The sequence below is a fragment of the Callospermophilus lateralis genome, chromosome 16 (genome assembly GCF_048772815.1).
Source record: "Callospermophilus lateralis isolate mCalLat2 chromosome 16, mCalLat2.hap1, whole genome shotgun sequence".
Taxonomy (NCBI): domain Eukaryota; kingdom Metazoa; phylum Chordata; class Mammalia; order Rodentia; family Sciuridae; genus Callospermophilus; species Callospermophilus lateralis.
The window spans coordinates 10,462,354-10,606,532 of NC_135320.1; the positions used below are offsets into that span (position 1 = coordinate 10,462,354).

The following is a 144,179-nucleotide window of genomic DNA, read 5'->3' on the forward strand; positions in this document are numbered from 1 at the left end:
CCCCACCCCTGCTATTTAAGGGCCTCCTCTCCAATCCCCAGTCACCAGTAATGATGTGTACAGGGAATGACAACTTAATATTGGAATAAAAATCCGAAAGTAATTGGACACGGGTGTGTGTGTGTGTGTGTGTATGTGTGTATGTGTGTGTGTATATATATACACACACACACATATATACATATATTGCTCAGAACACTTTTGGCTAAATCACAACATGGTTCTTCTCAATTACATGGGTAATAGAACAATCTGTTGTTTTTAAGCCTGAATTAAAACCATACTGTGTTTTGAGTCTTAGCACCTCCAGACTCATCCCTATTAGCTCTTAAGGGGAAGGGTGGTGGTAAGGAGCATGAAGGAGATGACAGGAGAACATGCTCTAGAACTTAAACCATGAGGAAGGCGTTCTCACGCGGGGTGGGCAGTGGAGGTAACTGGGTTTCTGAGAAGGGAACCTAACTGGAAGGACAAGGTTGCCATTTTACTTTTAACACAGAACCTGGCACGTGGCTGGTGCTTTCTATGAACTGAGCCTCGGGTGCCCAAAAAACGTGCCCATAGACTGTATGGGAAGAAGTTTGAGACCCTTTTCCTGAACCCCGGGGACCAATGGTCTATAACCCAAGACAGGACTTCGACACTGGAAGAGTAAACGTTAACCTCAGCCATGAGCATCCGTCAATCTCAGGACCCCCAGATTCCAAAACCTTCGTCACCTGCCTCGCACCCACTCGCCCCAATGCCGGTCAACCCCACCGGAAGGCGGGGGCAAACTCCGGGTTCCGGAGAAGCTCTCGGTCCAGCGCGGTTGACAACCGTCCGGCTCCCGCCCCCAGACGGCGGCGGCAGGACGCTCCGGAGCGCGGGCCGGCTGGCGGCAGAGCCCGCAGCGGCGCGAGGCCGGAGCGCCGGCCCGGCGAGGCCGGGGAGGGGCGGCGGCGGCGCCGGGGCCGGGAGCGTGCGCGCGCACCTCACACTCCGCCGCCCGGGGACGCCCACTCGCCAGTCGGGGCCGGCAGGCCGGTCCGCGCCCCGTCGCCCGCTCCCCAGCCCGGCTGCTCTACGGCGTGCACCCAACGGGTGTCGGCCCCGCGGCGGTTCAGCTCTCTCTGGGCCTACGGAGACAGGGGACGAGGCCCGGGCTGCAGCCCCGCCCGCGTGGGAGCGCCGCCTCTCCCGCCGCCGCCAGAGCGAGCGGCTGCGAGCTACCGGAGGCAGCGCGGAGGAGGGCCCCGCGGCGGCCGGGCAGGAAGGAGCCGGAGCCGGAGCCGACCCTCTGCCCGCTGAGGCGCGGTAGCTCCCGCGCGCCCGCGGCCGCCCGCCTCCCCAGGGCGGAGCGAGGAATGATCAGGCGCCCGCCCCGGGCTCTCGGACTGAGGGCCGGGGCCCGGCTTCCTCCCACGCCGCGGAGGCGCCGGGGTCCGGTCGCTGCGACCGGGCACGGCAGGGTCGGCGGCGGCCTCGCTCGGGGAGTAGGCGCTCCTGTCGACTGAACCTGCCGCGGTGAGGAGGAGGAGGAGGAGGAGGAGTCGGGTGGGGGCGGCCGCCGCGCCTCCCCTCCCCCGCACACGCCGGGGCAGCTCAGTGGCCGCCGGAGGAGGAAGTTCCGCTCCGACAGACCGTGCAGCTGCGGCTCCCGGGGCTCAGGTATTGGAGGCGCGATTGCCCTTCGGACCGACCGTCGAGGGTGCAGCGTCGGAGCTGCGCCCGGCGCCCGGAGCCTGCGGGGCGGCGTGGCTAGGCGCGGGCGACCGCCTGCTCCAGCCTGCTGGCTTCACCCGCCGCCGCTGCCTCAGCTTTCCCGCGAGGTGAGATCTTCCTCCCTTTTGGGAGACTTCCGAGGAGACCTGCATTTTCGCCCCCGCCACCGCGGGGGGAGAAGGTTAAGAGCCCTTAGTTGAACCTTTTGGAGTAGTTCTACATTTTTCATACCATTCTTCTATAACTAAGTTATTTGGGGATTTTTGCTATTTTCAACTTTTGTATTCTTGTAGATTGTTTCTTTCATTTTGCTTTTTGTGACTTTGAGAAAAGTCTAATGTGATCTATGAAATGTTACTGAAAAATTAGCAAAGTAGTTTTCCTTGACGATCTTATTTCCCATTTTATTTATATAAACTATGATGAATATTTGTAAAATATATATTATTTAGGACTAGCATCCAAGCTCTTTGTCACAGCCATGCATTAACATTATTTATTATTAACAGTAAGCTGTCATAAACTAAGCGGTTTCCTTTATATTGTGTGATCTAAAAGTTTAAATAAATATGGGCAATTTTCAGTTTAAAACATCACATAGTAGTTGAAATTAAAAATTTGAATGAAATATATTTGCATTTTTTCAGGTTTAAAAAGTTTGCTTAAATTGTGTAAGTAAAAAAAATTGTATAAGTAAGAATTCTTTAATTTATATAGCCCATGCATACATGTATATATATTCTTGCTATCTAAAATTCCTAGGTTCCTAAATTTGGAGATTGGATGTAGAGTTCTGATGGCAAAGGGTGGTTTGTGACCCAAATTCTGATTTTTGGAGAGTAAGAATTCAGATAGCAAATGATGCATGTGAAAATTTATTGGAATCTTTTTGGTTCCTGAATTTTGGAAAGTGAGAATTTGAATAGAGTTCAGTTAGTGAAGGATCTCTGTATTGGCTTATATATATATATATATTTTCCCTGTGGTTATATAATTTTATTTTTTTATTTTCTTAGTGTGTTTTTTTGATGCTTACTCTCATCTGGAAATGTAGCCCATAGTGATAAAAATTCTGTGAGAAGGAAATGAATTTTAAATTAAGTTTAAATGTGGAAACATAAAACATCAAATTAATAATGTAAATATTAACTTAATTAAAATATTTCAGAAAGATGACATCCCCACAGAATTGGTTGGTACTGGGATCATCCATATTTTGGGTGTGGATAAAAAGCTTAATTTAGAAGGCATAAATTGACAATTTATCTTAATTTTGTGTGTATGCGGAAGTGTTTGGGGAGAGGCATGAGGAACCTTACTTTAATAAGCATGGTCCTTATTCCTTATTAACAGTACTTAGGAGATACTTCTTGGACTGGTGTTTCTTTACTAATGGATCATTTAGTATAGTAGCTTGATGTTTACTCTCTGGAACACTTGGGTTCATACTATAGTTTGCAACTGATTAGATGTGGGATCTTTTTAAACTCTATGCCTAAGTTGTTTCGTCTGTATGACAGTAGCATCTATTTTGTAGGTTGTCATATTGAATCAAATAATACATGCAAAGCACTCAACACAGTTCCTAGCATTTATTTAATTAACCATACATTTTTAGCTATTATCAGTAATCATAATTATAGTTGAATATTTTAATTTGGACTCTGCTTTAAATATTGTATATGTTCCTGAAAAGTTGGGTGTCATTTGGTTTATATCTTAAAAGTACACTAGAATCTTATTGTCTAAAGGAACATTTTATAACCATACCACTGTTTGCAGCAAATGTATATTGCATGTGAGCTGCCAGGCCCTATTTATATGGAGCTTCCTTATCATGGGCATTAAATAAATAATGTTGGTTTCGAAGCATAATGAGTGCAGTGAAGTTGTGATCACAGCACATAATGGAGTTAGAGTTACTTAAAATATGGAGTGGGAGTACAGGGCAGTGACAATTAGGGAGGCTTCATTGGAAAGCAAGGGCTCAGAAACTTTGAGTAGGAAATCACTAAATGAAGTATAAAGAGGGGAGGAAGAAGGGGAGAAGTGGCCAAAGAGGTGACACTTGTGAGACCCCTAAGGTAAAACAGCTTAAGGTCATTGAGGATCTGCTCAGTGTTAAAGTATGGTTGATGTAGAGAGGGACTGTGTGGGGCCAAGTGAGGAGACTAGATGAGAGGTGTGATTTGGCTTGTGTGCATGTTTTTTGGGCCTCTTGAACATTACAGAACTTTGAAGTAGTTGCCAGCATTCTCAGATCAGGAGATTTCACATGAAATTCTGGGTTTCTGATTTCTTTTAAAAGATTAAATAGAGGACCCGGTAGCACCCAAGTTTGCATATTCTGATGGTAACTCAGCTCATATCTGGCAGCAACTGCTCCCTCTAGAGGGGCACGTGCTCTTCATTTTATGCCACTCAATTAAGGTGTCAAATAAGTAAATGAAACGAATCAATATTTAACCTGGTTGTTTTTGAGTTTGTAATCCCTAGGCAGTAACCTGGAAGATTTTCTATTTAGTATTTTGGTCTTTATCACAAGTGTATTAATGGGAAGATATTGATGCAAGGGTATGACATGCTCATTTTATATTTTTTTAAAAAGTAAACAATCTCTTTTGTTCAAGAGGGCAACCAGTTAGGAGGGGTTAGGTCACAGACGATATTGACTTAAACTACAGTGGTGATGTGGGGAGGTGAGAAATTAGTGAAGAAAAGAAATTAATTTAAGAGATGTTAAATTGTTCGGTTTTGTAGAAAAGTCGTGGTTGGTTGGAATATGGGGACTGAGGTAGGAGGAGGAGGTAGTCCAGGTTAACTTAGAGGTTTCTGGGTTGTATGGCCATGGGCTATATTTATTTATATTACTTATATTTTATATATCTATGTCATATTTGTACTATATTTAGCTCCTGAATTTATTCAATTGATAGTATATTTTTATGAAGAAACAAGTATGTTTCCTTCTGTTAAGTAGTACACAAATAACCCAGAGTTTTCAAACTGTATTTTATATATTATGTATAATAAATATTACCACCTTGAAGGTGGTAATGACATGTAATTTGGGTTGATTATGGTCATTTGTAGCATTTGTGACTTAAAGTACCTCATATGGGAATTGGTTATAATATACATCAGTATTGCAATATCATCATAATTTGTGTATGTAAAAGATATAATTATAATTTTCATTTTTGAAAGTGGAATTTGTTTATATAATGGCTTTATATAATAAACTCTGTGTATGTGCATGTGTGTGTATGTGTGTGTTTCAAAAAAACTTATTTGAACATCCAGTAAGTTTCCTCTTCTAGTCAGAATTTTGTTAGTCTAAATTGAATATTTGAGGTTCAGGAATATGATTACCTCTGATAGTTTCCTCCAAGGGAAGAACACATAGGCTTTGGTGTAAGGAGGACCTAAAGTTGCGTCTTGGTTCTACTAATTAGCTAAGTGACTTTGTTCTAGACATAATTGTTTTAAACTGGGGCTGGCCAATGCAGTAGCTTTTAGTCACCTAAGACTTCTGCATTTTTAAAGTGGCTGGTACAGATTGCAATGAATTTTAGTGAGTTTTTTAAGTTCTTTATACCATGATTTGGAGTTTTGTCTCTTATTACAAGAGTACAGATTTTGTGGCTCCGGAGACTGAGGCAGGAGGAATGCATAAGCAAGTTGCTAAGCATTTCTGTGATATCCTGTCTCTAATTAAACACACAAAATAGGGCTGGGGATATAGCTCAGTGGTTCAATCCCTGAGTTCAATCCCTGGTACCAAAAAAGGAAAAAAAAAAAAAGTACAGATTTTTAAATCTGACTGTTGCAATTTTAATTTTCATGCCATCTTTCCTTATCTCATTTCTCTTCTGTGCCTTTTTCCCCCCTCTATCCTGTTCTCAACTTAAGACTTTCTGCTCCTTGGTTTCATTCTCTAATAAGTCTTTTGGATATTATATTTCCCTTGTAATTTATTGCCCCCACTTGGCTCATGAGTATTTTCCTATTTCCCTTTACTTAGATTTGAATTATTTACGATTTGTTTATACTTGACATTTGTCAACAACAGAGTGGTGTAGATGCCTTTGCTGTATTATTTATTGATTTTTAAATATAGTATTGAGTGAATACCTTTCTAGCTTTGTAGTTGGAGAAAAGTTGATCTTTCAGCTCTCAGTCTGTTTGCCTCTGTTCTGTTGATGATAGGTAGCATTTTTTAGTAGTCTCAACTTTTTTGGTACTAGAGTAGGTTTTATGTAATTTCCAAAGTCAGAGTAGAATTCGCAGGATAGATGGTCACTAAGATTTTTTTTTTACGTCTTGTCCTTCTGTTTGCAGGATAGACAGTCACTAAGATTCTTTTTGTCGACAAGACAAAAAAAAAAAATAGATTGTGGTGGTTCTTCCTTTTGTCCTCCCACAAGAACATAGTTAGGTTTGGAATGGACTAAGTGGAAAAGAAAGTTCAACAGTGCTCTGACTGCATAGAGGTCTCTTTTCCATCTTCTCATTGGGACAGACCAGTGACTGAGATAGGGAACAACTAGAATAGAACTGGGATAGCTTGCTTTCTTTTCTCTTTTTTTTTAGTGCTGAACCAAGGACCTCACACATGCTAAGCAAGCACTCTGCCACTGTATATCCCCAGTCCATAGTCAGGTATTTTTTGTTCTATGAAGATAAAGTAAGGCTTGGTTTCTTGGTTTTTGTAAAAGTTATGGGTTAGTGGAGAGTTCTTCCAGATTTTGATGTAAAAATTCATAATGGCGGGCTGGGGATGTGGCTCAAGCTGTAGCGCGCTTGCCTGGCATGCGTTTGGTCCGGGTTCGATCCTCAGCACCACATACAAAGATGTTGTGTCCGCCGAAAACTAAAAAATAAATATTAAAATTCTCTCTCTCTCTCTTTCTAAAAAAAAAAAAATTCATTATGGCTATTGTTTTGATAGTTTTTAGGTTGTTTTTTTTTTTTTAAAAAAAACATTATTTCTGTGCCTTTTGCGAGTATTATGATAATCTGGAGGAAGCTGTATTTGAGAACTACTCATTAGATGACATTTCGCATACTCTATATTTAAAGTCAAATTTTGATCCAAAACAAAATAACTATGACTTTGCTATTTTATTTGTTCAGCAGTTTTTTAATAAAATGCCAAATTTATTAGTATGTATTTCATTCTTCTCTTTAGGAATAGACTATTAGTGTGGCATGGTTAAAATGCAAAATGCTAGGGTCTAAGTTGTGATTTTCATGTTGGTTATAGCGAATATTGGATATTCTAGGAGTTAACAATATAAAATGCCCATAATAGGTGAACAGTATTTATTGAATGTTGTTAAATAATTCAAGGAAATAAAATTTGTTCAAATAGTTTGTTTACTCTAAAAGCTATAATAGCCTCTATATAATTTCCATTGGATTTCTTAAGAAGAGTTGTAGAGTTAGAAATATTTACTTTCTCTTATTTACTAATATTTACTTGACTTTCTTATTAAAGTATTAATAGTCCAAAATATTAACATTGATTTGTATCGATTATATAACTTCTATAGCATAGTTTAAGATTTTATTTTTAATCATCACTTTTTTATTGTAAATCTGTACTTTAATATTGTAAATCTGTACTGAAATATTTTAGTTATTTTGTTTAATGTCGTTTCCTAATAGTATATTTTGACCTTCAGCACTCTTGTTAATATAATTTTAGTTATTAATAGCTGAAATAGCCCAAATTCACATATAGATGAATTACTTTAGCTTGCCTGCCATTCTGTAGTCTTTTTTTTAATTAAATGTTTCTTATGTATCATCCGTGATTACACATGTAAAGCATTTTATAGTCATTTGCTTACTTATCTGTCTCCCTTAATAGGACATGAATTCTTTGAGAACAAATGACTATATTTATTTATCTTTGTTTTTCTAATGCTTGAAGTACATTTGATCCTTAATAAAAGTATATTTCTACTGAATAAATATTGTCTGTGGTAAGATGACAGATTCCCTGAGTATAAAAGAATTGCAAGAAAGCATTGAGAGAGAAAATGCAAAAGTAGGAAGAATGATGCCTGAAATTGATAATGCAGTCTTTAATAAAGGCCCTTTATACAAAAGAATAACAGATTAGAAATAATTAATTTTGGGCCTATCCATAACAAATTTATTTTCTGTAAATGTATCTGAAACATTCTGCATGACCCTACAGTGAATTTCTGCCACTTCAAGAAAAAAGGAAAACAATAGAGAATATGTGATGAGTTTTTCCATATATTTAATCCTCTTTAAACTTCATATGAGATCTATAAATTAGGTATCATTGATTTCATTTTTATAGGTATGAATGCTGTAAAATTTTTATAGGTATGAAAAGCTGGAGTTGTTCACATTGAAGTTAAGTGTCTACTAGGAATCAGTAGTATATGATAAGCATTAATTGATTTTTTAATGGGAAAACGTTATGTTCACTGTTGTTTTGAACATTATAAAAATATTTAACTTATAGTTTGGACTGAATTTACATATTTTTTGGCTAGGAAAATCATTTTGCTACTTTAGTTTTCCCTAACTCTGCAAATTCTGTCAGAAAAGTTATTTTTGCCTGCCATTGAATTTTTTCCCATTTTTTTTGATTGGTGCATTATAGTTGTAAATAATGGTGATTATTTGAATTTTTGCTGGAAATTTTTTCCTATTGGAACATGGTTGAAATGAAACCTGAACTGGAGATTCATTATTCAGACTGGGTTTTAGGATTTATCATTCTTTATGATAAATCATCTTGAAAGGTTATGTTTTCCATTGATCTGTCTTGGAATGTAATATGGTCCAGAGGGACGGCATCATTATATATTTAAAAGAACATTGGGTTCAGTGTTAAAGAGTTAGGTAGGGGCTCTAGTTTCAGCCTGGTCCTTTGTTGTTGAAGTGTATTTAGATAAGCTGTTAAATTTTCCTATACCTTAATATCCTTATTTATGAAATGAGGGAATTGATTAAGTCTTTTCTTTCAGTTCATGCATATGAAACAAATAATTTTATGAAATAGGGAACTGATGAGTGTGTGGTAATTTAGTTCAACATCACAAATACTATGAAGATAGAATGTAGTCTACTAAATAGGAATTAATGTCATTTGGTATAAAAATTGTTTCAAAATCATTTTAGAATTACTAAAATTTATATGTTATCTGATTATTTACATAATGAAATTGTACAGATTTAAAAAGTGGAAATGAATGAAATGACTGTTTATATATTCTTATTTCTCATTAGTTTAAAAGTATAATTTATTAAGCATTTTGTTTGCAAGCCTGAAAGTAAAGGGTGTTTTTACAAAAGTGTTTCTAGATATTATTTTGAGCTCTGGTTAGCAAGCATACTTTTTCATTTGTTACCTAAGATGTTAGGATAGATTCTGTGGAAAATGGGGTCTTTGAGTAATTGAGGCCTCAGGCCCTGTGGAGACTCATACTACTCCTGAGGCACAATTTTCTTTGATTTAAGACTTTAATTTTCTAACTTTAATATTGAGAGATACCATTGAAAGTGTTCTTTTCGATTCTTCATATTTTAACAAGAACTTTTGGGATAAGTTATATAAATATGGCATTAATAAACATTTACCTTTTCATGACCTTGATTTTTTTCTTCTCCAGTTAAATAGGCGAAGAAGGTGAACATTGAGTAGTTGTCTTCTCTTGGGAACTCTTATAAATATAAATTAATAGAATTTTCATGAAGAGCAGTGTAGTTATATCAACTAATTTAAAGTGCACATTTAAAAAAATTATTATTATTTTTTTTTGTGGATAGACATAATACCTTTATTTATTTATGTGGTGCTGAAGATCGAACCTAATGCTCCATGCATGTGAGGCAAATGCTCTACTACTGAGACACAACCCCAGCCCCTAAAGTGCATATTCTTTAGATTTAATAATTCTTCCAGGAACTTATCCTTGGGAAAGTACATCAGGGCACAAAGAAATGTTCCGAAATATCCCTTGAAGCTGTAACATGACATGTTGTAAATGATCCAAATGTCTGTCAACAGAAGATTAAATAAATGTTCCTGATATGTCAGAGATTTTTTGCTTTGCCGGTTTTATAGTTTTATAATAGTGTATTTTGATATATCATAGGTTAAGTCCTCTGTCATTTTTTAATAAAAGTTGTAAGCATCTATAAAACAACAACAGATAATTAGTGAAGGTTGATGCACTATTTAGCTTTGTTATATACAAACATTTCCTTATGTTAGCTGAAGATTAACCTTCTTGCTTTTTCAAAGTAAATCTTTATCCTCATTAGGACAGTCATTCTTAGTACATGTTCTTAAACATAATAAATTATCCTACAGGGTTTTTTTTTCCAGCGGCATCTTTGCTGCTTGTGTATGTTAATGTTAGTTTATATTCATTTAGGTTGTTCCATTATATGAGTGAACTTCAAAATATTTGTATGTTCTACTAATGATGGATCATTTCAGGTTTATTTCTTTGCTTTTTCTTTCTCCCTGCAAAATCATTTCTTTACATGTATTCTTAGGCACATGTGTTTTCTGCAAGTTGCAAATGTAGAATTCATTACTGGATTATAGGTTATGTTCAGCATTGACTCTAAATTTTGTTACTAATAAACGGTGACACTTCAGAGCTATCATTTTCACTTCTACCCATATCTCACAAACCATAGTATTACTAGATTTTAAAACTCTTTGCCAATTTTAGTTTGCATTTCCCTAGTTATTAATGAGGTGAAAATTTCTTTTAATATACTTACTGGTTGTTTGGGTTTTTTAATCTCTTAGTTGCTTTTTTACTTTTTTTTTTTTTTTTTTTTTTTTGCTAATTTTTCTCTTGGGTTGTTTTGCTTTTTCCTTATTCATTTGTAGAAATTGCTTCGACATTCTGGGTAAATTCTCCTTGCTATAGGTATTTTATTTTTATATTTTATGTCTTTAGTTTTACGAAAGTTTTAAATTTTAATATAATTGCAACTGTCATTATTTTCTTTTATGGTCTTACTATTTTTTTTTTAAGGTAGGGAAAATGTTCCAGGAATTATAGTCTCCCATGTTTTCAGTGCTAGTAGTTTAAAATTTTTTTTTTTTTAATATTTAGGGATTTAATCTATTTGGTATTGATTTTTGTTTATGGTGAATTAGGGACTGAATTTATATTTTTCCACATGGGCATCCATTTGTCTCTGTGTTACTTAACGAAGAGTCTTTCCTTTTCCATGAATTTGTTTTGTTGTTTCTACTATATAATATTTTTCATATATTTCTATGTTTTCTAATCTCTTGGTTCTTTCATACATTTCCTTTCGAACAACATGTTATGTTTTGATAAGGATAGCTTTAGATAAGTTCATATTAGATAAACTGCATTCTTCTGTCTTATTCTTCAAAGTTGTTTTTGACCTTCTTAATTCTTAAGCTCTTTCATAGTATTTTATTTTTATCAGTTAAATCCCCCCCAATCCCTTTTTACCCCCCACCCGCCAAACAGGGATTGAACCCAGGGTTTTTAACCAGTGAACCACATCCCTAATACCCCACCCCTCTTTTTTTAATAGCAGAAATGCTCTCATCCTGCCAGTATTTAAATTTTTTTTTAAGTTATTGATGGACCTTTTTTATTTATTTATATGTGGTGCTGCAAATTGAACCCAGTGCCTCATGTGTGCCAGGCAAGCACTCCACCACTGAGCCACAATCCGAGCCCATTTGAGACAGGGTTATGTTAAGGTGCTTAGGACCTTGCTAAGTTGCTAAGGCTGGCTTTGAACTTGCCATCCTACTGCCTCAGCCTCACAAGCTGCTGGGATTATAGGTATGTGCCACTGTGTCCAGCTATCAGGTAAAATTTCCTTAATTTAAAATAACCATTTTAAAGTGACTATTTTAGTATATTCACAGTATTGTGCAACTATCGAAACAATTTCATCACCTCAAAAGGAAACATCATTTCCATTGATCAATACTCCCCACTCTTTCTCCTCACTACCCCTGCCCTCTTCAGTCCTGGCAACCACTGGTTTAATTTTTGTTTGTATGGATTTTTGTGGTCTGTGTATTGCATGTAAATGGAATCATGTGATGTAAGACCCTTTGTGTCTGAATTTTTTCAGTTAGTATGTTTTTGAGGTTCATATACGTTGTTCCATCTCTTATTTCTTCATTCCTTTTTATGGCAAAATAATATTTCACTTTGTATATATATATATACAGTTTGTTGGTGCAGTCATCTGCTGATGGGCATTTGGGTTGTTATCACCTTTTTGACAATGGTAAGTAGTGTTGTGAACATGTTCACAAATGGATTTAAATACTTATTTTCAGTTTTCTTGGGTGTTTCCCTAGGAGTGGAATTGCTGGATCATATGGTAATTCTTGTTTAACTTTTTGAGAAACTGCCAAACTGTTTTCCACAGCAGATGAACTATTTTTCATTTCTACCAGCAATGTACAAAGATTCTAATTTCCTTTTTTTATACCCTCTTTGATACTTGTTATTACCCAGTTTTAAAAATGTTCATTATATCCGTTCCAGGGTTATAAAATGGTATCTCATTGTGGTTCTAACTTGCAGATCCCTAATGACTAATGAGGTGATACATTTTTTCCCCCCATGTATTTGCTTGCCATTGTATATCTTTTTTTGGAGAAATGTCCATTCAAGTTCTTTGTCCATTTTTTGAATTGGGTGGTTTTTCTTTTCCTTATTGAGTTGTAAGAGTTCTTTATGTCTTTGGGACTATAGATCCTTATTAGATATGTGATTTGCAAGTATTTCTTCCCTTTCTGCTGTCTTTTTACTTCTTGGGGGGGGGCGGGGGGAGATCACCAGGGATTGAACCCAGGGTCGCTTAACCACCTAGCCACATCCATTTTGTATTTTTTATTTTGAGACAAGGTCTCACTTAGTTGCTTAAGGGACTTATTAAGTTGCTGAAGCTGGCCTCAAACTTGCAATCCTCCTACTTCAGTCTCCTGAGCTTCTGGGATGACAGTCCCCATTTTGCAAAAAGAATGGAATCAAAGGACATAATGTTACGTGTAATAAGCCAGGTGAAGTAAAATAAACATTACATATTTTCTCTCTTGTGGAAATTACAAGGAAAGAAAAACAAAAACAAAACCAAAATGACTTGGAAGTAGAAGTGGGACTTTTAGGGAAGGAAAAATAGATTGGGGAGAGGAGGACAAGAGGGTTGTAAGGAGGGTAGGTATGATCAAAGCTCTGAGAATGTCACAGTGAAAAACATTAATTTGTACAATTAAAACTCATTAATTAAGAATAATAAAAGAATGCAAGATAATTTTGATGACCATTTTAGAAACTGGTTTCCCCATTGAATGGATTTGCATGCAACCTTGTTGAAAATCAGTTGGCTATATAGAAGTAGATTTTATTTCTGGACTCTGTTCTGTTCCATTTCTGTTCCATGTCTGTTCTTATACACAATAGCTTTCATTATTGTAACTTTGTAGTAAGTTTTGAAATTGGTAAGTATGGATATTCTAGCTTTGTTACTCTTTCAGTATTGTTTTGGTTATTTGGGACTGCTGGCAGTCCCTTATGAATTTGAAGGTAGACTTTGAAGTTCTGCAAAGATAGCTGTTGGAATTTTGATAAGGAATTACTCTGAATTTGTGGATTGCTTTGGGTACTATTATCATCTTGACAATATGACCAGAAGAGGTCTTTCTATTATTTAGGCCTTCTTTAGTTTCTTTCAGCAGTGATTGTAGTTTTCAGTCTCAAATGTTTCATTACCCCTTTTATTAAATTTATTCCTAGATGTGCTACTCTTTTTGCATACTATTGTAAATGTGACTTTTTCTCCCGACATTTTTTAATTGGTCAATTGTAGTTGTACATAATGATGGGATTTGTTGTTACATATTCATACCTGCACATAGAGTAACAGTAGCATTTGTCCAGTATCACTCCTCAGTACTTCCTCCCTCCCTCACTCCCTCCCCAACTCCTTGCCCTTGGTCTCTTTCCTCTGCTGATTTCCCTTTGATTTTCATGAGATCCCTAACCCTCTTGCCCCCACCCCCACCACCCCATTCCTTTTCTTTTTCCTCTCCAGCTTCCACATATGAGATAAAGCATGTGATCCTTGACCTTCTTAGTTTGGCTTATTTTACTTAACATAATGGTCTCTAGTCTTGTCTGTTTTCCTGCAAATGACAATTTCATTTCTCTTTATGGCTGGATAAAATTCCATTGTGTATATATATACCACATTTTCTTTATCCATTCTTTTGTTGATGGACACCTAGGCTGGTTCCATAGTTCGGCGCAACTTTGCTCAATTCATTTATTAGCTCTAATAGTTATTTTGTAGATTCTTTGGGATTTTCTATATAACCTGTGAATAGTTTTAGTTCTTCCTTTCCAATTTAGAGGCCTTTTTTTCTTGACTGATTACTCTGGTTGGAACCTCTGGTATTAAATAGCATTGGTAAAAGTGAATATCTGTCTTATTCTTCATCTTAGGAAGAGAATTTGTCGTCAGTCTTTCATTGTTAGGGATAATATTAGCTTCTTTGTGGTGAAGAAGTTTCTTTTTATTTCTGGTTTGTTGAGTATATTTATTATGAAAGGATATAGGATTTTGTCAGATGTTTTTAAAAAATTTATTTGTTTACTTATTTGTGTCAATTCAGATGCTGCTGTGTTTTATTCCCTTCATTGTATTAATGTGTTGCATTACATTTGTTGATTTTCTTATATTGAGCCATTCCTGGATTTCTGGAATAAAGTCCACTTGCTCATGGTGTATAATCCTTTGAATATGCTGTTGGAATCAGTTGCTGGTATTTTAATGAGGATTTTTGCACTTGTAAGAGATTTGTCTTTAGTTTTCCTTTTCTTGGAATGCATTTGGGTGGCTTTGGTGTCAGGATAATAATGGCTCCATAGAATGAATTAGGAAGTGTTCCCTTCTCTTTTATTTTATTTATTTATTTATTTATTTTTTAAAGAGAGAGTGGGAGAGAGAGAGAGAGTGGGGGAGGGAGAAAGAGAGAGAGAATTTTTTTTAATATTTATTTTTTAGTTATCGGTGGACACAACATCTTTATTTATATGTGGTGCTGAGGATCGAACCCGGGCCGCACGCATGCCAGGCGAGCGCGCTACCACTTGAGCCACATCCTCAGCCCTCTCTTTTATTTTAATGACAAGTTTAAGACTGATTGGTGTTAATTCTTTAAATGTTTGGTGGACTTCACTTGTGAAGCCTTCTGGTTCAGGGTTTTGCAGAATTTTATTTATGACTTGCAGTCTCCTCAGGTAGATGAACAGGAGGGCTTCTTCCCAGAAGTGACCAAGACAGACTTTTTTAGCCTGTGCTGGAGCACATACCAGTTTTTAACTTAGGTGTATAAATAGAAGAGAACAGTAGACTATGTAGCTGAGTGCCTTGCTAAATTCCAGATCTCTTCCCAGATGCTTGGAAGTGCCTTCTTTTTGAGTATGTAATAGTAAATAGTAATTATGGGCTGGTTGACTACCTTCCTACATGTCACCTTGTTATCTGTGCCATATTCAGAATAACTTGGGGTTTTAAGCATATAGGTGGGATTCTTCTCAGTTTTTTAGTGGTATTGGTAGGTCAGCATTTTCCATTTTATTTTAATTGTATTGCCTTAGCAAGCTGGTGGGGCGGGGAGTCAAAAGCCTGGTTTTATTCCTAGAATATTTTCCATTCACAGTATAAGAATTACAGAAAGGAATCTTTTTGATACGGATAGTAGAAATCAACTATAACACATGCAAAAAATTTATTGGAAGGATATTGGGTGGCTTTCATAGTTGAATTTAAAGTCTGGAGAACTAGGTTTAGAAAATAGTTATTAAGTAAAGCCAGACTTCATTAAACGAAGCCAGACAGAACCACACTGAAGGTTAAGGAATAATTAGGTTCCATTGTCATTGTTGCTAATCACCAAGCACTGGTTATAGCATTGCTACCTCATGACACTGGATACCTCTATTTCCAGAGTGGTTTCTTAAAAAGTTTTATTAATATTGGAAAACCTAGAGAATTCTGGATAGTGATAACATGAATGGGATTCTTAAGATATGAACATAAACTCATCAAGGTAGAAGTAAAGGAGATTCCAGGGTTTAATGTGCATAGTCTGGAAGGTATGAAAATACAGAATCTGTTTAGAGGGTGGTCAGAGTTGCATGGGGTATTTTTAAAGGCAACAGGGCTGGTAAGGGAGGCTGGGTCTTTAGTTTAAATAGGGATTGCTTAAGAAGAGAAGATAATTTGTTTTCTTATTTTAATAGGTGAAAGGTACACAGCTATGATAGAGTAGAAAAACATTACAGAACCAGTGTTACTGATCCTAATACATTTCTATCCTAAAGAAGTAGAAAGGAGACCTGATACTGATCTATTTGAGTTGCTAGATGCTTTTAAAGATGAAGAAGAATGTGCTTCTGTCCCAGAGTATAATTCCCCCAAAGTGCAAGATAGTCATTCTTTAGAAGTTAAGGTATTTGACATTTAGTTCTATATAGGAGGTATTGTTTACATTTTACAGCCCAGCAGACTGAGGTATAGAATTTAACTTGTTCCAGATCATGTAAATTTCAAGTTTCTCTGACCCTACAGATCATGAAGCAGAATTTACTGATGTTTATCAGTTAATCTGTAGATTATAGCCTAAGTAAATAAAAGATTATCACTAGACTTTTGAAATGTCATCCTTACTCTCAGGGAATCTTAAAACTGGATCCCAGATTGGAGCCATTCTTTTTCACCGCAACTTTTTTTTTTGATTGTCAACGGACATTTATTTATTTATTTATATGTGATGCTGAGAATCGAACCCAGTGCCTCACACATGCTAGGCAAGTGCTCTACCACTGAGCCACAGTCCTAGCCCAACACTGTAACTTGATTTTTTTTTTTTTTTGAGTTCACTATACAAGACAGTTTCCTTTGTGAATCGCACACAGTATTATATTGTATAGATATTTAGTTGTTTCAGCACCATTTGTGAAAATGAAGACTTTACTTTTTCTGTTGAATTTTCTTTGCACCTTTGTTTAAAACTAAATGACCATATATGCATGAATCTGTTTTTGTACTTAATTGTGCATTTTTATGCTACTACTGCATTGTCTTTTTAACTGTAACTTTATACTAAGTCTTGAAATCAGGTAGCTTAAGCTTCCAGTTTCTTTTCTCTTTTTAAAGTTGGCTATTCTTGGTTGCATTTCTATATAAATTTAAAATCATCTTTCTAATTTTTCTGAAAAATCCTGCTGATTCTTTTGTTTGGATTGCATCAAATCTGTAGATTAATTTTGGGAGAATTTTTATCCTAACAGTATTGAGTCTTCAGTTTACAAACATGCTATAACTTTTTACTTATTTGGATTTTCTGTAATTTCTTTTCAGCTGTGTTTCATAGTTTTCAACATATAGGTGTTAACACATCTTTCTTAAACTTTTTAAAGCAATTCACATTTTTTAATGCTATTTTAAGTGATATTTTTAAAATTTTGCTTTTTTTTTTCCTTTGCTGGTAAATAGAAATACATCTGATTTGTTAATATTGACTGTTGTTCAATGATCTATCTTACAAAACTAACTTCAAAACTAACTTACTGTATTTTATGGCTTTGTTTTAAAATTTTTTTTTGTAGATTCCACAGAATTTTTACATAATCATCTTTCCTATCAACGAATACAGCTTTATTCTTTCCTTTGTAATCTACATGCTTTTATTTTATTTTTTTGTGCTCTATTACACTTTCCATAGAGTGTCTGATGTGTTATTGAGTTGATGTGGTGAGAGTGGGTATCTTTCCCTTGGTCTTGATTCTAGCAAGAATTTGTTCTGTTTTGCATCAGTAACTTTGATGTCAGCCATAGATTTTATACAGATGCTTATATCAGTTCACTGGTATTCTTAGTTTGATGAGGGTTTTTTTTTTTTTTTTTAAGTCGGGTGAATATTTAATTTTTGTCAAGTGTGTTTTCTGCCTCAGTTAGGGTGATGATATTATCATTTTTCTAAGTCTGCTACATTGTTTGATATTTGACTATTAAACACCATTTGGGTCATTGTTTATTATATAATTCCACTAGTGGATTTCTCTGTTCATGAGGGATATTAATTAGTTTCTAATTTTATTTACTTATTTTTACTCTGATTCTGTATCAAGGTAAAGTGGTCTCATAAAATGAGTTGGGAAGTTTTCTGAAAGAGTTTCTATGTAACTGCTATTAATTTTGACCAAAATCCTTGGTATAATTCACCAGTGAAATAATATGAACTACAAGTGGATTTTTTTTTTTTGTGTGTGTGTGTGTATATGAGAAAAGGTTTTATACATTGTTTTTTAAAATGGATTGTAGGCTGTTGACTATTGAGGTAACCTATTTCTTGAGTTTATTTGAATAGGATTTTTTTAAACAAGGGATATAAATTGATGAATTTTGGTATAAAGTTGATATACTTTCTTTCACTTTAATATTTGTCAGATTATAGATATGTCATTTCTCTCATTCCTAATATTGATAATTTGTGATAATTTCAATGCCATTCACTCAAGAATAGGAAAAAAAAAGTAGAAGGAAAATATGTAAGAATATAAAGGACTTTAACATTATCAACCAGCTTGACCTAATGGATGTTTATGAAGCACTCTACCCAAAAGCAAAATTCATGTTCACGTTCAAATGAAGATGTATGTACATAGACCATTTTGTGGGCCATAAAACAAGTGAAGGACTCAAACAATATGAAGTATGTTCTTCGTTACAATGGAATTAAAATAAAGATCAATGAGATGAAGATACTGAATAATCTCCAGATATCTGGAAATTTAAAACACTTAAAATCATAATTTGACCCAATAATCATGGGTGAAAGAAGAAATCAAAAGTATAATCAAATGAGTGGTCATTCTTCCAATATATCAATAGCCACGGAATTGTATGCTTTAAATCAGTAAATAGTATGTGTTGTATAAAATGGTCATCTTTACTCCTACTCTTATGAACTATTGCCTCATATTAATATAGCTGCTCCCACATTCATAATGAAACATCTTTCTGGAGGTATACCTTATACAACATAAAATTCACCCTTGTTAAGTATATAGTTAGGTGAGAGCTTCATCTGTCTTCCATAGGCTGATGATTTCCAAATCCTCGTTGTCAGCCTTGTACATCTGAACCTGTGTGCATTGTAGACTTTTTAACTTAGCATGTTTCAAGTCATAGTAGTTTGTCTCTCTTTGTCCAAATAACATTTTTCTTCTTTATTCTCAATCTAGTTAATGGTACCCCTTTTTTCTAGTCAGTACAGTGAAAAACCTACTATTTTAACTTCTTTTCCCTTTCGTATTTACTAACTTGCCTTAAACTGGTTCTGCCTTTCTGAGGTCTCTGATATTCAGTCCTCCTTCTTCATATCTATTTTAGATACAAATTATTAGGTGATTGTCTTTTTAGTTTTTATTTTTTGGAACCCAGGGGCAATTAAACACCCAGCTCTTTTTTATATTTTAATTTGAAACATGGTCTCACTCATTTGCTTAGGGACTTTCTTAAATTGCTGAGGCTGGTTTTGAACCAACAATCCTCCTGCCTCAGCTTCCCGAACCACTGGGATTACAGGCATGTGCTTGTGCCTGGTGACTATTTTCATTTTTTGCCTGCATGCCTGCTTCTAGTCTTGTATCATCTCCCTTCTCTCCTCCACTCCCAAGTCAATTTTGAGGAGGTCCTCTTTTCAAAATTTAAGTACAATTATGACACTTTCAAGTTGAAGTCCTTCAGTGACTTGCTTTTGTCCTTAGAATGCACTGTAAGCTCTCTTCATAATTGAGCTTTTGCTTTCTCTGGTTTCCTTGTTAAGCTTAGTATATCCTACTTTACTGTACCCTCTTCCACCCTACATACTATACTTTAGTGGTTGTATTAAATTAATTTGCTATCTGGTATGTTATATAACTTCTTCATTGCCTTTGTACAATCTGCTTTCTATCCCTAGAATGTCCTAATTTTTGTGATCTGCCTGGCAAACTCCTGTTCTCCCCTTTCTGTTTGAAGATCATGTATTCTTTTCTGCCATTTCCCTCTGTAAATGTGCTTTCCAGTCATACTGGTATGCTTAGAAAATGGCTATTCTTTTTCCATGTATATTTTACCTTTCCTATGATAGTTACTGTTGTGATTCACACATTTTGTGCCTATTTTATTTATGAGAACCCTTTGAGCAAATAAGGTGTCATGTTTTCCTGTGTATTTCCTGCACCAATTTCAGGGCCCCTCATGTTTGGAATATGATGGTTGATCATTATTGAGTTAAGCTAAAATTAATTTAATAACTTATCACCATTGATTTAAACTGAAATTACTATTAACTCAAATCCTATTAAAGTTCCAGTTAGAATAATCTATAGTTGTTCTCTATGTAAATGAAATCTTTGAGTAGCCAAACAAATGGTCAGCCAAACTTTAGAGACAGTGAGTTGCTGTTGATGTCCAGGGGCTGCATTATTAAAATGGAAGCATTTTGGTGTTATATGGGAATCATGTGATCAAAGCAGTTGGATTTAGTGTTGAAAGTTGAGGTTCAGTGGACTTCTCAGTGTTTGACATTGAGTATTTTTTAGACTTTTTTATGTGGCTGACCAATTACCTCTATTGAGAAATAGTTGTTCTTTTCTATTAAGCTATCTTAAGAATAGTAGGATTTATTCTTATGAAATGGGGAGCCCAAATGTGATACAGTTTGTGCTGTTCATTCTTACCTATAATCAGTACACTGGAAAACACACGATTTGGCTTAAAATGATAACATTCTGAAAGTTCTTTGTTGTTTATATAACTGTATTATTCTGAGCAGATAGAGTACATTCAGTTGCTGCTAAGAATCATATTAGGCAGAATTTGTGAACAGCTCCATTATAATAGTTGACATCTTGGTTACCTCCAAGTTTAAGGAGTTATTTCATGACCTTGAAGGTCATGATTAGCATTTCTTTTTGGAAAGGCTTAAATTCCTTCAGACACTTAGCCACTAAGCTCTATAGAATGCTTCTGTTTTAGTGTTTTCTGTACTAGTTGCTGACTGACCTGTAGACATTCCTTAAAACCATTTTTGGCCTATGTTGTATATAGGTAGCTGTTTACATAACTGCTTCTACTGTTTTTATTGTGCTTTCCTGGATTCTCTGAAATTTCTCTTGAATATTATGAAAATATAGGATATTTGAGAAGGTTGTTTAATATCTAGCATTATTTAAAAATTTATGGTATTAGCTGTCATTTATCTTTTAAAAGATCATATTACATTATTGATTCTTTTTGTTAGCACATAAGGGTAAGGGTAAATTATTCATGAGTTTGGGGGGGGAGTAATAAGAAAAAATTTAGTACAGTCTATAATGGTTGAGAATAGTTATCTTAAGTCCATATGGGCTCACATATTTCTTAAAACTTTAGTCAAAAGAATAAGGCCTGGAACTCTTAGCAAGAGGCAATGAATGTGTAATGGTGTTGGTATTGCCATAAAAGAAAGTAAGTATCAGTGGAAGTTTGAAGACTTGGAATCTAGAAAGATGGGATCCAGTAGGTAGGAAGAGAAGAAATTACATTACTGAGTATCTGCTGTCTGCTAGGTAGTTTTGTTCCCTGACTTCTTGCACTCTTATTTATAACGATTCGTTGACTATTTTGGGTTTTCTCTGTAGAAGTGATATTGCTTGTGACAGAGGATATATTTTTTTAAACTTTCTTTTCCTTATATTTACATTTTTTGTTTAGTTTTATTGACTAGGACTTATACTACAACCAAATAGAAGCTGTGATGATGAGCATTCTTATTTGTTTCCCTCATTTGGGAGGGAATTGCTTCTGTAGTTTCATTATTAAAAATTATACTTGCTGTCATTTTGAGAAGACATCTTTTATATAGTTAAAAATCTCTTTTTCTTCTTTGCTGTTAGGTTTTGGTATCAGAAATGGTGTTTTTTTTTTTCTTTTTCTTTTTTCTTTTTGGCTTGTTTGTTTTTGTTTTTGGTGGTACTAGGAATTGAACTCAAGGCCATTCACATGCTAGACAAAGTACCCTACCATTGATCTACCTCTCCATTAGTCCTGGGTGTTGAATTTTACCACTGTCTTTGTCAGTTTCTATTTTTCTTATTTTACCTATTAGTAGATAAGTTATATTGATAGTATGAAGCATACTGAGAGAAATCCAGTTAGTTTTGATGAATTGTCTTTTTTCTGATTCCTAATATTGCTGATTTGCTTTGCTACAATACTGATTTTTAATTTTGATATTGTGTTCATGAACAAGCTTAGCCTGTGATTTCCCTTTACCATATGAGTTATTCAATCCTGTTTGGAGATGTTGAATTGGAGGTATCTGGCAAATATTCAATGGTGATAACCTACGTAGTGTTAGTCATTTGGATCTGGAGTACTTAGTTACCTGATGAAGGCTGAACATATGTGTTTTGATATAATTAAGAAAGTACAGTTGGTTGATGTTAATAGGAGGAGTATGTTGGGGAAGAACAGAAGTGGCCCAGAGAATGGAATACAGTTTTGGTGTTAATAGAAGATGGTAAAGTCAGGTGGTAAGCTTATTGGAAAGGCATGTTTGAGGAAAAGAGAATTTTGAAGAAAGGATAAGCTTAGCTATCAATTTTTCACTTTGGTGTATGGAAGCATTATGTAAGGTCTAGGAAATAGAAACAAGTGTAGTACTCTTTAAAAAGGTATAGTGGTGAGAGGAAGGAAGAGGAAAACAGTGAAGGTAGAGTTAGAGGCAGTTAGGAGGGAGGTTTTTATTTATCTACTATTTTTTAATTGTTCTAATTACTTATACATATGGCAGCAGATGAATTTTGATTCATTGTACACAAATAAAGCACAACTTTTCATTTCTCTGATTGTACACAATGTAGAGTCACACCATTTCTGCAATCATACATGTACCTAGGGTAATGATGTCCATCTTATTACACCATCTTTCCTACTCCCATATCTACTTATTTTAAAAGAATGAGTGAGACTTCATGTTTCTAGGTGAAGGTTAAAAGTTCTAATTGAAAGTGACTACAAAAGGAAATAGTTTTGCCAAATAAGATCTCAGTGTAATTTTGTGTATCCCTGTGTAATTTAGCATCATTTTTGTTCTTCAGAGTGCCTCCACACATGGTTTATTTAAATATTCTAATTGGACAAGGAAATATAGTGGTAGTTCATCCCTGTCAAGTCAACACTCAAAATACTAACTAAAAAGAGCTTCAGGAAAGTAGACCATCTAGGATGGATAATGTCTCAGTTAAGATTAGGTAGGTTACTTATCGATTACAAAAATCACAAAGTAACAGTGGCTTAACCAAGATAGAGGTTAATTTCTGATCAGACACAAAAATTTTGTAGGACAGTATCAATAAGAGAGGCTAATAGTTTTTATTTAGTAGGAACATTTACCTTACAAAACAATTGAGGGCTCTAAGGCTAAGGAAGAAGTAGTATCTATTGGGAGACAGTTATTAATATCTGTGCAATCAGTAAGAGACAATCTCTTACATAAAATTCCTCTCATATAAAAAGCAGCATTTGTATGGTGTTTAAGAAGTCAAAATGCATTTGTTTATATCCAGGCTTTCTACTTTCTAGCTCTGTGACCCTGAACAAGTCACTTAATTTTTCTCTTTGTGCCTTGTTATTTTCACAATAAGAAAAAGAAAGGTTTTTAATAGAGGGTTAAATTAGTACAAGTACTGGTAAGAGTATTAAATAAGGAAATCTAAGTAATTGACTAAATCAGTTGCCTGGTATATGTAAGCCATAATTATTAGTTTTCTTGGTGTTTGCCTTTGCATAGTGTGTTTTCCCATCATCAGTGTGTGACAGTGTGCGTGGAATATTGCCAATCTTGATAAACTCACCTAATCCTCAGGGTCCAGAATTTTTACCGGGGCTTCATTCTGTAGACAATATTGTTTTCTTGTCTAAATTGTTGAACTCAGTCTCTGGATGAACTATGTGACCCAGAGCCTTCGCCCAAAGTTACATTGTTGGTGTTTCTGTCAGAGCTGTCTTCTATCCTAAGACTGTCAGGTGAGGCCAATCCCACTGTGGATAGACAGAGATACTTTATCACATTTGGCAGATTACTTCCCAGAAACCAAAGAAAATAGCCAGACTTTAATTTGGGGAAGGACAGATTCTTTACTACACAGGCAGATAAAAGCACTGATGAAAAAGAAAATAAGAGATGTTTACAGATAAATCTGTTGAAGTTTGTTATTGTTTGGATATAAGGTGTCCCCCCAAAGCTCCTATTGATACAGGAATATACAGAGATGAAATGATTAGACTATGAGAGCTATGACCTAATCATTCGATCCTAGTTTGAATGGACTGACTGGGTGGTAACTGTAGATAGGTGGGGCACAGCTGGAGGAAGTGGGTTACTGGGGAATGCCCTGGAAGGCATGTTCTTCTCTGTGGCCACTTATACCTCCCCTCCACCCCCATGTCTTGACCTCACTATGAGCTGAGTAGCTTTCCTTTGATGGGCCCTACCCCATGACATGCTGCCTCACCTTGGGCCCAGAGCAATGGAGTTGGCCATTGTGGACTGAGAGCTTTGAAATTGTGAGCCCCAAATGAATTTTCCCCCCTCACAGTTGTTCTTGTCAGGTATTTTGGTCATAGTGATGCAAAAGCTGATTAAAACAAAGTTGTCAAAGTTAAAAATCTGGAAAAGAAAGATAATCTAAGTGAAATAAAGGTTCAAAAGAAATGACCCACCAGGAATGGTGGCAAAAGCCTGTAATCCTGGCTACTCAGTTGGCCCAGGCAGGAGGAGCTCAAGTTTGAGTCTTACTTGAAAAACAGTAAGATCTTGTCTCAAAATTCAAAAAAAGGAAAAAAAGAACCGGTACCTCTGGGTTTCATTCCTAGTACCATCAAGAAGAAGAAGAGAAAAGGGGTGACCCAATTGATGATCTAGAAATTGGCTGTTGAAATGAAATTTGAGGAGCCAGTTGAATGAAGATCAGAATGAAAATAAATTTTTGCAGTATATAATAATACTAATTACAATGTACTATTTATTAAAAAAAACAGAAGGAGTTTGAATGTTCTCATCATAAAGAAATAATTAGTATTTGAGGAGATAGGTTTACTCTGATCTAATTAGTGCACAATGTATACACATGTAGAAACAATGAAACATCACATGGTTTCTAATAAATGGGTATAACTTTAATATATTAGCTAGAAATTTTTTAGTGCCACTAAGTGGTTATTTAGAAAAATACTGTTAAGGAAGAAAGGAAATAAAGTGCTTTCTTTCCTATGACAGTTGGAAGGTTTGCTGTCATCCCTTATATTTTGGAGGAGAAGTTAGAAGGAGGTTTGAAATAATTAATGACTTAATGTGTGTATAGAATATTACCATTTACTGAGTTCATTTAATTACCTTGGATCTCCTAGGTCAGTGGATCCAATGTAAGTGAAAGTAATTAATAAAAAGCACTATTTAAAAGTGATATAGTCACGGTAGTATCATCTGTTTTCTTGTCTCTATTGATGAAGGTCCTGATCTTGAAGGTTTTTTTTTTTTAGTGGTTATGCCAGGTTGCAGAGTGAGTTGGTAGGGCTGGAGCTAAAATGTTTGTCTCCTGACTTTGGGTTAAGTAAAATCCCCCAAGGCCCTTTAATTACAAAATGATTCCTTTTGGAATACAGTTCTCAGGAGTTCTAATTAAATTCCTGAAATTCTGCATTTCCTCTTAAGTACTAGGTGATTGGTCTTTGAACTCTAGTTGATGTTGGTTTTTCTGAAATGGTGCGTATGCTTACTAAACTCTTAAATAAGTAGTGCTTTTTGAGGGACAAGTGCAAATGCATTTATAGATGGTTTAGATTTTCAACAGGTCTTTGAATAAAACTCTTCACAATATTTCAGTAGTACAAGTTCTGATGGAAAAGTTAAACTGTCAGTTCAATAAAGTGAGATAATATGACTGGAGTTTTTTTCTAGAACATTAAAATTTAATTTTTTTATTTCTATAAAAGTTATATAATTTTTAACACATGTTGCTATTAAGTGTACTTCTTGTGGAGGAACAATTGATTCTAGCATTAACATTTAGTTAATAAAAATAATAAATAGGAACCTATCACATGGCAGTGTTATTAACACCTAAATGTTACCATATTATCATGTCATGAATTTTAATATGTATTTGAAGGTGCATTTGGATTGCTCACCCTGAAGTCAGATTTTCTATGTATAGCTCTTGATCATTTATAGCCTTATGGTGGTCCATAAATGTTTATCTCATAATCACTTTAGATGAGGGTCTTGAAATCTGTGTTTATTTGTATTTAATATTTTTGAGTGCCTATTATATTCCAGGTATTGGACTAGAGATTGAGGGATACATAAGTAGAGGGCACATTATATAGGATTTTTTAATAGGCCAGAATATAATTCCTAAGGATAAGGGATGCCAGGAGGTAGTGTTTTATGTGAGAGAATGATATAATCAGTATAATTTCAGAAAGTTCATTAGTTCTGTCATGTAGATTGGCAGAAAAGTGAGTGTTGGGTACTGGAATCAACTATTCCACTTTGGATTATGAATTGGAGACCTCAGGTAAGGTAGTTAGATAGACTGTTTTGGAGCCTGGGTTAAAAGTCAGATTTGCATATTACCTTTGAGTTCTTACTAACATGTGTACCTTAAAATATGTGTAACTATAACCACAACTTCTGAAATAGTAATTTTTTCTATATTTTTGAAGCTGTTAGTCTGTGAAAGAAGACTATGGTTCAGGAGTCAGTCCCTGTTCTTGTATGATGTGGTTCAGGCCTTGAAGGAGGACTTTTTCAGAAAGTCCTGCTCAGCTCATGCTCTGGGGGGAGGTCATGTGAGCCATATGGTGAGGGCAGAGCCTCTGGAGGTCATAGAGAAGCAGCTGAACCAGAGTAGACTCTAGGATGTAAGGCTCTCTGGGAGTTTGAACTTGGTTAGCTTGTTTCCAGGGACTCCTGTGTTGACCAGTTTTTAAATGACCCAGAAACAAAAGAAAGAGCCCTGAACAGATAACCTATTCTTACCTCTACTTCTTCAGAGAACCAGGGCTCATGGCTCAGTAGGGTTTGAGAGCTCAATAAGGTTTACCAGCCTTTGAGTTTGGGTATCATATGATGAGCTCAGGAGTTATAATCTATCTTTAAAGGTGGCCTTAGAAATTAAAGATGCAATGGGAATGAGTGTTATTCTTGACACAGTGATGTCTGTGCATGTATTTTAAAACATGAAACCCTATCAAATCAGAAACACTTCTGATCCCAAGAATTTAGGATAAGGAACACTCATACAGATCCATAGGTTTTAAATGGACATATTAAATTGGAATCTGTATTTTCAATGGCAACCAAGGAGGGTTTTAAGTGGTCGTGTCCACATCAGTTGAGCCATCGCACTATGAAATCTTAGTTCCAAAATTTAAAAGTTTTAGAAGCATATGCTGTACTTACAACAAATGAAATTTATTTTTTTCCCTTTGTTTTTTCCCCTTTGTCCTTGTGTTTATATTTTTGTTCCATCTCTGACACTTAATTCTGTTTTACTTTCTCTCCTCCCTTAATTTTTTCACTGCTTTCTGCTTTTTTCATGTACCCATAAGTTACTAACTGCCATTTTCTCTATTCTGACTTAACCTTGAACTTGGAACTTTGTTTCTAGGTTTCCTCTTTCCCTACTATGTAAAGTCCTTACTCTTCAGCAAAGTTCATTTTCTTACTCATATCAAGTTATATTTATCCTATTCTTTTAGGCAAATCTGAGTCTTTCTCACTGTTCATTCTTGTCTTTCAATGTCAGAATTAGAAAACAGTGATCAGTTTGATGAGGAACTTTTTTCTTGTTTAAAGATTGATTTTCTTAAGAATGCTCACTCTTACCAGTCTTCTTGTTGTTGTTTTTCTTTCCTCCTAGGGAAGAAGAAGAACGTTTGAGAAATAAAATTCAAGCAGACCATGAGAAGGCCCTGGAAGAAGCAAAAGAAAAATTAAGGAAGTCAAAAGAGGAAATACGTGCAGAAATTCAGACAGAGAAAAACAAGGTAGCTCAAGAAATCAAGACAAAAGAGAAAAAGCCTCTGCCACCAGTCCCTATTCCAAACCTTGTAGGAATCAGTGGTGGAGAACCAGAAGATAGTGACATAAGAAAGAAAAGGGAAAAAATTAAAGAGGTAATAAGCTGAGGTTTGTGACATGGACTGGTTATGGACATGTGTTTACCGGGCTGGTTATAGAAGTGTGTGGATATAAATATATATATTTATACCATCTGTGTTGCCATATTTTGATATTTTTTGTTCTTGGGTCATAGTTGTATTTCAGTTTCTAGGTCGGCAGTAAAGACTAGAGCTCTGTCTCTTTCTTAGTGTTGATTGTAATAAAATTATGTACAGTCACAAATTTGATACAAGGTTGTTGTTTTCTTTCTTTTTTTTTTTTTTTTTTATTACCAGGGATTGAACTTAGGGGTACCACTGAGCCACATCCCCAGTCCTGGTTTGTATTTTATTTAGATCCAGGGTCTCATTGAATTGCTTAGCTAGTGTCTTGGTGTTGCTGAGGCTGGCTTTGAACTCCTGCTCCTTCTGCCTCCACCTCCCGAACTGCGGGGATTATAGGCATGTGCCTCTGTGCCTGACACAAGGTTGTTTTGATGGTTTTAGCATTCTCATTGTGTTCAGATATCTTATGAAATTTAGCATTTTATAAATAATATAGAATAGAATCCATTTATAATTTTTCTACAGCATAATCAATTTTAAGTCTTTAGTTAATAAGAATCTTTGCTTGTGCAAATCTTTTCATAAATAAGTAAGCATAATAACTATTTTTAAGGAGTTATTATGGTACCTCTAAACTATACAACACATTAAGAACATATTTCTTCCAAAGAGTCTCTATGAATTGAAGAATGGGGAAAGATTTACCTAAAAATTTTTTATATTTATTTAGTCTAGGACTTACTTACAGATAAAAGAGAGTAACTGAGGGAGGATCAGTATATTTGAGATGAACTTTGTTGGTTAGAACTTATGATAATTTTGCATGGAGTTTGCACTTGTACAGCCTCTGAAGGAAAAGATTTTGTCAGAATATGATAGTATGGACAATATTTCAGAAAGCTTATTTATCTTAAAATAAGGCATTTAATTTAAATGGCCAAATATCTATTTGCATATATTCTAGTAATGGATATAAAAGGTTTATTAGATATTTTAAAGTTGGACTTATAAATTATTATAAAACCTGGAGCTTGATGGAGTGAAAATAGAACTGTACTCTAATTTTTACCTCATCTTTAGAGGTTTTGTTTTATATACAGAGACTGCTTAAGATACTTTCTTTGACAGTGTTGGAAGAACAGTGATAGATTTTTTTTAGATGCCACTACAATTTTTTGAAATAACTTTTCATATATATAATAATTTCAGATAAATAACCATGTGTGTTCAGGGGACCCCCAAGGTGACCCTGAGGCTCAGTGAATTGCTAGAAATACAAATAGAATTCATTTTACAGAATATTAACTGATTTTAGTTTGCTGAACTTGTAGCCTGTTAACTTTGCTAAGATCATTTACTGATTCTAGTGGCTCTTTTGTACATTGCTTAGGATTTTCCTTCTACATAGACATGTCCTATAGGAATAGAAGTACGTTCCCTTTTTCCTTATTTCTCTTTCTTGTCTTTATTGCACTGGCAAGGCCTTCCAGTACATTGTTTGAAAGAAATGCTGAGAAAGAACAAACTTGATTTGTTCTTGACTACAGGTTTAATCATTTAGTGTTTTATTATTACATATGGTGTGTTAGCAGTAGGTTTTTTTGAAGATGCTTTTGTTAGGTTGAAGATGTTTCCTTGTAGTTACAGCTTACTAAATTTCTGTTGTGAATGAGTGTTGAATTTTGTCAAATAGTCTGTATTTTTGTCTATACAGAAATGATCACAATTCCCCCACCCTCTATTTTGTTAATATGGTGAATTATATTAACTATTTTTTTTTAGTTCAATTAGTCTTCTAGTCTTGGGTTAAACTCTTCTTGCTCACGGTATGGTATTTTCCTTATCTATTGCTAATTTTTTAAAAGAATTTTTTTTCTGTGTTTGTGAAATATATTGCCCCGGAGTATATTTCTTATAAAGTCTTTGTCTATTTTAGATGTATGATCATGCTGCCTGCATTAAACAAATTGGAAAATGTTTTAATGAATAGTATGCTATTAAATGAATAGATTTTTGATACACCATAGCTAGTATTATATAATTCTGCTGATATATAATTAAATACTTTGTTACCGAACTTCTTGGGTTGTAAGAAACTCAGTTCAAACTAACTCATATAAAAATGTTTATTAGCCTAATGAATTTAAACTATGGATTTAGAATTGACTCAATTTAAGTATGTAGATATAATTGTTAGTAGTATGCATTTATCTCTATTTCCTTTTGCTATCTAGTTTTTCCATGTTAGGAGAGCTAGTCATTTTCAGCTCCAGGATTCTATATTATATAGACCTTGTGATCACAAAATGAAAGTCTCCCTGTTTCCCAGTGTCTATAATAGTATGTTTAAAAAGGATATGATTGTCCCTACTTAAGTCACATGAACCCAGTCACTCTGTCTAGGGATTGGCAAACTATAATATGTGTGCAAATTCTAAAAAACTGCCTGTTTTTGTTTTTTAAACAAACTGTGTCGTTTTGGTTATATATTATCTAGTACTGCTTTTGTGCTACCTCAGCAGAGTAAAGTTTTTTGACTTCTGATTGAAGGGTAAGAAATTTTCTCGCCATGCTGAATTAATTAGAGATAGAAGCAAAGCCCTGTGATTGACACCTCTGATACAGTCACAATGAGGGCAGGGTAGCTGTTTCAAAAGGATTGGCAGTTCTTAAAAGTAAAGAATGCCAAACACCTTGCTCCTCAAGAAAAATTGTTGATTACACATAATTTTTTTCTGTTACATAGATTAACATAGTTATGTATAGATTGAGATTAACATAGTTATGAGTTTTTTCACACTGATACAAGTGTTAATTGAATCATATGCTTATGTAGGGAGACCTAGAAGAATGTATAAGAATATGGTAATAGAACCCTGAATTACATGAAATATAAAAATAATGGTCTGCGAATATTTTAATTTGATGAATTATAATTTTTTCTTCTCAGATGATGAAACATGCCTGGGATAATTATAGGACATATGGATGGGGTCATAACGAACTCAGACCTATTGCAAGGAAAGGACATTCCACTAACATATTTGGTAAATTTACTTTTCTCTAATTACTGTTTCCATTCTCTGTTTCCATATTTTAAAACAAGATTAATTTTTTAAAAGTACTTTGTAAAATCTGAGTGTTTCTGTGGAACTGTAAACGTATATTTTTTTGCAAACATGTCAAGATTTAGTTCTAGTTACTTTGGAATGCTTAGTATTCCAAATACTATTTGTAGTTTTTCTTCTTCAACACAATACCATTTGTGTATGTAGAGGAAGAGGGAAGAGATAGGAAATTCCGTTAGTACTATATACATTGAAAAAAATAAAAGCAATACACCCAAAGTGGTTTGGTTGGTAAATTGAGTTATGTTGTAAATTCATAATTCTTAAGGAAAAATTAACAGTTTGTGTGTTAATGGAGGTTTGAGGAAGAGTTATATTAATCTTGAGTTTTGTTTTTCCTACCTCTTTTTAGCTCAGTTCACTTGTTGACCTTTTCTGTTTGTTGGTTATCCAATTTGACTGAACAGGTTTTATTAAACTCAAGTTTAAGTCTTGAGAATTGTTGATCTACTCCTTCTTGCCTTTACTCCTTATCCCCATTTTAAATGCTCTTTGATGTGATGGATTTTTTTTTTAAACAATGATAGGTGAAGGCAAGAAAATTTTAATGGGGATTAGAAGGTACTATACTTATAAGAAGGTACTATACTTCTATACTAGTCACATGCAATGAAGTTTCTTTATTAATCAAAGTTTATCTTCACAATAATTCCAATGACAGTATTTTTCCTTGTGACACTATGAAAACATTTTTCTTTTTTTTATTCCTGAGATTTTTATTTTTATTTGTTCTTTGGTTATATGTGATACTAGAGTATATTTTGAAGTATTTATACAAACATGGACTACTTCTTATTCTAATTAGAATCCCAGTCTTGTGATTGCACATGATGTGGAGATTCACTGTAGTGTAGTTATATATATACATAGGAAAGTTAAGTCAGCTTTATTCCACTGTCTTTTCTATTCCTGTTCCCCCTCCTTCCCTTCATTCTGCTTTATCTAATATACTGAATTTCTGTTCTTCCCCTCTCCCCCTTGTTGTTTGTTAACATCTACATATCAGAGAGAACATTTGACCTTGGGATTTGGGGATTGGCTTATTTCGCTTAGCATAATAGTCTCCAGATCCATCCATTTTCTGTTAAATGTTATAAAGTTTTTTTTTTCTTATGGAAACATTTTTTTCTAATGCTGTAATTTGCCTCATAATGTGTGTGTGTGTGTGTGTGTGTGTGTGTGTGTGAGTGAGTGTGAGAGAGAGAGAGAGAGAATTACTGGGGATTGAACTCAGGAGAATTCAACCCCTGAGCTACATCCCAAATCCTTTTTTGTTTTTGTTTTTGAAACAAAGAACTTTGGTCTTGCTAAGTTGCTTAAGTCAGGGTTCAAACTTGGGATTCCCCAGCCTCAGTCTCACAGTAACTGAGATTATAGTTGTGCATCATTGTCATTGCTCGTCATCATGTAACTTGTTTTCTGTCAAAAATAAAATGTCTTAAAAATTAATTTTCCCTGGCTTTGAGAGATGATGTGGCAGAAGAGGAAAAAAAATCTCCTTTATGCAGATAATCAGTAACTACCAAGAATCTGATACTATATTTAATTTGGTAGCTGTCATTTAATGAAATAAAGTATATTTCCTTTGCAGAGGTTACGCGTTTAGAAGTTCCCATTGATTTGTAGATATCAGAAAACGAGACATTAATGTAAAAAAATACATTATACTTACTGGTTAATTAAATTAAATTCTTCCCTCAAGTATCCCTTTATAATAAGCTCAGTGGTTAGTTGAGCCTTTTTAAAGGATTGGAGTTTAAACATGAATTGAAAATAAGAAGTAAATGTTGATTTTCTACTTTTTTCAAACTATAGTTCTTAGTACATCTGTTGTATTTTCATGTATCTAATAGGTACTGGTTCTGATATTTTAAAGAAAGAGAAATATTAATTTTATCTCATGGAAAACATATATTGTGTGAAGAAAATTTACAGTGAAATGGTGGAAAAAGCAAAACCACAGTCTGCAGAATTTTCAGTAGTCAAAATTAGGTGTTTTGTCTTTCTAAAACTTTTTTAGTGCTTAATTTTTTTCCAGCCAAATAAGCTAAATGGGAACAGATCCTTGATTATGATTAGTCTTTTGTATGTAGTTGGTTTATTAAAGGATACGTTTTTAAAGTTTAAAACTTTGTTTCCTACTTTGTTCCTTCTTCTGCTTATCTCATATTCTCAGTGTTTGAGAATTTTTGTACATCTGTTTTTTTACCCTCCCCCCTTTTAATAAAAAGCCTTAAGGGAAGTGTAGAACTTCTCTGTGCCTCATTTGACATACCCAATTCAGTGTACCTGTATTGAACCAGAATCTTAAAAGTTAGCAGAAACTTGTAAAAGTCCATGTTCTATAACATAGGAACATATAAGTGGATATGGAAATTTTATTTTAGGCTACAGGGGAAAAATTGATCAAAAACAGGTTCTTTTTCCTAGCTTTGATTATTAAACAATTCTTTCATATTAGTAACTGAAATTAGTGTTCCTCTGACTTCTGTGTAATTCATCCTTGGCATCAAAAGATTCTTTATGTGGAGATAAGTGAAAATGCATATCAAAATGACTTAAATTAAAAAGCAAATGCAATCAATTCAATGAAGTCCTGAAACAGACTTGATTCCAACTAAACTTTTTTTCTTTAACTCTTTCTTTTATTTATCTCTTTGTGTTCATATCTTCACCTGGCTTATTAGCAGGATGCTTGCAGCATTTGAAATTTCATGTCTTCATAGTGCTCCATCTGTGGAAAAGAGAACACTGTAGAGAAGAAATAGTTTGGTTTTTTAGATGTTTCAGTGAAAGATTCATTGTTTCATGCTTTTTTTTAAATTGGGTCTTGTGCCCATGGTTGAACCATGTACTATACCTAAAAGGTAAAATATGTTCATTTGGTTTTGCCCAAATAGGACCTGCCCTTGAGGCACATGATTGAGGAGAGTTAGTACTGATACTAATTATTAAACCAGTGATAAGTAGAATGAATTCTTAGTTTTGTTAGGGAAGGGTCTTTTTTGCATTTAAAAAAGGAATTTTGAATTGGAAAAGAGTATTCTTTGACTTTGTAATGCTTTTTGAAAGGTACTTTTTATTTTTCATGTGCATTTATATAGATATTTAATTAAATTATTTTCATTATTTCTAACTTAACTAGGGTTTGATTTGCTAATATAGTGATGATTTTGGCTTTCTTGTTTTAGAGGGATATTGGTTTGTATTTTTCTTGAAGTATCTTTGTCTTGCTTTGGTATCAGGTTAATACTGGTCTTATAAAAGAACCAGTATGAAACTGTGAAGCACTTATAGTAATCAAAATAGTTTTTAAAAAAAGAAGAGCAGAGCTGAAGAATTTATATCACTTGATTTTAAGATTGGCTATAGAATTCTCATAATGAGGACAGTAGGATTTTAGTCTAATGTGAACAAAGAGATCAGTGAAACTGATCAACATACATTGTTAAGTGATTTTTAACAAAAATGATAATTCAGTGGGCAAAAGGATAGTCTTTCCCACAAACGGTGCTGGATCAACTTGAGGTGTACTTGGAAAAGTAATGAAATTTGACTCTTTCTTCAACATTGTAGAAAACATATGAGATTCTCATTTGTGACCTTTAAGTAAGTAACTTTTTTTTTCTTTTTAGAATATAGAAAATATTAACTATAAAATTGGAGAGGTATTGGGAACTGAATTAGAACAAATTATATTCCATGTTTTTATAGTTATGTCAAAATGAATCCTATTGTTATGTATACTTAAAAGAACAAGTAAAAACATAAAATTCATACCACAAAATAATATCTCCACTTATCCATTAAAATGTCTGAAATTTGAAAGACCCAAATATTGACAAGGATGGTGGAACAACTGGAACTGTCATATTGCTGCTGGGGGTATAAAATTGTGCACTCTGGAAAGCAGTTTGTTAGTTTCTTATAAAGTTAGACTTACCATATTGCCCAACAATTTGACTCCTCACTGTTTTCATCATACAATGAAATCAGATAGTTACTTTATTTTCTTTTTTAAAAAAATTTTAATCTTATCCTGTAAACATTTTATGAAAATAAAATATACAGACCAAAAGCACAGAAACCACAAATGTGTACAAGCTAATTTAACAAGCAGGAAGAGTCAGCAATTTACACTGTTATAGAAATAGATCACTATCAGTATCTAAAAGCCTACATCCCAGTCACCATTTCCTAAAAAATGATTATGATTATTCTGACATCTCATTCCATGTATTTTGCCACTTAGTGACATTTCCTTAATAGAATCATGTTGTGCCAATATTGATCTGCACTTTAATTATTCTGCTGAAAAATTGTATTTTTGAAATTTATCTATTTTTATGAGTAGTAACTTTTTTCATTATATTTGCATTTCAAAACATTAGCTGTTATTAGTAATGCTGCTATGAATATACTTGTACATGTTTTTTTTCCATTTTTATTATTGTTCAAAACATTACATAGCTCTTGACATATCATATTTCATACATTTGATTCAAGTGGGTTATGAACTCCCATTTTTACCCCGTATACAGATTGCAGAATCACATCGGTTACACATCCACGTTTTTACATACTGCCATACTAGTGTCTGTTGTGTTCTGTTGCCTTTCCTATCCTCTACTATCCCCCCTCTCCTCCCCTCCCCTCCCATCTTCTCTCTCTACCCCATCTACTGTACTGTACTTCATTTCTCTCCCTTGTTTTTTTTTTTTCCCTTTCCCCTCACTTCCTCTTATATGTAATTTTGTATAACAATGAGGGTCTCCTTCCATTTCCATGTAATTTCCCTTCTCTCTCCCTTTCCCTCCCACCTCTCATCCCTGTTTTAATGTTTATCTTCTTCTCATGCTCTTCCTCCCTGCTCTGTTCTTAGTTGCTCTCCTTATATCAAAGAAGACATTTGGCATTTGTTTTTTAGGGATTGGCTAGCTTCACTTAGCATAATCTGCTCTAATTATTTTCCTTAGTAAGTTATGTTTTTTCATTAATTTGTATTCAAAATTTATACATTAGATTTTAAGTCCTTTTTTCCCTATGTTTAATAAAGGTTTATGCAGAATAAGAGGTAGTCAGCCTTAAAATTAAAGTAGAAATTTATTCTATGAAACTTCTAGAATGTGGTACTTTTTAGTGGTTAGCTCTTTGAAAACTTTTCATTTTCTTCTGCTTTTTCTGTTAAGAATTTCTGTTTTTTTTCCTTTGATAAGTCAAAATAATGCAATATTTTCATAGAAACATCCCAATTCCATTTGTTTATTTTCCAAATTTGTTAAAACATGAATAAAATGAGCTTCTTATAATTATCTTTATTTTTTTCTGTATTTATTTGTTGTTGCATTTTTACTCCTTTTGTTTTGTATTTTGTTACTTGCTTTTGAAAAATTAGGTTAGAGGTAGATTTACCATGTGATTCTTTTCAAGGAACCAAATCTTTTGAATATATTATTCTGATAGTTTTCTTCATTCTAATTCATTAATTTCTGCCTTTAGCTTTTTCTAATTCTGCTTTGTTTCTTGGATTTATTGTTCTTTCTTACTTGCATGTTAAGTTCAAACATTTTCATTTGTTCCTTTATTTTTTTATTTTTTTTAAAACAAATGACAAAGACCCAGCTTACTAGCTTTTAAAAACTAAGCTAACATTACATAGTTAAACAATTGTCAAAACTTATACTAAGTTGCCAGCATTCATGTACAACGAGAAAGCCTTCTTAAATTTTTATTCAACTAGAAATGCATTACCATTAATATATTAATATCTTTAATTATAAACTACTGGAAAAAAATCCAGTATACAATCTTGTCCTAGCAGTACTCAAAAGTCAAGACTCACCTTGGATTACATTTATTAAAAAAGAAAAGTGCATATAGATACTGTAACAGTTTTAAAGACACACACACAAAATGGTCCTATCGTGTGGTCCCAACAATAAACTCAAAAAAGTCTGTGACAAATATGGGCTCAGATGAGGTGTGTATAAATAGATTAGATTAGATACAATTATACTGAAAGTTGAGTTTGCTTGAAATCTTTAAAAAAACAGTTCCTGTTAATGTTAAAATGGTGCATGTGTAGTTCAACATTTGTGTTAAATGTGGGCATTGAATTACTTATTATCCAAGTGTAGCACTATTTTTTTTACCGTTTATTGTTAAGGACTGTAACTGACAGTCTTCTTCAGTCTTCTACTCTTTATTGACCATTCTCAACATTTTGTAGTAATTTTTTATGCCATTCACTATTTTAATAGAAGTTGATATAGATTTGAAGTTGCCCATCCCACTACTGCCAAATAATGTTGCAAAGAATGAAGGGGTTGCCCGCTGAACTAGTGACCCAGATGAAGTCAATCGTGTATCAAATGAAGAAAATAATCCAGCTCTGAATAATAGAAATCCACTGAAAGCAAAGAAAAATGAGCATGCATCTCAGTTTCTGCTTCCTTGGGGACCCCCACTTTGGTTCCCAAAGAAGACTTTAAATCTGTGTTCAAAGAAGTTGAACAAAAATGAGTTTATTACACCAAAAAATTCTCTGAGGACATCATCCGGATTGTGGAATGTGAAACCAAACTAAAACAAAGTATCAAAATGACTTACACCTCCTCCTCCACCATTTAATCCTTCTTAGCTACACTTGTCATAGCTGTCATCTTGAACAACACTTGCCTTTTTAAATTAATTCTCCTTTTTATTTTCTTCTTTTTCCTATCTCAGTTAAGTAGATAGGTATCTTATATTCTGACCAGACAAAAATTAAGGAGAATTACACTTTCAGTTTTCCCTTATTTTCCTATTAGTTATCAATGTGCCATCTTTAGTAAAATATTGTAAACTATATTATCTATTCTAAGGGAATGGTGAACAGTCTTGGGTATTCTGTTTTGGTCCTTATAGTCTTTAATTTACTTTTAATATATACATGTAAAATAAAATAGACCTAATATGAAGGGGATCTTTTAATGAATTATTTCCCCTGCCCCAATATAGGAAGTTCACAGATGGGAGCTACTATAGTAGATGCTTTGGATACCCTTTATATCATGGGACTTCATGATGAATTTCTAGATGGACAAAGATGGATTGAAGACAACCTTGATTTCAGTGTGGTGAGTATACCGTTGATAATTAATCTCCTAGGTTGACTAGGAAAAGGCATATTTTTCTTTGCTGTAGAACATAGCAGAATATTTGTATTTTTCCAAAATTCATATATTGAAACATAATCATTAATGATGAGTCCTTGGGAGGTGATTGAGACATCAGGATAAAGCCCTCCTGAATGAAATTAGTGCCCTTATAAAATAAGCCCCTGGAGAGCTGCCTTACCCCTTCTACTTTGTGAGGACACAGTTAGAAGGTACTATCTATGAATCAGAAAGTGGGCACTCACCAGACACTGAATCTCTGACATCTATATCTTGGACTTCCAGAACTGTGAATTTCTGTTGTTTATTAGCTACTCAGTTTATAGTGTTTTGTTATAGTGGTGCCAGTGGTCTGTGAGGCTAAGCATGATAGTAGCAGTTTAAAGAAATGTTAATACTAAGTCCTCTTTCTTCTTTGGGGATCATCAGCTGTTACTTATTTTTTGCATAAAATACACACCTTTTGGCAGCATCTTTTTTTTTTTTTTTTTTACTTTTCTTGCCCTTATCATTTGAGGTATTGTGTAAGTGTGTTAGATCAATAATTGGAGTGGGGAAAACAATGAAATAGATACATCAGGATTTAAAAAGTGCTTTGTAAATAATAAGTGGGTTTTGGGTTTCTTTTTTCTTTAGAAAATATTTAATGATTTGGTACAACTCTAAGTTGTTATAATCAGGCTTACATGTATCCTTCCAATACTTTGCCTAGCACAATTAATTTTAGCTATGTGGCTCAGGAATTTTATTTATTCTTTTTAAACTTATGATAAAATAGTTATCTTATTGTAATATTATGAGGATTATTTGACATAATCTGATACATTTTGGATGCTTAGTGAAAAATCATTATTTTCATAAGACCAGTACCTAAAAGGCATGTGGGCTGTTTTGTCATATTCGCTGTTATATTCCATGATATTGCCATGTGTTTGCTGTGTTCCTTTTGACTCTAGTGTCCTTCACTTCTTCTCTTATGTTTTTTTCTGTGACACTCATTAATAGTTAAACTGTGATTTAAATCAGTATTTATTTCTTTTCTAATGATTTTCCTTGTGCTAACCAGAAAAAACCGTTTATCTTCTATTATGTTATTCTAACATTAAAAATGCTGGATCTATTTATTGACATATCTTAATTAGAATAATTTTATTATCTATTAGGTTTAGGTTTGGCTATGGGTGGCAGAAAAAGCTAAAATAAAATAACCAAAACAAGATTTTATTTCTATTTCATGCAAGTCAGATACTGAGATGAAAAGTCCAGGGCTGCTTCGGATAGCTCCTTGGATCATCAAGATCTTAGGATCCTTTGTCTCAATTGCTCTATTAACTTCAGTATATATATAGCTTTGACCTCATTGGTATGAGATGGCTCCATAAGACCCAGGATCTTATCTACCTTCCAGATGACATAAAGGAAGAAAAGAGAGGATAGATATGTAACTAATCTTTCAGAACACTTCTTGGGAGTTGGTTACTCTATTTTTGTGTCCATGCTATTGGGTAGATTTTACTCATATGGTTCCATCTAACTACACAAAAGTTGAGAAATGTCGTGCTTTTTTTCCCCCTTTGTAGCTAGGCAGATTGTTTTTGTATATCTAGTATATAAAATTCCTACTATAAGGCCGTAAGGATATATAGGAGATACGTGTGTGTATACATGCATATATGTGTGTGTGAGTGTGTGTTTATTTTGTTTTGTTTTGTACCAGAGATTGAACCCAGTGCCATCAACCACTAATCTATATCCCCAGTCCTATTTTGTATTTTGTTTAGAGACAGTGTATCAGTGAGTTGCTTAGCGCCTTGCTGTTGCGGAGGCTGGCTTTGAACTCACGATCCTTCTAGAGCTGCTGGGATTATAGGTGTGTGCCACCATGCCTGGCCAGCATATATTTTTTATTCCAAACCTTTTAAAGTTTTGCTTTTGTGTTTTATCTTTAATCCATATGGATTAAAATAGGCAAATAGGCAGCTATCAAGTGATATTAGCACCATTCATTTATACATAAATAACACCCTACTATTTATGTATGCCATTATTAGTCATATGTTGGTCATATTAATTTGTTCTTTTCCATTGTCTGTTTTACTTATCCCTTCTTCAATACTAAACTATCATAATATTTTTATAAGAAGGTTAATATCTGTATCTGAATCATAATATCTAATCTTGGTCCGTGAGGAAATTATTTTAGTTCTCATTTTTTTCTTTTTAACGTCTCTTGAAATTTTGATGAGGATTTCATTTAATTTATAGTTTAATTTGAAGAGAATTGGCATCTGTGTAATCTCAGATACTCCTGTTCATTTACATGGCAGCTTTATTATGTCTGATAATTTCCTTGAAAGATCATTGTACCAATCAGGGCTCGAAAAGGAAGCAGAACTATACCATTTTTTTTTAAATAGAGAATTTTTTGTTTAGAATTGCTAGCCAAGATGCAAAAATCCTCAATAAACTTCTGGCGAACCGGATACAAAAACATATCAAAAAAATTGTGCACCATGATCAGGTAGGATTTATCCCTGGGATGCAAGGCTGGTTCAATATATGGAAATCAGTAAATGTTATTCACCACATCAATAGGCTTAAAAATAAGAACCATATGATCATCTCGATAGATGCGGAAAAAGTATTCGACAAAGTACAGCATCCCTTTATGTTCAAAACTCTAGAAAAAATAGGGATAACAGGAACATACCTCAATATTGTAAAAGCAATCTATGCCAAGCCTCAGGCTAGCATCATTCTGAATGGAGAAAAACTGAAGGCATTCCCTCTAAAATCTGGAACAAGACAGGGATGCCCTCTCTCACCACTTCTGTTCAACATAGTTCTCGAATCACTGGCCAGAGCAATTAGACAGACGAAAGAAATTAAAGGCATAAAAATAGGAAAAGAAGAACTCAAATTATCACTATTTGCAGATGACATGATTCTATACCTAGCAGACCCAAAAGGGTCTACAAAGAAACTATTAGAGCTAATAAATGAATTCAGCAAAGTGGCAGGCTATGAAATCAACACGCATAAATCAAAGGCATTCCTGTATATCAGCGACAAATCCTCTGAAATGGTAATGAGGACAACCACCCCATTCACAATATCCTCAAAAAAAAATAAAATACTTGGGAATCAACCTAACAAAAGAGGTGAAAGACTTATACAATGAAAACTACAGAACCCTAAAGAGAGAAATAGAAGAAGATCTTAGAAGATGGAAAAATATACCCTGTTCATGGATAGGTAGAAGTAACATAATCAAAATGGCGATATTACCAAAAGTTCTCTATAGGTTTAATGCAATGCCAATCAAAATCCCAACGGCATTTCTTGTAGAAATAGAGAAAGCAATCATGAAATTCATATGGAAAAATAAAAGACCCAGAATAGCAAAAACAATGCTAAGCAGGAAGTGTGAATCAGGCGGTATAGCTATACCAGACTTCAAACTATACTACAGAGCAATAGTAACAAAAACAGCATGGTACTGGTACCAAAACAGGCGGGTGGACCAATGGTACAGAATAGAGGACACAGAAACCAATTCACAAAACTACAACTATCTTATATTCGATAAAGGGGCTAAAAGCATGCAATGGAAGAAGGATAGCATCTTCAACAAATGGTGTTGGGAAAACTGGAAATCCATTTGCAACAAAATGAAACTGAATCCCTTTCTCTCGCCATGCACAAAAGTTAACTCAAAGTGGATCAAGGAACTTGATATCAAATCAGAGACATGGCGTCTGATAGAAGAAAAAGTTGGCTATGATCTACATACTGTGGGGTCGGGCTCCAAATTCCTCAATAGGACACCCATAGCACAACAGTTAATAACTAGAATCAACAAATGGGACTTACTCAAACTAAAAAGTTTTTTCTCAGCAAAAGAAACAATAAGAGAGGTAAATAGGGAGCCTACGTCCTGGGAACAAATCTTTACTCCTCACACTTCAGACAGAGCCCTAATATCCAGAATATACAAAGAACTAAAAAAATTAGACAATGAGATAACGAATAACCCAATCAACAAATGGGCCAAGGACCTGAACAGAAATTTCTCAGAGGAGGACATACAATCAATCAACAAGTATATGAAAAAATGCTCACCATCTCTAGCAGTCAGAGAAATGCAAATCAAAACCACCCTAAGATACCATCTCACTCCAGTAAGATTGGCAGCCATTAGGAAGTCTAACAGCAACAAGTGCTGGCGAGGATGTGGGGAAAAGGGTACTCTTGTACATTGCTGGTGGGACTGCAAATTGGTGCGGCCAATTTGGAAAGCAGTATGGAGATTTCTTGGAAAGCTCGGAATGGAACCACCATTTGATCCAGCTATTCCCCTACTTGGTCTATTCCCTAAAGACCTAAAAAGAGCACACTATAGGGACACTGCTACATCCATGTTCATAGCAGCACAATTCACAATAGCAAGACTGTGGAACCAACCTAGATGCCCTTCAATAGACGAATGGATAAAAAAAATGTGGCATTTATACACAATGGAGTATTACTCTGCATTAAGAAATGACAAAATCATAGAATTTGGAGGGAAATGGATGGCATTAGAGCAGATTATGCTAAGTGAAGCTAGCCAATCCCTTAAAAACAAATGCCAAATGTCTTCTTTGATATAAGGAGAGTAGCTAAGAACAGAGTAGGGACTAAGAGCATGAGAAGAAGATGAGAGGGATGAGAGGTGGGAGGGAAAGGGAGAGAGAAGGGAAATTGCATGTAAATGGAAGGAGACCCTCAGGGGTATACAAAATTACATACAAGAGGAAGTGAGGGGAAAGGAGGAAAAATATAAGGGGGAGAAATGAATTACAGTAGAGGGGGTAGAGAGAGAAGAGGGGAGGGGAGGGGGGAGGGGGGATAGTAGAGGATAGGAAAGGCAGCAGAATACAACAGACACCAGAATGGCAATATGTAAATCAATGGTTGTGCAACTGATGTGATTCTGCAATCTGTATATGGGGTAAAAATGGAGCGCATATCCCACTTGAATCAAAGTGTGAAATATGATATATCAAGAACTATGTAATGTTTTGAACAACCTACAATAAAAATTAATTTAAAAAAAAAAGTATATACCTCTGTTCTAGAAAAGAAGAGTGTTCTAACACAGGCCAATTGTCGAAGATAAAGTTTGGGAGCTGGAACAACACAACATTTAAATAACTAAATGAAGTATGGCTGAAAAGATGGATCTGATGCAACAGGAAGCCATCCTTAGTGAAGACGTTGAGTAGAGGCCAGTTGGAGCAAAGATATCAATTGCGCAGAGGAACACAGGTCAGCTGCATTTCAGTCTTTCCTTCCTATAGTATTCAAAGACTACTGAACAGTATGTGATAGTTGGGAAATATATAACATTATTATATGAAACAAATACCTCAAATATTATGAGATATTTGGGGAAATCATAAGTATGAAATATTTTTAAAAAGAGAAGAAACAGAATTTATCCTACAGGAAAGGAGATAATTTTGGCAATTCTTCAAAAATTTTGTAGTAAAAAATCATTCAGAGACTCTGCTCCAATACCTGGCTGGAAATGGAAGTGTAAAGAATTTTGTAAATAAAAATAAAATCTCTAAATTCATTATGAATAGTATCAACTATTGGATGAGGAAAATATTTTAATGGGAGAAGAAGCCCAGGACAAGGAAATGAGAGGAAGAAAAAAAAATCACGACTTACTTTTAAAAATGCAACAAACGATTTGATCTGACCAAAAGAAGTTTCAAGATCCAAGCCAAGATAGAAGTCAAATGGACATTGAAAGCGAGCAATTGGACTTCCCACAGAGTTCCTGTTAAACTTCTGAGGCATCTGGCTGCCTGCATTAAGAAGATGGCTTTGAGAGGCCAGCCCTTTCTGCTCAGTTTATCTAGGGAGTCTGACCTTCCAATGAGGTATTGTCAGAAACTCATAATGATCATACCCCTTAGAATGAGGCAGAAGAAGTAATTCTCTAATAAATCGCAACTCAGTTTTGTCTTTAAGGAGAGGTGAATTTCTTTTTTAGAGAACGTCACATAGAGTAACGTAAGATCACAGATGGCCCTTATTCTACCTTCCACTGGTTCGGTTAGAAGGAACTGGTCAGTCTTAGCTGGTAACTGACTTGTGGAAGAGGAAGGACCCACAGAGAATTTTTGACCTGATTTTGCTTTGAAATTTTCTGCCTATTCCTATAGAAACTCCCTATTTCTGTATACTGGCTTTTTACTGCGTAGTTGTCATTAAAATACACCACTTCTTGTCCCACGGTAAACTAAATGGATCTGGAAAAGTGTTGTTGGAAATCTACAAAATTAGACAATTTCAGTAATGGTGTCTGGTATTTTAAATTGAGAAAAACGGAAAGAGATTCTATTATTATGGCTCTGAAGAATACGTAATTCCTCAAGAAACCTCATAAAAATGAATTCAGAGTATGTCATCCCTAAGATGGAACAAAAGGAAGGGGGAGAGGGAAATAGAGGAAAGTGTTTGATAGATCATTTTCAATCTCAGAAAATGTAATAAAGAGCATCAAAATTGGAGCTAAAGGGAAAATGCAAGAGCTTTATGAAAACAATTATTTAGTTGTCCTTTTTTTTTCCTTTAACTTTTTAAAAGATATTTGTACCATTAGGGCTAGTTCTTAATAATTCATGGAAAACAATGAGATTGGTGGTAAATATTTTTTGTCAACATAAAACACAGAAATGTGTGCTTAGAGTTGAAGCCATAAAAATCGTATGCATTTATTTGGTTCTTGTTTTAAAAAATATAATTTACTTCTTTCTTGCTTTTTTTTTTTCCTCTCTTGTATAATGTGAGTCAGCACTGTGAGAGATAAAAGAAGTCTGAATGCAATGAATGTTGTCCACATGGTGGGTTCTTTTTTTATAGCAGCCAAACTCCTTCGAATACTTCATTTTGATTGTATTTCATTCTATGAGGAGGAAGTTGATAACCTAGGGGATATCCGGAGGGCAAGATATTGTACTAGGCTCTACAAAAGATCTCATGTGACAAACAGGTGAAAGAACTGAGGTTTCTGAATCTAAAAACAGAATTATGTAAACTGTCTTTAGCTATTTAAAGACTCCCCCCCCTTTTCCTCATTTTGTAGGATGTGAAGTAAATTTGGGCAGAAAAATAGATTGGAATTAATTAATGTGAAATTAAGAGGGCAAAACTGGGAGCAAGAGACTCTTATGAAGCAGATTTAGACTCAAAAAAGATTTAAGAATTGGAAAAATGTCACAGTGGAGATGCCCGTGCGACACTGTGTCCCCATCAATTTAGATCAAAGGCAGACCATCATTTGTCAGAAATCGCTGGAGGAAGATTTCTCATTCTAGAAAGGACTTTGGGTAAAAATTATTCCATGGGTTCTTTAAAACCCACAGGCAATAGGGAGGTCCTTCAAGTCAGTCTTTCTTGCCTTAGGAGAAGTATAGTGGCCATAGAGGAAGCACAGTGGACAACTAGAGTGACCAAAGAAAATGGGATTCTTATTAAAAATAAAAACAGGGCTGGGGATGTGGCTCAAGTGGTAACAAGCTCGCCTGGCATACGTGGGGCACTGGGTTCGATCCTCAGCACCACATAAAAATAAAATAAAAGATGTGTCCACTGAAAAATAAACATTAAAAAATTCTCTTTCTCTCCTTTTTAAAAAAATAAAAAACAAACAAAAAAACACTAAAAGTAACAGAAGTCTCATGTGTAAAGGTAAAGATATGATTTAGATATGATTTAAAGCTAAAAAAATGTTGAGAGTTTATTTACATGAATATCAGGAGATTAAACCAACAAAGTTCATGTCCAATGTTTTCCTTACATCAGCTGACTGCCCAGACTCACTGCCTGCTCTAAATGCACCAGCCAGCTGCCTTGAACTCTCCAAAATTTCATACCCTAATGTTCCATATATTGGCATGATTTTTTTTTTCACTTGCAAATGTCCAATTCCTACTTACTCTTTGAGACCTAGTTCAAATACTCATATCCTCGTAAGATATTCCTGATTTCCTGGATGGAAATAATCTTCCCTCTGAATTCCAAAAGCATTTTATATGTTTTTAATGTCACTGAAATTCTTTACAAACACATCCTAGTTCACTTCCTCAATTCCTACAAGCAAGAGCCAGCCAGCTGTGATGATTTCCCATAAGGTCTGCAGTGTGGTAGGGGCTTTATGAATGCCTGCTAAGTGTATGACTCAATAAATTGATGTTCACTTTGCCTATCTAACAGTTTCTGGAGATGCCATTAGGTCCCAAGGATGGTCCAGCCTGCTATTCTGTTTGCATACAGCTAACACAGGGATTCTAGCTAGGAGTGTCCTAGATCTGTGAGCCAGTTACAGAACTGCCCCAACTGGCCTCCATCCCTCATGCAGACTGCTTTTTATTCCTCTCCTTTCTCTCATCTTTGTTTGAAGACATATCTCAGCACCGCCCACAGAGGCTGTTGAGATGTATATTTGCAAATGGGACTCAGAAGCATCCTAAGAGAACACCCTCAGTGAAGGAGGGAGACAGGCTTGATAAGTGTAAGCCTATTAAAAGGTTGTGAGTAAATTAGTAGGGGGAGAGGACTTCTGAATTTGGATGGTGTCTGTCAACGTCAACTGGATTGGCATTCCAAATAACCAGGGACTAGATCCTATGAAAACAGAGAACTGTAAACAGAAACTGAACAGTTTCATTAATTTCACTGGAGTCTCTTGCCGCAGTCTGGCTGGGCACAATTTAGGAGCCACTTGTCAAAAGAAACTAACTTTATTTTTAGAACCACACACGCCAAACAAAACAGCTCCTCAGGAAAAAACCCTCAGAGCCCAACTGCCACCACCGGCTTCCCACAAGCCACACTCCCCAATCCAGCCTCTTCCTCCCACAATCCTCCTGCTCTTGAGGCCGATTGGCTGGGTTGCATGGGCGGAGCAAAAAAAGTCCCCCAGACTGCCAGCTGATGGTCTCTAACAGCACCACCGTCTCTACTCTCATCAGCAAAGATGTTGTTCCACAGCCATCTCATCTTCTTAGGTCCTGCAGTTGATGGTAACTGGGACTGGAGCACCACCAGTGCCCACGGGAACAGACATTTGTGTGATATATCTGTGAATTCTGAGGAATGTCACAGGGTCACTGTACGCCACTTTGAGGACATGTTGTTAGATGCATTAAGAACCACTGACATTAGGTTGATACTCTAAAGGGGACCCAACCTATGCTCCTGGGCTGGTGATGTATGGGCTTACTTGGGTTTCATATATTACCTGTGTATTACTCAACATACTGAGCAACACCAAAAGAATTACACACACACACACACAGACTATACTTTTGACTTCTCACCTTCAAGACATTCCTTAATAATCATTTAAACCATTTGTGTAAAAAAAAGATCAAAAAACACATAGTCTGGTTCTTCCTAGAGCCTGTACACCTTAAAATGTATCTACCCTCTATAACACCACTTTGTTGGCTGAGTAAACGTAGAATAATGTCTTTCTTTTACAAGTGCAGCAGAGTATAAATAATTCAACACTAAAGTCTGATGCACTTCTAACAGAGGTTTTATTCTGTATCCTATATCTCACTAAATGTACAAGCAGGTGGAATAATTTATAGCTGTATTATCTTATAAGTGCTGTCCTAGGTAACTCCAAAGAGCCATTGCTGACAAGTTGGATGGAATTGATATTCCACTGAAAGACTTTTGGGGTAACAGAGGGCCTGAGACAAGTATAAAAATCCGGGGCTGGGGAATGGCATCTCTGGTTATTGCTGGTAGTACTATTGAGTAAAAGTCATGTTCTCATTCTAGCTTTTGATACTGGTTCTCTCTGGGCCTTCCAAAAAGAGCCAGTTGGTACTAATAACATAGAAAAGGCATAAACATTTCTGAGAATTGAATATTGGTTCTGAAATGGGTTTTTTTGCACCTGGAATAATAGTTAAGATCTACTGTTTGGTCTGCATTCAATGTTTGGGACCCAGAAAGGACCATTACAACCAGTTATAGGTAAGATATAATAGAAAGAGTCTGCCATTAAGGTAGAGTAATGCCTCTCCTAGTACTTCTCCCCAGTAGTGGAGTAACCGTAGACCTCATAGAAACCGACTAAAAGGCATCTTGCTGACATTTAGCTCCTGAATTACTAACTGTGTCGGGCCCAGGAGCTTGAATTTCTAACAAGCTCTCAGGTGATGCTCTTGCTGGATCAAGGACAGCAAATTGAGTAGCAAGGATCTAATAAGATAACAGCTTGCCAAACCAAGAAACTTGGGAATTTTTCAGTGACAAAACAAACTACACTAAAATTTTAAGCTGAGATGTTCCTCAGCTTAATTAATCATGTTTACAAGATTAACTCATGTTTGAGGAAGATGAAGATGAAGGTTTGTGCCAAGTAAAGGATTGTGATGGATACAATGTACATACCAGGAACTTAAAATGTCCTGCAACGAGATTACTATCTTTTAACTGGCAAAAGACATTTAACATTTATATTTTATTGTAATCCAGACATATGAACTATCCATGGATTCAAATAACTGCGGGTAAACTTTTTTTTATAGGTCTTGGTTCTGACCTTTGTGTCCTTGCCTCCCTTTTTCATTATTTCCAGGGGTTCTCCACAATGTCACCTCTATTCAGGAACTATTCCTTGGTGTTTTTGATTTTGGTTTCCTGTTGCTATCTACTTAAGCAAAGCCATTTGAGGGTAAGGAAGGTCTTTGCCTTGTGTTCTGTGGCTCACTGCCTTCTCACTGGGCTGGCTTCTAGTGGACAGAGCTTCAGGATGCTGGTGCAAATATTAGGACATGCTATTACAGGGATTCTTTATGGCCTACCCAGGGGGCTTTTCTTCTATGCAGAAGAACATCCAGCCATGTAACACCACTTCCTGTGCCCCGCCCCATGCCCTCTAATCCAATAAACTCCCCCACAGAGAAGATATGTGGCTTAACTGACTCATGCATTAGGAAGGGAAAAATACCACGTAAGGTCTAGCTTCTTTCTTTTCCATTTCCCTAGAATGGTGGTTCTTGAAGTGTGGACTTTGAATCGGCACATTAGCATCACCTGGAACTTGTTAGAAATGCCAATTACTGAACCTGCCCAAACCTACAGATTCAGAAACTTGGGGGTGCAGTGGCAAGTGAGATCTAGCATCCGTGATTCAAATGCCCATTCCAGGTGGAGTCTGGGGCAATAGTCCTCAAACAGAGGGCATAAGAATCATCCTACAGCTTCTGATTCTGGAGACAGGATGGCTATTCTTCAGGGTAGGAGCATCCTCTGGTACCCCAGGAGGTAAGGTGTTGCTGTCCTTGAGATTATCATAAAAGCAATGTCTACTTATTCTTCCTATAGCAAGCAGATATGTTCATCCAAAAAAATCAAATATTCTTTAATTTTATGATGATGATGATAATCATGATTTTATTACAGTAGTAGGGATTAAACCCAGGGCACTTTACCACAGAGCTATGTTCCTAGAATTCTTAACTACTACTACCTCTTCTTCTTCTTCTTCTCCTCCTCCTCCTTCTTCTTCTTCTTTAATTTTAGACTAGTTTTTGCTAAGTTCCTTAGGACTTCAATAAGTTGCTGAGGCTGGCCTCAAACTTTGGATTCTCCTGCCTCAGCCTCCTAAGTCACTGGGATTATAAGTGTGTGCCATCTTGCCCAGCAAAAAGAAAATAAACAAAGAAAGAAAAGAATAAAAAAGAATTTTTAACCAAAATAGTACAGCATGTCAGTATCAATATGTACTCCCAAGAATAACAAACACAATTTGTGGGAAAAATTATGTGACTATTGAGAAGTAAGAACACTCTGATCTAGCTGAGAATTTGTAACCAGGTAGGAATGGGATGCTTAGTTTGAAAAATAACTAAGAACTTTTCTTTAGTGGAAAGAATTTAAGTGGGTTTAACATTAAGTTTAAGCTCATGGTCTTAAAGAAACTGATTTCTGAATTTATTCTACTCTTCAATCAGCTGTGATTATTTGTTAGGGTCTGTAAACAAGTCAGGATGGCACCTGGCATTTTGTCAGAGGGAGTAGTTTGTGAAGTAATGCCAGCGAGCCATTAAGTGTGGAGATTCCTGATTGGTTGACTGCTGTATCTAGTTTATGTTAATTAAGATAAGCGGTGTGGAATGTATATATACCCCTCCTGTCCTACAATAAACGGCTCCCACTCCTGCTGTATCAATCTACACAAGTTGTTCGTCACCCCCTAGTTATTTTGCTGCAGCCGGACTGCGGCAAGTATTTACTACAGAAATAATCTAAACAGGTTCTACTGGAGAGATGGTGAGAAAGAAGACCTGATAAAAGTGTATCTCTTGGGCACAAGCACTACACAGGCCTCGCTTGGGCAGCCTTTGCAATAGCTCATAGACTCAGAGTCTGCTTGCTTTGGTAAAAAATGAGCCTCAAGAAGAGATTTAATTTATTTATACTTTTTTCATTAATAAATTCCATACTTTAAAAAAATATGTACTAACAGTCAAGTTCTGAGGCTATAAACAAAATACTTTGAAGATATTTAGCTACATATATGAAAGTATTTGTTGATATTTTCATTAGCTATCATGTGTGTTTGTGTATGTGTATGTGTGTGTGTGTGTGTGTGTGTGTGTGTGAGAGAGAGAGAGAGAGAGAGAGAGAGAGAGAGAGAGAGAGAAATTGACAAAATTATTTTACTTGGGGGTCAGAAAATTATATTCTACCGTGATGCAAAATCTCTTTCTGATCTTCTCTTGTCCTCCTACTCCTGTTTTCCTTTGTCCCCTAAAAACAAGACACAGACACTAGAATTTCATCCCTGCAAGGACGGTGGTCATGGAAAACTGAACCATTTTCCCAAAGCAAGCCCAAGAACTTGAAAGTATTACTTTAACTTTCCTCCACCTTTCTGTGTTGGAGCTTTTTCATTAAGAAACTCTCTAACCTCCTTTGTCTATAGATGGTCCTAAGATCCTCATTCCAAAGCAATCCTGAATTATACTAGAGAGGAAAGAATGCCACAGAGAGACCAAGAAGAGTCTGAACAATCAGGACCTGCTGGGTGTTTCTCTCAACCTATTTCCAGTAGGTCACACACTCTTTGCCCAGTCATATTCCATGCAATGGTCCATGCTTCACCTAACCTGAGCATAGGAATAGATAGTTCACTCCAGGTTTTTTGGTCTTCAGTCTGAAGGTTCTTATGGTATGTAAAACTATGATCAAAATAAATATATTAGGCTTTTCTCTTGTTAATCTGCCCCCTTCCTTTTTTAGGAGTATCAACCATAACATTTCATAATGACCAGGAAAAGTGTTGGGAGTCGCCCCGGCTCTAAAGACTAACTTCCCCATCCCCGAGAAGAGCCATCCAATGGTGAGCCCTACTGGTTCACATGATCCTTACCCACCTGTTAGGGTCCGTACACAAGTCAAGATGGCGCGTGGCATTTTGCCAGAGGGAGTGGTTTGAGAAGTAACGCCAGTGAGCCATTAAGATGATAGAGATTCCTTAATGACTGACTGCTGTGTCTAGATTATGTCAATTAAGTTAAGCTGTGTGTAATCATTAAAATGATGAGGATTACTTATTGGTTGACTGCTGTATCTAGTTTATGTTAATTAAGATAAACTGTGTGTAATTAGTTAAGTATATATACCTCTGCTGTCCTACAATAAAGCGGCTCCCGCTATATCAACCTTCACAAGTTGCTTGTCACTCACCCCCTGGTTATTTTGTTGCAGCCAGACTGCGGCATCCACCAATCAGACTATCCCTGCTGGCTCCCATGATCCTTACCCACCAATCAGACTAGCTCTGCTGACTCACATGATCCTTACCCACCAATAAGAAAGCACCCCATGCCAACTGTCAAACTGTTCAACCATTAAACTGTCAAACCACCTCCCGGCTCTATAAATATGCAGAACTTGTTCCTCAATAAATGGGCATTTTCTCCAATGGCAAGCCTTGTTTGGTCTTTCAAAAAGGACCTTCCTTTCTTCCCCTACAACAAAATATCCAGGATCCTCACATAGAGTACTCTTTGTTCTGTTTTTGAACTGCCTTTCTTCACCTCCCCAAATAGCTTCTTGTTCCGTGCAACTAATTATTTTATTCTAAAGTAAAAGTTCCTTTTGAACAGTAGATTATAGGTGACATTATTCCTTGAAGCTTTTGTAGTGATTTAAGTGGTGTCCCCTCCAAAAGATATATCGGGACAGAACCAGTGGATATGAACGTGTTTGGAAAAATGGGTCTTTTCAGATATAATAAAGTTAAAGATGCTGAGATGAGATCATCCTGGCTTATCCAGGTGGGCTCTAACTCCAATGACAAATGTCCTTATAAGACGAGGAGAGAACAGGGGGAGGATGGCCATATGGGTGAAGATGAAGGCAGAAATTGGAGTAAGGCTGACACAAACCAAGGAACACTTAGAGCTCCCAGAATCTGGAAGAGGCAAGGAAGTCTCCCCCGATGGAGACTTCAGAGAGTGTACAGCCCTGCAATACCTTGACTTTGGGCTTGTGCCTTACAGTGTTGTGAGAAAATAAATTTTTATTGTTTTAAGTCAGTATGTTTGTAATGCTTTGTTACAGCAGCCCTAGAAAACTAGCATGGCCACTATCAATTCATTTCGGAAATTACTTTCCTTGGTAACTCTAAACCACATGGGTCATCTTCCTTTATTCTAATCTCCTGATCAATGAAGACTGTTTTTAGTTGAAACTGATTCTGTTAAAATGCTTGCCAGCAAAGCATCTTTGAAGAAGAGATTGAAGTAATGGGGGAAACTTTGTTAGTTTTAATGAGCATGCAATTGCCACCCACCCAGGACAAAAATAATTAAATAAATTGAAGAGCCAGGTGCAGTGGCGCACGCCTGTCATCTCAGCAGCTTGGGAGGCTGAGGCAGGAGGATAGAGTTCAAAGCCAGCCTCAACCAAGGCAAGGTGTGAAGCAACTAAGTGAGACCCTGTCTCTAAATAAAATACAAAACAGCGCCAGGGATGTGACACAGTGGTTGAGTGCCCCTGAGTTCAATCCCCCATACAAAATAAATAAATAAATGAAATAAAAGAAAAGAAAAAAAGAAAGACCTATTCAGTTCCTTGTAATTACATTTGTAATTGATTTTATTCTACTATTAACCTTTGAGGTGACTCTGTATTTTTTAACTTATTCATGCTAATTTCTTACAGGACCTCTGTGAACATTATAAAATGAGAATGTACTCTACCTAGAGTTAGATTTGCCTCCTGTTTTTATCTTTGGGTGCCATTAACTTCCAGGGGTATTTTGCTGCTCCTGGCAATTGCTTGCTTTCTGCAGTTGTAATTACAGACAGTATATTTGTTTCTAACAACTTGAATCTTGGTGCGTTTCCTTTTGGGGAGGGGGTTGCTAAAAAAATATTGCTCTGTAGAAAACCTCCCTACTAGATCATGTTTGTGAGCAATTCTTTTTATAATTGTCTTTTATTTATTTCATTATAAAGTGAAAGAAAGCAAAAAAGCAATTGATTTTTCCCCTAAATGTCATTTTCACAGTGTAATATGCTATATAATTAAAAATTTATCACAATGAGTGGATTCAGGTTGAAATTTTAATTGCACCTTTAGCTAGCCAGCTTTGGAAGTAAGCATATATCAAGGATTTAAAATGCAAAAGCAAATTTACAATTTAGCATGACTCTTGCCACATGTTGCTTGGACATGCCAATGACAGAACTTCAGAGATTCAGAGCTCCATCTTCTAAGAAGGAATGCTATGATTGAATGGCCCTTGCTTTTTAGAACTATGGGAAAGTTGTACATAGAGCACACACATAGAGTTTCTGTTGCTCTCATAATTTCATTTTAGGAGCAAAAATAATAAGTATATGTTGCATGTAGATATTTCTGCATTGAATGAAATGTGGCTTATTAATCTGAGGTGCATTCTAGATGGTTCACTCAGGTAAAATTTTTCTCAAAATACAACTGGAAATAGGACACTCCATTGAGAGTTTTTAAGCAGGTCACGTAACTGGAATTTCCTCAGGACTTTAAACGACTATTTACTTTTGAGGTGTTTCCAACAATAATCTCAGCTAATTTTTCTTGCACTGGTAGGAAATTTAGAAGTTTCTTGAGTCTGATTTTTAAAAATGGGTAAAAAAATTCTTGCTCTTTTATTTCTGCTTCAAATTTCTTAATCAGAGCCACTTGGCTAGCCAGGAATCTGAGTGGCTTCTCTCACCAGGATTGCCAAGGCTGTCTTGTAACACCCAAGATGATAATGAATCACAATTCCTTTCTGTCACTTCTAGTTGATGAGTGTTTTCTTAGTCAGTAACTCTCTTCTAAGTGCCCTCTGATTTATTTGGTAAAATTGTTCTACATGATAGAAGTGATATTAATTATTTCTTTTTTTAATACATATTTTTAGTTGTAGATAAACACAATACCTTTATTTATTTTATGTGGTGCTGAGGATCAAACCCAGTGCCTCACGTGTTCGAGGCAAGATTTTTACCACTGAGCCACAACCCCAGCCCGATATTAATTATTTCTGTGACTAAGGCAGAGCCATTTCTTGCCAGATAGAAAAGTGGTAGGAGTGCCTAAAATTACTGTTCATAAGTAAGGGGGGCAGAAATCAACTCCAGGGATCTAAGTAGAATTTGTGTTTCTCTGAATATGTAATCACTAACACTGCTAACACTGAATCTATCTGTAGTATAGAAAGACCATAGATAACAAGTAAGTTTTAGTCTACCTTGTATTTAAATGAAGATTATCTGTTAGATCTTAGAAGGAATTTAGTACAATTCAACGCATTGTAATAAACATTAAAAGTTGAATATGTTTTCAGGAGCACTCTCTTTGTCTAGTAGGACAAAGAGAAATTTAAAAAACTGAATGCCAAGTAGAATATAGCAGGTGCTTTCACCTGAAAGGAAGAAACTGGTTTAGAAGAGGACTGGGTGTTGGACAAGATTATTACAAATAGATGGCTCAGGAAAGATAAAAAGCAACTCAAAGAGAAGACATAGAAGACCTAAAACTATCAAAGTACTAATATAAAACAGGGGGGAAGCACTATGGCTCTGGTCTAGTCAATGGTCCAAGATTATTTTGATATGGTCCCCCAAAGTGAAGTCAACAGAAGCTTAAATAGATAAATAGAAATCACATCAAAGTAAAAAGGTTCTCTATGATGAAACAACAGAGGAAATAGACAATCCATAGAATGAAAGAAAATATTTGCAAGCCACATACTTGTTAAGGGATTAATATTCAAAACATACAAGGAACTCAACTCAATATCATGAAAACAAATAATCCTATTTAAAATCAGGCAAAGGGCCTGAATAGATATTTGTTAAAGAGAGATATACAAAAGGCCAGCAATTCCATGAAAACATGCTCAACATCACCAACTACTAGGGAGATGTAGATATATCACCTCATTCCAGGTAGAATGGTATTATCAAAAAGATGAAAGAGATGCTTTGCCTAGGACATGAAGAAAAGAGAATACTTGCAGTCTCAGTGTGGATGTAAATTAGTATGGTCCTTATGGAAAACAGCATGGAAAGTCTTCAGAAAAACTTGATACACATCTGAGTATATATCCAAGGGAATTAATCAGTATGTCAAAGAGATATCTGCATTCCCATGATCACTGGAGCATTATTCAAAATAATAAAGATATGGAATCAGCCAAAGTATCCATCAATGGATGAATGAATAAAGGAAATGTAGCACATATAGGCAATGCAGTACTATTGAACCTTAAAAAACAGGGAAGCTGTCATTTGTGACAGCAAAGCTGAATTGGAGAACATTATGCTAAGTGAAATAAGTCAGACAAAGTTAAACTTACAGATGTAGATAGTAGAAAGGTGATTACCAGAGAGTGGGAGAAGGAGAGAAAGGGTCAAAAGTTATAGTTAGGTGGGAATAAAAAGGCTTTGAGATATATGGCACAGATGGGTAAATATAGTTAAGGTATATTTCAAAACAATTACAGTCTCATCCCTCAAAATGGTATGGTAATAGATATATTAATTAGTTTGATCTAGTCACTCCACATTGGATACATATACTAATATATCACATTGTGCTCCCTAAAAGTATATAAAGTCATGACTTTTCAATTAAAATGATACTAATGAAAGAAAGAAAGTCTTGGTGAAGGAGGTGATATTTGAGTTTTAGCATAAGAGGGTGGTTAGGATTTTGGCAGGTAATACCAAATGAGAAAGATTCTCTGGAATTCCACAGAACAGGCTGAAAAATCGCAGTGAAACCAGGAGAAAAGAACATTTCCAGACTTGGAGGAATGCTTTCAATCTTTTGTAGCTGAGGAAGCGTAAAATTTGTACAGATCAGCTCCAAGGTCCCAGGGATGTCCTCAATTCCCACAGTCCACGACTAGTAAAGTGACTTCATGAACTATATGTCTGACCAAATAATTCTGTTGGCTCTTTCCTCTTTGGACTATTGCAGTTACAGTAATTCTCTACCCTGAGGGATTTTGGTTCACTTTGAAAAAGACCTATCACAGATATGATGTTGAGGGGAGCTGAAAGGATCAATTACTTAACTAACTAGAAAACTTCCAAATTTAGGAAATCATTTTTAGAAGATAGTTGGAGCCATTATCATAATTTCTATAACCCGAAATGATATTTATAGTGAGGAAGAAGCAGTTCTTTAAAATGCCTGCCTTATTAATTCTGATAAAGTTAAGGTTATTTTTTTAAAACTATTTTTACAAGTTGGCCAATACTTTGCCAGGGATCTCATTTTACCTTTTTTTTTTTTTTTTTTTTGTACTTATGGGAATATCGTGAAGAATTGTATAACTATTATTTAAAATATATCTAAATAGAACAATGCCCATCTGTTGAACTTTATAGTGAGTTGTTCTTTAATTCTCTTCTTAGATCCATCTTTGAGGATCCACTAACTTGTTAGGCAATACATTCTCATAAAAGAAGCACCAAGGAAGGAAACCAGACCAGTGATGTTGCTCCTATCATGCTGTGATTTGGGGCAAGGAACAGGTTTCTTGTGTATCACTTTATTATCAATATTTTTCCCTTTATACATGAAAGGGTAGATATTATGTAACACCTGTCATGTTTTCTCACAGAGGTGGAGTGGGAATAAAAGAAGATAAATAAAACATTTTGATTAGTGTAACAGCTCTTCAATAAATTCCTTTTGATCCGCTAAGGATCCAGAAAGTTATAGAGGGGAGTCTGCGAATAAATGCATGGCTTTATCCTGAGCCTTCGCCATTGTGTCTGATGTGGTGTAGATTTTTGATAATTTAAAGAATGAGAAATTTGAGCAAGAGTTTTATAAATCACTGTTGTCTAGAAATCAGGCTACCTTCAATTCCAAACCATAAAATATAATCATAGACCTTTTTTTTATGAGGAACATTTTTAAAGTCATTAAATAAAGGTCAGAATACCAATATAATACTTTAGATTTTAGAAAAGGTTTGTGAGTTAGCCAATGGTTATAAATCTCCTTGGAGATGCATGTCTGAACAGCTTTGCTGCCATAATTGCTATTTATACACTGTGTGTCTTTAGTAAGTCACATAAATACTTTTTATTATGGGATTCTTTTTGACTTATGATTGACTATTTCTTTATTCCTTTCTATGGTCTCTGTCTTTTTTTTTCTCCTTCTGGTTTCTTATATCTGAACTACCTGTACTCTTTTCTGAAGTACAAGAGTACTTGTACTTTATAACTGTACTTTATAACAGTACTTTATAACTGTCATTTATGAGTCATCATGGTGCATGCATCAGACTTGATGAGACTGTCTATTACTTGCTTTGGGTAGAGAAAATGAAGCTAACGAGAAGTTGTCTTAGGAACTACCATAGAGATGCCTGAGCCAAAATTTCAGGGTGTTTTTAACCCTACCCAAAACTGTGCCTATACTTTCACTTTAGCAGAATTTGCAAAACTTTTAAAAATCATTGAATACCCAGCGATTTGCATAATGCCCAACAGGTAATAGAAGTGGGTATGAGATAGGATAGAAGAAATGGAAAAGATAAATAGGAAGGAGATAAAAGGAAGGAAAATGAGACTACATTCTGAAAGCCGTGTGCTAAAGTCCTTCAAACCTTCACTTTCAAAGCCAGTAATTTTCAAGGCCTATTACTTCACAAGCATCTTGTCCCCAGGTCTGTCATTTCCAAATTTTTGAGAAATCTCTAAGTATTCACTCATAATGTTAAAGTTATTAGAAATTTACTGACTTATGAAGATTGCTCAGTGCAATATACTAACGCATGTGATTTGGGGATAGATTGAGCAAAGAGAGATACAATTTGAAAAATAAAAACACATAATAGAGAGTAAATTCCAAATGTTATGTATTGGTCAGATTGTTACAGGAATGGGGCAATTCTGGGAAATTGAGACAGAATGAAGCCCCCGCCCCCTCCTTCAAACCCTGATTCTTGTAAACAAGTGAAAAGGTTTCAGACATGTTACTTGGAGTAACAGGCATGAGAAGGGATGGGGAAAGAGAAAAGGGACACTCAAGGGAGAGAGTGAGTCCTGTTGGAGAGGGATATTGTGCCTCTCCTGCACTTCAGTTTTATTGGGGGATCCCAGACAACGTTCCAGAAAGCTTCGCCCAGGTCCACCTTTGACTGTGGACTGACAGCAGGATAACATCAATCAGACTTTCAAGTTTTCACTGCCATGACAACTCAAGGTCACTTTGACCCATGACGACTGATTCTAATTGGATTCTTAACTGTTAATTCTCCCCTAATTCTGAGATGTGTGTGAAAAGAGTCACAAAATCTCTCCCTTCAGGTAATTTGGGTTCCTTTCATTGACATTTCAGGCCTGCATTTCTCCTGCAGATAACAGGTAGTTTGCTGAGGAATGTGACATATCCTGTCCACTTAAGCCTGGTGGGGTTGCAGGTTTGTTGCCTCTTGAAAAAGAAAGCATGTGGTAGTCAACACCATGGGCCCATTTTGTAGAATTATTCCCTTAACATCCTGTGTTCCCACCATGCACATCTGTCTGTCCCCTATCAAGATAATGGAGACAATGTTAAGGATCCTGAGAACAGCCAAACCTCCATAAGTCATCTTGTGAATACCTGGTGGCTGTATTCCCATATGCTCACTCCTCACCAAGTTTCCTTTGAAAGACAAGAAGAGCCTGAAACCCCAAAGGTGTGTCTTATTCTCAAGATAGTTCACCTTCTCCCTTTTCTGTGGGCTTCTTTCTTTCCTGAATGAATCTTTTTTATATCCCTGACACATCTGAAACCTGATTTCTGTGACATTTGTCAAAACCCCATTGTCCTGAGTTGAGGTCCCTTCCTCTAGGGTCTCCTCATATCCCCTCTGCTCATGGCTAAAGCAAAGGAAGGCAGGATTGTGGGTAACTTAAACAAATTAAGACAACATGCCCAATCTCCCAGGTATAATACAGGTCAAGAGTGCTGGTAGCCAACTGCTCTTTAGAAGATGAAGGTGCTTTTGATACAGGTACAGGGACTGGATTAGTCAGGGTTCTCTTGAGGAACAGAATCAACAGAAAGTATGATTATATAAAGGGGATTTATTAGGCTGGCTTACACAACCAGAAGTTGGATAGTCCGCAGTGGCTGTCTGCAGGCTGGAGAGCTGCAAGAACAAGTGGCTCTGTAGTCCAAGAGGCTGAAGCCTCAGAACAAGAGGGATGGATCAACAGTGCTACCCTAGTTCGAGACTAAAGGCTTCTGGAGAATCACTGTCAGAGTCTGCATGTGGGATACATGGACTCATCCCAAGGTTTGGTTTTTCAGTGACTCTGGAAGTGAGCACAAGTGTGTCACTGAAAAACCAAACCCTGGTTACACCTGAAAGTTATCACACCATCTCTAGCATTAATGATTTTCATTGTAGATTTGTCACATAGTTTTTTGGAGGTCTTCAATCTTGTGCATTAACTGAGGCTCTGGGCTCTGACTATCTTTTGGTCATGTTCTCAGTTGAATGAAGTGGTAATGCTGTGGAAATGACCTCCTGAAAGAAAGTGTAATGAGGTCGAATAGGGTTTTGCCACTACCTTAAGGCAAAATTTGTGATGCATGCTTGGTTTTGTCATCTGGAAGTTGATGGAAACATCTAGAGATTCTTGTATTTCTCCCTTTCTATGTTCGATGCTGAATAGAATGTGCAGGTGGGGAACTTGTGTCTTTTTCTCCTTCCATTCCTCACTGGATTATTCTATGAGGCCTTCACAGGATATATTCCTTGAATTAACACTTAATTTTAGTTACATTAGCATCACATCATATGAATTTTGATGGTCTCATGTTGCTGAATGGCTGATTGTGTGTTCTTGTGGAAACTTGATGTCCTTAGGGAACAGTAGTCATTTAGAGAGTAGAGAAGAGATTCCTACCTTCTCCCCTCCATGTCTAAAATCTCTCATGTTCTGGGTGAAGAAGAAACACTTTATTTACTGTTAAATCGTAGATTTTCCCTTTAATTATAAAATGGACCACATTAAGGTCTTATATTTATAGTTGGTTTTATTAGCCAGGAATCATCAAAATAATGAGTGACAACTAAATGTCAGATGCAAGACTAAGATCTCTATATGCTTTATTCAATCTACAGAATATTGTCATGATGTATGTACCTTTATCCTTGCTGTCTTGCAGATAAGGACACTTTATGAGTTTGCTAGGGCTGCTGTAATGAAATACTCTAGACCAGGTGGCTTAAATCACAGAAATATATTGTCTCCTAGTTTTGAAGGTTGGAAGTCCAAGGTCAGGATGACAGCAGGGTTGATTCCTTCTGAGGGCTGTGAGTTGAAAAACTGTTCCAAATATCTCTCCTGTGTCTCCACATTATCTTCCCTAAGTGCCTATGTACAAATTTCCTATTCTTTTTAGGATACCTGCACTCTGGATTAGGGGCCAGCTTGATGATCTCAATTTACTTCATCTACCTCTTTGATGACCCTATCCTCATATTTGACAACATTCAGAAGTACTGGGAATTGGGATATCAGCATAGGAACTTTTGAGGGGACACGATTCATCCCCAAAGGCACAGATGTCCAAAGAGGCTCATTAACTACCTTAAAAATCATACAGCTAGGGTAAGACCAAAAATTATGTTGACTTCAATGATCAATCATGATTCAATTTACCTCTCCCCTGTAGTCTTGTTTAACTGGTAAAAAAAAATCTACATGGGGAAACAGGAGAGAAAACAAGAAGTGGACTTTATATTTTCATGGAGTCTACTAACAATGGCTTTTCTTTGGGAAGGTGAACTGAAGGAGGTTTAGTACAAAGGACCCTGAAAAGAACCATAACTAGTATTCAAATTTACCAGTTCTCTGTCCATTAGAAGATACTTGATGCCAAGGTAGTATACAGACCCTTGTCCAAACTTGAATAAGCTTTTGATTCACTCTTATTAAAACACTTATTGTATAACTACTCTGTTATGTCAAGACAGTTCCACACAACCTGGGTACAAGTCAATATGACAGGAGTCCACGGCCCACATAACACTTGTATTTCATTAGGAAAGACAGGCAATGTGCAAATTATGCATCATACTATGTCAGCCAGGCTGGTCATTATGAAGAAAAAATATGAAATGGGATAAGGGGTAGATAATGGTGAGTAATGCGAAAATCTGGGGTAAGTCCTTCAGACAAAAGAATTGTACATAAACAGCACCCCCTAGGTGGAACTGAGCTTGCCTGCTCAGGAAACAGCAAAACATTGGGGTGACTGGGACATAGTGTGACAGAGACCGGGGTAATAGAGAAAGAGACCAGGATGGCTTCTGGGCCTGATAAACCAGGTGAGCTGCTAAGGTTTTATTCTAGGTGTAAAGTAAAACCTCTATAGAGTGTTAAGTCTACATATGTTTGTGTATAGCAAAGGGAAGTCAAATACGCTGATTTATATTTTGAAAAGATTGTTCTGGGAATTCTGTGGCGATTGTGTGTTGTGGTTCGAGTGGGAAAGAGTAGAAGCAAGAGGGTCAACAGGAGGGTCACTCATTTACATAATCAGTCAGAATGTTACCTTGTAGTAGTCCCTCCTTATTCATGCTTTTGCTTTCTGAAGTTTCTGCTTCCTATCGCCAGTCATCATTCAAAAATATTAAATAGAAAATTCCAAAAAATCAAAAAAAAAAAACTGATGAGTTTTAAATTGCATGCTATTCTGAATACTAGGAGGAAATCTTGCGCCATCTCATCTCATCCCACTTGGGGATGTGAATCATCCCTTTGTTTCCAGAGTATCCATCCTGTATATGTTATGGGCTCATTAGTCACTTAGTGGTCATTTCAATGATCAGATGTGCTGTTGTGCTGCAGTGCTTTTGTTTGAGGAACCCTTAATTTACTTAATGTTCCCAAAGTGCATGAGTACTAATGATGGCAATTTTATTAGAATATATTTTTGCAATAGTTTTATTTTATTATTAGTTAAGGTTAATCTCTTATAATGCCTAATTTATAAATTAACCTTTATCCTCAGCATGTATAAGGGAAAAAAAAAACAGTCTGTATGTATATGGTTTCATGCTCTCCAAGTTTATAAGCATTTACTGGGAATCTTGGAAGGTATCCCCTTCAGGTGAACATAGATATGAATACACTATACATGTAATATATACACGGAGGGCAGAATTACATGTCTGGAATCTCAAAGCCTGAGTTTTGGTTTTGGTCTGCCCATGGACTCCATTTCCTGTGATGTAAAATTTGGCTTTTGTATTTCTTGAGAGAGAATCAAACATGCATCATCAAATACTGAAAAAGTTTGAAGATTTTTCTGCCTTTGGACTTGTGACCTCTAGGTGTTTGATAAAATATGAGCTTCTGTGTAGAGAGAGAGAGGGGACATAGCAACAGGCAGAATAGTGCTTGCCTTCAGACAATGGAGCCAGTGTGGCCATTGCAGTCACTCCAAAAGGTCACATCAAGATAGAGAGAAGCACTTAATGCTAGGATTATTGATGTTCCCGTTAATATTGCTTTCTGCACAAAGGCAGCCTTCCTGTCTGGCTGAAAGCCTGCGGACAAGGCCTCTGACAACTGGATCTAGTACCAACTCTGCTACAACTAATCCCCTGGTATCCTGTCTGGCTACCAGGGTGGAAACTTCCTGCAGTTTCAGGCAGCCCCCGTGATTCCTCTGCAACCCAATTCTTCTGAAAATTAAGGGCCAAGTCCCACAGAGCCAGGGCCAGGAAATACCGGCTACCTAAGCTTCTGAGAATCAAGGAGTCAAAGAACCTGACAATGTCAGCTTGTAGTGGTTCACTTGGATCTGAGCCTCCCCAGAAAAATTCCTGTAAATGGCATGAATACATATTTTGTTTCTCACTGCAATAACATTCTAGGACATTACCTCTGTTCAGCGCTCTCCTAAGCAGGAAGTAATTATGGGCCGTGGAACTAATCACTGTATATATACCTCTGTAAGTCTGGCTCTCATTGGTTGGAATTTTTTTTAACACCCCTAAAAGTAGAGTGTACAATTTTTGGCATTGACATTGACCTGAACCTGTAAAGGACTGTCGCAAAATATGACTCTGGACAAATGAGAATGGAGGGATACAGAAGTCCAAATTTCTATGTAATTCTATAATCTGTTCTCTGGACATGAAGTTAGAAACCATTTTTGGTGTGTTTGGCTACTTGATGGATTAAATCTGAGCAAAACGTGATGAAAAACATTAGTCAGAAATAAATTTTCACAGTAGTAAGAGACTATTTAATGTGTTTAAGAGCTCAGATTATGAAAAAGGAAGGGAAAAAACCTGCAGATGTCTTATTATATTCATGGACAGCATTTCTTTTTTCAAGATAAGAATAAAACCATTTTTAAAAATTGCACTGAGGGAGGAATTCACACAGTGGGGGAACTTTCAATTGTATCATATACCAGCAAAATTGATTCTTCTTCTTCCTGTTTATTTTTCTTTTTTTTAAAATTGCTTTTATTTTTTTAAATACGTGACAGTGAAATGCATCACAATTCTTATTACACATATAGAACACAATTTTTCATATCTCTGTATATAAAGTATGTTCACACTAATTCATGTCTTCATACATGTACTTTGGATTATGATGTCCATCACATTCCACCATCATTCCTAACCCCCTGTCCTCTCCCTTCCCCTCCCATCCCTCTGCCCTATCTAGAGAATAAAATCATGGCATTTGAAGGTAAATAGATGCAGTTGGAGAAGTTAATGCTAAGTGAAGTTAGCCAATCCCCCCAAAAGCAAATGGCAAATATTTTCTCTAATATAAGGTGATTGACTCATAGTCAGGTAGGGAGAGGGAGCATAGAAGAAATAGACGAGCCCTGTTTATTTTTCATAATAACTTCTATAAGTCTGTTAGTTACACAACATTATTTGTTTCAAAATGCGTAACTTGATTTTTTTTCAAAATAAATTAAGACCGATTTAGTATTCATCATACTCAGAGAAATTCATACACATGAAAAACCCAGAAGATTGTGACTTTCTTAAAGCCCTCAGCAGTAGAGGAAGAAGAACTAAAGACAGTAAGGGGAATGCTGTTCAAATAAGCTCCTTAAAATGTGCTACATGAAATAAGGAGAAAGAACATAAGTAAAGTGCATTAAACATTATCCATTAGGAGTTGAGCAGCACAGATAGAGATGGATGGATTAAACAACAGATGTTACAAGTATAACTTGGATTGATTTTGCAAGCTACTGTAGGCTTTTCTTCTTTCCTTATCATGCACCAGCTACCACAATAATGAGTTTGTGTTTTCCGAGCACACCTCCATGTCCAGGGGGGACAGAATTTAGAGGAATGTTAGTAAGAAGCTCAATAGAACCTTACTCAAAAATGTCATCCAACTGCAGATGACGGCTCTTTACTTTTTTATACATCTGCTGCCAAATAATAAAACTGAATCATTGGTCTAATGACTCAGTTTCCAGGAATATCCTGAGTGTGGGAATGACAGGAATTCCGTATGAGGTGGCAGCTTTTCATTTTTCAGTGTTTGCCACACTGTTAGGTCTTGGCCATGGGGTCAAGGGGAAACAATAGTCATGGGGAAGAAACTTCACGTGTCTATCCATACCCAGGGTGCCATATAGGAGAGGATCTGTACATTTACCCCTGCCCAGGAAGATTTATTTTCCATTAACTAAATAGTCTAAATTTCTTGTTTATATTAAAAATCAGTAATTGGCTTCTGAACCGGAGTGGTATGCTGTAATTTTGTTTCAAATTTTCTTTTCCATTTTTCAATCACTGGATGGTATTATTCACCCACACACACAGGGAGTTTAGAGGTAGCTTACATGGCTATTATTAACAAACATTATTCAGAATATCTCTGTGTGATCTTTCATATCTGCAATATATTGTTTTTCAGTTTTTCATTGTCATTTTCTGAATCAAATATCACATCAGGTGATTTGCACTTAATATTTGACACCCATGTTGGCTGGTTTGGGTGACATTCAGGTGGCTGGTCTCTCTATTCTTTCATTAACAACTTGGGTTTTCTAATTCTCAGGAAAAATATTAAGTGGAGTATATTTTTTCTACTCAGAAAAAAAAAAAAAACAACAATTGGCATATTGCAGCTTTACAAGGAGCCATGATTTGAATCTGACTAACTGTGACCACATTCCATTGTTTTCAGTGATATTTTAATGTTCCCTGTTACCACTGTGCCCTAGTCAGCTGCAGAGTGGCCCATACTTAATCCAGTTCTAAATAAAAGGAAACCAAACTGTATTTTGGAACATTCACAACTGAGACCTTTGCTTTCATTACTTTAAACACGGAACGCCTTCTTTCTTCATTATTCATACTTCAGGAGTAAAATGAAAGGGAAACGACTGGATAATATGGAAATTCAAATATAGATGCTTCATATGTGGCTTGTGTTATACTAAAAGGTACGTAAATCTTGGCAGCTTCACCAAACTCACTTCCCTTACCCACCAAATGAAGAGGAAAACCCTAAATAGAAAAGCATTTTTATGGTACGTACGTACTTTCTAATCCCTTATAAATGCTTTAGGTAGGGGTTCCAGTTTTAGAACAAACTTGACGTACACTTTTCCACATTACTGAGAAGTAGCATGTGCAGTTTTATGAGCTGCACGGTACTTTGGAATGAGGAATGCAGAGACGTGGGCAGTACCATGTGCTCACCTTGAAGAACCCCACTGGGTAAATCGACAAGAATAAAGATTGTTCTCTAAAGCAGCAACATACATTTCAATAGGGATCACATGTTTGTAGTGGTTTGTGTTCTTGTAGTTTTGATCATCAAAAATTCCATTTGCTCTGTGCGCTCAATTAAATTCAGAGCTGCCACACATCCTAGTCATCTCTCCTCACAGACACATATAGTGAAATGAATGACATTTAAACATTAAAAAGAAAATTCTGCCAACCTTGTTTCACTAAAGACTTGGCAGTCTCTGAAGTGCACAAAGTTTGTGTCTCATGGTTAGGGTAATACCTGCTAAGACAAAGTAGACATTTCTCAGCTTTAACTGTTCAATTAGATTTCTTAGGTGTTCTGAGAAAGCAATTTGCTGAAGAGTCAAGTTGCGTTGAGGTACAGGGAAGGGAGACTGAACAAATGATGTTGTGTGCATGTATGAATAGGGCATTATGAATCCCACTATTATATATAATTATAATGTGCACTGAAATTTAAGAAAATGGAGTGAATTTTCTATATTGCTTTAGCATATCAAGAACCATGCTGGAAAGACTCCGCTCATAAAGTTTTTGAAACATGAAGGCAAGATCAATCTCCTGACCTAAGCCTAATCTATGTAGAGAAAGAAGCCTGTCTTTAATGGCAGCTAAGCTGATATTTGATGTTGCAGGAGAAGCTAAAAATGTGATGCAAAAAGAGGATAAATCCCAAACCCCCAGCTTCTAACATGAGACACTTAGGGGACGTGAAAGACTAATGTAGAGAGGCAAGAAATCAGCACTGTGCCCAATATTCTCTGAGTAATCATCAACCTAGGCAGAGGAAAGATATTATTAGGCAAGTCAGAAGGAACTTGGGGAAACTGAAACTTGGGTTTGAATTTACCTTTGTTACTCTCAGAAGAAATCACCTAGGAAAGAGCCCCACAGTTATCTGGGAGTGGCCAGACCTTAGGTCAGTTTTTGTGAGTGAGAGAAATGGGGAGATTTGGTAACAAGAGAGAGCCGGGTATTGTGTTTTCGTAGCCATACTTTGGCAGCTGGCAGAAAGCAAGGGCTACCTACTGTGGGTGGTGGAGCTGCGACTCAGACTGTGGGATACACAGTCCCAGCCAGGCTCCAAGCGAGACGGGGCAGAGTGAGAGAGGTCTGTTGTGTCATCAAGCCTCAGAACAAAAAAAGATCAGCTAACAGGATACACCAGTCTCAGATCTGAACATCGTATCCCAGCCCAAGGGCACCTCAGCACGGAGAGTGACTCAGCCCAGAGACCAACAAGGTACCAGGCTGGGGAAAGATCTTCGGTGTTAGACTCTTGTGAGTGTGTGTGTGTGTGTGTGTGTGTGTGTGTGTGTGACTTGTAACAAATTATCAAGAGGGTGTAAGACAAAGCCTAATTAAGAAACATTTTATAAGCATAACTATCTCTTTATCAAAAGCTAAGTCCAGAAATTTCTTAGACCTGGAGTGTGATAGATCTGGATTGGAACCGAGACTAGACATTCGGAATCATGGAACATGCCAGTTTACTCCCTAAAAATAACCACTTGTTGAAACCCAATCACATGTGATGGCACTAGGAGACGGGGCCTCTGGAGATGATTGGATCATGAGGTGACACCCTCATGAATGAGACTTGTGCCATTATAAGAGGCCCCAGAGAGATCCTCACCTATTGCACCATGTGCTGAAGCTGTGATAGTCAATATAAACCAGAAAGCCAGTCAGTCTGCAACAGACCCCCAACTCTGCTAGTACCTTGATCTTAGATTTTCTTGCCTCTAGAATGGTATAAGAAAGAAATTTCTGTTGCCACCCAATGCAGGAAATTTTGTTATGGCAACACAAATAGACTAATGTAGCTGTTTTGTGTTGATTCCTGAGATCCGGATCTTTTGGATTATTTCAGATATCCCAGAAGCAGATTTTGCATAGAATGCTTCATTTCACCTTGTGCACATTGTCCAGTTACCAAATTCAAACTGGGTGTTCGGGGTTGAACTCAAGATCTCAGGATAATGTTAGCCATGTGTGAGATTGGATAACTAACTAGAAATTCCTATTTGTAACTGGAGTACTAAACACTGGTCATTCTGAGTTCTACAAAGGTTGCTAATTACATATATATTTATATATGTAAGTAAAGGTAAAAGGTTAACTCTCAGTCCAGAGCTGTGTGCTTGTATTCAGGATTGAGTACCCCAATTAGAGGTTGCTAAGTTCCCTGCCAAGTTTTCTACCTAGCAGTCTAGACACAGAGAAATAAAGGCCATCAAGTAGTTTCTTTGTTCTACTCCCACCTGCTCTGTTAGAACTCTAGCAAACTTAGTTTAGGAGTTGTATTATAAGTCTCCCTGTGAGCCTAGTCACTAGTATATTGATCCTTTTTGTTATTGTAACAAAGTGCCTGAGACAGGATGACTTTATAAAGAAAAGAGGTTTATTTAGTTTCTTTCATTTTGGAGATTCTAAGGGCATGGTGCTAGCATTGGCTCAGATCTGGTGATGACCCTTTCTCTGGAAGACTTCCATGATGGCACGCAATCTCACATCACAAGAAATAGGAAGTTTGTATTTCTATGTCCGTATGTCTTGTCTCTGTCTTTTCATAAACCCACTGGGATTCAATCATAGTGGTTCCATCCCTAATGGTCTAATCTAAACCTAATCATTTTCCACCTCTAAATACCAAGGTAAAATAATAGTTCACATCCTCTCAATGTCATTCATAGAGCACTCCTACATGAGTTAAGGGGCACGTACCATATTCCATCCACATCAGCCAATGTTCACATACTGTGTAGTTCCCCTTCTATGCTGAGCCTAAATTAATCCAGTGGCTTAATTTAATCCATATAATATGATGGAAGTAACTCTCTTCAGTTCCAAACCTGAGCCCCAGTAGGTCTCTGAGCAGCAACATAAGTCTAGCTGTGGTGCTGGAGACCACGTGGAGAGACCACTAGGGAAGGGCTCTGAGACCCTCAGTCAGCCTACAGGCCGGCTGAGCTCAGCTTGGCAAACATCCTGCCTATGCCCCAGACATGTCAGCAAAACCTCCCCAGATAGTCCCTCCTCCCAGCTCTGATGGCATTGCATGGGGGGATCTCAAGCAAACCAAGTAGACTCATATAAACCATTGAGCCCAGATCAATCAATCAATCAACGTGAGAAATAATAAAAATAGTATGTTTTAGGCCAGTGAATTGTGTGTGGTTTGTTACAAACCAATAAATACCTGAAATAAAACTATCTAGCCCAGTATCAGACAACTCAGAGAATCACTGACAGTACTAAAGTGCTATGTTTATGCCATCGTGGAAATCAATTTATGTTATCAGCTTGGCTAGGTTATGACAGCGATGGTACCCAATTTTTGGTCAAATATTAATATAGGTGCCTATGTGAAAGTATTTCCTGGAGGGGACTAATATTTAGATCAGGACATCTTAAGTCAAGGGATTATTCTCCATAATACAGGTGTGTGTTCTCCAATGAGTCGAATGCTTCAAGAGAAAAGAAGGCAAAATTTTCTTTGCCCTCTTACAAGTGTCTGGGATTTTTGGATCTGGTGTGCTCTCTGCGAACTTTCTCTATTGCTACGGGAATAAATGCCCATGTCTGATGGGCCACCATAGCTCCCTCCATTGGTACTGAGTCCATGTGTACCCTCTGAAGGGACTGACAAGCCTGATGGCTGTGGAGGCACCATGAGCATCTACATGTAAGGCTGGACCTGAGCATCCCCATCATTTCCAGTGCCATGGCCCATCAAATCGTGGTTCTCTGTTCCATTAGCACTGCTAACTCCACAGACGCCCTTGGCACTGAGGTGATAGACACCTGGTAATGTCAGACATGCTGGGAGATTGTGCAGAAACGGTTCCTTCAGCCTTCCTGGTATTTACCTTAAGACTTAGGCACTGGTCCCTAGAGTCTGCCCACAGTCAGCCCTCAGCAGTGTCCTGCCTGCCCACCACCTGTCACTCAAAGTTGTTCACTTTGAAACTCCTAACTGGCCTGTTGGCATCAGCATAAGTGGATTACTGACTGCCTCAGCTCACTTGTCCTCCAGTCATGTTGGAATCTAGAATGAACACCATTTAAAACCCAGCGGAGGCCCCTGTTTTGGATCAATTGCTATCTTATGGAAGAATTATTTTAAAAGAATAAGTTTTTTTTTTTTTTAAGTCTTTAGAGTTCAGAAGATGATGAATTCTCCAGAAGTTCCTAAATTCATGCACCCAGTCATTTGAGGTTTCCCCCATTGGTGGCTGGTTGCTAAATGGCATGTTAGAAATGAGCTGGCTTTTTCTCTGATGTTCCTGTGGAGTGGCAATGAAATCACAGATGACCTCAGAATTTAGATGGGGTTTGAATAAATGGAACCCTAACATTAAAACGTGCTATAGTTTGGATCTTTGCAAGGAAGTTTGGTCATTAGCGGAGTTCCCTTGAAGAGGAAATTAGAAGCCCAGCCCCTCTACCTCTTCTGTTTTCTCATCACCACAAGGTACAAAGGCCTCCTGCAGTACAAACTCCCTGCCAAGATGAACTGTATTGCCACAGGTCCAAAACAACAGACAGGCAATCATGGATTGAAATCTTTGAAATTGGAGCTCACATAAACCTTTCTTCCTTATAAATTGTCTCAGGTGTTTTGTCACAGTGACAGAAAGCTGACTAGCTCAAATACATTTTTCAAATTTCATAGCAAATTTGCCACATTGACTTTATTCTTCAAATAGTTTTATAAAGAATCAGTCTAGCAATAGAAATAACTATGTTACTTTTACCTTGATGAATCAGACTTACCAATTGCACTTTCAATTTACATGAGAGTCCCAGGCACTGACAAAAAAATTCCTCCCAACTTTTTTTGTCATTTCCAACCTCCTGGCTCTAGCCATTTTGTTTGAATGGCATTTAGACAAAAAATGGCAATTTTTGTCTAAATACCGTTTTAATAAAGGTAAATGATAGATTAGGTAATTTGAATATTTTAAGACCATTACTACTTTGTTGAGATACAAAAGTATAGCAATTATCCCTGAATTTTCTTCAATAAAAGTACTAATCCTTTTATATTCAATGCTTTCATTACTTATGTTTTAAAATATACCTATTGTGTGCCTTCAAATTAACCACCTCTCTTAATAGATTTCCTGCAAATTTTTTTCAAGTAAAAGTAAATGGAGGAAATGAGTTATAGGAGTATGGTGTATGTTTAACCCAATAGGTTTCTTTCAAGGCTATAAAATAAAGAGGCTAAACAGAATAATTCATTTTTTTTAGTCATCAGATATCACACAACAAAAATTACACAAGGAAAAATTTGGTAGCTTCGTTAGCAGTAACAACAACAACAACCAAAAATCTTTAAGATGCTTAAAGGGAGAAACTGGGATTTTGTCTCAGTTGCACAGTGCTCGCCTCACGTGTCAGGCACTGGCTTCAATCCTCAGCACCACATAAAAACAAAGGTGTTGTGTCCATCTACGACATTATTGTTGAGCAGATCAACAATAATGGTTATTTGTGTTCATGAGAAATGAAGAAAATTCCATTTCTAACATTTTGGATCTGCCATGTTATTCTTGTGATTTTCATTTTACCTGTATTTACCTTCAGTTTTCAAAGGCACTAAGAAATGGATGCCAGGTAAAGTCTCTGTGATAGTCCATCACTGTACTTTGGTTTCAACTCTCACCTGTGATTGCATGTTTCATGTGAAATCAGAATTAGGAACCCATCGATGGATGCCTGCATTGCCCTGTGGGAGATTTTTCTCCAGTTTCCCTGTGGGCTGTCTCTCAGGGCCCAAGCAGCATTGGTCTGAGCAGTGAATCCCAGTAACATGGTCAGCACCACACATCCGTGTAAGGTGGCCTTTTACATCTTTTGCACATCCTATAAGCAGAGTCTCCCCAATAAGAGATTTAAAAACATCTGAATCCATTAATTGTTTTGCCATTTACTTTTTATTTATTTATTTATTTATTTTGCAAAACACATTCTTAATCTTCATAGTGTTGTTTAGTTTGCTGTATCATTTTGATCTCATCAATTAGCACTGCTGTACTTGTTTCTAAATAGAATACTTTGAAAAATTTACTTTAAAAAATGGAGTCATGGCCAAAGGGCATTTTTTTTCCTCTTCAGAGCCAACTCTTCTTTTAGTAGTCAAAACAGCAAACAGCTCTGTCTTTTTGGTTTCATGGAAGAATGTCAACTGTTTCTGGTACTGGCTTCGCGTTCTGTTCTACATACCACCAATGTTTTTTTTCTGGTACTTTTCACTAAACCACACAATTTCCTCCCCCCCCCAGCCTCTCCTTCTTTTCTTAATTTGTCTTTATTCCATAATAGATGTAAAATGTCTAAAAATGGCTACAAAAAAAAAATACCCCAAAGAGTCACTTCCTATTCCCTCTGTCCTGCAATTAAAAAAAAAATGAAGAAATGTGCCATTTTTCCCCAAACCTTAATCTCCTAGGATATGATATTAAATGAAATTCAGTTGAGATTTCTTATTTAGGGTGGGGTTATGTATGGAGCCATTATACTAGCTTTGAAATGTACATATAAAAACTTCTCCCAGGCTTTTATTTATTTATTTATTTTCCAGAAGCACAGTTTCATAAGTAACATTCTCCAACGATGTGCAGGATATTTGTGAATTAGACTTTTGGGATTTCTTCCAGCTCCTCAGGCTTTGGTGTCATATGTTTTCAGACTGAAGAAAACAGAAAACAAATGTTTTTCATTTCAACTGCATCCTGATTCACAAAGAGCTCTGTCCAACGTTTCCTTGAAAACATTTCTTCTGACTGAACAAGTTGGAGCACTTTCAGATGGGAATAAAGGATTCCTGAGCAGTGTCATCATGAAATCTCTGCCCCACGCTTGTCCTGGGCAATCAAAACCCAGTCCCTATGTTTCTACAATGAGCTGTCTTTTCTCCAACATAGGAGCCTCTGGGCTTAAAATACTTTTGTCTTCAATGTCATTATCAAGCAATGACAATATCATGGATAACAGATCTCCGCTGGCTGGTGAAGTCATAATCTGACCATCAGAACAGTTAAGGAAAACTAAACACACCCAGACACATACACACACACACGCACACACACGCACACACACGTCAAAAAAAAAAAAAAAACCACACACAAACACAAAATACTGCAGCTCTTAGGTGTTAGATAAGAGGTTAAAAAAAAATAAGACAAGTGTATCTTCTTTGATGCCTGCAATTAGGGAGTTGCTTTGTCCAAATTTATTTCCAGAACAATCTCAAACCTCCCTCCTTAAAGTGGGTGATACACACTCTGAGAACGCACACGCACACTTGGACCTGCTTTCTGGAATCCAGTGGACAGTGTATTCTCTCCCTTTCCCAAGGCAAGAGAAGCGGGTAGGGACAAATATTCATACATATAACCACTACCAAAAATGACCATAAGTAGGCGCCCTTTGCCAAGAGGTTTTTGAATTTTAAAAGAAACTAGAAGGAAATAACAACAAATAGGTTCAAATGTTTTCCTACAACTCAAGTTGAAGTCTTTATTAGCTTCCTAGGACAGTTTTAACAAAGTACAACAAATAGGTGGCTTAAAACAACAGAAATTGATTTTCTCACAATTCTGCGGATCAGGAGTCCTGTATGAAAGCAAGGTTGGGTCTGTGTGGGACATCAAGGGAGAACTTGTTCCATGTCTCTGTGTGGGTTCTGGTGGTTGCTGTAAATCCTTGGCTTTCTTGTAAAGTCATGTTTCTAATCTCTGCCTCTAACTTCACATGGTGTTCTCTTTCCATGCCTCTATGTCCAAGTGTCCTCTTCTAAGAAGGGCATTAGTCATATTTGATTTAGAACCCACCCTACTCCAGTATGGCCTAATCTTAATTTTTTTAAAAAAAATATTTTACTTGTTGGCTTAATCTTTATTTGATAAAAACTGCAAAGACTCTTACCTCCAAACAAGCTCACATTCACAGATTCCAAGTAGGTATGATTTTTGAGGGGTACTTTTCAACCCAGTATAGAGAGTCCTTTGTGTTTCAAGATAAGTTGGAGCTATTATTAAGCTCTCCATCATCAACAGAACGCAGTGCTGCTCAGGACCCTTGCTGCATCCTTTAAAAGTTAAGACTGTGCTGAATCTGGCCTGTCTCACTGGCTGGGGATAAGATGTACTTTGTCTAGTACTGTCTAATTTTTGTTTCATTTTAGAAATTACACTGAACGCAATCCTAAATGATTGCTTTCAATGCAATTAATATTTTTATCTACTCCTCTTCCAGGATCGAACTGTCCTTCTAAGAAAATAACTATTGTAGGAAATAAACAGGTTCTTTTGTAGAAGCTTAAATTAAGGAAGAAATACCAGACATTTATACCTACCAACTTTCCCCCCCTGCAATTCTGATAACATCTATATTTTCCCAAGAGTTTGGATATCTGATAGAATAGTTTGTATTTGATGTCTCTTATAGATCTGAGCAATTTATGCCTCAAGCCCAAGGTTTGAACAAAAGCAGGAATTGGATGAGAGCCTTGCTTCTTCCTCTGTTGACACTTTCCCTATAACTATTTCTTCTGTTTTTGTTCCTAATGAGTCATATTTTTGCTGCTGATGATACTGTCCTACTTACTTCCAAGGAGAGAGAGCCCCGGAACTGTACGATGATGAACAGTGAACTCCTACTGTCTGCCTTTGAATAGATGGCTAATTCTTAGTCAGCATCTTCAAACTGTTTTCCTGAGAACCCTAAGGTGTTGTGAGGTAATAGTCGATGGTTTTTGATATTTAAAAAAAAAAAGTTCAGTCTGCTAATAAGCTCATTGAAGGCACTCCTCTGTTGTAGTGTTTGATGTCTAGCATTTCTTTTTGATTCTCAGGATTTTCAGATCTCGGCTGATACACTCCATCTGTTCTTGCCTGTTGTTCACTTTATCCATGAGAGCCCTTAGCATTTAGTCACAGTTGTTTTCAATTCCCAGTCGGATCATTCCAACACCCCTGCCATATTTGAATCTGGTTCTGATATTTGTTCTGTCTCTTCAAACCATGTTTTTTTTTTTTCCTTTTTAGTAGGCCTTGAACTTTTTTCCTTGCTCATAAGACGTGATCTATTGGGTAAACTGAGCTGCTGTAACTAGGCCTTCAGTTGTAGAGTGCTCAGGTGTTGGGGAGGAAAGTCTTCTACAGTCCTGGGACTATGTTTTCCTCTTTTAGTGCTCCTGGGCCTTGGAACTGTGAACTTTACTAGTGATTCTCTACTACCCTTTCCCCTTTATGTGGGACCGGACAGCTAGAGATGGCTGGAGTTGGGAATTTCCCTTCCCCCAGGGCTGCTGGGCTCTGACCAGCTCCATCAGGTGAGGCTTTAGTTAGCTTCTCCTTAGAGCAGAGCTCATCAAGAACAGAACACTCTGGCATATTCCGAATGGTCCATTTTCTCTTCCTATGCCAGAATCACGAGGGGACTTTTCTCTGATATTTAATATTAAAACCTGGTAGAGTTCCGAGAGGTAAAACTCATGCAAGTATAGAAGTCCCCCTATGACTGGCTTCCCTTGAGGTTTTTATCTCCTGTTTGTCCACACAGAGCCTCCAGCAGTTCGTCAATTACAGCTCTGGTTTTCTCCCCCCAGTATGGTTCCCATGGACACAGGGCTGCTCAAGACTCCTGGCTGCATCCTGTAAAAGTTAGGCTGTCCTGACTTGTGATGTTCAGCTCCTGCAAGTTGTGATTCTCTGTTTTTCCTTCTGTCTCTATAATTTGGGAGGAAGCAATTGACCACGAGATCTTACTTTTCTGTCTCTGTCTGATTTTAATAGGGTTAATATTTTGGTTGATTTAGCAGTTTCCTTCAGACAAGTCCAATCACTTCCTAGCTTTTACATGCCTGATTCAAAACCAGTCTCCATTGACTTCATTCTTTTTTGATCTGTTAGTTTCTGAGCCAAAGATTGGTACCAGCCACCATGGAATGCACCTATTAAAAATGAAGGTCTTACATTGAATAGAACCTCAGAATTTTACCACCTGCTTTGCTCTGCTCTTTTTCTTCGTCTTAAGTTCACTGGCCTTTTAAGGCATAAAGCAAAAATCGTCTTTTCATTTTGATTACGAGAGTGATAGAATCAGAATTCTGGGATGACGTAGTTACACAATAAATGACTCAAGTTTTGATTTTATGATCTAAATCCAATCTCTTCCTAAAACCTCAAATAGCATCATTTGCTAAATATAACAACTTAGTATGAGGAAGATATTTACTGTAGTAGCATGAAGATAAGTTTGCAAGTCCATAGACCTGAGTTCAAAGCATAAATGTCTTAGTTCTGTGACTTAAGAAAATTATTTTAGCCTTCTGAGACTCAGTTTAGTAGCTGCAAATTGAACTAATACTTCCTGGGATATTTTGAGGATTCAATGGAATGATGTATTCAAAGAAATCAGCACAAAGCCTAGAACATATTACAAGCTCAAAAAATTGGTAGTTTCTGTTCATCACTAAGATAAAGAGAATCACCACTAGGTAAGGCAGGTTTGAGTTCCCAGTCAGAAGAGCAGAATCAGCACAGGGCTTCAGCCCACAGAAGTGGCTCCATCACATCAGTCAGCCTAGAATTTGAGATGCAGTTCAGCCAACACACACAGTAATTTACATCTCTGTCTTGAATTGTGTAATTCATTCAGTAGTTACAGTTGAGCCACATATGATTTTAGATGCTTAGAAAATATCAGTGAACATAACAGTAATGGATCTCCACCTCGAGAGGGTTCTCTATGATAGTAAAGAATTGTTTAAAAAAAAAAGAAATTTACAACAAGTCTAGTTTTTGGATCTTAATTGACTTTATCTGCAATCATAGAATTAGGCAGCAATTTGGACCCAAAACAATTCAGAATACTCCAAACCCCACATGGGCAGATTATATTTCTAGTCAGAGAAAAGGAAGAAACAGAGAGAAACGTAAGAGGCATATGAACAGCCTGATTGGCTACAGCTCACATCTGTCTTCTGGTTTGTGATTGGCTGAGACTGATCTACTTGTTACAAAACTGACAAGGTTGAAGTCTACTTGTACGTCAAGTTAGGTTACAGTTCACTGTGTATGGAGAAACCCTATATAAAATATGTGTGGAGGCAGTATAGAACAAACAGAATTATAGACAATAAATAATTGGCTAAAGAAGTGAAAAAAATATTATATTTTAGAAGGTAATAAGTGCTACAAATAATAGAAAAATGGAGCAGAATAAGTGGAACAATAACATAGAGGGAAGGGACAACTTGTAATTTAGATAATGTGGTCAGGATTGACCTCATTTAAAAAGTGAGATTTCAACATTCCCTTGAAGGATTTGAAGGACCCTGAGGGAAGAGCTTGGAGGAACAGCACTGGGTGGCAGGAGATGGCCTTGGAAAGAATGTGAGGTAGGAGTAGGGCACAGAAAGTTTCAGGCTTTATTTGAAATGAAACAGGGAGAAGCCACCAGAAAGTTCTGAGCAGAAGAGTAAATGATCTGATTCATATTTTAAAATAAAAACTGGCTGCTCTGTAGAGAATTGCAGGTAAAGGGGAAAGAGTAGAAGCAGGAAAATATTGAGGTAGTAATTGCATTAATGTAAACATGGGACAGTAAGTGTTAGTACTAGAGAGATCGCATTGGAGAAAGTAGGGACTGTTTGTATTCTTTGCATATTTAAAGGTAGAATTACTAGGATTTCCTGAAAGACAAAGTGATGGTGGGAGAAAGATGGAACTCAAGAATCACTCTGAATTGTTGAACCTGAACTAAATTGACTGAAAGGATGGGCAAAGGCTTGATTCACTACCCATAGCAATGGGATTGCATGCTAATGACTGCTGTGGCCACTTCCACAACCTCAGTGTGCTTGCTCAACTGCAGACTTGGCCAAAGTCCAGAAAGGAACTAGTTTTGAATAATAATAGATTTAGTCCAAGTTCAGAAGTTGGAGAGGAAAACTTCTCAATGCTCCTGTTCTTATTATGAGCACTCTCATTTCATTGTTGTTTGTCACCTGCTCCATGAGGTTCCATAGCAGTCCTCACAATAGTGTCTCAAGGGGTAATTCTTGGGCATGAGGTTACCAGTTAGGAGGAAATCTAACTTTTAGTAAGTTTCAGTTGAATACTTAGCACTAAAATGGTAGGAGCTGTCTGCATGTGGGAGCTAATAGAAAAGCAAGGGTATGAGAAATGGTAATAGCAGTGCTTGAATTTATAGTACCATATTATGATTTTAAGAGGTAACGGTATATTTATTTCTGTCTGGATACAAAAGTAGTACTTTAGGAGTGGGTATAATTAAGAAAGTGTTTTAGGTAGGGACAAAGCAATTGAATTTCCATAAACTATTAAAGCAGTTCCTGAGTTGTTATTCCCTAAGCTACCAAGAAAATGAAAACCTATTTTGCCAGCAGTGTAAAGTTGGGTACATTATGGTCCTCGGTGTTTTGTTTCTGTTTAAGATATACTTTCAATTATTTTTTTCTCCTTTAGACCATAAGAATTTCCTCCGATAATGTTTGGAGAGTTTTCCTGCATTTTTTTTGCATAGGTTTCCCAGTCGCCGATCAGTCTTTTAATAGCTCTAGACATCAGATAGATATGTACAAATATGATGGTTGGTGAAACAAAATGATATTCCTATGCAAAGTCTCAACTATCCACCAGATTTCTTTATTAACACACACACATACACAGACACACACACACACACACACACACAACAAAACCAAAAAACCCTCACAACTGATCATTTAATATAAAATAGGTACTTTGCTTGGCTCCGAAGATTTTCTTAATCAACTAACAGAAGCCAGGCCTACAAAATAAAATTTTAATAAACACAGTTTGCAAATATATTAGTCTACTTTATGTTGCTAAGATAAAATACCTGAGGCTGAGTACTTTATCAAGTAAAGAGGTCTATTTAGTTCACGGTTTTCACTTTCAGCTAAAAGTTTTAAGATTTGGCACCCCCATCTTATCATTGCCCTTCTTGTCTGCATTACAACATGGCAGTTGCCTCACAGCAGGAGCACCTATGAGAGTTATCACAGGACAGAACAGGAAGTTAGAAAACGTCAGGGGCACTCTTTTTTTTAACACCTCACTCTCACTGAAACTAACTGAATCCTTCCAGAACAACATTCATCTCTTCCCAGTGTTCTGAGTAGAACATGTGGAATCAAAGACAGGGCAGCATGGGGAACCTGGTTTAATTGAAGAGCTAAAAAATAGTACATTAATTTAAAAAATCATAAGGAAAGTTCTTATGACATTAAGAGCATTATGGATTGGATTTTGTTCTTTGATAAATAAGTGCTGGCGAGGATGTGGGGAAAAGGGTACTCTTATATATTGCTGGTGGGACTGCAAATTGGTGCGGCCAGTATGGAAAGCAGTATGGAGACTCCTGGGAAAGCTGGGAATGGAACCACCATTCGACCCAGCTATCGCCCTCCTCGGACTATTCCCTGATGACCTTAAAAGAGCATACTATAGGGATACTGCCACATCAATGTTCATAGCAGCACAATTCACAATAGCTAGATTGTGGAACCAACCTAGATGCCCTTCAATAGATGAATGGATAAAAAAAAATGTGGCATCTATCCACAATGGAGTATTATGCAGCACTAAAAAATGACAAAATCATGGAATTTGCAGGGAAATGGATGGCATTAGAGCAGATTATGCTAAGTGAAGCTAGCCAATCCTTAAAAAACAAATGCCAAATGTCTTCTTTGATTTAAGGAGAGCAACTAAGAACCGAACAGGGGGAAAGAGCATGAGAAAAAGATTAACATTAAACTGAGACGAATGAAGGGAGGGAAAGGGAGAGGGAAGGGAAATTGCATGGAAACGGAAGGAAAACCACATTGTTATAAGAAATCACATATATGAGGCTGTGAGGGGAAGGGGGGAGGGAGAGAATGGAACAACAACAGATGAGGTAGAGAGGGAAGATGGGAGGGGAGAGGAGGGGGGACAGTAGGGGATAGGAAAGACAGCAGAATACAACAGTCACTAATATGGCATTATGTAAACATTGTGAATGTATAACTGATGTGATTCTGCAATTTGTATTTGGGGTAAAAATGGAAAAGCATAACTCACATGAATCAAATGTATGAAAGATGAAAAAAAATAAAAATAAAAAAATAAAAAAAATGTGTATACTGATGTTCTAACACTCTGCACCTTGGATGTGAACTTACTTAGAAATACAGTCTTTGCTGATTAGTCCTGTTTACTGGAGCCATTAAAGTGGGTCCTAATTATAATTAGTCCTAATTATAAAGTCTGGTGTCCTTGAAGTTTGGACATAGAGACAGACACACACACACACACACACACACACACACACACAGGGTGAATACAAGTGAAGATTAGAGTGTGGCTGTCACTAGCCAAGAACTATCAGGGGCCAAAGAGAGGCCTGGAGTATATCCTTCTTTTGAACCATTAGAGAAGCACACTCCTGGTGATACCTTGATCTTGGATTTCCAGCCTCCACAATCATGAATCAATACATTCTGTTGTCCAAATCTACCCAGTTGGTGTTACTTTGCTATGGAAGCCCTAGAAACTTAATGCACAGAGATTTAACCCTATTGATTTTATCAATTGCCCTAGAACCTATATAGTTTTCTATGAGAGTGAGGAGAAAGATGTTATCTCTTCCTCTTGGAAAAGGAAAGATTTATATTCATAAAACTTTCTCCAGAATACTAAGGGAATTTCAATGTTTTTGCATCAGATCCTAATGCATATTCTTTCTTCTTTCAAATCAACTTAAGTATCTGTGTATGTATGGGAGTGCTACCACCAAAGTTCCATTAAAGTTGTTGAGGTCCTTCTCAATATGTTTGCAAAACCCCCTACTTTGTTTTTGAAGGATGGAAATCATCAAAGGAATGGAACAGGGAAATCTTCTTTACATATTTTTTCCTGAGGGCATTGGAGGAAAAGGGTCCTCCCTGATACCTCAGCTCAAGGGGTAGTGGGTAGCCACCGTGACTTTAGAATAGCAAACCCACCGAAAGATGACTCTCTGCCATCTGCCAGTGATCACTTGACAGAGCTCAAAGACCAAGATGGAGCATAATAAATCATATGCGTTCACTGAGAACAAGCACATAGATCACCCATGTCAAACGATGTAATTAATCCTGATAAAATATATGATCGGTAGGGTGAAGGATTATAACAAGTGGTTATTATTTTAACACCAGCCTAAGAGCCAGTATAACTCAATGTATTCATTGTTCTTGTCTCTTTCCAAAATCAATGTTTTGTCACTCTCTATTGCATTATTTACATCAACTTGCAAGCACATTTTAACTTCTTGAAACACTCCTCTCTTGAGGTTAATAAATGCACTAAAAATGGAGTTAAGAGATGAGACTCTAATCTGAGTGAGTTCAAGACAGAATTACATTAGGGGAAAAAATTCAAGACAGGCTAGACCATGGCTGTGAGTTTTTGCTACAAGACACAACCAACAGGTGGCCCATGCCAGAAGATCCTTATTCCACAAACAGATACATGGCTGTCATCCCACTTTGATCTGCCATCATTTAACACAGTTGGATCCCCCCTTCTCCTCGAAACGCTCTCTGACATGTGGGATAGCATATTCTTCTGGTTTTCTTTTTTTTTTTTTTTTCATTGCCTACTGTGCTGGCTGTTTCTCATCTCCCCCATATCTGAATTTTGGCCCATATAAGTAAGTCATCAAGAAAAGGATGGCACACATGCACATTGGGAAATCAGCCAAAGCAATAAAGCATTTATTTTTAAAATACGACCAGATCATCAAGGGAGTAAGAAAACTCCACCTCTGAGCTAGGCAGAGCAGGAAAATCTAGCTACCCTCCACCTGAAGAGGCAGGAGGAAGAAATAGCTACCAGAACGTGTCAAGGGCTGTAGCTGTCAAATAGGGGAGATCTGGCTGAAGCTTTGGTCTTTAGGAGATAAGCACGGCCTCTACAAAACCAAAACCCTGCAAGGAAATAGCTCAGAGAAGAAGTTCTTAGCCGCTCTCTTCTTATACCTGCCATAACCTCACATACCTCCATTGCTGGAATGAAAAAGTAAGGCACATCTCCCAGAACACTGGACAGAATGGAGAAGACTGGGGAAAGCTGAGGATCTAGCACTGGATGTCCTGGGTGGAGGGGCACCCACCCTTGTCCCAGGGTGGGCCTGGGTGGGGCGCACTTCTCTAGTGGGGCCACAGTCATTATTATCTCTCACCTGGATCACTACAACTTCGTCAGCTTGCCCGGGTCCAACCTCTGTAAGACCATTTTTCAACATCTTAGTCAAAACAGTCCTTTAACCTTAAGTGAAATCATGCTCATGCCTTTGCTCATAATCCTTCAGTGGTGTCTCACCCTGCTCAGAATAAACACTGCAAACCACTGAACAGCCTACACAGTTCTATGTTAGTTCCTATTTTTTTTTCCTCATTATTATCCAGCCACACTGCTTCAGAAATTTTTCTTAAGTGTGCCCCTGTCTCAGGATATTTTACTTATTTTTTTTTCTACCTAGAATATACATCTCCAAAATTAGTGGCTTACCGTCTCACATTTCTTAATTTTCTGCTCGAACATCATCAACTGTTATTTTCAATCGGCTTTAAATCTCCACTGTTTTATTTTCAAGGACGTCACTTAAAATTTAGATGTTATTTATTTATTTATTTATCTAGTATGTTGTTTGCTTTTCTAAGTACTTTAGAGAATAGGAGAGCCTCAGACACCAGACCTGGGCAGGCCATTCCAGGTATTCTTTACTTGAGATGTAGAAAATAAGAGATATTTGAATGCAGAAAACAGATCAAGATGCAAACAGGAAGAAAAAAATCAAAAAGGAAGATGTTGAAAGGGAAGTTCATCTCACTCATGTCTGACAGATAATCCATTTCAAGGACTGGATTTTTGGTATCAGTGAAAATCAAAACAAAACTAGAGAGACTATGGTTGATTGATCATAGACTTCTTATTACTGTCCAGAGGAGTACTTTTCAGGCTCCCTTGGCTCATTTAGTTTGTAAAAACAGGAAAAAAAATGTTTCTTAACAAGTTGTATGAGAGTAAGAAAATAGCTTGTGCCACTCACAACATCTGTGTGTACACAACACATTGTGAGACACAGTCCCTCCCCCAGGGCTGTGAAGATGGTGGGGGCAGGGATAGCAGTTGGCAGGTGTCTCCTCCATGGCAAAGGGTCTTTGGATGTGCGGAATGTCATGGGGACAGTATCACAGTAGTATGGAGGTCTTCATTAGGACCAGATCACTTATTACTGGCAGAGTTCATATGTGCCAATAATGTATCAAGGGAGAAATTCACCAGGGAACTCATCCAAGCCTGTGGGAGAAACCACAAATAAGAACATACAACAACCTGGACCTAAATTTCTTGCGATCATGAATAAGGAATCAAATTATGCTAGAAGCTAAGCTACGGTGATGGGAACTTTGTGGCAGGGGACAAAGGGCAATGGAATGACACAGGCACAGGACAGGCGCCTGCTGTGTAGTAACAATAAATGTGACACATACTTCCCATCCTCACTCCTGCCATCTTCTCATGGCCAAGGTTTTGTGGGGAACAGGAACAAATGTCTTGATTCAAAAACAAAGGGCTTCCTGTTTTCTAATATTATGAAACCCTACTTAACAGCAACATTTTTTGGTGTGTCTTTTTCCATCCCCAAGTTGTTTGATTTTCCTCTTGGCGTTTAGACAGTAAAATTACCTTTGAAATATAATAACAAATAATTAACTATTCTGTTTGACACATGATTGTAAACAATCATTAAAATCACTAACCGATCACAGATGTCTCTGGGATTTCCTCCCCAAAGGAGGGAACAAAAATTAGAAGGTAACTTGGGATGGCACTGGAGCATGGAAAACTCTGGAAAGAAAAAATTCCTATTGTCTAATGTTTTGAATTCAAAAGACTAAACACTATCCTGCTTTTATATTTTAATAAGAATCTAATAAGTAATCTTACATTAGAATGGTTTCTGAGAGAGAAAATCTGAATTATCCTTGTTATAAGAGTATTGTTATTGATTAAGCTGTAGTCTCTCTCTCTCTCTCTCTCTCTCTCTCTCTCTCTCTCTCTGTCTCTCTGTCTCTCTCTCTCTCTCTCTCTCACACACACACACACACACACACACACACACACGTGCACATCCACATCATTCAGAGACTAAAGAAAGAATTTGATCTTGACCAGCATTCAAAATGGGAAAATAATATTTACAAATTATTGATAATTGATTCCTTTTAATTAGACAGAAATATCCTGGCCTGACTTCCATGATGGCCAAATCCTTTAAATCCCTTTATTGATTTATGGTGACAAGAAATGGGCTCTTTCATAGAACTTAAGATTAATATGATATTTAGATGACTAATATTCCATTGTATTTTAATCACCATGTCTGGTTTTCACAATACCTTTGGAAAATATGGTCAACGGTATAAAAGGAGAAAGTTGTCTTATTTATTTAACATAGAGCTACATGTGCTCGGCATACCTTCTCTTACGCACAAACTGAGAAGTCCTCCTGGTGCTTGTGCACAAGAGGATACCAAAGACTCCCTGTTGTGCTTTATTTTGATGAAAGGAGGAGAAAAAGGACAAGGAAAAGTGTTCCCACCCGACACAATAACACAACACATGGACAGACGACAGTTCCTAACATTGTTCCTTCAAGACTCCCCTGATGGAATTGAAGCCCTCCACAATCAGAGACTGTTTTGTGTATGTGTGTATATATATATATATATATGTATATATATATATATATATATTTAAATTTCATATTCTAAGGTGTAGCAGAGTCTGTCCTATAAGTGCTTGCTAATGAATGAATGGATTAATAAGAAAGTGTTGTACTCATACCAGTGATCCAAACCCATCAGACAGATAAAAATATAGAGAACTGCTTCAAATATGCAACAACCTGTGTCTACACAGGCTAGCCATGTGGCTGTGGCAAGTCATTTTACCTATCAAACCATTAGTCTTCTCAACCAGTTAAAGAATTATACAAAAAGTCCATAAGAAGAGTTTTAAAAAGAATTCTCCAAAATTCCAGAGAGGCCCATGACACCATTGTCTTACTCTAGTTTAGATTTATATTTGAAGGCATCTTAATTACCCTGTTTCTTGCCCTTCAACTTCAGTCCCTGGTTTTCAAGCTTCTTCCAGCACTGGTTTAAAACAAGTAATTTTTCTTCTTGATGCATTTCGTAAAAAGTGCTGTGTGCCTTCCTGATTTATAAGAAAACACTTGAGGAGAAAGTTTTGTCTTATAGTGCATGAGTTATGAGGCCTGTGTTCAGCCGGCTCTTTCTTCCTTAGCTAAAGTGAATTCCATTTTCTTGTTTTCAAGCTGCAGTATTTCTTACTTCTTGTATGTCAAATTAATCTTTGTCCTTAGAATTATGACCACCAGGAGGAAACCTAACTTGTTTGGTAAGGAATTTGCTGGACGAAACAAAACATATGTTTTCTTTGACATTCCATTCTGCCCCAGGCTTGAGTGGGCTGATGATCCCTTAGAACCAATAAAACAACAAATTCTCACCTCCAGTTGTCAGGGCCTTGAGAGGAGTAGCTTTGATCCTCATTTCACACACACACACACACACACACACACACACACACACGGCTCGATTAGCTGGACTGTCTTGCTTGGGGAGGGTTCCCATATTCATCAAATATACTTCATAGGTTTGAGGTGTTAGCTAAGGTGCATGCATATAGAACTTAGTTCTCACTGTCCTCCATTATACAGACTCTAACTAGTGACTTGACTTTTATTAAATCTTTTCATATATTCCTATTTGAATGCTTTTCTACTTCCTCTCTTTCTTGTGGATCAGTACTTTAAAAAGTATGCTTTGACCATTTTCCCTCAGGAGATTCCAAAAATATTGAGAACATCTTATCTGGAAAAGAGTTTGATTGCCTTTCCATTTTTATTTTTTTCTCCAAAGGAATACATCTCATTGTAGAGATGTAAATAATAGGGAAATATTAAAAAATAAAAAAAGAGTCGAGCTCTCTTTTTATGTCCCACTGCCTCTGGGACCTCTCCCAAGGAACACTTTGATGTGCCAACTTTCAATATATTCTTTCATTTACGTTAAACATATACATATTCCTGGCTTTGCTTTTTTTTTTCTCTCTCTAACTATGTGGTTCATTTACTTTCTGCAAATTATCTTTCTCACATCAATGTTTATATGCTAGAAAGGATTCCAAGTCAAAAGTAAGCATCTATCTCATTCTTCCATTTTCTTGGGATGGGAGGACCGGGGATTGAACCGTAGCCACGTCTAGTGATTAACCCGTTTCATCTGGGTTTGTTTAAGTTCACTCTGTGATGTTCACACAGTGACGAAATCACCTGCAATGCATTTTTCAGAATAAATTCCTGCTGCTTGACACTATGTATGTGTAAACTATGTATGTGTGTACACATATATATGTGAAATATATTCCTTAAGTTCATTGACTTTTTTGATTTTTTAATTTATTCTAGTTAGTTACATACGACAGTAGAATGCATTTTGACACATCATAAATGTAGTATAACATCTCATTCTTCTGGTTGTACATGATGTAGAATTACACCAGTCATGTAATCATATATGCATGTAGGGCAATAATGTCTGATTTATTCAACTATCTTTCCTACCCCCACACCCCCTCCTTTCCATTTACTCCCCTCTATCTAATCCAAAGTACCTCTATTCTTCCCTAGGCCACCCCCCCCAAGCTTATTGTGAATTAGCACCCACATATCAGAGAAAACATTAGGCTTTTGGTTCTTTGGGATTGGCTTATTTCACTTAGCATGATATTCTCCCACTCCATCCATTTACTGGCAAATACCATAATTTCGTTTTTCTTTATGACTGAGTAATATTCCATTTTGTATGTATACCACAATTTCTTTACCCATTCATCTGTAGAAGGAAGGATACCTAGGTTGTTCCACAGTTTAGCTATTATAAATTGAGCTGCTATAAATATTGGCATAGCTGTGTCACTGTAGTATGCTGATTTTAAGTCCTTTGTGTATAAATCAAGGAGTGGGATAGCTGGGTCAAATGGTGGTTCTATTCTATGTTTTCTGAGGATCTCCATACTGTTTACAATAGTGATTGAACAAATTTGCAGTCCCACCAGTAATGTATGAGTGTACATTTTTCACATCCTCACCAACATTCATTGTTGGTTGTATTCTTGATAATTGCCATTCTGACTGGAGTGAGATGAAATCTCAGTATAGTTTTAATCTGCATTTCTCTAATAGAAGAAAAAGTAGGCCCAAATCTGCATTATGTCAGCTTAGGAATTGACTTCCTTAACAAGACTCCTAAAGCACAAGAAAATAAATCAAGAATCAATAAGTGGGATGGAATCAAACTAAAATACTTCTTCACAGCAAAGGAAATAATCAAGAATGTCAAGAGAGTAAAAATGGGAGAAAATACTTATCACCTACACCTCAGAGCATTAGTCTCCAGGAAATATACAGAACTCAAAAAATTTAACACCAAAAAACCAAATAACCCAATCAATATTTAAATGGGCTAAGGAACTGAACAGACACTTCATGGAAGAAGAAATTCAGTGGATCAACAAATATATTTAAGAAGTTCATTGGCTTTTAATTTCATTCAAGATATCTTGTGAGATATAGTAAAAACTTTTAGCCATTTCCAAACTGGGTAATTTTTTTATATCTTAAATTCCTACTCCTAAGTAATGATTTTCAATCTGATATTTTATTACTCATTATTTTATCTGGGTTTTATTTTGTGTGTGTGTGTGCTGTCTAACATAGCTAAGTTTGTTTTCCCCCAAAGCATGTGTGTTTGTTAGACATTTTTTGAATACTTAATCTTTTCTTCATGATTTAAAATGGCAAGTGTGGCCAGCTGGCTGTGCTGGCCAGGTGTGCTGAGTTCAAAGGGGCTGGATGCAGCAATAACTAAAAAAATGGCAAAGAAAACATGCAACCCATGTAAATGAGTTTCTCAGGTCAAGGACAGGATTGCTCAGTGAGGTGACCCCAAGAGTCAGTCCACGCTGGAAAAAAAAAAAAGCATGCACCCAGGTTCTTTTTGTTTTATAGGGTGACACACATAAATGAGGTTCCATGGAATATTCTTTACCAAATAAGGCAGGGAATAGGGTTTCGAAGGTGGAGTCTTACTTGGTAATGTCTTGTGGTCAGCAGATTGATTGACATCTTGGCTAGTCACACCCATCTCAGGTGCTGTGTGGGATCACAGGCAGAGCAAGAGGAGAGGCACACATGCCTCCCACAGACCAAGCAGCGTGCAGTGCCAGACCAGTCCCCTCATAGGTTCAGATGGGCATAGCTCTCACACAGAGCTCAGGGATGGCTCCAGACAGGCAAGGGTATCAAACACATGAATCTCTACTGCACAGTTATGTGAATCTTCATTCCTTCATTTTCTACTGTTTCCCACTGAATTTTGATCTATTTCAATAATATATTCCTTTAATGAAATTTTAAGTATGTTTGTATTCATTTTAAAAATGTTCATTGTAATATTCACAAATATTTGTCTTCAGAAAACCTTAAATAAAAAACATCAAATTCCATTAAGAAAATTCTTTGGAGGTTTATAACTGTAATTAAATAAGTAAGACTAATCTGAAAAAAAAATGATGTCTTTTAAATTGAATATATAATATATTTTTGAATATATATTACTTTTTTAAAATAAAACTTTATATTGTTCTTAAAAATGACCTTGACTAATTCTTAAATTTTTGCCAAGAAAATTTTTGGTTTTATTTTTATTTTACAGTTAGAAAATTGACTTTTATTACATTTTAATATTGATATATAGAAAATTTATCATTTTATTAAGTCAATATAACAATCTTAAGATATATTTGAATATGTTTTTATATTATGCAGGTTAATAGTGAGAATTTGCTATTTTTCCCCCATGTTTTTTTCTTAAGTCTTGATGTGTTGATAACACCTAAGAAAAAAAATAGGAATGTAATAGATTTTCTTGTTCTGTCCTTAAGCATAATGATAATCTTTTTATATTTGTCCATTGATTGTTATTTTTATATTTACATAAATATATTTAACTCATTTATAAAAAGTTTCTATTTTTTAGCAAGGACTTTTTTCCTTTAGAAAATGATGGTGAATTTAACCAAATTATTTCTTTCACATTTACCAAATAATCATATTTTTTTCTCATTTAATTTAATAATACAACAATTGATATTAATAGATCCCACTTAGTTGAGCCATCCTTGCATTGTATAGTTTTATTAAAATAAAGCAATGCTTAGTGGTTGAACATTTTATTTGGATTTTTACAGATATGTTTAATTTTATGAAATTTTTGTTTGATGTTAACATTAGAATAATGTTGTCCTCATGGAAATAGTTAAAAACTTTTTTCTATTCTTTTCTGCCTCTGGGATAACCTCATATTATTAGAAATGATCTGCTTCTATCTAAACTGGATAGAGTGTTTCAGAAGTAGATTTTTTTTACTTCATTTCAATTCTTTTGCAATTTTTATTCTGTTTCTACTTCTTATTATTTGTGTAGTCAATCTGTGTTTATAGTACTGTAATAAATATGTTCCTAGGAAACAATTCTTTTGTTTTGGAACAAAAACCCAATTATGATGCCATAATGAAGACTGAATATGTCAATACTTGATGTTCCCCTAAACAGTTAGTTTATGATTTTAGGATACTGATAATGTTGCAAAAATAGTAATAATGATTATGGATGTAGTTATTTCCATAGAGTAAGTTAAAAGTCATCTTGTCTTTCTGCTACGTAGCAGTAAAAACTCTTCACTTCCTTTTACATGAAAATTAAATAGCATCTTGTTCCTAAAAGCTCTATTTAAGGGGAAATAAACATTTGACAAAACATTAGAGTTCCTCATATACAGCGAAGCAGGAAAGAAATATTTGAAGTTTGGAAAGGATGGTGTCAGAAAACATATGGATACATTTTGGAAATCATTGATAGTCCACATTTAGGATAATTTAAAACGAACTATAATACTCAAAGAAGAAACTACCAAAAATTTTTAACAGAAAGTGATTAACATATAAACTCTACAAAGTGGCATTATGTTTTCTAGAATGGCAAACATTTTCTCAACCTATTACTGTAACAGCCTCTATCATACTATTTATCATGCTTAGTTTTCAAGCCACGTATACATACGTGTGTGTGTGTGTGTGTGTGTGTGTGTGTGTGTGTAGTGAAAAACTAGTACAGAGATACAGTTCTCAAGAGATGCCCATGCATTCAGTCATCCTAGCTTCATGTAAGTCAGGAAAATTCATGAATTATTTAAAATCTGGACCAAAGCCTCAACTGATTTATCAGAACTGTTTATTGTAGCTATTTTCTGAAAAGAAGACCATTTTATATCCAGGATATGACTAATTTATAAAGCTAAAAGGGAGAGGAAAATCAATCCATAGGTTGCAGCTGTAGGCTGGAAAAATATATGGTCTGAAAGAGGAAGGAGAAAGAAAGACTAAGATTCAATTAAATGGGAATGAATAATTTGCTATGAAGAACTTAATGGCTTTTCCAAATGTATTCTGTTCAATTACTTCCTTCCTAGTATGACTACTCTCTGTGTTAATAGGGCTCTAACTGGGTGTGATGGCTCACCACAGTCAGGGAGGAGGGTAGGACAGTAGACGGCAGGAATCCCCATTTAGGAAATAGGTTCTCGACATCCTATTAAAATTAGAGGTCCTCACACTAACAACTTCTTTTGAGTTATTATTATGTTTATTATTATGTTTTTCGTTAAAGTAAATAAATATTACAGAGAAATTCTATCCACAAAGTAATTTAATTAAATAGTTCATGGGCACCCATACTACCATTATAAACATTAACCAAGCTGGATACTGAGAGAATGCACATAGGATGGAAAAGTTGTGATGCAGTTTTTGGACTGGAATGAAGTGACCAAAATCATGGATGAAGTATTTAAGAAGGTGAAGATGATCTAAGAAAGCTTTTTCTCTTTTCTTTTTTCCCCCAGTCTTTCTTTCCTTTTCATTTTTCATTCAGTAAACATATATTTAACAGGCAGCCCTGCTAAATAATGGAGATAAAAATATAAAACATTGTGGGCTGTACCTAGAGAAGCTCATGAACTGGAGAAATAAGAACATAATTACCCATTTTTTTTCTCTTAATAAAGTCAATGTGCTTTTGGGTTTTCTAAGGGAGAGCAAAAGTTCTGATTATGTTCCCGTAAATAAAGCTGGACTGACTTATTGTCTTAGCATAATTTCCACATGTATTTGATACAAGACTTAGTAATCATCACAGAATTCCTCCCGAAGCTAGGATATGCAAATACATATTTGGAAATAAAGCTGGGATACTAGAACATATTGTTTCAATCATTATTTCAAATGCATAATTTATGTCCCATAAGTAATCTGAAATAAAAGGTCCCATATACTGGGAGCAAACCAGTATTTTGTATATCAATTACACCTGAATAAAGATGCTTTAACAGATGCTAATGAGTGAATATGACTGGCTTCATAAAGCCACACCGGTAATTTATTGGGAGAATACCATATCTCAGTAGGGAACTTGGGGCAAGGTTGTGGAGTTTCTCGTAGAGTACAACACTGATAGGACCCTGTGGCAATGTGTTTCACACTTTGTCTTTATATTCTCAGTTTTAATTTCCTCAAAAAAGAATCTGCCTGTCCCCACTATAGGACAGTAACCAGGAGGGTATGGAGACTAGGGGTACACTTCTTTGTATTGAGGGTATTCCTTTAAAGGAGGGATATGTTTTCAGTTGGACAACTTCCCTTAAAGCGATGTCTTCCATATAAAAAATTATCATTTTTACCTTTTTGGTAGAATTTGTTCCTAATTTTGCAATTATTAAAGAAGGAAACTTGTTTCTTATCAAATTTCTAGTTTACTCCAGACCTTGAGCATCTTTGGAGGACAAAAAAACGGTTGAAGCTGTGTATCAGGGCATCTTGTTGATTTAAGGTATGTCTCCCTTTCTTGATTTATGGGATGATATTTGTGCATGTTCTTCCTTCGTCTCTTAAGTTTTTAGGGTAGACAGGCATTCTTACAATCGCTCAGACAGTTCAAATTAATTTGAGGGCTTTGATAACCATGCCACAGAACCCATAAAGTAAGCTCAATAGGATTTTCAGACTGAACAAAAATTCACCATTAGATTTCAAGAAACTGACAATTTTTCCTTCTTTCATTCAAAGGATGATCTTCCCCCAATACTGCCGTAGACTCCAAAAATGTTTATACTTGAATTTACTCAGCATACATTTATTCAACATCTATACCACATGTGGAATTGCACTGGATGTTGAAAATACAGCAAAACTAATATAGAGTCCTCACAGTCTAACAGAATAGACCTCAGAGTCTAACAAAAAAGACCAGCACACAGGCTCAGAGTCATGACATACCTGCAAATGCATTTTAAAGGGAGCCCAGGGTGGCTTTCAGAATGGTGAGAAGGGAAGCTCTACAGACACTCTCCCCGGCAAAACAGCAATAACTTGAAATTTTGTAAAATTATATATGAATTATCTAGAAATAACTCTAAGGACATCCACCCAATAGGGAAACACTGATTTAAGAAAATCTACAGAATTGAAATAAGAACAGTAAGAGTCTGTAACAATTGAGCCATGATGCTTTCCTCTATGCCCTCTCAGCTTGGTGTCATAAAAAATCTTCTACAGCCATGTGTGGCTGAGAAACACTGCTCCCTCCAGACTCTTTGCACTCTAAGGCTACAGTTTCTCCTTGAGAAATGAAGTCCACCAGCATCCCTGATCCTTCCCCCTGAGATACACAACATGGAAACTTTTTTCAGATCATCACATCTTAGAGGTCTGAGTTACCAGCTTTCATCCCAACCCAGCTCGCAGGATAGAAGTTTTACCCTAAACATAGAAGGCTAAGATCGCTGCATCCTGATCACCTTATCCTCAACTTACTTATAGGTCAGACATAGGCTGGGAAATATAAATTAATAAGACCAAGGACTAAGAGCCTTATTTTAGTCAGCTGTTTCACTGCTGTGACTAAAAGATCTGACCAGAACAACTATAGAGGAGGAAGAAAGTTATTTGAGGGCTCACAATATCAGAGATCTTGGTCCATAGAAGGCGGGTTCCATTCCTCGGGGTTGGAGGTGATGCTGAACATCATGGCGGACAGGGTGGCAGAAGGAAGCATCTCACATCATGGTGATCAAGAAGGAGAGAGAAAGAGAGAGAAAGAGAGAGAGAGAGAGAGAGAGAGACTTCTTGTCAGATACAAATATATACCCCAAAGCTACACCCCAGCTTCCACCTTCTCCAGCCATACCCTGCTACCTCAGTTACCACTCAGTTAATCCCTATCAGGGGATTAAATCACTGATTGGGTTAAGGCTTTCACAGCCCAATCATTTCTTCTCTGAACCTGTGAGCTTTTGGGGGACACCACATCTAAGCCATAACAAGTCCCCCCTAGAATACTATACTCATGAGGGAGTCACTCTGGGAGGAGGTGATCCTCTGTTCCCACCTTTAGTCTCAAAGCAGAGATACATAGATCAAAATTAGCCTGAAATAAAAAAATAAATAGCAAGAGGAGTTTTGGTAAATGCACAAGTGTATGAAAACTTATACATCCCTAAAGAAACAATGAGTCACATAAGGGTAATTAAAAAATAATTGGAGGTTATTGGAAAATGTAAGCATAACATTTAAAAACTAAGTACATATAAGCTAAAGTATTTCTAAGATGAAAACTTATAGGTATAAATGCTTATTTCCATAAACAAAAAAGATCCAAGTCAGTAACCTAAATTCTACTTTAATAACAAGAAAAAATAAACTAAATCCAAGACAAACAATAGGAAAGAAGTAAGATTAATGTGAAAATAAATAAAATAGGAAAAAGGAAACTAATAAATAGAATCAACAAATAAATAATAAAATTTTTATTCTTTGAAAAAAAAACTCAATCAAATTGAGAAACTATTAACTGACTCTTTATTTCCCCACACCAAAAAATTACAAGAACCAAATTACTAAACACAGAAATTCAATAGGAAACATCACAACAGAACTTACAGAAATAAAAAAAAAATCATAAGATTATACTATGAAGAACTAAGCCAAAAATTTGATAACTTAAATGAAATGAGTCAACTCCTGGACAAACATAATAAAAAGATTCAGTAAAAATAAAAAATACAAATAGACCTCTAACAAATAAATGCATTCTATTAGTAATTAAAAATGCCTCTCAGAGGGGTTGGGAGTGCCAATATAATTTAGTGGTAGAATGCTTGCCTCTCATGCAAAAGGTACTATTTTCAATTCTCAATCCCCCAAAATAAATAATTGAATTGAATTGATTTACATCAAACACCTCTCACAAGTAAAACCCTGGGTTTAGGTTGCTTTACTAGTGAATTATATTAAATATTTAGGAAACATATTTAGAAAAAAATTTAGGAAAAAAAAACCTCATCCAAGAAAGTTATTTTGATAACCAAGCTGACAGTATCAAAAATAAATAATAGATCAACATTTTTTAATATATATAGATGCAAAAATCTTTAACAAAATGATAATAAATTAAATCTATGATGTATTCAAATGATTATGCACATAAACAAGTGACATTTGGCCCAGTTACACAAGGTTAGTTTAACATACAAAAATAAATTAATATAACATAGGAATAGTAATAAAATAAAGAGCAAAAAAACACATGGTTGTTTAAATAGATGAAGAAGGTACTGGGCAAAATCAAACACTGTCATGATAAACATATTCAACAAAGTAAGTATAGAAGGAAACTTCTTTTGCTTGGGAAACATAATATTAAATGAAAGAAACCAATCACCAAAGACTTCATTTATATGACATGTTACCAGGCAAACAAACATAGGCAAAGAGTATATTAGTGCTTAGAGCCTGGAGAGGTCGAGAGGACCAACTTGTAATGATATGAGGTTTTCAAGGGCTTTGAAATTAGATGTTAATGATGGTTGGCCAACTCTGAAAATATAATACAATTCATTGAACTTTACATTAAAGTGGGTGAATTGTTTTGGTATGTGAATTTTTAATCTTAAAAGTCAAAGTGTAAAATGCATGATTAGGCACATAGGCAAGACTGGGCAAAGGAGTCAAAACAAAGAAGGAAACTTCTAGGAGAATAGGGCAGAGCTGCCCCTGTCGTTTGCCTGGATAAAGGGAGGAAGGGTAGGACTGGAGTGGTAGGCAGAGAGAATGGCGAGTGTACCGCAGAGATAAGACAGAGCATGGCAAATCTAAATAATGTTGACGTGAGTCTCATCTGTGCCATGTAGACATGGCAGGTCATCTGAAAAGAAGTAAAACTAGAGGGATTAGAAGAGACAAGATTGCGAAGGGCAGATGCCACGCTAAAGTATTAGGACGTTGGCCAGAAAGCACTGATGGTCTGCTACATAATTTTAAGCAATGAAATAATATTGTTCAGGCTTTTGAGATTTAGAATAGTTGCTTTTGTAGCAGGACTGAAGGCAGTTAAACAGGAGGCAGAGAGTCAGGGAAGGGGCCTGGTGATCCAGGAATGGCTTAAATAAAGGGCAAGACCCAAAGCTCTTCAATGTATATGCTTTAACACACCCTCAGGTTTCACCCAGCTCTGTGTTGAGATCAACATCTGTTACGCAAGTTCAGCCAAAGTTGGAATACTCGATTCTTATAATTGAATACAAGAAACATTGTCCTGGAGATTCCAGATCTAAAGATCCTGCTTCAGATCTAGAGTTCATTATTTCCAAGTTAAGGATATAGAGGTGGTTATCACCCATCCTATGAGACAATATCTATATAGACAAGTCATCGGAGACAAACTCACTGCCAGGCAAATTACACACTCACACTGCATATACCTAAGTCATACATGAAAATTTATCAACAAGCTTCTCTGCTTCCCATCTGTTTCATTGACTCTTTTGGCTTCTGAATTTTGTAATTATGAAGGATTTTTTTCTTATGTTCTGAGTTTGAAAATATAAAGCATTGTTCTAAAAATGTTCTTTCCGAAGCCAGTCAGATACCAATTACAAACCGTATTGACAGTGGCATGGAGCCTAATGAGCCTGTCCACAAGGATACAGAAGGGATACATTTGGAGAAATGAATGACACACCACGGGGCCCCAAAAGCCAGATGGATGATTTGATTCCTATTAACTGAGTATTTGTGGTGTTTCAGAAATAGCCGTTATACCCGGAGGGGAACAAAGTTCTATTTGTGATTAACCTATGGTCATTTTAGCAAAACTATAACAGGTGGAAAAAGAATTGCATGCCAACTAAATAAATGAATATCATCCCCTAATTTATGCTTCAGTCAATCACTCACCAAGGTATGTGAGTTAGTAGATAATATGGTCCTAATTTTACAGGTTAAGTGGTAATAAGTTATGTAATTTGTAGAAAGCCAAAAATCAGATAAAGACGAAGTCTTGGGGGACAATTGTTGTTTAGGTTCCGGGCTTCCCTTGGGTGCCAGGAATCCCTAAGGATTGTCCAGTTGACCTCATTCCAGAGTTTTCCATTTTAAGCTACCTTGTCATGGGAGTTAGAGGAGCCCTTGAAGAGTTCAAGCTATCTAAAAGAGTTCAAACCCTTTAAAATTAAACCCCCATATGCCTCCAATGTCTTTCACCTGTAATCACCCCTTCAAATGTGGGTAATTCCCTTCCTTAGGGAAGTGTTTGTTGATACCCATTCGGCTTCCCATCATGGCCACTTTGAGGTTGTGCCTCTCAGTTCTCTGATAGCAGGGAGAATAATGGATTCTATCTGTGCATCTCTCTTTACCTCCACTTGAGAGGCTGCTCCTAGTCAATGACAGAACAAGGTAGGAAGACAGGGGATTCTCTGGCAGGTTTCTCTGACTCTTGGACCTCCGGAGCGGCTCATCAAAACAAAACTTAACCTCGTGCTTAGACCTGCATTATGAGCTGATGACTCTCCTATTGCTTCTATTGTTGTTTTCTCCCATTTCCCAACAACGTTTGGGTATATGCATCTTGAAGAACCTAGACCAACACACCTGCCATACTATCATGTCACCATATTCTTTCATTGTGTCTATAACATGCATCTCAGTTTGTAATTACATGTTCTTTTGATGCAATTATTCAATTAATGTCTGTTCCTTCTGTTAGGTTTATAAGTCTAGAAGAGTACAGACTTTTCTGTTTTGTTCCCCAATATGCTCTGTGTACCCAGTACAGTGCCTGGCACCTACCAGCTGCTCAATAAACCCTGCTTGAATTAGTGGATGAAGAAAAAATCCATAAATAAAGAAAATCAAATTTATTATAATGACACATATGACAGAGAGCTAAATAATGGCATGAACAGCTCTGATCATCCCCTTGATACAATCAGGAGGAAAGCGTTTTAAGGAATCTAACAAAAATAATAGCTTTTGTCATATTCAAGTTATTTCTTCAAGGACATTTTTTTTTTCTCTGCCCTTATTTGTCCTCCATCTTACGCTCATTGTCATTTTCTTTGTTCACTCTTGCTCATTCAGACAGGTCTGAGTTTGAATCCCAATTTAGCTATTTCCCGGCTAAGTGACTTACCTCTGTTGGAGAACTACTTCTTTATCTCATACAATCTGGGTTAACAACAATAAAATTAGCAGTTCTGACATAATGAACATAAATGGGTTATCATATGACCTAGCACAAAATTTTTACCCAATAAATGTTCTTAGTACTTTTATTTTCATCCTCTGCATCGTATTTCTAAAACACCACTTATAGTATTTCTAAAACACCACTTACAGCCAGACTGGAATCACATATCTAAAACTTTCAGCTTATGATTAACTCATCTTTTACACATTTACAGGTAAGAAAAACTTTAGATTGGAACTTGTGTGTTAGGGTAAGAACATGTATTTATAAAGTAATGAAAAATGTATGAATTAGGAAATGAAGATGAAGCTCTTTTCGATCATTACATCTTCTAAAACCAAATAAATGATATGATTTTAATACCATGGGATAGCCTACAAAAACATCCCTTTCCCCTTTCCTCTTATCAATCCAGCTTTCCTCTAATCACTTTGTTTTTAAGTTACATTGGGATGCCATCCCTGTTAAATACAAATATCCCTGTGACTGGTGACCATTGGGCTGTTTGTACCTAGAAAAGGGGCCATTCCTGTTTGAGTCCTAAAAAGGCTTCTCTGGAAAATCTTTGGATTGTGCCCATGTTTACCTCCCTGAGAGGGATGGATGCTACTTCTTGGAGTAATCGGCTAGCTCTGTGACTTAAGTAACTGAGTGCAGCAGCTTCACTAGATCAGAAATTATATTTACCTGCAGCAGAAAAATTCATCCCAGAAAACAAATACATAAACTGAGTAGTCTCCAAATTAGAGGTACAGGCCCTGAGAAATAGCCCGCCCCTTGGAGCTGATCTATTTCCATGTTCTAAGAATTCAGTCAGTGTCTTTTCTATGACACTACACTGATGGACACCTGGCACTGCACTGTTGTCACTGGGTTGTACTCAGAGGACTTTGAGCAGAAACACTAGTGGACACACGTCCGGGCACTGGCCCTGATATCTGTATTATCTTATGAATGACATGCAATTTCTTTGAGGTCCTATTTCCTCACTAGTGAGAGGAGGCATGTGTCAGGCACTTGCTTCAGATCCACTGAGTTTGGCATTCCTGTGACTTGGCTCTAATGACAGCGAAAGCATTACTATCTTTATAAAATAGCGGGGATTGTTGGCAACAACGATCACAACACTGAATGGAAAACAGATACTTCCTCACAATTCCCTGTTCTTCAATATTCTTCTTGGAATCACTCAAGACTAAATAAAACATTCTTCAAATATTTGGATATTGTCCGTGTGTTCCCCCTGTTCTTCTCTTCTGCAAGCTAAACAAACCCAGCGAGGCACAGTTGTGTTGTGTGTGATGTGATTCACAGATCCCTGCCATCTGCCTCTGGGCATGCCTCGTTTGCCAATATCTTTCATAAAATGTACTTTTGAGAACCAAACACCATCTATGCAAAAAAAATAAAAATAAAATTAAAATGACCAATCTCAATTACAGCCATATATTTTTATAGCTCAGCTCTAAGTGCTTCTGTTTCTTAGTCAATCCTCAGTTGGTCATAACAGAAACTGCACAAACGTTCAACATCGGGTTAACAGTAAGTCATTGCTCATTTGCTGTTAATGCCTTCACTTTAAAGGCTTGCTCTTTCTGTTCCCTAGGAGAGCCCATATCCTGAGTCACAGCCATGATTTTCATTTGAGAACAGAGCTATTTTTCAAGTGACTCTTAGGTTGTTTGCCAGAGAAGAATTGACCATTCTCAGGAAAAAAAAAATTAACTTATACAGTACTGTGTTAGCTTTCTTTCATCACAGTGTCAAAATACCTGATATGAACAACCTCCAAGGAGGAAAGATTTATTTTTAGCTCATGGTTTCAGTTCATGGGCAGCAGGTTCCATTGCTTTGGGCCTGAGACAAGGCAGTGGGAGGGTGTGGTGGAGGAAAGCTGTTCAACTCATGGTGGTTTGGAAATTGAGATAGAGAAAGGGGATGGGAGCAAGATGTAGTCCCCCTGGGCATGCTGCCAAGAACCCACTCCCTCCAATGGGGTTTCACCTCCTACAATTCCCACCAACTTCCCATAATCCATTCAGCTATAAATTCCTCAATAGACTAATCCATTCACTTTCCAGAGGCCTCACCTCTGAATCTTGCTGAAAAGAGAACCAAGCCTTCAACACATGAACCTTGGTGGGACATCCCAGATTTGAACCATAACAAGGTCCTGGCAAATGCATCTCTTATAGATGTCAATATATATTAACCAATGAGTTATAATTATTTAAATAATATAGACCCATGGATATCAATAAGGCATTTATATCATAGCATCACTGACTGACCTGAGGGCATGCATGTCAGTGCTTTGGATATAAAAATTAGCAGGGCGTAGTGGGTAGTGGTGCACACCTGTAATCCCAGCATCTTGGGAGGCTGAGGCAGGAGGATCTCGAGTTCAAAACCAGCCTCAGGAAAAGCGAGGCGCTATGCGGTGAGACCCTGTTTCTAAATAAAATACAAAACAGGGCTGGGTATGTGGCTTAGTGGACAAGTACTTCTGAGTTCAACCCCTGGTACCTCTCTCCAAAAAAAAAAAAAAGACAAAAACTAGAGATAACATGCAAGGAAATTAATGACTGCCCTGGAAGCTAAAGGCTCATAATAAACTTCATTTATTTCAGTTTCCCAGGTAGTATAATCTCACATATCCTTCATGTAGCTAACAATGTTGCATCGAGGATAAGACACAAGTGGATTTAATTGATGAATAGAATTAATTTCATTGATATGAAAGTAAATGCCCAATCAATATTTGCTGAATTGAATTGTAATAAGCAGATAATCTCTTATAGCCACATTAATAAATCATCTTTATAATTATCTCACCTAGACCATGGAAATAAAGGGATAGTGGTTGAAAACATGGGCCTTGGGAATGAGGGTCTTGGCTTTATAAATTCATCTGTCTATTGTGCATTTTACTTTATTTGTCTATACATTACATTATTTTGGGCTTGTTGTGAGGATTAAATGAGTTGAGTAATTTAGCAAAACATTTATTCAAATATTTAGAAATAGAACATTTCCAATAAATTGCAAAGTAAATTTTATGTGTTAAATTTGCAAGTAACAAATTTATTTGGCCATTCAAAACTTGTCTAGAATTCAAATAAACTTTTACTGTAGTCATCTAAAAATTCTAGAATTTCACTGGAAATTTCCTATGCTTATCTTAAGAAGATAATAAAAAGCAATAATAATACTACAATGTTTACTATGCACTAGAAATGATTCAAATTATTCACATTTGTTAATCTGGTTAACAAAGGAGAAAAAAAATCACAATTTATACCATTTGACTTCTTCAATGCTCAGTCTGTCAAGAAATTAAAAAGTAAAAGAACTATGTAAATTAAACAAAATGTGAAGATGTTTGTGTCCCATGCAAATACCCTTTAATATACCTGGGTTTCCTAAATTCAGGGTTCCTTGGCTATGATGCAAATCTATTTACAATACACAGAGCATCTGTACTGTATCACCTATGGAACTTGGAGGAAGGGGAACCAATATAAACACATAGCTCACGCTGTCTGATGGATCATTCATAATAAAGTCATTTGTTTCTGAAAAAAAAAGAAATTAATAAGTAATATTTTCTTTGGAGATGTGGATATTTTGTTTATCTACTATGTAGTGCATCTTAATTTTATTTATTAATTTAATAATTTGTTTCTGTGAATTTATTTAATGGTGTATTTAGTAATTCATTTAGTAACTACTTAATAATTTAACTTATGCAATATATATTAATTTAAAAATCTGACAATAAGTACATGAAAAAATGCTCACCATCTCTAGCAGTCAGAGAAATGCAAATCAAAACCACCCTAAGATACCATCTCACTCCAGTAAGATTGGCAGCCATTATGAAGTCAAACAACAACAAGTGCTGGCGAGGATGTGGGGAAAAGGGTACACTTGTACATTGCCGGTGGGACTGAAAATTGGTGCTGCCAATATGGAAAGCAGTTTGGAGATTCCTGGGAAATCTGGGAATAGAACCACCATTTGACCCAGCTATCGCCCTCCTCAGACTATTCCCTGAGGACCTTAAAAGAGCGTACTATAGGGATACTGCCACATCAATGACCATAGCAGCACAATTCACAATAGCTAGACTGTGGAACCAACCTAGATGCCCTTCAATAGATGAATTGATTAAAAAATGTGGCATTTATACACAATAGAGTATTACTCTGCACTAAAAAATGACAAAATCATGGAATTTGCAGGGAAATGGATGGCATTAGAGCAGATTATGCTAAGTGAAGCTAGCCAATCCTTAAAAAACAAATGCCAAATGTCTTCTTTGATTTAAGGAGAGCAACTAAGAACTGAGCAGGGAGGAAGAGCATGAGGAAAAGATTAACATTAAACTGAGATGAGTGGTGGAAGGGAGAGGGAGAGAGAAGGGAAATTGCATGGAAACGGAAGAAAACCCTCAACGTTATACGAAATCACATATAAGAGGTTGTGAGGGGAAAGGGGGGTGGAAACAAGGGAGAGAACTGAACAACAACAGATGAGGTAGAGAGGGAAGATGGGAGGGGAGGGGAGGGGGGATAGCAGGGGATAGGAAAGGCAGCAGAATACAACAGTCACTAATACGGCATTATGTAAAAATTGTGGATGTGTAACTGATGTGATTCTGCAATTTGTATTTGGGGTAAAAATGGAAGTTCATAACTCACTTGAATCAAATGTATGAAAGATGATATGTCATGAGCTTTGCAATGCTTTGAATAACCAATAAAAAAAAGAAAAATAAATAAATAAATAAATTCAGGGAAAAAATATATTGGAAAGCTAATTGATCACTATGTGACCCTCCATGTGTATAAAATATATTTAATATTGTAAGATAAAGTTGAATTCCACAGATGTAGAACGTTTCTTGAGGGAAAAAAGTATCCACTTACCTGGTATCAAAAAAGGGGAAAGAAAATGTATTCTTTAGTTATGCGCAGAGCAGTGGGAGATTGAGAATATACAATGCAAATCAATCCTATATTGTATTTCCAGGGGCACGTGAGACTTTTAGCTGCAGTTGTTGTGCTGAGCCTCCACGATCAATCTGTTCTAAAATGGCAAATATCTCACTATTGAACAGGGCAATCATTTCATTTCCAGCAGAGGAGAATAAAGACAGTGCACTTGGAGATTATTCCCCATCTGGATATAATTTACCCTATGTCTCAGTTTTCAGTTATCGTCTTATTCAGTGTTACAGGATATTATTCATAGACTAAACTCAATGCATTTATTCCTGCATTGGAAGAGAGTTAGATAAAACTTCTAAGCATTCAAAAATATTTACTGTCTAAATTAATTCAAGAAGTGCTCTATTCTGACAAAACAGCCTATTATCAAGTTCTTTTACTGAATCCTCTGCCTCCAGGCAGGCAAATAAATTGGGGAAAAAAATAGAAGGATGCATCTATCTATTCAACAGTTCATATTCATCACTTGTAGGACTGAGAAATTGACAGATTCCTAAGGTAGTTCTTAATCACATTTATTGTCAAAAAGCTTTTGTCTAGGTCTTGGCATACCCACTTCAGGATCATTGCTTCTTATTTAGTAGCTCCTACACCCCTAGCTGAGTATGGAGGACACCTTCCCTACTCTTGCATGGCTTTCCTATGACCATCCACCCTCGGAGATTGAGGTGGGAGCAGTAAGCTGAGGGTCTACTGCATGCTATCTCAGTGTTATTAACTCTTGAGGATTAGCTGCCCACACATCATCTAAATGTCAAAGAACAAACTTATGGGTATTCATTGTCAATAACACTTTGCATTTTTCAACTACTTCCAGGGAACTCAAATGCTTTGTTTTGAAATGCTAAACCCTCCTAGCCTTTAAATAGAACAAAACTTTAAATTCTTCTAAGGCCCTTGGACTTTGATTATTGGTCTATTCAATATATTTAGAATCAATGTTTGTTGAAGGCCTATGATGCCCTTGACTTGGGCTAGACAACAAGGAAAGTGATGACCAAGATAGTCCTTGTCCCAGAGGGACTTCTTATGGCATAAAAGGGGAAGAAACAATGAAATTATTATAGGACAAGGAAGTGTATGCAATGGTACAGTCACAGTGAATCATGGGAGCTCTTTGGTACAAACCCAGCCCAGCCTCAGAGATGAGTCAGAGTCAGCCATACAGAGAGGGGAAGGCATTCCCGGAAGGTAGATGAACTTTTGGAGCAAAGGCACAAAAGCATAAATGACAAGGTGCTTGGGAGAAATCCAAAGAATCCAATGATGCCTTCTGCATACTGCTGCACTGTGATGACTATGAAAAGCAGTAATTTGAGAAATAGCAGAAGTAGAAGAGGTCATCTTTGGTGGTTTATTTAGGTTGGGGACATGAGAAAGCAGGAAGTGTGGGTGACTCCTCGTTTCCACAAGGTGCCTGGTGGCAGCGTAGACTAAATTGTAGACTACAGAGGGCACAGAATAGGGAGTGGAACCCTCTCCATTGTGTTTGTAATAAGCATGGTATATGTAAAACTCATGTTTGGAAAGAAAAAAAATCTATTCAGAATTAGAATTTATCTATAGAGGTAGCAATGAATCCAGGAGAGTGGGAGAAGGAATGGGATTCCACGGAACCACCAACATTTAGAGATACTCCTGGGTCTGCTTCAAAGACTGCCAGACTGCCTTCAAAATAAGAACTTCTTGAAATGTAAGGACTTATGGACCCCTGAAGATGTCCACATCACAATCTCCCAAACTTGCAAATATTGTAAGTTACATGCCAAAGATGAACTAGGATTGTAAACAAAATAAGATTGCTAACCACCTGACATAAAATTGGGAAATCATTCTGGGTCACCCAAGGAGGCCCAACGTAATCACAAGAGTTTTTAAAGTAAAATGAGGAACAGGAGTCAGGGTCAGAGTGATGGGGTGTGAGGAAGAGTTGAGCTGTATTTGCTGGCTATGAAGATGGCTTCGAGGGAGCCAGAAGCCAAAGAATGAGAGTCACCTCTAGCAGCTGGAAAGGGTGAGGAATAGTCTTCTTTAGAGATTCCAGAAAGAATGCAGCCTATTGATATGATTTGAGCCCAGTGAGACCGATTTCTGACTTCTAATTTCCAGGACCCCAAATCTGTACCATTTGTTACAGAAGCAAAGACAATTAACATTTCACTCTATCTTGGGTTTTGTTATAAAGAGATATGAAGTGTCCCCCAAAATCTCATGTGTTAGACAATGCAAGGATTTTCAGAGGTGAAATGGTTAGATTATGACTGCTGCAACCTAATTGGTTGGCTAATTCACTTGAATGAACTGAGTCCTAACGGTAGGCAGGTAGGGTGTGGTTGGATCAAGTAGGTCACTTTGTATGTCTTTGGGTTTATATTTTGTCCCTAGTTAGCATTGCACTTTCTCTCCCTCCCTCCTTCTCTCTCTCTTTATCTTTCTCTCTCTCCAACTGCTTCCTGATTGTCATGTTCTGAGCTCCTTCCTTGGCCACACAGTTCTGCCATGACATTCCACTTCATCTTGGGCCCAGAACCATGGAGTCAGCTAACCATGGAATGAATCTCTGAAATCATAAGCAAATAAACTTTTCCTCCTTTAAATTGTCCTTGTCAGGTATTTTGATCACAGTTACAAACAAAGAAAAAGAAAAGAGAAACAAACACTGACTGAAACTCTCTGTACAGCATTTAGTGACATGTTTGTGACATATAAGCTCAAAAAAGAATTTTACGAATGGACAAATATGTAAACAAATACCCTAAAGATATGTGATTTGTCTAGGTATTTCAGGCTGTGCCAGTTGAGGAAAACAGAATCATTTGTTTTCCAAATTCCATGTATAGATTTTCTTATGACAGAATGTATTGAAAAAATCAAACAAAGGCTGCAATCTGTATACAGGGTAAAAATGGGAGTTCATAACCCACTTGAATCAAAGTGTGAAATATGATATATCAAGAACTATGTAATGTTTTGAACAACCAACAATAAAAATTTAAAAAAACAGAATACAAGCACATTTCAATTTATGAATTATTGGTGATACAGAATCCCTTAGAATTTATTTCCAATGTCAACTACTGGCACAGTAGTTGCTATTTCGTGTTTCTCTTGTATTTTGTGACAGTCCTGCTTCCCAGTCAAACATTAGGCCTGTGTAGAACAGAGAGTTAATATTATACCACTTTATGTCCATGACACCTTCAGAAAAGGTCTACTGTTATTTTTTTATTATGGGTCAGGTAAGAGTTTCTCTTGCTGTTGAACAGGCTTTTGAGGGACAATTGTTTTAGTTTCAGGAATTTTGTGAAAATGTTGACATTGGGCCAGGATCTTGAAATTGACCAAGGTGGATTATTTACACCAAAACAAACAAACAAAAAACAGAAAATACTACAAATCAGCCTCTCATCCACATACCAGTTGTGAACCAGTTACTAGCCTACTTGATTGGTTTGAAGAATTCATGAGGGCAGTGTGGGTTAATGTCAAGTCAGTTATACTTTACAAAAACACAATTGGAACAAAAATGTATACAATACTGATGCAAATTAGAATCTATTATTTCAATAGAATTTATTTAAAATATTTCCACTTATTGTCCTGTTTTAAAAGAATACATCCTTAATTAAACAGTTGCTTCAAAATAACTCTAGTGTTGTCCTTTGTGAAAATCCCATAAGGAGAAATAACAGGACTAACAGATTACCCCACAAGAAGAATTTGGTTCAAGCAAGCTTTCAGATTATTCCATTGAACAGTTTATGGTTGTTGATTGATTTTCAGATATAATCTCCATGTCACTCCAAGAAGAGTGATATTCTTTAATAGTAATTATCTTTGTTCATTATACTCTAATGCTTGTCCTGTGTTTTCGTCAGAGAGAATTGTCAAATTCCTCATTTTATTTCTTTTTGTTAATGAATATAAAACAAAAGCTTCAAAATCCATTTCAAGAATTAGGTATCTGAGGACTTTAGAGGTAAGTCCTACTGTTAATATACTGCATGACCTTGAACAAATCAATTGGTCTATAGTATAATATTATCACCTTTAAAAATAGAAATTAAAGCAATTTTACAAACAATAATTTTAATTATTATTAGTCTATTTAGAAACCTCTTATACTATGCTCTTTGTAATAGGAGAAAATAAAATTGTTTATGTACTCAAGAAGTATATCATCTATTAAAGTGAATAAAATAAAAACAATGTAAGTAGGAACAATGCAAGGTTAATATAGCATGTTATGGAAAGAACGCAGACTTTGAAATTAGTCAGATGTAGGTTTAAATCCCTGAAATGTAATTTTAAGAGGCCCTCAGCTTTGATAATCTGTTTCATCAGATTTGTGGTAAAAGTAACAGCAACACCTACAAAGCACCTGTAGGCACTGAATTAACTAGAGCTTCTACTATGATTCTGGACAAGACATATTTAAGACTGGAAATGAAATTGACTTAGAATTCCTATTAATGTGGCATATTAGACAGTATGTGGAATGAAAGGTAACATGACAAATTCTGAATCCTGTGTGGTCCCTAAATAGCTGTTTAACATTGGATGTATTCATGGGTTCAGGACTCCTTTCACTCAGTAGTAAATGGTTGTAATGGAAAGGGAAGTTGATGTGTTAAATATTCTCTAAGTTCACTTTCACTGCTAAATATTTAGACTAACATGTAAAATGTGATAAAAATGGCTCCAACATCAAAGGACCAATGGTGTTAATGGCATTAATGGCTTAAATTATTATGACATGCTATTTACATAACCCCTACCATTAACATAGCCTCACTCTTCCCTCAGCATCTGCAAAACACAGAGGAGGAGTCCACATGGTTTCACAAGTTTTTCCTTGGAATATTCATGGACCACTTCTACTTGATGTTTGCCTTGTGTTTACTTCCTGAAGGTTTGGGTGTTGGAGTCTCCCAAACTAGTCATATACATCTAAAACACTTTTATATTGGATGGCTACCGCCAGTAGAGGTAAGGTTTGCTCCTACACACCTCAGTAGGGTTTGCTTTATTAAGTAGTGGCTGAAACAGTTTGCAAAAAGAGAGAGAGACAAGATTTATGAAACAACAGTCTTCAATACACTTTGCACCCAGCTCTGATCATAGGGATGTTTGAAAGGTGGGATAAAAAAGGAATGTCTTTATGATGCCCATATTTACTTACTTGAATGGCTGTGGCACAAGGAGAGAGAAGACAGGGGAAGCCAAACTTATTTCCTGAGTTGAGCAGATGGAGCGAGAGTTTTTCATGAGAAAGAAGGGAAAGGGCAGCTGAAATTAACAGGACAGAGTTGGAAGAGGAGGGAGCTGTAGAGTGAGAGCAATATGATAATCTGCCTAGTCTCCCTCAAATATTCAATAGTTTTGATCAACACTCATACATAAATAAAGAACATGAGATTGGGGGAAAGAAGCAACTAAAAGGTTTAGAGGGAATGGTACCCAGTGTCCCCAAAATGTGACCTGTTCCCAGGACTGAGATTGAAAAGTCTTATTATGGTGACTCTGAAGAGGACATAATTATCCCTGGACTCTTACTCCAGTCCTGGCTGACAAACTTTTAGACAATAACGATTACACATCACAAAAAACTGATGTACCACTCTCATGACAATTCTGTTCTTCATCCCTAGCAAAGGCTCAGTGAAGAACCTCAACTTCCTTCCTGGCCAAGCTGTAGTGAGGTACCACCACTGGCAAGAACAAAATGATGTCCGAGGAAGGTGAAATCGTCAGCAGGGACATTTTATATGAAGATGAGCCAAATGGAAAATTTATTCCTTAAAAACACAACTAAAATGGCATGGAAGACACTGAGAAAAATCCATACAGATACAGTCATCTGATCCTTGACAAAGGGACCAAAAACATACTTTAGAGAAAAAACAGCCTTTTTAGCAAATGGTGCTGAGACCACTGGATATCCTTATGTAGAAAAATGAACCTAGATCCCTCTCTTTTACCCTGCACGAAAAATCAACTCAAAGAGACCCAAGGTCCTATGAATTAGACCAAAACATCATAACTGCTAGAAGAAAACATCGGGTCGTATTTTAACACATTGACACAGTCCTTAATGACTCCTAAAGTTCAAAAAATAAAACCAATCATCAGTAAGTGCGAAGACTTCAAATTAAAAAGCTTCTGCACAGCAAAGGAAACAGAGTATGAAGAGAGATTCTACAGAATGGGAGAAAAACCTTTGGTGGCTACTCTTCCAACAGGAGATTAATATCCAGATTATATATAGAACTCAACAAAATTCAATGCCCAAAACCCAAATAACTCAGTCAATAAATGGATGAATAACAAATATATGAAAAGATGTTCAATACCATTAGCAAACAGGGAAACGAAAATCAAAACAATACTGAAATTTCATTGCACTCATGTTAGAATGGCAGCCACCAAAAATACAAATGACAGTGAATGCTGGTGATGATGTGGGTGAAAGGCAGACTTATACACTGTTGGTGGGGCTGCAAATTAATACGACCACTTTGGAATGCAATGTAGAGATTCCTTGAAAGACTAGCAATAGAAACACCATGTGATTCAGCAATACCCCCACTTCTTGGTATTTATGCAAAAGAACTAACATGAGCATACTATAATGATACATGCATACCAATGTTTAAGCTGCACAATTCACAATTGCCATATGTGTGTGTATGTGTATACACACAAAAAAAAATTGAGTATTAATTAAGCAGAAGAATAATGAAATTATATCCTTTGTTGGTAAATGGATAGAACACTACGTGAAAAAAAATCAAACCTAGAAGTCAAGGATCCAATATTTTCTTTCATATACAGAACCTAGAGAAAAATAAGGAATTTTTTTAAAAAGGGGGAAATCTCATGAAAAGAGAAGGGATTACAATGGAGTAGAGAAAGAGGATGGAGAGAGTGAAGGGAGGAATGGGAAAGCAAAGGAACTGTGGAATAAAATTGACCACACTGTGCTGGGTACATGTATGAATATATCAGTGAATTCCACTTTTATGTTTAACTATAGTGCACCAATTAAAAAACAAATTAATAGAAGGAAGACAAATAGGGTAGAGGAAGAAGACCAGGGAGGGAGAATGAGAGAAATGGAGCAAAGTATGGGGACTGAAATGGAGCAAATTATGTTGTATGCACTTATGTACATGTCAAAACAACCTCAAAATTATGGATAACTACAACGTACTAACAGAAAAAAATTTAAAACAAACAAAAATACAACTAAAATTTTAAAACTTAGTATATGAATTCAACAGTAAAATGAAGATGAAAGAGTCAATATACTGGAAGCCAGAACGATTGAAATTGCCAGATTTGAATAGCAGAAAAATAATAGACTAAACAATTGATCCGAGTCTCAAGAATATGTGTGACCATAGGAAAATATCTAACATTCCTGTAATCCCTAGAATTGCAGAATGAAACAAAAAAGGGTGACACAGAAAACATATTTAAAGAAACAATGGCCTGAAATCTCCTGTTTTGGTAATAAATCAACCTACAGATTGAAGAAAAAAAGTGAATATTAAACAAAAGTATTTAAAACAAATGCATAGCAAGAAGCATACTGAAATATCTGAAAACTAATAAAAATAAAATAGCACCAGAAAGATAAAAGGCATTATAAATGGGAAAGTAGTTTGAATGACAGCAATAATAACTATACAAAGAGATAATAATAAACACTACAGGTAAAATGAAATCCTAAAAAGGGTCATGTAATTCACAGAAGAACAAGAGAAATTAGAGAAAGAATAAGCAGAAACGATAACAGAAAATAAGAAATAAGATATTAGGCTAGATCCTTAGTTTTTCAATTGTTACATGAAATGGAGATGGTTGAAATGCACCAATTAAAAAATAGAAATTGGCAGACTGGATAAAAAGAATATGACCCAACTAGATGCTATCTACAAGAAAGTCACTACAAATATAATGATACATGTAGGTTGAAAATAAAAGGATAGAAAAAGGTATACCTTGTAATATGAACTTAAAAAGATAAAGCAAGACTGACTTCATTAGATAAAGTAGACTTCAGAGCAAAGAAAATTATTAGGGAAAGAGTGGGACATTATATAATGATGAAAGGGTCAATCCAACAAAAGACAGTGCAATCTTAAATGGGTATGTATCCAAGCAACAGTGCTGCAAGATAGTGAAGCACAGACTGAAATAATAAAAGGGTAAGTTCATAGTGATGGTTAGAGACCTTAGTATCCTTCTGTCAACAATGGGAAAAAAACAACCATACATAAAATCAGCAAGAATATAGAACTCAGTATCATAAACCAACTTAATATAATCAATATTTAATAATATTCCATTCAAAATAGCAGAATATACATTCTTTTCAAGCATGAACAAAACACATTTGAAAATAGGAATGAAAAGCTTCAACCTAGAATTCTATGATCAGCAAAATTTTCTTTGAAATCAATGGCAAATAGAGATTTTTTTCAGGTATACAAAAGTAAAACAATTTTTCACCAGCAAACTTGTGCTACAAGGAAGAATTTACCATCAGCAGTTCTTCAATATCAGAAATATTAAAGAAATTGATCAGGTAGAAGGAAAATAATACCAGTCAGAAATCTAGATCTTTATCAGAGAAGGAGTGGCACAGATAATGAGTATTATTTTTTTCATCTATAATTTCAATTCATTTTAAAGATAATTATTTAAACAAAAGTAATAAGGTTTTATGGGGCTTATAGTTTTTATAAAAATAAATTCTATGACAAAAATATCACAAAAGTCAGAGGGAGGAAATGAAAGTCTGGTTTTGTAAAGCAGATACTGTGAGGGGTTCAACATTAGCTAAAGGTAGACTTGGTTGAGGTGTAAATCACAGGGTAGTAAAGTATAGCTAATATGTCAATCTAGCCCATGGACATGTTTTTGTATGACTGGCAAGACAAATGTTTTTACATTTAAAGAAATTAAAGTAAAAACATATATAACAAAGATCAACACATGGACTGTGACACCTAAAATCATTATCTGGCCCCTTATAGAAAAAAAGATGATCAACCCCAATTGTATATTAGAAAATTCACTGCAATTACTAGGGTAAATGGTATAAGAGCTATGGCCTATAAACTCAGAAAGGAGAGGTAAAAGAATCAGTTAAAATAATGGAAGAGAAATGAACAACAAATGGAACAATTTGGAAAGTCACAGCAAGATAAATTTTAAACCTAACAATACTGGTAATCACAATGAAAGTAAATGGTCTTAATACCCAAGTAAAAGGCAGAAATAAGAAAAATGCAAAACCCAAATATTTACTACCGACAATAAGTGAATTTTAAATATAGATACAAAAGGGTTAAATAGGTGACATAAGATGTGTTCTGCTACCATTATCAAAGAAAATATACTGTAAATGTGGTAATACCAAACAAACCAGACTTCAGGATAGAATAAAACTTCAAGAAATAAAAGAGAAAATTACCTACTGTTCAAAAGGTTAATTCATTAAAAAGATATAATAATGCTAATAATGTTCATGTAACTAATGACAGAGCTTCAAAATAAGTGAAGTACAGCTGAATAAACTTTCAGGAGAAATTTTAAAATTCACAACTATAAGATTTCAACACTCTTCTCTCATTAGTGGACAAAATGAGTAAACAAACAAAAATCAGTGGTATTATAGAAAACCTGAGCAATATTTCCTTTGAACTAGATTTAGAAATTCTAGAACACATCATTTCATTATGGCATAATTTATTCTTTTTAGATGTGCACAGAACATTTTTCAAGCTAGTTAATATTCTGTGCCATAAAACAAGTGTCAATGAAAGGATTCAAGTTATGTGAAGTAAGTACTCTGCCCACAATGAAATTAAGTTAGAAATCAATAGCAGAAAGCTCTCTGGAAAATTCCCAAGTACTTAGAAACCAAACAGCACACTTCCAAACAGCCCATTGGTCAAGGAAGAAATCAAAACGGAAATTAAAAAGCATTTTTTACCTGAATGAAAATAAAAACATCGCATACAAGCCAGTGAACTGTGCTGATCACTACTTAGTGGGAAATTTGTAAAATCTATATTAAAATAGAAGAAATATTTCAAATCAATTAAAAGCATTTTTTTTCATCTTATACACCAGTAAAAAAGAGAAATGAAATTGAAAGTGAGTATAATAGAAAAAATAAGGAAGAACAGAGTAGAAATTAAGAGAATAAAAATAGAAAAATATTTTTTAAAAATCATTGAAACCAGTAATAGCTGGCCATTTGAGATCAATAAAAGTGATAAACCTTTAGCCAGAGAAATTAGAAAAAGAGGAAGGAAAGATTACCTTGCTAAAGAGTATTAGCAAAAGACAGGTAACTTTATATTCTATAGCTATATAACAATATATTCTATAGCTACTAAAATGATAAGTAATGTTATGGTTTAGATGTTAGATATCCCCTAAAAGTTCATATGTGAGACCATGTAAGAAAGTTTGGGGATTAAATGATCAACCTAATTAGTGAATTAAAATTAGTGAATTAAAACACTTGAATGGTTAACTGGGTAGTTAGGTAGGAGGTAGGGTACAATTGAAGGAAATGGGTTATTGAGGTGTACCTTTGGGGTATATATTTTGTCGTTGGAGAGAAGAGCTCTCACTCTGTTTCTTGGTGCCTATTCTGAGCTGCTTTCCTCCACCACACCCTTCCACAAAAGTCTATGGACTTTGACCTCTGAAACCATGAGCTCAGAATAAATACACCTTCCTCCAAAATTGCTCTTGTTGGGTCTTTTAGTGACATCAGCAAAAATAAAATAAAATAAAATTTTTAAAAAGCTGACTAAAACAGGGCTGGGGATGTGGCTCAAGCGGTAGCGCGCTCGCCTGGCATGCGTCCGGCCCGGGTTCGATCCTCGGCACCACATACAAACAAAGATGTTGTGTCCGCCGAGAACTAAAAAATAAATATTAAAAATTCTCTCTCTCTCTCTCTCTCTCTCTCTCTCTCTCTCTCTCTCTCTCTCTCTCAAGATTCTTGTAAAAAAAATCTGACTAAAACAAGTAATGATTATGAAAATTGTCATGATAATAGTTTAGATGATTTTTATGAAATAGACATGTTCTTTAGAACATAAATTCAACAGACTTTCTCATAAAGAAAGAAGTAACCAGGATAGCCCCATGTCTATTAATGATATTGACAAAGTAAAATCCTTTCCACAAAGAAAACTCAGTGTCTTAGAAAGCTTCACTGGTGAATCCTACCAAACATTTAAGACAAATATTGGTACCAATTTCACATAAATGCTTCCAGTATATATCTTCTCGAATTGAAGAGAAGCAAGTTCCTACCAACTTATTCTATATGGCTGGTATTATATATATATATTCAATTCCAATAAAGATATAGGAAAACTGCAAGCCCATAAATCTCATGAACATAAATAAAATTATAGTAAAGTGAATTCAACAATATATAAAATGTGGGGTGAAATTTTAAAATGTCAATTAACGTAATTCTATTTCTTTAACACACACTATATAAATATATATATCTATATATGTCAATATCTATATCTATATCTATATCTATATCTATATATATACACTTCAATAACCCATTTCTTCAATCACACTCCACCTCTTACCTAACTACCCTGTTAACCATTCAAGTGTTTTAATTCACTGATTATATATTTATATATCTCCATTGTTTTAAAAAAGAAAGTTCAGCGGACTACACGTAGAAAGAAATTGTTTTGACCTGATTAAAGATATTTACAAAAACAAATACATCTAGAAACATTCTTAATGGTGAAGGAAAGTGCTATTTCCGTGTGATCAGTAACAAAACAAAGATATTTACTCTTAGCATGTATATTCAACATTGTACTGATGTACTTAGTCAACTCAATTAAGCAAAGGAAAGAAGGAGAAGAGATGAAGTAAAGAAGGAAAAGAAAAACAGCCACATTGGAAAGGAAAAGGTAAAACTGTCTTTATTTGTAGATGACAAGATTATTTTATATAGAAATATGATGGGATTTACAAAACTAAAGTTATTAGAACTAACAGATAATTTATTCGTGACAGGATACTAGGGTCATATGTTGAAATAAACTGTACTTATGTGTACTAGAAAACAATTGGCTATTAAAAAAGAAACAATTATCTTTATAATATTTTAATATGAAATGGTTAGTGATATGTCTGATAAAAGAAGTAAGAGACCCATGCATTCAAAGCTACAAAGTATAACTGAGAGAAACTAAACAAGATGCACGCTGTGTTCATGCTGTAGAAGATTCACCACTCACGATGACTATCCTCCCTTGCTTTAGCTTTTCCACTGCTGTGACCAAAAGACCTGACAGTAACAATGTAGAGGAGAAAGTTTATATAGCTTCTCACAGGTTCAGAGGTCTCAGTCCACCCATGGCCTATGTCATCGCTCTGGGGCCAGGGTGAAGCAGAACATCAAGGCAGACGAGTGTAGTGGAGGAAGGCAGCTCAGGACATGACAATCAGGAAGCAGAAAGAGAGAGCTCCACTCACCAGGGTCAAAATGTAAACCCCAATGCCACACCCACAGTGACCCACCTCCTCCAGCCCACCCTGCCTGTCTACAGTTACCATCCAGTTAATCCATTTAAGTGGATTAATGCACTGATTAGGTTAAGGCTCTCATAGCCCAATGATTTCACCTCTAAACTTTCTTGCATGGTCTCACACACAAGCTTTGGGAGGAATGTCTCATACCTCAACCATAATATTCCTTAAGCTGATTTATAGATTTGAGTTAGTTAAATACCACCAGATGTATTAGTCAGTAACAAATAACAAATCGAAAGTAAAATTAACATGAAATGAAAATAGGTAAAGCAATTTTGAAAAATAGAAAATTTGGAAAACTCACAGTACCTAATAACTTCAAGATAAGCTACAGTGATTAAGAACATGTGGTGTTAACACCAAGATATACAAATGAATTAGTGGAACCAAAGAGAGAGCCTGGAAGCATAAGTATTGAAAGTTGATTTTCAAAAATGCTATGAAGGGACTGAGGATATAGCTTAGTTGGTAGAGTGCTTGCTTTGCATGTACAAGGCCCTGGGTTCAATCCCCAGCAGCACCACAAAAAAAAAAAAAATCAATGAAGAGATGATAATGTTTTGAAAAATGATTTTGTGATTATTAGGCATATTTATGTAAATTTTAAAAATCAACCTCACACCAGACCTAAAAAGTTAACAGAAAATAGACATAAATCTCAATGTAAACCCAAGACTTTAAAATTTCTAGAACAAATCCTTAAAGAATCTTTGTATTTTTGATTGGGCAAGACTTCATAGATACAACATCAAAAACACGAAAGAATCGATTAATAAATTCAATTTCATTAAATGTAAGCACTTGTATGCCTCAAAACAGAACAAAACAAAACCAAAAAGAGTGCTAAGATAATGTATGGTAATCCACAGACTGAGAAGATATTTGAAAATTGTACATGTGGTGAAATATTTGTATCAAAAGTATAGAGGACTTTAAAACTAAAAAAATGGGTAAAAGTTTTGAATAAACACTTTTATAAATAAGATACATATATTACAAATAAATTTATAAAATATGCTAAATAAATGTTATTGGTTTTCAGGGAAATGCAAATTACAGCCATAATTAGGTGCTACCACATCTCTTTTAGAATGACTAAAATTAACCATTAACAGTTGTGGATAAGGATATCAAGAAACTGGAACTCTGGCAGTGCCAATAGTAATGTAAGGGAATGTTATCATTTTAAAAAAATAGCTGGAAGTTTCTTCCTTTTCTAAAAATATTTTTGCTAGTACTTTATAGTTCTACATAATAGTGAGGTTTATTTTGACATAATTATACATGTGTGGAATATAATTGCCCCATTTTAATAAACAGAAAATAAACTAGCTGACAGTTTCTAAAGCAGTTCAAAATATACCTGTTATATGATATAGACATTCCATGCCTAGGGAATTACCTGAGAGCAATGAAAATATGTTCACACAAAAACTTGTACAAGAAATTCTATAGCAGGTTTATTTGAAATGGTTAAAAACTGGAAAGAAAAAAAAAACCCAGCTACCCCTGAACGGATGAAGGGATACAATAGTTTCAATGTGTTTACCAAAAATTCATGTGTCAGAAACCTAATCCTGAAATTCATGTGTTAATGGAATATTGAGGTGCAGTTCTCTGATGCTCTTGCCTATGAGCAAGAAGGCCCTCACCTGATGCTGAGCAGATGCCAGTGCCCTGCACTTGGAACTCTCAGTCTTCAGAATTATAAACCAAATAAATGTCTATTCTTTATTAATTTTCCAGTTATAGCAACAAAAAATGTCTAAGACATGGGTGATCCAAATGTGGTGTACCCATACAATAAAATATTATTTGGTAATAATAGATAAATCTCAAAATCCTTATTCTAAGTTGAAGCAGTTAGGAGAAATACTGACAATTTTATGACTGCATTTGTATAAACTAGAAAATGCAAACTGACCTATGGCAACTCAAGTTAGATCAGTACTTGCCCTGTGATAATGGGGGTGGGAAAGGCAGGGAGGGGTATTGTAGAAAGGAATTTAAAAAGGCATAGGTTAAGAATGGTAGATAGATTCATTATCTTGATTTTGGGAATTACTGCATATATAAAAATATATGTGTGTGTGTATATATATATACACACACACACACACACACACACACACACACACATTTAAAAACTTACATTGTACACTTTGAATATATGAAGTTTATGGCAATGAGATCTTATTACAGTTGTTTTATAAAAGCTTTTCAATTAACTTAGTAATTGGCTGTAACTTTGTTAAAGTTATATCCTAAATAACATCAAATAGATTTGATAATGGCTGTTGAAAGATGACTACAATGTCTTAGACCCAATAAAGTCTCAGAGAGGGACACTCTTCTGGGTTTTATTGCTGCCTCTTTCGAACTACATTTAAATCTTAGAGAAAATAATAATAAAAGCTAATACTTGTTTAAAAGAGATTATGTTATGGGAGCTTTTCTAATCTAAGTTCTTCAATCTTACAACCATTTTAGGAAGGTGGTACATCCATTATCCCATGTGTTTAATAGATAAACTAAAGCAAAAATAGGTTAAGATACTTTCTCAAGGTCACAAGTCTAATACAAGGACCTGAGATATGAAGTCTGGTTGCAGAATCTACAATAACACCCTGTTGCACCCTTTCATGCATCATGTCTGTTCTTGGGTTCACTTCTTCCTTCTAAATGCCTCCTTCTGCTTATCTTTCTAGAAAGCTGTGTTTGATTATTTCTGCTTTAATGTAGACTTTTATGAAATGATCGTAAAACTTTTTTCTTTTTTTTTTGCCACCGAATCTCAAAGCATGAAATTGTCTTTTGGATCTACAAACTAGGAAACTTTTTAAGATGGTGAGACAAATGTTTCTGCACCAACTATTTGGTTTGGTATATACTGTGGTTCTGTGGGTCCTGAGAATTAAAAGAGAATCACCTCATCACAGGTTGTATCTAATGCAGGACTTAAAAGGAATGAAGGGTTCCATAGGAGTGGGGTTTCAAAGAAACAGCAGGCTAGTCCTGTCAGAGTTTGGAATTGTTTTTTTTCCCCCAAGACATAAGTAGTACCCCAGTTTTTATAGGAAAAAATGATAAAAGAAAAGAGAGAGGAGATGATAGGAGAGGAGGGGAGGGGAGGAAAGGGGAGAAAATGGGAAAGGAAGGAAGAGGAAAAAAAAAACCTTTTTAAAGTCATGTTTACAGCCAAATGTAAGTGAATTTTCTCTTAGGATGCTTCTAGTAGCAGGCAAAGTAATAGAGCCCATGTGATGTGCATTACTCCGAGTAGGCTCTGATCACACATACAGTGGCCCATTTGTTGCAAGAGCAGTTTTATGGCTCTTGTTTTACTCCTGCTGTTTTTCGCATTAGCTAGAAATCTGGCCTTTAGACATTGAACAAGATAAGGCTACCTAATTTCTTTTATGTTAGTAGAATTTCGTGCTTTAGTGGGTGGAGATTAGCAAAAGAAATGCTTTATGCAAATTGGACACATGAAAAATCTGGATACACTGTTTTTAATTTTCAGGACCCATAGGAAACATTTCCTTAGCCAATGTTCTTACAATAATGCTTTCAAAAAAATAAAACCCATTTTTCCTGTAAAGGTAATTGAATATTAGATTTTTCTTATTACCTGCTTAAATTTCTTACTGATACTGGTTTTATGACTTTAAATCACACTTCCCAGTTGTTCAAGTATGATTATTTTGTTTACAAGCATCTGAGCTTACTATAGTCTTATAAAATAAACACTATTAAGTATAAGACTATATTCATGAGGCATGGACAAGAAAAAAGTTTCTGCACAAAAGGTAGAATATTTAATAACTGGAAAAAAACAGGTTGGTGTTAACCAGAAATGTGATTTTTAGACAAAGAAAAACAAAGGAACTCATATGCATTTAAAAATCTACTCTAGAAATTCCATGATACATATTCTGAAGCTATGATTAACAAATATTATTGCAAATGTACAAATATATGGAAATTACAAATCTATGTGTCATTTGAATATGTTCTGATAGCTTTGTTTTTGTTTTCCTTAATATTGAAAGGAACATTCATTTGAAAAGGATATGTTTCTTTTGTAAAGATAAATGAAAATAGTATTGTCACTTTGTTTTGTAGTTCTCAAAGCCATTCACTGTCTGCAAAGTTATTGGCTTTGCACATAGCATCCTGAGCTCATTCATTCTCACTGACTAACTCCATTAGAAAGTGATGAGATCAGGATCCTAAAGTGATTCTGGGGGCACTCTGGGCACCCACATATTTTTAAGAAACTACTTCATGGTTTTGAGTGAGCATTCTTTTTTCTTAAAGACATAAAATATTGAAGACATAAAATGGACTTTTATATCTTCATTGCAAGTTGCATAATTCCAACTTAATAGTTTTGCAAAACAATAAATTAATTTGTTAATTAAGTGTATTACATTTTAGAGGTTTTAGAACCTGTTTCCCATGCCCAGAAGGGATTAGTGCAGTTTGTCATTTTGTTTCCTGTTCTCAGCATTTTTCATTTGCATTTTGAGATTGAGAAACACAATGAAAAACTCCTGGTGTAGCAAGGAAGGAGTCTCTGAACATGAAAAATACATATATGTTTGTGCATATGTACACACATGTTATATATATGTACATATGGAAAGAAAAACTTAGAATACTTATTACCTTTGAAGATGGTACGGTAGTGTAGTAGTTTGGATGCTGAATGTCCCACAAAGGCCAGTGTTAAAGTCTTGGTCCCCATGGTGGCACTGTTGGTAGGTGATATAACCTTTAGGACATGAGGCTTCATGAGAGGTCCTTAGGCCATTGGAGGTGTGCCTTTGGAGGTGATTGTGGGACCCAACCACTTCCTGATACACTTTGGCTTCCTGATCATGTGATAAGTAGTTTCTCCCTGCCATTCCCATCCAGCACCCCCATCAAATCCCAAAGAAGTGAGTTTGCCTGATCATGAATTGGAAACTGTAAAGCCATAATCCAAAGCAAACTTTTTTTTATAAGTTAATTATTTCAAGTATTTTGTTATAGTGGCAGAAAGCTGATTAATGCAATAAGTGATGAGACAGCTAGATTTGGTCACTAGAAGAATAAAATAGCAGTTCTCCAAGCTTCTTCATGGACCAACAAATACTGGTTTGGAAAACCTGAACAGGGATTGGTGAATTGGAGACTTGGTCCAGAACACAAAATGGAAGAAAATATTTGAAAATTTTATATCTGTTAACAGATCAATATCGACAATATGTGAAGAATCCCTATAACTTAAAAATAAGAAAAAAAAAACACAACCCAGTTAAAAGTTGGGAAATGACTTGAATAGATCTTGAATATAGACTTGAATATATCTCCAAGGAAGATATATAGATGTGTAGTAAGCACAAGAAAAGATCTTTAAAACTACTTGTCATCAGGGAAATGAAACAATGAGATACCACTTTACACTTTTTAGGATGGCTATTATTAGAAAAAAAAAGTAGGTATTGCAATAGATGTGGGGCAATGTGAGCTCTTGTATGATGCTGCCGAAGATGTGAAATGGGGCCGCTGCTGTAGACAACACAGCTTGGGCATGCTATGGAAAACACATGCTATGAAAAACGAAACGGTAGAGCCACTGTGGAGAACCTACATACAGTGGTTCCACAAAATTTAAATGCAGAACGATCACATGGTCCAGCAATCCTGCTTCTTGGTGTATACCAACTTCCCCAAACAAGGTGAAAGCAGGGACCCTGACAGATGCTTGTACACAAAGGTTCCTAGAGGAATACTTCACAATAACTGAAAGGTGGAAACAACCCAAATGTCCACAGCAAGACGAATACATAAGCAAAGTGTGGTATAAATGTACAACGAGATATATCATTCATCCTTAAAGGGGAAGAAAATACGAATACATGCTACATCGTGAATGAATCTTGAACGTATTATGCCAAGTGAAATAAGCCAGAAGCAAAATTGTATGATTTCAATTAGACAAGGTACCTAAAGGAGTTACATTTGTGGAAACAGAAAATAGAATGTTGGTTACCAGAGACTAAGGGAGAAGGGAATGGAGAGGTATTTGCCAGTCTAGAGTTTTAGTTTGGAAAGGTAAAAAATTTAAAGCTTGATGATGATGGCACAATAGTATGAATGTACTTAGTGTCACTGAACTATATACCTAGAATATTGTAATATCAGTACAGTTTATACTTATTTTACTCTAATAAAAATATCTGTTATTGACACAAGTTCTTCAGAAATTTTAATTCACGTTGAGTTTTAGAATTACTAGGTTGGAGTAAAAGGACTTTACATTTTAGAACAAACCTGGAAATTGAGGATCCTACGTTTATCTTCAAAATAAAATATTTCCCTGGACTTTCAGTTTCTTGTTCTGCATGCACATATATAGCTTGGAAGTCCCAATTCTGTTCTAACAACAAATAAAAGCCTAAAAAGACTAAAAAAATAAAAGAATGATTCTTGGGATCTCTCAGAGAGGTGAGGACATAGGGCAAAATACTGCCCCAAGGTGAAACAGACAGGCAAACACAGGGGATCCCAGGCTTCTACAGCAGAGAGTCCTGTGCACAATATGCCATGGAATCTGGTGCTGCGATGGGAAAACCTGAGCTGGGGTTAGTGAATTGCTGGAGACTTGGTGGGAACCAGTCTGGGAGGGGACCCTATCATAGGTGCTGCATCCATTCCTAAGAGTTTTATCTTTAGGAGCTCGACTAACTTTTCATGGGAAATATTGGAGAAAAAATCCCCTTGTCCTTCCAGCACAGGAAGAAAAGGGGAATTATTTTCAATATGCCAGAGCACTCAGATCTTTCTAATAAATTTGCCCTAAGGAGAAGATAGTTTGTCAGTGCCAAGGCTGCTGGGGTTTTATCATAGTCAAACTAACCTTGCAGGGTGAGGGGAAATACCAACCTCCTGCCAGCTCTCACCATCCTGTCTCACCTAGGAAGCATGAAGTACCTGAAAAACACTGGGGAAGTTCACAGTCCCAACGTCACTGGCTCACTAAAAGATGGAAACCTAAGCACGGAACCGTAGAATGTCCCTTCCCGGCACAAGGACTGTCACATCACCAAGGATTAGTTATAGTATATTCAAAGTAACAATCACGGTTTCAAGACACACAAACATGGAGGCAATCTGTCGCTAACAGATCTGATCGCCAGCAAAAAAGCGTTAAATGTTAGAGAGAAGAAAAATAACATAGAAAAAAACCCTCAGATTTTCATAAGGAAAGGAAAAGCATTAAGAAGGAATCAGTGAATGTGTTGTGGTTTGGCTATGAAGTGTCCCCCAAAAGCTTATGTGTGTGTGAGACAATGCAATAAAGTTGAGAGATAAAATGGTTAGATGACAGTTGTGAACATAATCAGTGGATAAACACACTGATGGGGATGAATTGGGTGGTCATTGTTGGCAGGTGAGATGTGGCTGGAAGAGGTAGGTCACTGGGGGCATGACTTCAGAGTCTATATTTTGTTCTTGGTAAGCAGAGTTCTCTCTTTGCTTCCTGGTGCCAGGTCCTGAGCTACTTTCCTCTGCCAGCAAACATATTAATCCACTGATAGCTGAATGGACAATTGGGTGGCAATTGTAGACCTATAGGGCATGGCTGAAAGAATTAGATCACTGGGGATGTGGCCTTGGAATATATCTTGGTCCCTGTCTCCTTGTATCCTCTTTTCTCTCTCTCTCTCTCTCTCTCTCTCTCTCTCTCTCTCTCTCTCTCTCTCTCTCTCTCCCTCTCTCCCTCCCTCCCTCCCTCCCTCCCTCCCTCTTTTCCCCTCTCTCCACTTCCTGGCTACCATGAGCTGAGCAGCTTTCTGCTGCCATGCCTATCTGCCACGAGATATTCTGTCTTACTTCATATCCAGAGCAATGGAGTAGGACAACTTTGGACTGAGACCTCTGAAACCCAAGTAAACTTTTCTTCCTGTATGGTTTTATTTTATTTTTTTATTTTGGTCATAGTCAAAAAAGGCTGAATAGTACTGTTAGAGTCTGTAAACAAGTCAGGATGGCGCCTGGCAAAATGCCAGAGGGAGTGGTTTGTGAAGTAACTCCAGTGAGCCATTAAGTGTGGAGATTCCTTATTGGTTGACTGCTGTATCTATTTTATGCTAATTAAGATAAGTTGTGTGGAATGCATAAATACCAGTCCTGTCCTACAATAAACGGCTCCCACTCCTGCTGCATCAATCTACACAAGTTGTTCGTCACCCCCTGGTTATTTTGCTGCAGCCGGACTGCGGCATAGTACACCATCCTAACACTAATCACAAGATGCAATTGTAGCTACACTAATTTTGGACAGAGCAGACTTCATAGCAAGAAAATTTTCAAGAATAAAGGGAGACATTATATAACAATAAAGTGGTGTATTCGTAAGGAAGACACACTTTTCCTTGAATAAATGCACCTAAAAGCAGTATGTGAGACAAAGCTAATAATACTTCTGAGAGAAATACATGAATCTATTAAAATAGTTAATAACCTCAACATCTTTCGATTAGAAATGGGTAGATTCAGATGCAGGAAATCAGTAGTGACATAGTTGAGTATTAAAACTTCAGTTAGCTGGATATAATGGACATCTACGAATTGCTTAATTCAAGAAAAGCAAAACATTCTTCTCAAGCCCACAGGGAATAATCACCAAGGTTGATCACATTCTGTATCATACAATACACCTAATAAACTTAAAAATTGTATAATTTCTATCCTCAAAGCACAAAGAAATTAAAATATAAATAAATAACAAAAAGATAACTGGAATATTACCAAATACTTGAAGATTAAATAACATATCTCTACATAACATATGTGTCAAAGAAGAAATCTTAAGAAAAATTTTTAAATATTTTGAATTAAATGAATATAAACCCAAACTCATCAAAATCTGTGGGTTGTATTGAAAGCAGTGTTTAAACAGAAATTTATTTTAGATTCATATATAAATTAAATATAGATATCAGAAAAAAAGAATGAACAAAAATCAATCAGCTAAACTTCTGCCTTAGGAAATAATTAGAAGAAAAGAAATTAAAAATTGGAGCAGAAATAAATGAAATAAAAATAAGACATCAATAGAGAAAGTTGGAAAATAAAAAGTGTTGTTTTGAAATTGTCAAAATAAATAAGTCTCTAAGCAGATTAACCAAGATAAAGCTTTAAGAGTGATTAAAATGATAATAAAGGAATAGTTTATAATAGTATACACATAACTACATGCCTGAAAATTTCATTACCTACATAAAATAGGTTGAAAGATATGATTTGCTATATATCATATAAGCAGAAATAGATTATCTGAATAGGCCAATACCTATTAAAGAATTTAATCAATAACTAACAATGTTTCAAAGAAGATCGCATCAGGAGCAGTTGAGTTCATTTATGAATCCTACTAAACATTAAAGAGAAAATTATACCAGTTCTCTACAATCTGTTTCAGAAGCAAAGAAAATATTTTCTCATTCTGAGACCAGCATTACTCTAATACCAAAACCAGATTAATACCTCTCAAGAGAATAGATGCAAAATTGATGCAAAAATAGATGAAAAAATCCTCAACAAAATATTGACAAGCTGAATTTAACACTGTATAAAATAATTATATACCATGACCAAATGGGATTTATTATAGTTATACAAAGCTGTTTCAGTATTTGAGAGTTAATTAATATAATCTACTATATCAGTAGAATGCTAAAGAAAATCCACACAATTATATCAATAGATGCATATGAATGCAACATACATTCATGTTAAAAAATACTCTTACTAAATTAGAAATATTGGAAAACTTTCAACTTTATAAGGAGTATCCACAAAAAAACACTTACAGCTACCATTACACTTAATGGTAAGAAATAAGAAGCTTTCCCACAAAGTCCAAGAACATAAAAAGGATGTCACCTCTTATAACCACTTTTCAAAATCACACTAAAAGTTCTAGCTAATGAAATAATACAGTAAAATAAAAGGCATACAGATTGAAAAGAATGACATAAAACTGTCTTTTCAAATGACATAATGGTCTATGTAGAAAACACACACACACACAACCAGTAATAACAAAATAACACCTCCTGGAACTGATAATATTGTCTTTTGATTCATGAATATGGTATGTCTTTATATAACTTTCTTTAATTTCTTTCAGCGATATTTTGATAATGTATTACTGATAATAAAATCCTTAATGTGAAAAAATATTGCAAGATACAAGGTTAATATGCAAAAGTCAATCACTTTTCTATATACTAGCAAACAACAAGTGGATTTTGAAAAAAATATTTACTTTACACTGGCACTAAAATCTAAACTATATAAGCATATAAAGCATATATACCATATAAAGCTAACGAAAATACATAAGATCTATGAATAAATCTACAAAACTGCTAAAAGAAATAAAAGAAAAACTAAAATTTATTTTTGAGTATTGAAGTAGTGTATATACAGATTTGAAAATGAGCCGCCAAAATATCTTTAAGATGACATCATGGCCCATGGGAAAAACCCAAAACAAATGTATCAATTAAGATTTTGAACCCACCAAGAAAAGGAAACCATCCTCCAAATATTGAGCTTGTATCTCAACTGCAATGCCCTTTCAGGATTGAACTGATACAAAATGTTTTAAAGTTTATATGGAAAGGCAAAAGGCCCAAAATAGTCAACGCAATACTGAAGGAGAAGAACAAAACTAGAGGAGTGATATAACCCAACGTTAAGATTTACTAAAAAGCTGATGTTTCCTCAAACTTTGGGCACATTCAGGCTAGTCAGCTTCCAGAGTGACTTGAGCAGGGTTGGTGTCCTTTGGATCTCTGAGTTTCTCTGGTGTTTCCTTCTTCCTGATGCTCAGCTTAAGGGGTACAAATTAAGGAGGGAAAGCTGCAAAAGAATGTACGTAAGAATAAGAAATTTTATTTTCAGGAGGTTCCAAAGCAGGCTAAAAGGAACAAAGTATTACATAATGTATATCTCTGCATGTGTACATACATGTATTGACATATTTGGTGACACTCTAAAAAGAGTAAGGGATTGTAGATAGTGCTCTATGTGGGGGTGTGACAAGAGGTGGGGGATATCCCAGGAGGCTTGAACTATGTAAATTTAACTCAATGTAACTTTAAACAAATTTGAAAACAGCATATAATTTCACAAGCCTAACCCAACATTGGCTTATGATCTTCCATATATTATTATTTCATCTAAAAATGAAGTAAATTCAACCACCTGCTCACAGGTCAGTTGCCTTCCAAAGGTGCACCTCTAAGAGGGTTGACTTTAATCTCAGAATATATTTCTGCATGGAAATCATGTCAAATGCCTTCCTGGCTCCCAAAGTTTAGGTACTGCTCAACAGCTTAATTTTACCCCTGGCTTATCCTCCTCACCAACTTTACTTTACCAGATGCAAACCCAAGGTTGTACCTAGTTCTGCAACCTGGTCAAGGTCACCCAGTTAAGAGGGATTTAAATCCAGCTCTACCCAATCTGAAGTCTTTACTTCTCACACTACCCCTTAGCCAGACAAACTTGCTTACTTATATTTTTCCTTTCTTGATAATCTCTTGGAAGAAGCCAGTGTTCGGCTCAATTTGGTAGATCTAGGAGGGTATTTTCCCAATAGGCTATTTTTCCTACAAGTCCAGGTATGGTCAGTCTGGCTGTCCCCAGCCTGCTGCAATGTACTGGGGCCTCACACCACTGCCCAGAGACCCAGTACCCAGATGACCCTTTGTACAGGACACAGAGTCTCCTCAGGGAAGAGTGGAGGAGTAGGGGAAGGAGACACCATGGAAAGTTCAACAAAAAGGACCAGAAGGTTCTTCCAGGGCTAGACTCCAAGAGCAGCCAGAGATCCCTCCCTATCTTGGCCTACAGGATCAGGTCTAGAGCTGGCCAGCAGCTCCCAGGCTCTAACTCCACCCTCTCACCAGTGAGCTGGACCCACCTAGCCCCACCCACTGCCTGCTGTGAGGACTGCAGCCTTTATTTATTTAAAGTGCTCACTTGTTTATTTGGATGAGTTCCCTGAGTTAGAGCCACAACTCAAGGGTCCTGAAAACTGGTGGCTGGTCCTGGGGTGACAAAAGGCAGGCAGCATGCAGTGGAATTTGGTGAGGTGACTGTAATGGAGAATGATCAGTTTCCCACCTCCTATACATCTTGAGCAGAGAAGCATCCTTGGGGTCAATTCACTGCAATGGCACCATCATGAAATGGTGGCATATGGTGGCAAGAGCAGCATCCAGCTGTTTGGGGCATAAGGCATCAGGCGTCCAAAGTCAGGAGTTGAGTACTGGCGTGGGGTGGGGGTGACTGTGGTGGTGTCAGCATGCAGCTGTGATTTGAGAGTTCCTTGCTTCCTACTCATGGTGGCGGTGACAGTGGAAGAATCCAGAAACAGTGGTTGTAACAACAGATGCATCCAGCCATGAGTGTTTTCATCTGCCATAGTGACAAGGGTCTTCCTGCAGTTGCAATGAAGTTGGCCCCAGTACCGAGTGTCACTGTCTAGTATCCATGTTAAAGTCTGGTGGCAGCAGGGTGGAGCTCCAGAGTCTGGCAGGGGCAGGAGCAACATGCAGCTGCATCAGGGGTCCAACCTCAGTATAGGGGTTGGGCACCAGGTGTGGGGTGGGCAGTGTTGGAGTCCATCTGGAGTTTGGAAGTTTGAGTGCTGCACAATGGTGGTGGCACCATAAGAGTTCAGAAGCAGGGGCAGCAACAACAGGCAGTGTCCAGCAGTAAGCATCTTCATCCTGCAGAAGTAACTGGGGTCCGGCTGCAGGGCAGTGAAGGTGGCATCCAGTGGCCATGTGGGGAGTCTGGTTGGCTGCAGCAAAGAGCTCCAGGCTGGCATGGCAGCAAGGGCATGGGATAGTGGGTGTCAGAGTGAGAAGGTAACCAGTAGCTGGGATGTCCTCTGTGGTGGAGGCTCCAGGCCCTGGTCTTGCTCCTGGTCGACTGGCCTGCTCAGGAAGAAGCACGCGGGAGGCGGTGGTACCCAGGCAGCTGCCCAGGACCTTATGCTGCCCACAGCTGCCATGTCTTGCTCTGGCCATGTGCCCACTGGATGTCTGCTCACCCCATCACCTGATATAGCCTCTCTACTGAGGAACTAGGCTGTCTGCTAGGTTGGGGCGGTCTTAGGAGAGAACCTCACCATCCCCAGCCACATCCTGCATGGACTGTGGGTGCAGAAAGCAGAGGTCCTAGGGCATCGTCACCCCCAAAGTGCATTTCTGTGGCTGGGGGTGGCAGAAGACCAAGACAGAGAACTTGTTGCCCTTAGACTCCCACTGCCTCCTGTGCCCTCCACCCTTGTCCTGCCCCAGGGATGCACTTGGAGGGTGAGGATTTTCTAGGCCCCCCCACCTCCCACCTCTGCACTCTGCTACCACAGCCCAGGGGAGATGTAGCTGGGGAGGGTGGGTGTCTTCTCCCAAGGTTGCCCCAGCTGGCAGTAGGCCTACTCATCCCTCAGAGGCTGCAACTCAGGGAGGGGCAGGGTGAACTCAAGGATTAGGTGAGCAGCCTGGTGGACTCAAGGCCAACGCCAGGCATTGCTGGAATGGGTAGCATAAGGTCCTCAGCAGGTGTCTGGGTACCACCAGCTCCTGCGCCCTGCTTCATGAGCAGGCAGGCCCTACCAGGAGCAATACCAGTTGCCTGGAGGAGCCACTGCAGAGGCCATCACAGCCTCTAGTCGTCCTCTGACTCTGAGGCCTGCTGTCCCAAGCTTTCACCATCACCGCTAACAGAGCTCCACACTGCGGCCACTGGAGTCCCCACAGGGCCACCAGTGATGCCGCAGCCACCATCAGTGCACTGGGACCAGACTGCTGCCACTGCCAGAGGATGGGAATGCTCCTCTCTGGATGCCTGGCTTGACGTTGCCACCTACAGACTCCTTGGTTGCCTTTGCCACCGCTGCCATAACTGAACTTCAGACACCAATACCTCCACAGATTCCAAACGCCAAGGCTTCACTGTCCAGGCTCCTGCCCATGGCTGTCCTCCAAGCCTGAGGCCAATTCTCCATCCTGCCACTGATACATCTGGGCTCCTCAAACTGCCTTAAGACACCTTGGCTCGCTGTTTGACATTCTCCCCACAGATGGATGCTGACACTGCTCCTGGTCACTGGGAACCTCCAATGTGAAACCCTGCTGTGGAACGCTGAGATTGGCTTCTATATGCTTCAGTCCCAGAAAACAGACTTCTTTCACAGCCACTAGATGCCTTTGCAGGTGCCACCTATACCTCCAGGCTTGGGAAGGGTCCAGCACATGCCCTTCCATGCCTGCTGCCTGTTCATATCTGTCGGTGGAATAAACCATTGATTGGGTTACAGCTCTCAGAACTGAATCATTTCACTGATAATCCTTGTATTGGCTCACCCATGAGCTTCTGGGGACACCTACTACCTAAAGCACCACACATCTTCATCGAATAGCTTAGCAAGACCTTCCTGATGACTTGCAAGAGCTAATACATCAGCACTTGTTTCTTTGCCTTGCACTTTCATTTTATGGAGAGGGGCCTGTTGCCAAAAACATAATGGGCCACACTCTGGCACCTTCAAACTTCTTCTGCAGCTTTCTCACTTCTCTTGTCAGTATAACAATCTAAAGTGATGGCCTTATCTGGATTTGGCTTCATCTTCATAGAACGTGGGTTGTTTCTTCTTTTCTTCAGAATATAAAAAGTCTTTCCAGATCAGCAATAAGGCTGTTTTTGCTTTCTAGTCATTTACATATGCCCTGGAGCAGCACTTTAATTTCCTTCTTGAACTTTTCCTTTGCATTCTCAGTGTGACAAAGTAGTGTAAGATGCACAGCTTTTTATTTGAAGTGCAAAACGTAAGACTCTTCTTTTCATTTAAACAGTACAGACCATTGCTGAGTCATTAACGGTTCTAACTTCAATTTTGTGTCTTGAAGAATAAGTGGATGGTGAGCCATGATCTGTGGAGCAATAAGAATGTACATATTAAGGTTTTTATCTTATATGAGTGGGATTTGTAGTGCCACATGACAGTTAAAATAGATCATAGTATGAGTTATAATGGCCTAAATTCTTCAACATTCATTAGGCATTCCCTTCTGCTCCATAACAGGGGCATCTATCTCACCTCCTCCTGGATGGCCTGTTTGCATCCTCTCTCACAGCACCTATGAGTTCTACATGGGCTCCATCAGCAGCTACGCAGTACTGGTGGTGGCACAGCCTGGTGAATGGATTAAGCACTTTTAGGTCAACATAAAAGAATGCCACTAAAAATACTTACAATGCCATAAGAATTAGCATCACAAAAAATTAAATAGATAATCTCAGAGGGGAGGGGAAGGATAGCTGTGCTGGGGGTTCTGGTACTAGGTAATGCTCAGGAGCTCACATGTGGGAGATGCCATTGAAAAGTTTAGAACTAGGGAAGTGAAGATACATTCTAGTAGATGTGGAGGGCTGTGGCCTAATAGTTTCTTGACCTCCTGCCTCTATTGTTTTGGACCCTGAATTTATATTGCTGCCAGGAAAGGTGGCTCTCTTTCAAAGGATGGGATGGCAGCTTGGAGCACCATATGTACCATATATATACACCAAGTGGAGGATAATGTTCAATATCCACTGACTTGCTTATTGGCAGCTAAGCTTCCTCCTCTTCTTGAAGGCTCAGCGGCCACTGGTGGCTCCATATCTTCCTGTGTGGTCATTGCTGGTGTAGGACCAACCTCTGATTTTGAGGGCTATTTCTCCTCCTTCACAGGGAATGTGATAATATGCTCCCCCAAATGTAAGCAAGTAAATTGGGCCACAGCTGCTGGAGGCAATTATATCACTTGATATGGTGCTAGAGCTGCAGGAGAAAACACCAACATGACTGAATTTCCTTGGGTATTTCCCAACTCACACTAGAACCCTGCCTCTGAGAATAGTCCTGGCCCTCCTCCACAATTGGCCATCTTCCCAGACTAGGTTCCACCAGCTGAAGGATGTTAGCGTTGTGTGTCTTGGGAACATATGACAGACCCCAGGGGCACCAGCTGAGATTCCTCTGCACACACCTTCAGTCATCCGCCCCAGACCCCATCATCAGAGAGCTCAGACTTACAGGATCTGTGTTCCTCAGCTGTGGAAGGACATGAAAGTTCCCCTCTGATTCCGGCATAATGAGAAACAGGAAGGTCCTGAAAAGCTTCAGGTTGTCCAAGTCTTGGGACCTCAAAAATCTTCTGGATAGAGGTATTGATGATGGAGCAGAGGGTGCTGAGGAATGTGGAGTGAAACAGGGAGTCATGATGGACAGGGCCTCTCTTTTAACTGGAACCTCCCACGGTCCCTGCATCATGGGTTCCCAAAGAGTAGCCAGGCAGGTCCATGCACCAGATCAAAGGGGCAACCTGTGAGGCACATGGGTGGGTAAGGGGCTCCCCAGACTTGCTCTCCGGTCGCTGCACAAGAGTGGAGGAGTAGGGGAAGGAGACACCATGGAAAGTTCAACAAAAAGGACCAGAAGGTTCTTCCAGGGCTAGACTCCAAGAGCAGCCAGAGATCCCTCCCTATCTTGCCCTACAGGATCAGGTCTAGAGCTGGCCAGCAGCTCCCAGGCTCTAACTCCACCCTCTCACCAGTGAGCTGGACCCACCTAGCCCCACCCACTGCCTGCTGTGAGGACTGCAGCCTTTATTTATTTAAAGTGCTCACTTGTTTATTTGGATGAGTTCCCTGAGTTAGAGCCACAACTCCTCAAGGGTCCTGAAAACTGGTGGCTGGTCCTGGGGTGACAAAAGGCAGGCAGCATGCAGTGGAATTTGGTGAGGTGACTGTAATGGAGAATGATCAGTTTCCCACCTCCTATACATCTTGAGCAGAGAAGCATCCTTGGGGTCAATTCACTGCAATGGCACCATCATGAAATGGTGGCATATGGTGGCAAGAGCAGCATCCAGCTGTTTGGGGCATAAGGCATCAGGCGTCCAAAGTCAGGAGTTGAGTACTGGCGTGGGGTGGGGGTGACTGTGGTGGTGTCAGCATGCAGCTGTGATTTGAGAGTTCCTTGCTTCCTACTCATGGTGGCGGTGACAGTGGAAGAATCCAGAAACAGTGGTTGTAACAACAGATGCATCCAGCCATGAGTGTTTTCATCTGCCATAGTGACAAGGGTCTTCCTGCAGTTGCAATGAAGTTGGCCCCAGTACCGAGTGTCACTGTCTAGTATCCATGTTAAAGTCTGGTGGCAGCAGGGTGGAGCTCCAGAGTCTGGCAGGGGCAGGAGCAACATGCAGCTGCATCAGGGGTCCAGCCTCAGTATAGGGGTTGGGCACCAGGTGTGGGGTGGGCAGTGTTGGAGTCCATCTGGAGTTTGGAAGTTTGAGTGCTGCACAATGGTGGTGGCACCATAAGAGTTCAGAAGCAGGGGCAGCAACAACAGGCAGTGTCCAGCAGTAAGCATCTTCATCCTGCAGAAGTAACTGGGGTCCGGCTGCAGGGCAGTGAAGGTGGCATCCAGTGGCCATGTGGGGAGTCTGGTTGGCTGCAGCAAAGAGCTCCAGGCTGGCATGGCAGCAAGGGCATGGGATAGTGGGTGTCAGAGTGAGAAGGTAACCAGTAGCTGGGATGTCCTCTGTGGTGGAGGCTCCAGGCCCTGGTCTTGCTCCTGGTCGACTGGCCTGCTCAGGAAGAAGCACGCGGGAGGCGGTGGTACCCAGGCAGCTGCCCAGGACCTTATGCTGCCCACAGCTGCCATGTCTTGCTCTGGCCATGTGCCCACTGGATGTCTGCTCACCCCATCACCTGATATAGCCTCTCTACTGAGGAACTAGGCTGTCTGCTAGGTTGGGGCGGTCTTAGGAGAGAACCTCACCATCCCCAGCCACATCCTGCATGGACTGTGGGTGCAGAAAGCAGAGGTCCTAGGGCATCGTCACCCCCAAAGTGCATTTCTGTGGCTGGGGGTGGCAGAAGACCAAGACAGAGAACTTGTTGCCCTTAGACTCCCACTGCCTCCTGTGCCCTCCACCCTTGTCCTGCCCCAGGGATGCACTTGGAGGGTGAGGATTTTCTAGGCCCCCCCACCTCCCACCTCTGCATCTGCTACCACAGCCCAGGGGAGATGTAGCTGGGGAGGGTGGGTATCTTCTCCCAAGGTTGCCCCAGCTGGCAGCAGGCCTACTCATCCCTCAGAGGCTGCAACCCAGGGAGGGGCAGGGTGAACTCAAGGATTAGGTGAGCAGCCTGGTGGACTCAAGGCCAATGCCAGGCAATGCTGGAATGGGCAGCATAAGGTCCTCAGCAGGTGTCTGGGTACCACCAGCTCCTGCGCCCTGCTTCATGAGCAGGCAGGCCCTACCAGGAGCAATACCAGTTGCCTGGAGGAGCCACTGCAGAGGCCATCACAGAGTCATCCTCTGACTCTGAGGCCTGCTGTCCCAAGCTTTCACCATCACCGCTAACAGAGCTCCACACTGCGGCCACTGGAGTCCCCACAGGGCCACCAGTGATGCCGCAGCCACCATCAGTGCACTGGGACCAGACTGCTGCCACTGCCAGAGGATGAGAATGCTCCTCTCTGGATGCCTGGCTTGACATTGCCACCTACAGACTCCTTGGTTGCCTTTGCCACCGCTGCCATAACTGAACTTCAGACACCAATACCTCCACAGATTCCAAACGCCAAGGCTTCACTGTCCAGGCTCCTGCCCATGGCTGTCCTCCAAGCCTGAGGCCAATTCTCCATCCTGCCACTGATACATCTGGGCTCCTCAAACTGCCTTAAGACACCTTGGCTCGCTGTTTGACATTCTCCCCACAGATGGATGCTGACACTGCTCCTGGTCACTGGGAACCTCCAATGTGAAACCCTGCTGTGGAACGCTGAGATTGGCTTCTATATGCTTCAGTCCCAGAAAACAGACTTCTTTCACAGCCACTAGATGCCTTTGCAGGTGCCACCTATACCTCCAGGCTTGGGAAGGGTCCAGCACATGCCCTTCCATGCCTGCTGCCTGTTCATATCTGTCGGTGGAATAAACCATTGATTGGGTTACAGCTCTCAGAACTGAATCATTTCACTGATAATCCTTGTATTGGCTCACCCATGAGCTTCTGGGGACACCTACTACCTAAAGCACCACACATCTTCATCGAATAGCTTAGCAAGACCTTCTAGATGACTTGCAAGAGCTAATACATCAGCACTTGTTTCTTTGCCTTGCACTTTCATTTTATGGAGAGGGGCCTGTTGCCAAAAACATAATGGGCCACACTCTGGCACCTTCAAACTTCTTCTGCAGCTTTCTCACTTCTCTTGTCAGTATAACAATCTAAAGTGATGGCCTTATCTGGATTTGGCTTCATCTTCATAGAACGTGGGTTGTTTCTTCTTTTCTTCAGAATATAAAAAGTCTTTCCAGATCAGCAATAAGGCTGTTTTTGCTTTCTAGTCATTTACATATGCCCTGGAGCAGCACTTTAATTTCCTTCTTGAACTTTTCCTTTGCATTCTCAGTGTGACAAAGTAGTGTAAGATGCACAGCTTTTTATTTGAAGTGCAAAACGTAAGACTCTTCTTTTCATTTAAACAGTACAGACCATTGCTGAGTCATTAACGGTTCTAACTTCAATTTTGTGTCTTGAAGAATAAGTGGATGGTGAGCCATGATCTGTGGAGCAATAAGAATGTACATATTAAGGTTTTTATCTTATATGAGTGGGATTTGTAGTGCCACATGACAGTTAAAATAGATCATAGTATGAGTTATAATGGCCTAAATTCTTCAACATTCATTAGGCATTCCCTTCTGCTCCATAACAGGGGCATCTATCTCACCTCCTCCTGGATGGCCTGTTTGCATCCTCTCTCACAGCACCTATGAGTTCCACATGGGCTCCATCAGCAGCTACGCAGTACTGGTGGTGGCACAGCCTGGTGAATGGATTAAGCACTTTTAGGTCAACATAAAAGAATGCCACTAAAAATACTTACAATGCCATAAGAATTAGCATCACAAAAAATTAAATAGATAATCTCAGAGGGGAGGGGAAGGATAGCTGTGCTGGGGGTTCTGGTACTAGGTAATGCTCAGGAGCTCACATGTGGGAGATGCCATTGAAAAGTTTAGAACTAGGGAAGTGAAGATACATTCTAGTAGATGTGGAGGGCTGTGGCCTAATAGTTTCTTGACCTCCTGCCTCTATTGTTTTGGACCCTGAATTTATATTGCTGCCAGGAAAGGTGGCTCTCTTTCAAAGGATGGGATGGCAGCTTGGAGCACCATATGTACCATATATATACACCAAGTGGAGGATAATGTTCAATATCCACTGACTTGCTTATTGGCAGCTAAGCTTCCTCCTCTTCTTGAAGGCTCAGCGGCCACTGGTGGCTCCATATCTTCCTGTGTGGTCATTGCTGGTGTAGGACCAACCTCTGATTTTGAGGGCTATTTCTCCTCCTTCACAGGGAATGTGATAATATGCTCCCCCAAATGTAAGCAAGTAAATTGGGCCACAGCTGCTGGAGGCAATTATATCACTTGATATGGTGCTAGAGCTGCAGGAGAAAACACCAACATGACTGAATTTCCTTGGGTATTTCCCAACTCACACTAGAACCCTGCCTCTGAGAATAGTCCTGGCCCTCCTCCACAATTGGCCATCTTCCCAGACTAGGTTCCACCAGCTGAAGGATGTTAGCGTTGTGTGTCTTGGGAACATATGACAGACCCCAGGGGCACCAGCTGAGATTCCTCTGCACACACCTTCAGTCATCCGCCCCAGACCCCATCATCAGAGAGCTCAGACTTACAGGATCTGTGTTCCTCAGCTGTGGAAGGACATGAAAGTTCCCCTCTGATTCCGGCATAATGAGAAACAGGAAGGTCCTGAAAAGCTTCAGGTTGTCCAAGTCTTGGGACCTCAAAAATCTTCTGGATAGAGGTATTGATGATGGAGCAGAGGGTGCTGAGGAATGTGGAGTGAAACAGGGAGTCATGATGGACAGGGCCTCTCTTTTAACTGGAACCTCCCACGGTCCCTGCATCATGGGTTCCCAAAGAGTAGCCAGGCAGGTCCATGCACCAGATCAAAGGGGCAACCTGTGAGGCACATGGGTGGGTAAGGGGCTCCCCAGACTTGCTCTCCGGTCGCTGCACAAGAGTGGAGGAGTAGGGGAAGGAGACACCATGGAAAGTTCAACAAAAAGGACCAGAAGGTTCTTCCAGGGCTAGACTCCAAGAGCAGCCAGAGATCCCTCCCTATCTTGCCCTACAGGATCAGGTCTAGAGCTGGCCAGCAGCTCCCAGGCTCTAACTCCACCCTCTCACCAGTGAGCTGGACCCACCTAGCCCCACCCACTGCCTGCTGTGAGGACTGCAGCCTTTATTTATTTAAAGTGCTCACTTGTTTATTTGGATGAGTTCCCTGAGTTAGAGCCACAACTCCTCAAGGGTCCTGAAAACTGGTGGCTGGTCCTGGGGTGACAAAAGGCAGGCAGCATGCAGTGGAATTTGGTGAGGTGACTGTAATGGAGAATGATCAGTTTCCCACCTCCTATACATCTTGAGCAGAGAAGCATCCTTGGGGTCAATTCACTGCAATGGCACCATCATGAAATGGTGGCATATGGTGGCAAGAGCAGCATCCAGCTGTTTGGGGCATAAGGCATCAGGCGTCCAAAGTCAGGAGTTGAGTACTGGCGTGGGGTGGGGGTGACTGTGGTGGTGTCAGCATGCAGCTGTGATTTGAGAGTTCCTTGCTTCCTACTCATGGTGGCGGTGACAGTGGAAGAATCCAGAAACAGTGGTTGTAACAACAGATGCATCCAGCCATGAGTGTTTTCATCTGCCATAGTGACAAGGGTCTTCCTGCAGTTGCAATGAAGTTGGCCCCAGTACCGAGTGTCACTGTCTAGTATCCATGTTAAAGTCTGGTGGCAGCAGGGTGGAGCTCCAGAGTCTGGCAGGGGCAGGAGCAACATGCAGCTGCATCAGGGGTCCAGCCTCAGTATAGGGGTTGGGCACCAGGTGTGGGGTGGGCAGTGTTGGAGTCCATCTGGAGTTTGGAAGTTTGAGTGCTGCACAATGGTGGTGGCACCATAAGAGTTCAGAAGCAGGGGCAGCAACAACAGGCAGTGTCCAGCAGTAAGCATCTTCATCCTGCAGAAGTAACTGGGGTCCGGCTGCAGGGCAGTGAAGGTGGCATCCAGTGGCCATGTGGGGAGTCTGGTTGGCTGCAGCAAAGAGCTCCAGGCTGGCATGGCAGCAAGGGCATGGGATAGTGGGTGTCAGAGTGAGAAGGTAACCAGTAGCTGGGATGTCCTCTGTGGTGGAGGCTCCAGGCCCTGGTCTTGCTCCTGGTCGACTGGCCTGCTCAGGAAGAAGCACGCGGGAGGCGGTGGTACCCAGGCAGCTGCCCAGGACCTTATGCTGCCCACAGCTGCCATGTCTTGCTCTGGCCATGTGCCCACTGGATGTCTGCTCACCCCATCACCTGATATAGCCTCTCTACTGAGGAACTAGGCTGTCTGCTAGGTTGGGGCGGTCTTAGGAGAGAACCTCACCATCCCCAGCCACATCCTGCATGGACTGTGGGTGCAGAAAGCAGAGGTCCTAGGGCATCGTCACCCCCAAAGTGCATTTCTGTGGCTGGGGGTGGCAGAAGACCAAGACAGAGAACTTGTTGCCCTTAGACTCCCACTGCCTCCTGTGCCCTCCACCCTTGTCCTGCCCCAGGGATGCACTTGGAGGGTGAGGATTTTCTAGGCCCCCCCACCTCCCACCTCTGCATCTGCTACCACAGCCCAGGGGAGATGTAGCTGGGGAGGGTGGGTATCTTCTCCCAAGGTTGCCCCAGCTGGCAGCAGGCCTACTCATCCCTCAGAGGCTGCAACCCAGGGAGGGGCAGGGTGAACTCAAGGATTAGGTGAGCAGCCTGGTGGACTCAAGGCCAATGCCAGGCAATGCTGGAATGGGCAGCATAAGGTCCTCAGCAGGTGTCTGGGTACCACCAGCTCCTGCGCCCTGCTTCATGAGCAGGCAGGCCCTACCAGGAGCAATACCAGTTGCCTGGAGGAGCCACTGCAGAGGCCATCACAGAGTCATCCTCTGACTCTGAGGCCTGCTGTCCCAAGCTTTCACCATCACCGCTAACAGAGCTCCACACTGCGGCCACTGGAGTCCCCACAGGGCCACCAGTGATGCCGCAGCCACCATCAGTGCACTGGGACCAGACTGCTGCCACTGCCAGAGGATGAGAATGCTCCTCTCTGGATGCCTGGCTTGACATTGCCACCTACAGACTCCTTGGTTGCCTTTGCCACCGCTGCCATAACTGAACTTCAGACACCAATACCTCCACAGATTCCAAACGCCAAGGCTTCACTGTCCAGGCTCCTGCCCATGGCTGTCCTCCAAGCCTGAGGCCAATTCTCCATCCTGCCACTGATACATCTGGGCTCCTCAAACTGCCTTAAGACACCTTGGCTCGCTGTTTGACATTCTCCCCACAGATGGATGCTGACACTGCTCCTGGTCACTGGGAACCTCCAATGTGAAACCCTGCTGTGGAACGCTGAGATTGGCTTCTATATGCTTCAGTCCCAGAAAACAGACTTCTTTCACAGCCACTAGATGCCTTTGCAGGTGCCACCTATACCTCCAGGCTTGGGAAGGGTCCAGCACATGCCCTTCCATGCCTGCTGCCTGTTCATATCTGTCGGTGGAATAAACCATTGATTGGGTTACAGCTCTCAGAACTGAATCATTTCACTGATAATCCTTGTATTGGCTCACCCATGAGCTTCTGGGGACACCTACTACCTAAAGCACCACACATCTTCATCGAATAGCTTAGCAAGACCTTCCTGATGACTTGCAAGAGCTAATACATCAGCACTTGTTTCTTTGCCTTGCACTTTCATTTTATGGAGAGGGGCCTGTTGCCAAAAACATAATGGGCCACACTCTGGCACCTTCAAACTTCTTCTGCAGCTTTCTCACTTCTCTTGTCAGTATAACAATCTAAAGTGATGGCCTTATCTGGATTTGGCTTCATCTTCATAGAACGTGGGTTGTTTCTTCTTTTCTTCAGAATATAAAAAGTCTTTCCAGATCAGCAATAAGGCTGTTTTTGCTTTCTAGTCATTTACATATGCCCTGGAGCAGCACTTTAATTTCCTTCTTGAACTTTTCCTTTGCATTCTCAGTGTGACAAAGTAGTGTAAGATGCACAGCTTTTTATTTGAAGTGCAAAACGTAAGACTCTTCTTTTCATTTAAACAGTACAGACCATTGCTGAGTCATTAACGGTTCTAACTTCAATTTTGTGTCTTGAAGAATAAGTGGATGGTGAGCCATGATCTGTGGAGCAATAAGAATGTACATATTAAGGTTTTTATCTTATATGAGTGGGATTTGTAGTGCCACATGACAGTTAAAATAGATCATAGTATGAGTTATAATGGCCTAAATTCTTCAACATTCATTAGGCATTCCCTTCTGCTCCATAACAGGGGCATCTATCTCACCTCCTCCTGGATGGCCTGTTTGCATCCTCTCTCACAGCACCTATGAGTTCCACATGGGCTCCATCAGCAGCTACGCAGTACTGGTGGTGGCACAGCCTGGTGAATGGATTAAGCACTTTTAGGTCAACATAAAAGAATGCCACTAAAAATACTTACAATGCCATAAGAATTAGCATCACAAAAAATTAAATAGATAATCTCAGAGGGGAGGGGAAGGATAGCTGTGCTGGGGGTTCTGGTACTAGGTAATGCTCAGGAGCTCACATGTGGGAGATGCCATTGAAAAGTTTAGAACTAGGGAAGTGAAGATACATTCTAGTAGATGTGGAGGGCTGTGGCCTAATAGTTTCTTGACCTCCTGCCTCTATTGTTTTGGACCCTGAATTTATATTGCTGCCAGGAAAGGTGGCTCTCTTTCAAAGGATGGGATGGCAGCTTGGAGCACCATATGTACCATATATATACACCAAGTGGAGGATAATGTTCAATATCCACTGACTTGCTTATTGGCAGCTAAGCTTCCTCCTCTTCTTGAAGGCTCAGCGGCCACTGGTGGCTCCATATCTTCCTGTGTGGTCATTGCTGGTGTAGGACCAACCTCTGATTTTGAGGGCTATTTCTCCTCCTTCACAGGGAATGTGATAATATGCTCCCCCAAATGTAAGCAAGTAAATTGGGCCACAGCTGCTGGAGGCAATTATATCACTTGATATGGTGCTAGAGCTGCAGGAGAAAACACCAACATGACTGAATTTCCTTGGGTATTTCCCAACTCACACTAGAACCCTGCCTCTGAGAATAGTCCTGGCCCTCCTCCACAATTGGCCATCTTCCCAGACTAGGTTCCACCAGCTGAAGGATGTTAGCGTTGTGTGTCTTGGGAATATATGACAGACCCCAGGGGCACCAGCTGAGATTCCTCTGCACACACCTTCAGTCATCCGCCCCAGACCCCATCATCAGAGAGCTCAGACTTACAGGATCTGTGTTCTTCAGCTGTGGAAGGACATGAAAGTTCCCCTCTGATTCTGGCATAATGACAAACAGGAAGGTCCTGGAAAGCTTCAGGTTGTCCAAGTCTTGGGACCTCAAAAATCTTCTGGATAGAGGTATTGATGATGGAGCAGGGGGTGCTATGGAATGTGGAGTGAAACAGGGAGTCATGATGGACAGGGCCTCTCTTTTAACTGGAACCTCCCACGGTCCCTGCATCATGGGTTCCCAAAGAGTAGCCAGGCAGGTCCATGCACCAGATCAAAGGGGCAACCTGTGAGGCACATGGGTGGGTAAGGGGCTCCCCAGACTTGCTCTCCGGTCTCTGCACAAAAAAGTATGGGCAACTTGGGTTTGGATTGGCTGTGTTGGAAAGGATCCACACAGGGCTTGGCTCTGAGGCCCCAACCACTGCTCTGTTCCTTTGGTGCCCAGAATCAATTGCACCACAATATGTTCTTTCTACACGGTAAACCCAGAGTTGAGTCCTCTGATGGAAATCACACAGGGTGGAAATTGGGGTTTGCCCAGCCATCATTTATAACAGCTCCCCATGAAACAGGAGCCCTCCTGACTGGCCCAAAGACCACTCCCTTCTTTCCTTGAAGCTACTCCTCACAAACATCTGGCTCCAGGTTTCTATACCTAGAGATGGCGAGGAGGCTGACACCTCTAACATCCTGTGCCCCTCATCTGCCAAGATGGCTGGTGGGCTTGACTAACTTCCTGACAATATTGGAACTCCAGGAGGACTAGAAGGTTTGTCTGCATTGATTCCTATATAATAGGCCAAATGATGGCCCATGGTGGTGCTACACATACATTTGAGTGATGACTGAGCCAAACCACCTACTGCCTAGCTATTCAGGGCCAGGACTCTATTTGTTTCTCCCCAAGTGTTTCTATTCTGGCTACATGCAGGTTGAAATGCTCCCAGATGCAATCCACAGACTGCTTCCTAAATGTGGAAATTGTTTTTCCTGAAGCCTCAGAGTAGTGAGGCCTGAGGCAGAGAACTTTCTCACAGGGAGGGGATATGCCCACACGGTAAGGCCAGAGCTATAGGCTGCCTAGAGTTACACAGAACCAGGCCTGAGGCAGACACTCTTTGGGCTCATCCTACTCAGTTTTCTAAACATCCAGGCAGGCTGCTTCTCTGAAAACACTACTTTCCCCAGAGCTGACTGAGTTCCCAGAATTCCCAGCACCAAGCAGGAGATGGCCATGTGCCAGGGCTTGGAAGCAATACACATCTTTTACACAGCAGCTCCAGCACCTTCTGAGGAATGTCCAAATTTGGGGAGGAATAAAGTAGCTTTCAAGAATTGAAGACAGTAGCTGCTGCATAGTAAGTGTGCATACATTTGTTTTAGTAGCACCACCTACCACTGTGTTTCTGGCCCATGCTTATGGATATGGTTTCTTCAACTCCTCATGGTAACTCAATGTGATGGATATATCCCCCCTCTATAGATGAGGAAACTGAGTCATGGTCAGATGAAATGACTTGCCACAGAATACTCAGCTACATGTGCCAGGGTGGGAATTCAAACCCAGGCTGTCCCACACCAAGTCTGGAAGAGAGTACCGTTATTCACTCATTCAACAAACCCCTATGGGTGCCTCCTAGATGTGAGTGCTTCCTGCGTAAGCCCAAAGATCATAGCACCCATGCAATGTAGGTGTCACTTTTACCATTCCCAAGTTTCCAATGAGGCTGCTGACCTAGGAAGGCAAGGCCCACCAGGCCTGTGAGGAGACTGCACTTTGCATCAGTGAAGCTCCACATGGATTCAGGTTGCTCTGTCCTGGTGGCCAATGCACCTGCTTCCTCAGATCACACCCAGTAAACATCATGGTCATGGCCAAAGGTGGGTTGATGTCATTCTACAACTGTCCATTCCCACAGAATGTGCATCAGCAAGACTAAAGATTAAGGTAAGCTCCAGACTCTAGGTGACAATGATGTGGGTTTCTAAACTGGAACAAATGTGCCTCTCTGGTGGGTAGTGATGGTGACAAAGGCAGAGGCTGGGCAGGGATGGGAGCATTTGGGAAATCTCTGTTCTTCCCCTCAATTTTGAGCTTAAAAATGCTCTAAAATGTTATCAAGTAAAAAACAAGAGGAGGAAGAAGTGTGCTTTGTCACTCTGCACTGGGAGAGGCTGAGGGCAGGCAACCAGAGGCTGGGGCAAACAGACCGAGCACCTCCTTCCCAACCTGCCTCTCTCCAAGCTCAGCACAGCATGGTCTTCGAGGGGCTTTGGGGTCTTTATAGAGAAGCTGTCTGATGGTGACAGCTCAGAAGCCCTGCCTGACACCTCCTCAGAAGGCCTTGAGGGAAGACTCAGATTTAGGGTGGCCCACCTCTTTCTCTCTGTCCCTGGACTGTCCCTACTTATCTCCATTCCACCCCTGCTCCCTCAGAGTCTGCCAGCTGCTTGCTGCCTGAGCACCTTTAAGCTGTCCTTCCCACTTCTGGGCCCAGCAGCTCCT

General features: G+C 37.8%; 1 protein-coding gene and 1 pseudogene across 1 annotated transcript; one reads left to right on the top strand and one right to left on the bottom strand.

Moving 5' to 3' along the window:
* The first annotated feature begins 1,346 nt into the window (after window positions 1–1,346).
* Window positions 1,347–110,148, top strand: LOC143382350 (mannosyl-oligosaccharide 1,2-alpha-mannosidase IA-like). Its single transcript, XM_076836393.1, has 7 exons — window positions 1,347–1,441; window positions 1,515–1,811; window positions 27,744–27,999; window positions 31,001–31,097; window positions 38,178–38,296; window positions 108,323–108,505; window positions 109,168–110,148. Exons 1-7 carry the CDS (start codon window positions 1,347–1,349, stop codon window positions 109,243–109,245), a joined length of 1,125 nt encoding a protein of 374 aa, XP_076692508.1. The 3' UTR covers window positions 109,246–110,148.
* LOC143382134 (dnaJ homolog subfamily B member 6 pseudogene) lies at window positions 37,302–37,808 on the bottom strand (annotated as a pseudogene).
* Window positions 110,149–144,179: the final 34,031 nt, after the last annotated feature.

Excerpts from the sequence above, each read along its gene's own strand:
- LOC143382350 (XM_076836393.1), top strand. The coding sequence starts at position 1,347 with ATGATCAGGCGCCCGCCCCGGGCTCTCGGACTGAGGGCCGGGGCCCGG. Across the intron at positions 1,442-1,514 it reads GGTCCGGTCGCTGCGACCGG|GAGGAGGAGGAGGAGGAGTC; the intron begins GCACGGCAGGGT and ends CGCGGTGAGGAG. Across the intron at positions 31,098-38,177 it reads ACATTCCACTAACATATTTG|GAAGTTCACAGATGGGAGCT; the intron begins GTAAATTTACTT and ends GCCCCAATATAG.